Here is a 144179-nt window from a genome sequence, read left to right as displayed (position 1 = left end):
AACATGCATATTCTCTTATCAAGTCTTTGAAAGCTTTCAGAGTTTATATTTTGCATTCAAAAATAATTTCATATGTACCCTCTGCTTCAATAAAAGATGTCTTAACACAGCCTGATGCTGATGGAAGAAGGGCTAAATGGATTGCAAAATTAATTGAATTCAATATAGAATTGAAGCCCACCAAGCTCATCAAAGGTTAGGGTCTTGCCAAACTATTGGCTGAAGAAAATTGCAGATCATTGGACATAGATTTCATGGGCACAATTACAGAAAATGGTCAAACAAAAGAAGAGGAAGTAGTTGAACCAGGGAAAGAATAGTCATTAGCAGAAAGTCTAGTTTCTTGTGATTGGTACCCACCAATAGCCAAATTCTTGTTGAAGCTAGAAGTCCCTCCAGGCCTTAGTTCAAGTCAAGCCAGAACTGTTAAGCTCAAGGCAGAAAAATATTGCATTCATGAAAATCCGCTTTACTGGAGGGACCCATCTTGAATGCTTTTGAGGTGTCTAGACAAAGAACAATCCATTGAAATCATGCAGAAATTTCATTCCAGCATATGTGGAGGGCATCATTATTGGAAAACTACAGCCCAAAAAATTCTCAAAGTTGGGTACTATTAGCCCACCTTGTTTTCTAATGTCTTTTCATTTGTTAAATCATGTGACGGGTGCCAAATATTTGAAGGAAAACAGTAATTGAAGTCTCTGCCCCTAAAACGAATACATACAAATGGTCCTTTTCAGCAGTGGGGCTTGGATTTCATTGGAGAGATCAATCCACATTACAGTGGCCAGCACAGGTGGATATTATTTGCCACTGATTATTTCACTAAATGGATTGAAGCAATCCTTACCAGACCACTTGTGAGCAGCCTGTGATGTTTGAAGCATGTAAACACTGGATGCGCTAGGCTCAAAATGAGTAGGTGGTGGACCATAATAAGCACCAAGTAAGGTGGAATCTTTGTAGACTCTAGGAGAGACATTGGTGAGGGAAGAGATAGTCATATTGCCAGTCTTCGATGAGATAATGGACAGAGATGAATTCTGAGACTTAGGATCATAGTACGTCAATTAATCGATAGTGATGATATTTCCATTATGAGGGAAGCACATCTTACAGAAAACCACGAATGCGATAACTGACATAGCATAGGTGTAACTATGACCCAAAAGGATGTTATAATCTAATGGGGCATTAATGACCTTGATGTTAATTGAGACAGTCTTGTTGGCAACAGTGATAGGACAGTTGTGATATAAGCCAAGGGGCTGAGAGGGATGATTGTCCCAAGCATGAAGAGTGATGGTGGAAGGAGACAGGTCAGGTGAACCAAGTTGCTTCCAAACACTAGTAGCCATCACATAGGTGGAGGTGCCTTCATCTATGATACACCATTGAACAATGGAATTTCTTATGGAGACTGGTATTTGAAATGCAACAGATGAAGGGAGGGGAGGATGTTCCAACTTGTCAATGTCAAAGAAAATCATACGGTCATCATGGGGATCCATAACACCCAAAGAAGAGAGTATATCTTTCCATTAGCATGCACACATCTGGAGGACTTCTAGTGTTAACATGGCAACAAGATACTATGCCAAGTCATCTACTATGCTAAGGTATGGGTGGATTTAACAGAAGAAAAGTTTCAACTTAATGGACCTTTTGGGATCTTGGGGATAGACTCTACCTTAGGCAGAGGGATTTGTAAGGTACCATTTGATGATGACATAGGCTCAATAGAAACTTAGGGTTGCGACTCAATCCCTGACTTAGCGGGTGGCTTGTCATATTGGCACGATCAAGTATGAAGGTTGACTTGTTTGGTATTTACTTCATTGAAATTCATCGTAAGAATCTAATAATCATTGTGACCAGATAGTGGAGGTGGGGGAGATGCATGACCTTGTGTAGGTTGAGTTGTGAGATATCCTTGTTAAGGAAAAGGATTGGTAAGCATAACCAGTTGAGATGAAGAAGGAGGAGGAGGAGGTGGAGCTTGTTGGAAATAATACTGAGAGGGGGGGGTGAATTAGTATTATCAAATTCTTTTCAATATGCCTTGCAGATTTATGCTTTAATTAATTTGTATGTCAGTTCCATATAAAAATGAACAAGAACAAGAAAAGCACACCAAAGAACACCAGATATAAGGTGGAAACCCAATGTGGGTGAAAACCACCTGCTGCAATATGTCTCTATCTTCTTTCAATTAGAAACTTATTTTACAAGGATTTTGTACTAGTGCAGTCCTTTACCACTACACAGGCTGAAACCTACAGAGAGCTAAAACTCTCTCTTGTTTTCCAGTCTCTCCTGGAAGGGAGCTACAACCCCCTTTACTCTTCTACTTCTTTAAGGGCCACGTTTCATTAGTTTTCAGACTGGATCCAAGAAGATCAAATAATCATCAAGTACATGCAAATTGCCCTATCTCCTTATACAATCAACCAATGTATCACCCAACTTCTCAGAATGCTATAAACAGAAAAGTAATACCAAAAATCTAAACCCAGAACTCTGCAGCAATAGATAAAAGACAGCCAACAAATGTTTCAAGACAGGTCTGCAACTTCACCGATATAAACCTATGGATATCCACAGTCTTTCTGTGCCTGAACTGCGCAGATCTGCACCGTATCCTTCTGCTGCTCTGCATACCACCGCACCTTCTCCTTCTGCTGAACTGCATACCTCAACTTAGATATGCACTGTATTGTCTGTCTAACTGCATAGCTCCACATTGTTCCTTCTGTGCCTCTGCGTATCTCCGCACTCTGCTTTCTTCTGCGGTGCATACCTTGCACTGTGCCTTCTGTTGCGCTGTGTACCCCCGCACTGCATCTTCTCCTGTACTGCATATCATCGCACCTTCGCAGTGGATTGCCTACGAACCTCTTATTAGGGCCAAATTAACAGTCCTCCAATGTGCGACAGTCAGTCATATCCACAGATCTGATCATGCGCCCGAGAGATCACGATTTATCAATAGATTCACCTTAACTTTTCTCCTTGATTTAGATCTAGCTTTGTAAAACCCAAAACCTAAAATTTCAGATCTTAAGATATTCAAATTTCACAAGTGATACGTCAAGTGATCTCTTTCCCCTTTTTTATAGTCAATCTCTTATTCACACCATGGGACAAAACCATCAAACACCAATACAAGGGATCCAAAGCAGGGTTCAACAATTTAGATCATATACCACGAGCCAAAACCGTAGGATCATGAATCGACGAGCTAAATACCAAGGGCCAAACATAAGAAACCCCACGTGAGCGCGCTTCTCTGCATTGGAGTGAGTGAACTGGGGCACCGCACCTTATGAACGGAGAACCTGCAGGTATGTCCGCACTTCCTGAATGGCGAACCTGCGGGTCCGCACCTTTTGAACGATACACCAGTGAACCTCTTATTTTCCATCATTTTGAGAGCCAGAACAGAATTTTGCCACTTGAGTGAGTTGCCATCAAGTACAACACCTATATCATAGAGCCAAACCAAAATCATAATGCCAACAGAGCCATGGGTTGAGGTCCTCTAGAAGAAGTTGCTTGCACTTCCCATACTTGACGCATCTGAGTTAAAAGGGGACACTCACAATTATAATGGTCGTATATGTCAAAACAGGCACAAGGTTTATTTGTAAAAAGAGCCTTGTTTCAAAACAATTTTTGATGTTCTCTTGGCCCCTTTTGTTTAGCCCCTTCCTACATGTCTTCGCTATAAGACCAAAGGTTGTAACCTACCACCTAGCCTTGAGGTTCTAAGGCATTTTTCTCATTGATGGGGGATATTTTACCTTTTTAAGTGCATTAGAACCAAAAGTTATTTAAACTCCTCTTGACCATGTACCAACCCCAATATCTGAGCCCCTTCTCATCAGAAATTTCCAATCAGAGGATTTACTTTGGAGCTATGATATTCCTCATCTTCCAATATGTAATCTTCGATATGATTCCATCACTACCACGTGGCACCTTATGAGTGGTGACACGTGTCACTCTGATTCCCCCCTTAGGATCCCTCAAAATGCCAAAATTTCCTACCACATGCCCTCCTGTATTTCCACCTCATGCTAATGTCAAATTTTATCTGGCTTTATTGGAACCAATCATATTCTTCCACGTGTCCTACTAGAGGAGAAATAAAAGACTCTTCCACCTATGGTTTTGTGATGAACATCCTTTTTTAACATGTTTCGGTGTTCCCTAGCGGTTTAACACTATTGGCACTTTCCTGATAGTTTTAACACTATCAACACTCACATATCACGAGATTCTTAAGGTTGTCACTTTGAAAAAGCACTGATATATGATCGTCGATGTGTTGATCATTGATATGCTTTGATTTTCTGACACGTGATCGTCGATGTGTGATATGCCCTAGACCTCCAATGCGCAAATCTCCAATCATAGATATGCCCTAGACCTCTGATTCACCGATCATCGATATGATCTGGTTCACCGATATGCAATCGCTAATGTGCCCCAAACCTCTGATATTCCTTCCTTTCAAGGATTTTAAACCCTTAAACTTGAACATGCCATATCTTTTGATCAAGAAGTACATTTTTTAACTTTCACATATCGTTGGAAAGTTTGTTCAGAGAACTTTCTAAAGGAGAGGGTCTGATTTATGTTTTGAGTCCTTCTAATGCTTAGAAAAATACCGCAAACTTCTCTTCTTATTTACTCAGATTTCCGAAAAATGTTGACAACCATGCTATCAATAAATTTTCCTTGTTTATTACAATTTGAAATACTGACACTATACATGTCAACATTTTCCAAAAAATATTTGAAAATGCAAAATGTTTATTTTGATAACAACTGGCTCACTGGGGATGTTGTTGAACAATGATGGCAACAAGAACCTCCCATTGACCAATTTCCTCATCCATTACAAAGTTTGGCTAAAGAAAAACTGACTAAGAAATAGAACTTCATCTTTTTAAGAGATGATTTTACAAACTCTGAGCTTGAAAGAAGAAAAACAATTATTTCTAACAAAATTCTATTTTTTTTGATGAATATCAACAGAACCTTAGGGAGTTCGCTTCAGGCTTCAATTCCTTCCGAAAATTCATCCACACATGAAAAATACTTTTCAAGATATATGGATATGTATAATGAAACTTGAAAATCATCATGTGTTTAAGAAATATAATGCTTCAGGAAACATCCATTGACTGGACCTCCTGGTAAAGATTCTCCATGTGGACCTTCTAAGATGAAACTTTTTTTTCTCGGAAAGCTGCAATTTTGTATGGCCCTTTCCAAATGTTCTCAAACTTCCCATGTTTACCTTTATCCTCAATGCAGGCATCCCATTTTAGAACTAGGTCTTGGCATTTGAAGTCATCCTCTTTGGTTTTTCTATCAAAAACATTTTTGATTTGATCTTGTATTTCCTGAGATTTTTCATACACCCTTTCTCTGGTTTCCTACACTTCAATTATCTTATTTATCCTTCTCTATAGCTGATTTGGTTCTTCCTCCAACTCCTTCTAATATTCCATAAGAGGCATTCCAATTGAAATAGGAAATAATGTGTCAATACCAAATAGCAACTAGAAAGGAGAATTATTGATTGAAATTTTAGTTCTAACTCTATCTTCCCATAAGGCAAATTTAAGCTTTGTGTGCCAAGCCTTTTTGTTATCTTATGAATTTTTTTTAATAATTTTGAATAAACTCCTATTGGAGGATTCTACAGCTCCATTACCTTGAGGGTAATAAGTTTTGAAATGGCTGAGTATGATATGGTAATCTTCACAAAATTTTACTAACTTCTTAGACTTGAAACATTGTGTATTATCAATAATTATTCTCTTTGGGAAACCAAACCTAGAAAGAATATTTTCTAAGAATTGAATAATCACAAGATCAGTAGCTTTCCTACTTAGAAGTGCCTCAATCCACTTCATAAAGTAATTTGTCCTTGTCAAGATCCATCAATGTTGTACTGATGATGCCGAATGAATTTCACCTATAAAGTCAAGGCCCCATTGTTAGAAAGGTGCCTCTACAAATATAGGTTTGAAAGGTAAAGGCATTAGGTTTGACTTTCCCTCAAACAACTAACATTTGTGACAAGCTGCTAGTTCTTTTCTAACATCAGAAAATAAGGTAGGCTAGTAAAAAGAAACTCTCAAGATTTTATCTGTTGTGGCCTTCTGGTAATGATGCCCTCCATATGCTCCATGAAACTCTTTACTCATTTTCTTAGTTTCATCTTCTAGCAGGCAATTCAACAAAATACCATGAGGTTCTTTCTAGTGTATATAACCATTCAAAACACAATACTTAACGGATTTCAACCTCAAAAATCTAGCTTGTGTCTTATCTATTCCTAGTGGCACGTATAAATTTTGAAAAATGTAAACAACATTAGCATACCACAGACATTTTTTAAAACAATCTTTAGCTTCAACCACGGATTCTTCATCTAGAAGATCTGATAATTCAAAAATAGAATTTATACCAACAACATCAAGATTTGACTCAGTCATTAGTTTGGCTAGACCTTGTCCTTTAATCAACCTTGTAGGTTTGAGTTCCATATTGTACTCCAACATTTTAGCAACCCATGTCCCTCTTCTTCCATCACTATCTGCCTGTACTAAAATACTCCTTATTGCAGCATCTCGCACATATGCAATCACACGAGAATGCAAATTAAAAACTCTAAAATCTTTTAGTGCTTTGATCAATGAATATGCCTATTTGTCTAGCATATTCTACTTTAGTTCATCATCCCTCAATACCCTACTGAAAAAAGGAGATGGATTGTTCTTGTCCCACATTATTCTTTTGAAGTCACACACCAGAGATAGTGTGTTCGGAAGTAAAAGAAAAAATCATGAAATATTTTGAAACATCTAGACTAATGATTAGAGGCACCTGGCCTAAGGCACTCTTGATATCATTAAAATAATTCTTCACTTGTTTGATCCACTTAATTTCACTCTCTTTCATAAGCATTCATGTTATTACTTTTAGTATTTCTACAAAATTTGGAATAAAACATCGTAGAAAGTTTATTTTACCTAAGAATTATTGCACTTCCCTTTTACTTCTTGGTTGTTCAATCTTTTGTATTGTTATCACTTTCCTAGGGTCTATCTTGATTTCAACCTTTGATACTATATGCCCCATTGGTTTGCCTAAAAACTATTCTAATATGTTTCAGATGGGCAGACTCAGAATTAGAAAAAATAGTAATATCATTTAGATAAATCAGCACAAACTTATCTCTTTCTTTAGTAAAGGAGATGTCAATTGCACACTAAAAAGTAGCTCCTATGTTCATGAGTCTAAATGGAATCTTAGAATACATGAACGTACCCCATGGCGTGGTGAAGGCAATCTTCTCTTGATCTTTTGGTTCAACCAATATCTGATTGTATCCTGAAAACCCGTCCAACATGGAAATCCTTTCTGAACCAACCACCTTCTAGAGAATGTGATCCATTTTCAGTAAAGGATAATTATCTTTCATTGAGACTTTATTTAGATTTCTAAAATCCACACACAGAAAAATTTCCCCACTTTTCTTTCTTATTGGCACCTACCCAATTCGAAAATCTAACTGGAATGATAATTTTTGCAGCCATAGCCTCTTTAATTCTTTCTCAATCTTTGGAAGTCGTTTCATATTCGTCGTTGTTAACTTCAGTTTGAATTGTTTCTCATTTTCCTTAAGTGATATAGTATGTTGGATAATGCACTAAAAATGAATTTTCAAATATGTTTACCTCCAAGTCAATATACCAGTGAAATCCTTCAATAATTCTGCATATTGTGTTTTATGCTCTTTTTTCAATGTGCTAGAAACTTTGAGAACTTTTGGGTCACTTTCGATTCCCAAATTGTAATCCTCCATCTCCCCTTCAATTGGTAGAATTCTTGGCTTCAATTCTACATCATTAGAATCAAATAATATTTCTAAAGGTACTAAGCCTCTAGGAATCAAATTATTACTAAGTTGAATAATTTCCTTTCTTGCTACATCATTCAAATAGACTATTGTTTCAGAATTTTCATCTGCAATTTCATCTTCATGCCTTTCTATCAGAGTGCTAAGGAATTCATTTGTTCTCTCCAGAAATCTTCTGATCTGTTGATCGTCTTCAAAAACCTTCCAATGCTTTGTATTATCTGGAATTGAAGGCCGGTGTCTAACATTTATCTCATATTTTTCATTTGAATACAACGGAGCTCTGAATCTACTAGAAACCTTTTTGAGAGCATATGTAATTGCATTCTTCTCTCTTGGTATCAATGAGATTTCATGTTTAGTAAAGAAGTTAGAAAACAAATCCCATATTTCATTTATGTAAGCTCTCATTCTCCGATGCCTAGTTTGATAGATAGATTTAACTTAGTTAGCAACCAACTTTGAATCTCCAAAAATGTGAATTTTTTGTTCCTTTTTCTCTCGTAATAGATTTAAACCAATAACGAGAGCTTCATACTCCACTATGTTATTTGTACACTTGAAAAATAATTTAAAAGAATGAAATGGACTTATACAATTTGGTGGAAAAATCAACACACCTACTTCTGAACCCTTCTCACATCTGTTTCCATCAAAGTGTAATTTTGAGACTTCCCCTTAAGAAATATGAACCTATTCTTGATGAATGTCAATTTTATTTGTTGCTGATGTTTCTCCCGCAAACAACAATCATTGAAAAATATTTCTGACCCTAGCTCTATGTCTACTGCATGTATTGGATTATTATCCAACTGCATTTTGTTGCTCAGCATATAGGCCATTTGAACTTCTCGTTATAGCCTTTTCATTTCACAAATTCATAAGTCATGTCCATCTATAAAGTTCCTCCCAATATTTTTGTCGAAGATTGGGATAACAACATGACAAATCTGGCAGGAATGTCTTCTACTACTATCTCCATCAAAACACTATTAGCAGCAAGATGACCTAGGGTGACAACTAAATCCTTAATTAGCCCTAAGCATTTTACCTTTCTTGAATCAAAGGAGAAAAAATATTTATAGGGTATAGTGGTTTGAAGTCCTAGATTGTCCATGACTGATTTGGTGATCGACTATGTGAGGCTTAGGACTTTAACATTACACTATGAAGAATCATATCATGCACATTTAGGCTTAAATAAAAAGGGGGCACGTCATCGTTTTCACTTGTGATGTGTGGGCCAAATATAGATTCAGGAGTATCATCATCTTGGTTCAAAGAATCTTGTGAAACTATGTTGACTTGGTCAATCTATGAATTTTTAATCATAGTAGAAATTATTTTCTTAAAAGTTCAGCAAAAGGAATGGACACTTTCAACTTACTGATTTCAGACTCCAGATTAAAAGCTGGCTGTAATTTTTCTGCAACTTTAATATCCTTTATTACGTCTTTCAAATTGTCCTTCTTTGGTTCCTCTAGCCTCTTCAATATCCATTTTCTAGGTTCAACTTGCTATTTGGTTGTTGCCTTTTATGGTGGAGCTTTGATAGGAACTTTTCGGTTTCTAAGGTTGTACTATCTTTGAAAATATGCCACCACATTATTTTACCCCTACTGATAAACATTTGAATCACAAATATGAACACTCTATTTTTCTCCCAAGCATCTAGCAGAACGGTCATGTTCTTATTTAGTGGAAAAAACTTTGGTCTCCTTATCATCGAAGCACCCAATCTGATGGTCCTGTTCTTCATTAGTATCCTCATCTACAAATGATTTTGGAAAAGGAGGTTGAACAACTGGCTGTTGTTCTTTAGGAGATTTTTTCTCTCTGGGATGATTTTGAGCAGCCTGGGGTCTCCTGAAATTAGTATTTCTGACTTGAGGTTGATTCTCACGGGGAGGGGTCAAAGTATCCAGTAATTTCTCCATAATTTTCAGCATTACATCGAATTTCATGTCAGAGGATGAATATGAATCTTCTTTGAAACCTACTCTTCCTTCAACCTTCCTTTTTTCCTTCTTTTCCAATAGATTGGCCTCCACTCCAATTGCATTACTTTGCATTTGCTCCAAAGTAGTACAGTTTCTCTCATAGAGTTGATAAGCCAACTCAGCGTCAAAGCAGTCAGGATAACGTAACTAAGCTAAACCAGGAGGGGGTTTGATTTCAATCAGAATAGAAATATAAATACTATAAAACCTGACTGTGAATTTTTGTACAGATTCTCCTGGGTTTCGTTTGAGTGCATTATACTCGGCTAAAATCTGTAATTGGTTTTTCTTCACTTCCCATCTGGCAAGAAACAAACGTTCAAACTCCTCAAATTTATTAATATTAGATACAGGAAAACATCTAAACCATTTCCTTACCTCACCAGACAGACTCTATGCAAAAAGCTTCAATTTTACGTCATCATGGTCAACTTCTTCTAGATATATGAAATCATTGAGTTTGTCTAGATGTTGTTGAGCATTATAATATCTAGTTCCATCAAACTAAATAAGACGTTTTCCATAATTCTATGGGAGATCATGGACCTATGTTGGAATACTCAAAGTAGGGAAATTTTTAATGATGGAAAATTATCTTGAAGTTTAAAAACATTGGTGAATCTCACTAGTCCCTAATATACAAGCTATAAAATGTTTATTGATGTATTTGTGCTATTAATCAAATTTATAATTATTATATATATATATATATATATTCTCTATATAATGTTGGTGATTTTTAAGGTAGAATAATTTTATAGTGTAAAATTTGGGCGAATCATTTTTATAAAAAATGGAAATTGGTGAATCATTTTTTTGGAAAAATGATGGAAACATTAGCCCACCTATAAATATTATTATATTAGCCCCTAAAAATTTCCATGATTCAAAGGGGCATATTGGTCAGACATAGGTCTACGATGTGAACTTGTACTAACAATGGGTCTAAAGAAAACATAAGTTACAGGTACTGAGATTGTTAGAATGGAAATTGATGGAATAGGCTTTTGAAAACCTCCAAATGACAGCTGAGTATTTGGGGTAAACAAATATGGAATGAAATAAGGATAAGTTAAAGATTTAGCAGTAGCTTCTTGGAGTTGAATTTTTTATTCCAATTACTAAAAGTGAGCCCAAATCTCAAAATCTTGGGGTAAAATATCTAGTTGTAGCATAGAGGGCCCAAGGGTAAAGGTCTTAAGATCCGTTGAATCTAAAAGAGTTCCTAACAAATTACTCTCGAACTTAGATTTGAGTAAGTTAATTTCAAATTTAATAGCTAGAACTAAGTCTTCAAAAGTTTCGAGTCTTTCAAGTAGAGAGAAAGATATTTCTAAATCAACTATACATGTTTCCTTGAGAGTCTTTTTCCTGAACAACTTTTCTGGGCTTGAAAAAATCTGAGGTGGATTTGGATTCAGGTTCCTCCAAGTATGAACACCTGTATGAGTGAGAAATCCATCAATAAGATCCCTTCAGATCTGAGTGTTGAGTCGCCAGAGAAAACATCTTACAACCAAACTGGAATACTAATATTTTTTTCCCTCAAATATATGATTTTCAACAATAAAATCGTTAGGGGAAAAATATGATTTTCAATGCTTGGAAATGCACCAAAATGTTATCACTCAAGGAGAACCTTGGTTTTGGGGAAAATCCCTAAGGTAACCTCAAAACCTCTTTTAGATTGAATACGACACTTCGACCTGGAGAGGGATCTCTCTGTAAAACTCAACTACTCTATGGTCACTTTAGTAGAAGGTTTTATGCAATTCAGTTTAGGTGTCCATATTTAGATCTATAGATGAAATTGGCTGGGTGATTTTCAAACCATTGGGCATGGAGTCCAGCAATTAAAAAAAATGAGATCACAGCTCCAATGAGCAGGTTGTATAAATCATGAAAGTTACAAGTCCTTTGATTCTTTGGGAGATTTGGAAGAAAGAGAGCTAAAGGAAAACAAAGTTTATAAATGACTAGAATATTAGTGACTGATAATTTAAGGGGGGAGCATAAATGAAATCAAATATCATAAACTAATATGCTCAAACATTGAATAAAAAAATTATATAACAAAGAAAATACTGACAAGGAGAAGTAACACATGAATTTCCTACTAACTACTCATTAAACATTGTGAATACATTCAAGATTTCTCAAATATATTTGGACTACAAGTGTTTTTCAAATAAATTCCAACCTTTTTTACATATTCATAAACTGTTTATATAGTGCTTTACATAAAAATTTACAAAATAATAGTCATCACATAATTATAGAAACATCTCTCAAGTTCATTTATGCAAAGATAAACTTAAAAATATTTTCTCTCTTATAGAATAACTATAGGAAAATATATTTGTATTTAGGAAAAAACAAATATATGTCAATTTCCTCCCTTGAAAGAAGAACAGGTCCCTAAAATGTAGTTTAGAATTTATGATATTATAACAGGTCCCTCTACATTAATCCATCAAAACTGTTCCTTCGCTCTTCATCAATTTTGCTAGAAAATCTTTAACCTTTAAATCTGGAAATTGGTTCATTAATGCTAGTCCTCTGCCTTTAAATATGGAGTGACTGTAGTTTCTTTCACACAAACTTGTTGACTATCCATTCAAAACTACCATCCCTCTTTTCCTGTGATTCAATAGCTGTCGAGCCATCCATATTTAACTCTCTATATTGTCTTATCAGAGAAGTTCCACATTGTTGCAATGCCCTGATACTTCTCAGTCCCTTGGTGCTCAATTTTACAGCTGCTGACTCATCTATCTGTTAACACTTCCATGCTATAATATCGCATCCAAATATGTTGGAGCTGAAACTCATCGGGACTTGTATTTTTAAAACGGTACGAAAACAAATTTATGATGTTCCCTTGGCCCCTTTTGTTTAACCCCTTCCTACATTTCTTTGCCATAAAACCAAGGGCAATGACATACTTCCTAGCCTTGAGGTGCTAAGGCATTTTTCTCACTTTCAGGGGCTATTTTCCTTTGTTAAGTGCATTAGTACTTGAGGTTCTTTAAAATCTTTTTGACCATGTGCCAACCCCAATATCGATGCCCCTTCTCATTAGAACTTTACAATCAGAGGATTTACTTTGGAGTTGCGATATTCGTCATCCTTGATATGCAACATCCAACATTATGTCAGCACTACCACGTGGAACCTTATCAGTGATGACACGTGTCACTTTGATTTCCCCCTTAGGACCCTCGAAAATGCCAAAAATTCCTGCCACATGTCCTCCCGTACCATCATATCATGCTGAGGTTAGATGCCACATGGCTTTATGAGAACCAATCATATTTCTCCATGCAACCCACTAGAGGAGAGAGAGAGGGCATGTCCACCTCTATTTTGCAATGAAAATCCTTTGTTAACATGTTTCATCATTCCCAGATGGTTTAACAGTCTTAGCACTTTCTCGATGGTTTTAAAACTATTGACATTCACATATCACAACATTCACAAAGGTTGTCACTTTGAAAAAATTCCGATATGCGATCGTTGATGTGTGGACCACTGATATTCTCTTATTTGTTGACATGCAATCGTCGATGTGCGATATGCCCTAGACCTTTGATGCATCAATCGTCGATCACCTATATGACCTAGAACTTTGATGCATCGATCTTCGATCATAAATATGCCCTAGACCTTAAATGAGGTGATCACCAATCACTGATATGCTATGGTTCACAGATATGCAATTGCTGATGTGCTCTGGACCTCTGATATTCCTTCCTTTCAATGGATTTCAAACCCTTAAACTTCAAGAGGCCATATCTTTTGATCCAAGAGTCCACTTTTGGACTTCCAGATATCATTGGAAATCTGAATCAGAGAAATTTATAAAGGAGAGGGTCTAATGTAGGTTTAGAGTCCTTCTGATGCTTTGAAAAATACTGAAAACATCTCTGCTTATTTAATCGGATTTTCAAAAAATGTTGACAACCCTGCTATCAAGAAAATTTGCCTGTTTATTACAATTTGAAATATTTACACTACAACTGTAAGAATTTTCAAAAAAAGGTTTAAAAATATGAAATGTTTATTTTGATAAAAAGCATCATGAGATGCCCCCAATGCATTAGCAGCACCAGGCCAAGGCAGATTAGGAATCAAAGTATAAACATAACCTGACTAGGTGTACATCAGATCAAATTTCAATGCTACTTCGAGCACATATTCCTTAGATTGGGACTAGTGAGAAGTGACATATTTAACAATTTGGTCCAAAATTGACCTAAGGAACCAATGCATATAGATGCAATTGTCAAATTCAGGAGCTTTACATATGCTCCTCCTTCTACACCATTCCTGAACATGGTCATTTAGGAAAGTGGAAAACGTTTGACGGAAATAAGTCAGTAGTTTAGTACTAGTGTCATAATGGAGAGGCAACTGGAAATATGTTAGAGAATATTTGGCAAGAGTTACAAAAGTGGAATGAGTGGCTTTTGGTTAATTGAAATACCACTTGGAAGCAACTCTAGTAAGAGTGCATTGGAAAATGCATAGACAGATGGAGTCTTTAGTAATAGAATTCGATGAACACCACATATGGAATGAGCGAAAATTATTTGTGGGATCTTATCTAGGATTGCCTTCAAACTTGGGGATGTTAGAAGGAATCTTACTAGGCATACGTGGCCAATTGGGTTCATGGAGAAGATAATCGTTCATGAGCTGGCTGAAATCAAGGAGATTCAAACCAACCATAAAATGAAGCAATGGAGTAGGAGTGACCATATCGGTGGAGGTTCTACTTGTGGGGTTACCCTGGTTAGTCCTTGGGTAACCAAATTGGTTTCCTGTACCCTCATTGGTCCTTGACATGGTGACGATATGGGGTTGAGAAGACATAGAATCAAAGGAAGAACTTGAAGAATCAGTATAACGAGAGTCAGAATGAGGACTCGATGGAGGATTGGGAGGATGGAATCTAACATGACGGGGAGGAGCGATATGCCATGACGGAAACACCTAGGGGCGCAATGATGTCGAGACAATGATGACTCTAAGGACCAAGGGGTGATGATAGGAGAAAAATAGCAACAAACAATAAGAAAACACCTAGTGCAGTGGTTCCAAGTGTAGACTAACTATATTAATGATGCTACTCTAATACAAGAAAGCACGTCCTATCAAAGAAATATACCTCTAGCCTATAGGTGGTCTCAATCCTCAAACAATCCTAAGTCTATTGTTTTAGATGGCCTTACAGAGAAGTTCTTACTTGACAACTTTTGATCCCCGCAAGTAGAGTTATCTAGAGAAAGGTAGGGTAGAGAACCAACAACCTCCCACAACCAATCCTATAGGATGTTTTCGTAAGATTGGTCACTATGGTTAACTTCGTCCATGTGGGTGGTTGAGACTTGAGTTTCCTAGTGATCAACCACTGTACAAGATTTCATACCATGGGTTTGGAAGCCCCGACGAGAATCACTCCCATGATGAACTATCGTAACCCCATCTGAATTGGGTTTCTGACACACTTTGGCTTTGGACCATGGGATGGTGAAGCATTTTAAGCCCCCTAATATGTCAACTTCTATTTCTCAGTGTAATTGATTGATGGGTGTTATTGGAAGCCTATCCCACTGATCCTACACCTAAACTACACACATTTTTTGGCCCTAGTGCCCATGTGGGCTGAATCTATGTATGTTAAATTATTAAGGTGTATCATTTCAAGTCTTGGCTTAGCGGTGTTAAACAAGCTCACATTCACTTAGGGTGTGAGTGTGTAAAAATGATGTGTCAAGTGGATGAGTTAATTGAGCATTTTTTATGATGCCATGTGTTGCTGAAAATAAAGTGTTGAAATACTATAAATAATGCTAAAAAGGACAAAAAAATAGACAGCCAATCAAACACACAAAACCTCACCCAAAAAGGCTATAAAGAAGCTAAGAAAGAGAAGGAAAACAAGCTACTAAAACAGAAAATTCATAAATGACCTAATGTCAAAGGGGATGAGATCTAGAGGCACTAATATGTTGTAAATGGAGCAAACATAGGTATGAAGTTTGAAAACCTTGAGTTCTCAAGGGAATCCTAAGGCGGAAGGAAAAATGAAAACTATAAAGGGAGAAAAGGTGAAATAAAGATATCCACAAGTGTTATAAAGTAATGGATCAGAACTTGAAAATCAGTGGCTGAAAATGTTGAAACCCTGGACACCTCACCCAACCAATCTCTTCCTAAAAACATGGAGGTGTACTCAAAATCCTTAGGGGATTTTATCTTCCTCAAAGAGAAAAAATAAGAGAATCTGGGCCTAGGAAACTAAAATAAAGATAAGAAACCCTTCCTAATCTATGCACAACACTCTCGTCATGTTTGAAAAAATTCTAAAAAATTCTTGTAAATATTCCAAAACACAGTTACTGACCTAAAACAGTGGAAAACACAGATAATGGGCTAAAGGAATGCAAAAATTGGACTGAAAAGTGTATTTTTCTCCTGGGACTCTTGGTCGGTAGATCTCACATAGATTTTTCCATATGTTGCTCGGATGGTACCTGTGAGCTGCGGAAAGAACCAGAAAAACACCAGAATCTGAAAGTTTGACAAAAAAGGAAATAAAACTATAAATAGCAATTGAGAGGCTATAAATACCCTTATAAAACCTTGAAATTTACTGAAACTTCAATTACCCAGGAACTGAACTACTACACTAATGGAGTCACCATCTGTTGATGACCAATGTACCTAAAGACCCAGTGGAGTTGACATTTGTTAGTATGAAATTTCTTCGAAGGTGTGACAAAAATATCTCACTTAAGTCACTAGTGACACTTGACCCTAATGACAAATTGTGGCTGCGTACACTTATGATTTGCAATAATAAGAAAGAAAAACCTGCAAAAAAATACATATCAGATTGAAAACAACAAACAATAATATATATCCAATGTAATAACCCAACACGGAAAGACTTTTAAATGAATAATTATATTTATTGATAACAACAGGTGAACAATATTTAAATTTTGTTTTGCAAATCCTCCTCCATGGGATGGGTCCTTTGATGTCCTTGATGCTTCAGTAATCGATTTTCTCTTTCGCTATGTGAAAAACCCAAAACAATGTGTAGAACTCAAGTGGGAGCTCAAATGCAAGAAGATGATAATGTTGACGATGATAATGACCATGGTGAAGAATGGATGGAAAACCCTATTATTTATAACAAAGTATTGGGTTGATCTTGAAAATGGAAAATAATCAACTAATATTGACCAAATCAAGATCTAACCGTTAGGAATACTTTATTATATTTTTTTGAGAGGGAAAAGATATTCAAAATGGTCAAATATCTTTATTTAGAAATAATTAACAAAAAAAAGATTTATTAATTATTTTGCAAGGATTAAGAATGGTGTGAAATTGAAATAATTATTAAATAGTGATTTAACAATTATTCCAATAATAGAATTAAGGAATAATAAAGAAATATTGATTTATTTAATTATTCTTATCTAATTTAGTCAAATGTCTCAAGGAATAATTATCAAACAATGATTTAATAATTATTCCTAGATAAAGTTAAATAAATAATGAATTATTCAATTATTCTCATGGGGTTTTGTAACTTTAATAAAAAATAATTTATTAAAAATGGTTTACTAAACTATTTCCCATGGTGAAAGTGATTTTACTATGGTAAAAATAATCCTACATGGTGTATTTTGATCTGCCTAGTTATAAAGTTCTAGGTGATCTTTTTTGCTGATAATACAAGGAACTTTAGAGGATGTGCCTTCATGTGGATAAAAACTTGTATTTGCCTCAATGTCTTCCCATTCTCTTTGTTCCTCTACTTGGTTCCTGCCTTCTTGTAGGCCCAATAGTAAGGGAGGACTGAGTTTGAGGCATATCCACAAAATCTTCATCATTTGCATGATCCTCTTGTATAGGGGGGTTTTCTCCAAGGCATTCGTTAGTCTTTCTGGGGAGTGATATTCTCTAATTTTTAAATTGTGAGGGATGGCCTTCCATATTTTTTGACAAGCTACCTGAATCTCTAACCCCAACATCTTAAAAGTTTCCTCAAAATGCAGGATGGATTTCTCTTAGGCTATTATATACTTAGGTGCCAATTCAAGATAAGAGGAGATGAGATTGTGGTTGTTGATGACATGCTTGGGGCTAACAAATTCTGTTATGATATATAAGGGTTCCATTTATTCTTTTTTCATCACCATTTTTACTTCGTCAATCCTTGTCTCCTCATGGGTCAACTAAGAGTCTAATTCCAACAATTGCATGTCTACCAGCCTTGAGTTGCGGTCCCAAAAATTCATGTATGTGAGGATTAGTTTATACATGTAAAACTCAACTATTTTGGATCTATCCCCAATACTTTCCCTTTTGCAAAAGTCGATGAACTTCCTGTAGTCTTGGAAAGGCAATGAGCCATACTATGCCAATGTTTTAATTTGAAACCATAGCCACTGTTCCTTGAGGAAAATAACATAGGATTTGGATGGTTTCCTATATTGTATAACTTCCATGGATAAACTTTCCATGCTGGCAAGTTATGTCTCTTTTTCTTGCAACTAGTCTCTTAATCTGGTGTTTTTTTCATGTAGTTGTTCCCCCATGATTGAATCTTAATTTCAGATCATTCAATTATTTTCCCATCTCATTGAGTTTCTCGTCCATGATACACACATCCTATACACTTTTTGATTTTGAAATATGCATCCATCTATGTGTTTCGCCTCTTTCCTTCTCTAATTCAAAAAATATTGGGATGGAGAATTTCTTAGGTATAATCTTCCCTCCCTCAATAATTTTGTAGTAAGATTATATGTTGGGTTGTGGATTAGGCTCTTGAAGATATTTGAGGCCTTTTATTCCTCTTTTAAGGTGATTTCTCCTTCATGTAGCACTTCCTTCTGCTCCTGTAGTAACCCCTATATCTCCTGTAGCAACCCCTATTTTTCCTGTACCTTCTTTTTTCCCCCTGTAGCTCTTGTTTTTCTTCTTGTGCATTGGAAACTTGTGTCTTGAGCCTCTTAAAGATGATTTCCCTAGTGGTGGGCCTTGCCATAGGGAGCACAAGTTGCTTGGTTTCGATCTTAGGAGAAGTGATTTATTCAATCTTCCCCTTACCAAGTCCCATTTCTTCCTTCTTTCTTGTTGATTCCTTTATGGTGATAGGGACCTTTGTAGGGGCATGAGGATTCCCTTGCCTTATCCTAGTTCTCTTCCTTATTTTGAAGTATAGGGGACCTTCCCTTGGCTGCCACCTTTTGGGCTTGAAAGTTGTACTGAATGTGGCCAATGTTGCAGCCACATCTTGGTCAGTATTTCTTGGAGAGAGACTAGTTTGATGTCCTTGTTTCTCTATCCCTTGAGACTTTGAGATCTCATCACAATTCTCTTTTTCTGCTAATTGTTTCTCTCCTTCTTTCTTAATTTTTGCTTCTTATTTCTCTATTTTTTCTTGCCTCCTCTTCTTCCTTGGTTTCCATTTCTTCTTTTCCTTCTCTATCCCAAATAACAGATATTTGTGTTCCCTCTTCCTATGTGGAGGTTTTTTTTTGTGTTTCAATGAAATTTTCCTTGTCCATATCTATAAAATCAGTCTAGAAGACAAGGTACCTAGAGTGGCTAAGGGAATCCATAACAATCAGCTTGATGAGGCATGAGATGGAACAAATTTTGTTATGAATTATGATGTCTTAGGACTCCATTCCAAGTGGAATCACTCAAAAATACCCCTGTTAACATGTGCTAAAAAATGGAAAACAATTACTACTCTAAAAGCCAGAAATTCAAGAATTAGTGAGCTTGTTAACCTATCAAATTCCTAACCTAATCAAGTGAAAATGCTACAGGGTAATTTTTTGATTAACTTCATTTATTTAGGACTTAATACAAGTGGAATAAACTCAAAAGAGGCTTGTTAACATGTGCTAAAAAAAGAAGAATATTAGTACTATTTTTCTACAAGAGACTTTCATAAATTCTCGATTTGTGAACTAGTAAAGCAATCCAAGTAGATCAATGATGAATATGAATTTTAATTTTTCTTTTAAGGGTGCATCATTCTTGTCACTCTATAAATAACTTAAAAAACAACTCACTTGAATCATTTAACCAATATAGCTTACAACAAAAGAAGCATGATTAGTAAATGCAGAAATAAGAGATGCAAGTGAAAAAAACATTCAAAGAAAATAAGGGGATTCTACAAGAGGGATCTGAGGGCCCTGGGATGGATAAGCCCAAGGATAATCAAAGTCTTATGAGGGAAACCAAGCTTTAGAAGCTAAAAATGGCACCAAGCTTCATTATTTGAATCAATCCAAGTACATCCCTGCTAGAAATGAAAGTGGAGCTACTAAATAACAAGTTTTCTCCACAAGAAGACTAAGAAATACATGCCTCTGGAGGAAAATTCGAATTTGTACTTATACAAAGTGATGAGGAAACATTCTCCTTGAAAGGAGGCATATTTCCCCTCAAAAATCCCTCAAAATGTGTACCTAGTTCCCAAAACTAGGAATTTGCATTCAATGACATGGAGCACATTCCTAGATATTCTAAATCATTGGAGCTCTAGAAGCTATTCAATAATTTCATCATATCCTATTCATTTATTATCCAATCTTGGTTCATCGTATAGTAGGATGAAAATCCCCAGATTATCTCATCCTCTAAGTCTTCATAGTCTGCCTAATATTCTCACAATATTCTACAAAAATAAAAATAGTAGGCACATAATATGCAACTGTCTCTAAACTTTCCTAATGAACATGTTAAATTCAAAAAATGTCATCCAATGAAAAGGTAGAGTTTTAATGTGCTGAAGGATGGTCAAATGGGACTTAATTTTTGTCTAATTTGGAGGCCCATCATACCCCCCTATTAAAAGTGTTGCTCATCCTTTGAGCAACTTATTGACCTAACTATGCCTAATTCATAGCCCTTGTGGCCTCCTTGATATGTCTTGTAATTTTCCAACACTTTCTTGTAGCAATGTTCTATCTTCATGTAGTAGATTGTTGACTTCTTGTAGCATCTCTATTTTCTCCTATAGCAGAGGAATTTGTACCTCGAGTTGCTTGGCTGTGAAAACTCTAGTGGTGGTCCTTCTCATGGGTGTAAAATGTTACTTCCCCTTTGCTTTAAGGGAGGTGACCTCCTCAATTTTCCTCTCACCTTGTCCCAAAACCATTCCCTAGTGGCTATTTGATTCCTCAATTGTAATTAGGAATGTTGAGGGAGGTTGAGGCTTCCCTTGTTTGATCCTAGTTCTTTTTCTCTTCTTGAAGTACAATGGGCCATAGTTGGGTTTCTTTCTCTTAGATTTGGAAGGTGTGCTAAGTGTGGCCAAAGTGGAATCCACCTCTTCTTCTGTGTTCCCTAGTGAGAGGCTCAGTTGTTGCTTTTCCTTCATCTTCTTCATAAACTTATAATATTCCCCATGGGTTTCTTATTTTTCCTTCTTCTTCCATTTTTCTTCTTTCCTTCCATCCCCATCTCTTTCTTTAATCCCCTATGTCTATTCTTCTTCCTCCTTCTCTTCCACCTTTTTTTTTTTACTTCTTCCTCTTCAGCGTCTCCTTCTTGGATGCAATATATAATGTCCTGTCTTCCTTTTCCCATCGAACTCATAAGGGTATGGTGGTTAATCTGTTGATGATCTATGAATTTTAGATGGATGGAAAGTCCCCTAACAACATTTGTGGCATTGTCTTCTCTCAGAGAATGGAGGGCCATGGAAAATTCAAGGGTTTCCTCATCATCATATCCCGTAAATTTGTCAAAGAACCCCATCCACTAATGGTTTAGAAGAATGTCAGTAATAGGTGGATGTTGATAAATTCTAATGGTATTTGTGGGTTCCCTTTAGTTGAAATCTACCTCCATGGCTCCTACTGTTGTCTTATTGATTTATTTCAAAAAAAAAATTAAACATTTTGTCCTGAGTAATTTAAGGTATGAAGGTAAGGTAAGGAGATTGATGCTTCTTTTCAATCATAGAGAGAGAATTAAACCCCCTCAGCTCCAAGGAAACTATATTTTCCCTCACTTTTCCTCTCTCATGTAAGAAAATATTCTTTTCTAGGAAATTGAAGTGTATAGGGTTTTTCTACAGGATGTCTCTAGTAGGGATAAGTTTACTAAACAATTGTATGAAAACTAGGAAGAGAAGATGCCACTTACCCCTCTTTTGATGGTTTCCTTATGTTTGTGGTGGTTTGGAGGAAATTTCTTGAGGTTGTGGACCCACACAAACCTCTCAACCCGATCATGTAGCACCTACTATGCAATATTGCAGCACTTCTGGTACTCTTGTAGCGACTATGCCCGAACGTGTAGCACCTGCAAACCAACTTTGTGGCATCTTTGTAGTATCCTATGAGATACTTGGTGTAGCCTTCTCAAACATCAACAATGATAGTGTGCCCCTTTAGACTTAAAATACACTTTCTATGTCAAATGAGGCTTGGGCCTTACTTATTTTATTAGTGGTTGGGTGGTTGGCTCAACCCACTGTATGCATTGGCCCCTACCTACCACCTTCGTAAACCAACCACAAGCACATTGATCCACCCCTCCTAGTAATCACATTTGTTCCTTTTCACATCTGTGATGGGAAAATAAGGCAACTCCAATTAATTGTTGAGGGTGGCCAATATTATTAAACCATCCTTAAGTTATAAAACATCATCTCTCATGCATCGATAACAAATGTTTAACCTTAATATGCTCAAGAGGAGAGGTGAAGAATAGTGCATACCTATGTCTACCTTATGCCGAGCTATAATAGATGCATGCATGTTTTTTTTGGACCATTGATCGATTTGTTGGCCTCTTTGAGGTGTCATCTTCCCATGCTTGTTGCTTTGTGTATTGTCTCTATTTTGGATTTTTCTTTTTCTTTTTTGACATGTACTTGATTGGTAGAGGTGTGTCGACACAGGTCCTATTGATGGTGTATCAAGTGTTGTTATGGGAGGTGAATAGTGACCCCATAATAGCTCCTCAAGAGTTGTGTGGCTGCTCAACATAAAAAATATGGTCCTTCAATTCTTCAAGATGGTTACATATTTACTTTGGTGTTGTGAAGTGTCTCGAACTGTGGTTCTGTAGGGTTTGTGCACGCTGCTACAAGATTGAATTATTTCTTGTAGTAGTCACAGAGACCCTCTAAGATCACAAAATATTCATGAAATGTATTCAAAATATCTTATAACTCATGGTGAACTCATTGGATGGTACTAGAAGTTTCAGTGGTGGTGAAAAGTGTGGAAGAAGGGGTGAAAATGTGTTTTTTTCATGAGAAAAGATGAATTTTTTGATGAAAAAGTGACTAAATGGTCTGGAGGATGGATGATGGAGGTGTGGTAGAATTATTTTTTCATTCCGCCAAGGAAAACATAAGATATCACCTTTCTCTCTATGAAAAACACAATCCTATAGAAATTTGGGTTAATCCTATACCACTTTGTGTCAATCATGTAGCACTTTGTGTCAATCCTGTACTAGCGATTGCTTGGCCAATATACCGCAAATGGTAGATTGGATTGACCTGAATTTTTTTGAGAATGTTTACATCATCCTTATCCATCTCCCCCCAAAAAAATGGCCAACGGATGCATAAATCTTGGGAAAAATGGAAAATGGTTCTAGGAAATGGAAGCTAATTTCTCGAAAATTATGCACTAGAATTTGTTGAAATTTGTTGAGCATGTGTTGATGGTGTTGGACCCTCCAAAATTTAGGGGATCACCCCAGCATGAAGTCCCAACTAGACCTCAAACCATTTGGTGTCTAAGTCCCATTTGGTATGATGGCCCAATTTCCATTATCTTAAAGATTTTCCTCAACTCTTGCTTGTCAGCACAGGAGAGTGGTATGCTTTGTCTTCAAGAAGTGAAGTTCACATGCCTGGTGATTTCTAGTGTCATTTTTGTCAGTGGTTCTTTCACTGTAGAGGGATAGGATGGGAGTGAGTCCCAATTTGGTTGGGAGGAAGCCCCAACTTCGCCAGGAACACACAACACAATAGGATATGCACAACTTCTGGAGAAATAGTCCACACGGATGCGGCAGTCACAACACGCGAGGGAAGATAAGATGTACAACACTCAGTGGATGAGTCCAAATGAGAGAAATAGTTTTTATAGAAATTTTTATGTGAAAGGTATGTCTTATGTCAAGGAAGGTAGCCAAAATGTGCGAGATAGTGTAAATAGAATATACAACACATTTTCATTAATAGATATGTATTACAACAAGTGAATGAGTTCAAGTGTTAAACACAGGTTAAAGTAACATGCATTACAAGTGTTCAAGATTAGTCTTACAATAGTTACAATACATGTGAGAAAAAGTGATGGCCTGTTAGCAGGCTTGTGAATTAAGTGAAAGCTCCAAGACACATTGTTACACCATACATCACTAACCCTGTGGGTGGGGCGTTAGAGCCACTACTTACTCCTCAAAGAAAATATTATGGACTCTCAAGACTATGTGGGAGGAGATGAGGTGAAAAGTCCTTTGCATGTACAAATGAGGGTGTATTTATAGCCAAGTTTTAAACTAAACCTTGTGGTTGTTTGACTACCCTCATGAATGTTTGACTTCCATGACTTTTTGACTTTACATGACTCTTCATACAACAAGTCGGTCTCTTGGACTTCCACATTACATTACATGATTGACAGTATGACCCATAATATAGATGTGGACAACATGACTGGACATGACAGTGCTGGTATATTCGTGCTGTTGCTAGTGTCCATGTCAAGCTACAGTGTTGCTGGGTGATGGATGTCCTCATGGTGTGTCACACTTTCACCTCCACATGGAAAAGTGCATGGAGTCTTCAATGGTCATTGGTTCACTTTAGGTTGAATTCACACATTGCTCCTTGCTTGTATTTTTCTAAGCTTGAGAGGTTTGTTTGTTCATGAAAGGTGCATGTTCATCCATCCTTCCATTCATGAATACATCTTTCATGTTTGTTCATATGTCCATCTATGAAAGCATCTTTGCATGATCATCTGTTAGCAAGCATATATCTTTACATGCATCATTTGTTCATCTGTTAGTGAACTTGTCCTTCTGCATGTGCTCCATTCATTCATCCCATCTGTCATCACACCATGTTCATTTGCGTACCTATACATGCAATCACTCATGACGAGACAACATCAAATCCAAAAACCTCCTAGTCTACCATGATCCATGATAATTTTAGATGCAAGTGATCGGGAGAGGTAACAAGGTTGCGAGGCAGGATGGAGGCTCCGGGAACTGCTGATGAAAATTGCACAAGAGTCATTGGGTGATGAAGATGGGCAATCCAGATCGACAGTGACTGTCCACAGGACCTTGGTATTTTATACAGCCTTGGTATTTCAGGGAGTACTGAATCATTGTGTAGATTACTTCAACTTCCCCACTTGCCCTATAGAAAGACATGGTTCACCTTTTCCCAACTCACTCAACATCAATCAAAAGTTCACCTTGATCATAGTGTTTTGAATTCGGGAATGATAGTTTAGCTCGCGAGTTGAATATTTCCAGACTATAATTTTTCATCTTTGGTGTTTCTCCACCACCATCAGGCCTGGACAAGACCCTAGTGGAGTCACGCAGGAACACACACATTTCTACACTGGCAGCGAGCTTCGTCAATACGCTGTTGGAGTTGCATGCTTCACCTCTCTATGCAGAAATCCTTTCTCTTCTTTCACCTTGTTATTTTTTTCAAGAGGACTGTGCATAGGAACTTATTTATTTTTGGGGCAGAAGAGGGATCCCGATTTATTGAGAGCAGAAGAGGTTGTTCCTTTAGATAAGCATGTAAGGCCTCTGAAATATTTTTTCTCATTTATATTTCCCCTTCTCCGTTTCTACTAGTCAGATGAGCTTGAACACACAAAGAAGAAGGTTGAGTATAGGAATGGGGCTTCCTAGTGTGGACACAGGTTCATGGTTGGACCAAAACTTACCTTGCAGATGGTTCGTATTTTCCATCAAGACTTCACTCGCTGAAGGTTATAACCAAGCATAGGGAAGACGAACACAAGACTGGCCAAGTGTTGCATTGTCACAATTCTCTTCAAATATTAGCCACATACTCTATTCAAAAGCCAGAATATAGTAGTTGGCAGCAATTATTTCCAGAATAAAAAATAGTAAGGTATCAAGCAAACAAAACAAATGTAAACAAAAATATAAGCAAAACAAACAAAATAAAAACAAAGATAGTAAGTAAAGCAAACAAGATGAAAACAAGCAGAAAGTAGACTATGTACATGGCAAGGGGCACAACCCAGCTTGCTGGAAGTAATTCTTGAGATCTTGGTCATTGACAGTAAGGTTTTCATCCCTCCGACCGAGTGATTATAGACAGTATGTGTGTGGTCCAAGTTTCTCGTGGACTGTGTATGAACTAGTCCACAGGGACTGAACTTCGTGTGTTTTCCTTTGTCTTCATGGGACTTATCCCATTTTAGAACTAAGTCACCAACACCAAAGTTAGCTTTCCCTACAGACTTCTTATCGAACCATCTCTTGATATGGTTCTAGTGGAGTGTGAATTTTTCTTTTGCTTTCATCCTGTCTTCCTGAAGCTTATGGAGAGCATCAATCCTACGCTGAACTAGCTAGCAAAGCTTGCCTTGGAATTCTTGGAAAAGATGAAGCGCATGCAAGTAGTTATTAGGTGGGAGGATGGCTTCTTTACAATGGACCAAGAAGTATGGTGAGGTATTCAAACATGGATTGGGTCTTACACGGTCAGCCAATAATGCTTTCTTCAGGGTGGTATGGCAGTTGCACTACTAAGAGAAAATAGTATTTTTTATTATGTGAATGAGGTTTTTATTCATGGATTCTGCTAGATCATTTCCTTGCGGGTAATAGTTAGATGAGTGTTTTAACACAATACCATTCTTCAAGGAAAAATAATAAAGGAAAAATCATAAAGTTTCAAAGACAAAAGGTACATTTCATTGTAAAAAACAACTAATACTGAAATGTTGAAGCGTGAGATGATGTTATGCTGGAGGAAGTTGATGACCTCCTGGTCATTCACTTGTCTGAGTGGAACTGCTTCTGTCCACCGCATGAAGTAATTAGTTGCAGTTAGAATGTAGTGGTGTTTCTTTGATGAATGTGGGAATATTTACCCAATGATGCTTAGGCCCCACTGTTGGAATGGTTCGGTCACTACAATAGGGTGCAGTGGGATTGTTGATCTTTGTGTCATGTTGGTGCACCACTGAGAGTCTTGGAACTTGCGGTCATAAGCATGTGTAAATTTGAATAATGTGGGCTAGTAGAAACAAAATCACATAACTTTGTGCACAATGGTGTTTCCCACAAAGTGACCCTCGGTGGGTCTGTCATGTAGATATTGAAGTACTTTCTTTGATTCATGTGCCTCCAAGAACCTGAGAAAAACTCAGTTACTGTGCTTTCTGTAAAGCACTCCGTGAACCGATTGATATGCTAAGGCTTTGAGGTGCAATTCCCTGTTCTATCTAATGGAAAAGTGAGAAGGTTTAGTGTCGTGCTCAAGGTATTGGAGCACATATATGTACCAAGAGGTTTCGTCTTCAGTGGGTGTTGCTCACCTTATATCATACATCTCATTTTCCTGCTCCCAATTGGTGAGCTCTTCTTCACTCTCTGGTGCATGTATTGCTTCAACTGCAAATCTGAAAAGCCCATGTCTCTTGATCGTGTGAACTGTCTTGGTTTCAAGATCATACTCTTGCGATCTCGTCATCCAGTTCACACGTGGTTCACCCAGTTCTTGTTGTACAAGCAATGTGTGGACTGCTGGGTGAGGGACAAAGACTACACAGTGGTTCTTCAACAAGTAGGTCATGAAGTGTTTCACCACCTTGTAAAGTGCATATTCTTACTTTTCAATGGTTGGGTAGTTGAGATATGGTCCCTACATGTTTGCGTTCATGAAGGAGCTTGGGCGTTCATCATTCATCACGTCCTTCTGAGTGAGTACCGTAGTGAGAGAATTATTGGAGGTGAAGGCGTATAGCGAGAAATCCATCTTGAAGTCTGGGTTGTAGAGTGTAGGCGCTTCTACAATAGCTTGATTAATCTTGGTGAATGTATACTTTTCCTTCTTGCCCCAGCTGTAGACTGCATCTTTCTTTATCATGTCCTACATGGGTTTGACTATATGCACATAATCCGAGATGAACTTCCGAAGGAATTTTATCTTGCGCAAGAAGGACTGCATGGATTTCTTGTTGGTTGGGTGAGTGATCTGTGTAATATTCTAGACTCAATCTAGATCCACCTTGATCCCACTTTTGGAAACAATGTGTCCGAGGAGGTTCCCCTCCGACATTGTGAATATGCTCTTTTTGGCATTCAAGGAAATCCTGTATCTCCAACATCGCTCAAATATTTTCTTCGGATGGTGTATGTGGTCTTCTCATCTTCTTGAGAACATAGTCACATCATCGATGTATAACACTACACTCTGTCTGATGAGTCCATGAAAAGCAATGTCCATGGCATGTTGAAAGGTTGCTCCTGCATTCACAAGCCCAAATGACATTTGTCTATAAGCGAACGAACCCAACTTGGTAGGGAAATTAGTCTTAAGTCTGTCCATTTTTGCTACCAAACCCTGATTTTTTATGAGAAACCATTGAGAAGAGAAAGCATTTGTGCCTGAGATACTTTTGCAGAATTTGGTCCATAGACGGCATGGCGTAGTTGTCTTTGTCCAAGTCGCAGTTTACGTTCTGGAAATCGACACACAAGCATATTTTCCCTGACTTCTTACATACAGGAACATTATTTTAAGCGCATGTGGAATGAAGAACTTTGTATATGATCCCTACATCCAATGGCTTGGTGAGCTCCTTCTGTATGAGGGGTTCAAGTGATGAGTGTACTTTTCTTAGCTTCTATTGATATGCCATCACCCCTACTTTGATCAGGATGATGTGTTGGATGATCCATGTGTCATAAGTTTTTAGATCATCATACATCCACACAAACACATCTCGGTATTGTTTGAACAAGCAGACAAAGGCTTGCCACTCTTGTTGTGTGCAACATGTACCAAGATTCATGGACTTTGGATCTTGTTCTATTCCCAGGTTGATGAGTTCATTCATCATGGTGGAACTATGGGTCTTTCTATTCCTCATCCCTTGAAAACGTTCTTGCAAGTCATAAATCTTTTCCAACATTGCCACACCATTTCTGATAAGGTGGCCTTTCCTGTTACTAGCTTCTGCTTATAGAGTGCGCTCGTGCTTGTCATCATCTATCACTGCATATTTGAAGACGTTAGCATTTTCCATGAAATGCAGTATCTATTCATCATCATTAAACACACATAAATTAGTTATATTGTCCATGATAGATGGCTTGTAGAAAATTTCAATAGTAAATCTATCCCTAATTGGTGACATTCTTGAAGCTGCATTTTCCAGAGCATTAACATCTGTGTTATGCATACGTGGTACAACAATGATTTTAAATGATTGGAAGTTATATATTAGCCACCATACCTCTTGTTGGTAGCTTTTGAGATGCGGTGAAAAACAATGAATGGTGTTATGTACCTACTATACCACTATCTCTGAATCAGCTACCATTTTGAGCACGACCATGTTGATGTTGATGGCTTTTTGCAAGCCTGACATGTGTGCTTCATACTCAGCAGCATTGTTCATGCACTCAAACTCCAAGCGACTTGAATCGAGATGCTTCATGTTGTAAGGGTCGATCAAGACACACCCGACACCTGAGCCATTCTATGTCTTTGATCTGCGAAAGTACATGGTCCACAACTTGTCTATACATGGACCGTTTGACATGCTAGTATTGTTGCTACTACTGTTGCTACTGCTACTCCTACTATTGGTACAATGCAATGTAAATGTTCCATTACCATCAGTTGGGGATGGAAGGAATCCCAACTGCATTTCTGCTGAGGTTGGAGATGGTCATGTAGGATAACACCCCAATGTTGTTTCCAGGAGGCAGTTGCCAAAGATGAGTTCTGCGAAGGCCAACGGTTGATTCTTGTCATTAACAAGAGTGATATTGTGCTTCATATACCTCTCGAACAATACCGGATTTGGTTTCATTTTCCCTTGTACAGAAGCCACATGTGGGACCAGTTTGTAGCAAAATATTTGTCCAACTTGCTGGACCAGTCTCTGCTGAGTAGTAAACTGTATGCTTCTGCTATGTGCACAACAATTATGTTGATGCATTGGTGGACTCAACCATCATGAGATAGTCAGATGATCACGTCTCGCAATTCACCAATGGTTGGTATAGATATTTGATCAAGCTGGATGATTTGTGCACATGTCTCGCTCCATTGTGCATTGATTTTTTTTTCAATGGAGAGCGGCATGACGTTGGATGCGCACCCGAATCAACCAAGCATTTGTGAACATTGCAGTTAAAAATTTCAAATGATAGTAGGAATGGAGGGCCACATGAGTTTTCTTCCTTGATCCAGAGTGTGTTGATCGCAATAGAAAGTGATCCAGGAGGTTTTGTTACTCCCTTGCTACTAGAGGTTGCGTTGTCCATTGTTGTCTGTCCTAATGCGCACAATAGGATGTCTCGCTGACTTGGGATCTTGGCTAACTCGAACAAACTAATGTTCACTCGAGTTTTCTTCATGTCATATACAATGTTGTAGTCCATAGTTGGTAGACTCACCGAGGTGTTCGGGGTAGAATGGATGTTCGCATTGTTCAGAGGAGTGTTTTGCAGTTTTCTACTCATAGATGTACTCTTGTCCAACGCTATCTTCCCAGAATTGTTTTTTTTCTTCTGCTTTGGGGCAGCTGGTGGATCAACCTTCCTAATCATTAGTCTCATCTTTTCTTGTACAACCCCAGGTGTAGGGGGAGCCCCTTTACTCCTGAGATTGTAACAGTCATTTTTCTTTTGGGGCTGCTTCTCGGTGTTCATCTACGGAATTTCTTGTGAGAACTGATACACATTCACCACATGCCTAGAACTTGATGCTTCATCAGGCACACCCTCTTTGTCGTTATTAATGTCTTCCGATTGCTCCAGCATATAATTTTCTACATCAAAATTATGACTGCATACATATTTTGCGACTCGCTTCCAATCTGAACAAGAGTTCTTGGGGTGATGTTCTTTGTGGAATGAACAAAACTTGGGATCTGCACACTGTTCGACATGGAACACACAAATCTGCACAGGTTTTTGAGCGAATTGGTTGCTGCCTGATGAGATGCTTCCCTCTCTCTATCTAGGCAGATAGCTGCTTGTAGATGTGTCTATTTTACATTGTTTAAGCTCTAACACTTCTGTTGTCAAGTTCTTGATGAGGTGAGTGAGGTTTTCATTTTCAGTTGCTTCCTTGTCTCCACCCTTGCTCGCCATCGCTTGGGATTTATTGCTCACATCTTTGGAGGCCTTTGCTAGTTTATCATCCTTGATGACTCCAATCACGTGCAGGTCTTTCTCTACAACATAGCCTCTTTGCAGTTTTCCAAAAGTGTTAGTTTCAAATCTTGCTTGACGAACTGCACAATGTTGGTCGGTAGTGCGGACGTGTAGTAATCAACAGTGATGGAGTCATGAGGTTTGGTGTCTGCCACAGATTTGTTCAATATGCATGTAAACCTCTGATTGAACTCTTTTACTTTTTCGTTTCCCTCCATCTTCAGGCTTCCCAATTATTTGAGTAGCATGGTTGGGGTCTTGTCATCAACAAACGTTTCTAGGAACATGCATTTTAATGAACCCTAGTTTTTTATGGAATTTAGTGGAAGGTTGTGATACCATGCAACTGCATGACCGTCCAAGGTACATGGAAACATTATACATGCTACGTTGTCATACCATACCTCAAGGGTGTGCAACTGCAGGTAGAAGTTGTCCAAATGGTCTTTTTCCTTCACCGTGCTGTCAAGGTTGAACTTGATGTTCATTCTCTCTGCTCGCTTTGACATATTCTGCAAGACACTCGGGAGAGCCAATGGTCCCTAAGTCATCCATTCCAGATTTTTGTCAGCCATCTCTTATTCTTCTTCGTCCTCCTCCTCTCTTTCGGAATCTGACAGTTCTGACTCTAAGTCTGTTGGTTCATCTTAGGCTCCACCTCCTCTGATGCCTTTTTCTCCCCCTCCTATACTGGAGTCTAATCCCAAGATCACAAGGGCATCTTGTTCCCCTTTCTGGAAGACCAGAGGTTCCTCTCCGTCTTCAATAACTTCTGCCAGACCTTCAAGTGTGGCAAGAACTGCTTCTTCAACTGATGATACAACAACCCCTGTGGGAGTGGATTTTGGCTTCCTTGATGTGTATGGAATATGCTATATGCTTGGGATCATTCTGAATGCTTTCCTAAGCTAGAGGGTGATGGGATGGATGGAGTGAAGTTGATGATATGGAATTTTGTGTTCATTCTTGGTAGGTGAGCAGTAATAAATTGCAAAGTCATGCATATGTGAGAGGGATTACGAGTTACTACCTTGACTAGATGCTTGATGAGTGAGTGTGAGAGGATTTTCAGCCATATACAATTACCTATCCTCCTTCTAGCACTAAAAATGTTGACGGTGCTAGACCCATCAACATGCAGGGGACCACCTTGGTATGAACTCCCAACTAGACCTAACACCATTTGGTATGGAAGGCCCATCCAGTGTGATGGAAAATTTCCATTATCTTAAAGATTTGCCTCAACTCTTTCTTTTCAGCACAGGAGAGTGGTCTGCCTTGTCTTTGAGAAGTGAGGTTCACATGCCTAGTGATTTCTAGTGTTAGTTGTGTTAATGGTTCTTTCATTGTAGAGGGAGAGGGTGGGAGTAAGTCCCAATTTAGTTGGGAGGAAGCCCCAACTCTGTTAGGAAAACACAACACAACAGGACGTTCACAGCTTCCATAGGAACAATCTACACAGATGTGGCAGTAACAACACACGAGGGAAGGTAACATGTACAACACTTAGTAGATGAGTCCACACAAGTGCAACAATTATTATAGAAAGTTTTATGTGAAAGGTTTGTCTGATGTTGGGGAGGTAGCCAACATGGGCGAGACAGTGTTAACAACATATACAACACATTTTAATTAACAAATATGTATTACAACAAGTGAATGAATTCAAGTGTTAAACGCAGGTTAAAGCAACATGCATTACAAGTGTTCAAGAATAGTCTTACAAAATTTAAAGTACATGTGGGAAAATGTGATAGCTTGTTAGAAGGATTCTGATTTAAGTGAAAGTTCCAAGACACATCATTACACCATACATCACTAACCCCATAGGCGTGGAGTTGGAGCCACTACTTACACCTCAAAGAAAATATTACAGACTCTCAAGGCTATGTGGGAGGAGCTGAGATGAAAAGTCCTTTGCATGTACAAATGAGGGGGTATTTATAGCCAAGGGTGAAACTGACTCTTGTGGTTGTTCGACTACCCTCATGACTGTTTGACTTCCATGACTTTTAGACTTTACATGACTCTTCATACAACAAGTGGGTCTCTTCAACTTCCATGTTACATTACATTGATTGACAGTATTGCCCACAATAGAGATGAGGCGACATGAATCAACATGACAATGTTGGTACGTTCATGTTGATGCTGGTGTGCATGTCAAGCTGCAGTGTTGTTGGGTGATGGATGTCCTCATGGTGTGTCACATCTTCAACTTCGCATGGAAAAGTGCACGGAGTCATTGATGGTCATTGGTTCACTTGATGTTTCATTCACACATTTCTCATTGCTTGTATGTTGGTAAGATTGAGAGGTTCATCTATTTGCAAAAGGTGCATGTTCGATGGTCCATCTATCCATGAACACATCTTTCATGCTTGTTTGTCCATCCATCTTCGAACATGTTGTTGGCATTATGATTCTGGTATGGCTCTATGTTACAGATGTTGTACTTGATGGCAACACCCTCAAGTGGCAATGCTCTGATCAGGCTCTCAAAATGTTGGAAATTAAGAGGTACGCAGGTGGATGGTTCAAAAGGTGCGGACCCATAGGTACGCCGGCCAGGAAGTGCGTTCATACCCGCAGGTTACCCATTCATGAGGTGCGTATCCCCAGTTCACTCACTTCAAGGCAGAGAAGTGCGCTCACGTGGGGTTTCTTATGTTTGGCCCGTGGTATTTAGCCCGTTGTTCTTGATTCTATGGTTTTGGCCCGTGGTATAGGATCTAATTTTTCCCCGGTTTGGATCCCTTGTATTGGTTACTGATGGTTTTGTCCCATGGTGTGAATAAGGGCTTGACTATAAATAGGGAAGGAGATCACTTGGCTAAGGCATCTTTTGCAAATTGAATATCTTAAGATCTGAAATATTGGGTTATCAGTTTAAAAGCTTAATATATATAAAAGTGAAGTTGAAAGTGAATCTATGAAGTGTGATCTCTCGGGCGCATGATCAGATCTGGGCATCTGACTATCTGTGGCACACTGGTGGACTGCCAATTTGGCCCTAATCAGAGGTGCGCAGGCGATTAACAGTGCAAGTGCGGGAGTACGCATCCCAGAAGAAGGAGCAATGCGTGAGTACGCAGCGCGACAGAAGCCCAGGTGCGGTGGTTCGCAGTGAAGAGAAAGGAGAAGCGTAGAGGTACGCTGTGCGATAGAAGCCGTAGGTGCGGAGACACAGTGAAAGTACGCGACGCGATAGAAGCAGTAACTGCGGAGGCACAATGAAAGTACGTGGCGCGATAGAAGCAGTGGGTGCGGGGGCACAGTATAGGTACGCGGCGCATTTAAAGGAACAGTGCGTGGATACGCAGTACAGTTCAAGGCTCTCTGTGGGGATACGCAGAGGTGTAGAAGGTGAAGTGCGTAGCAACGCATGCCAGATAAAGAAAAACTGCGGATCTGTATTAAGGCATTTATTTGACTGACTTTTCTCTGTTGATAAGGTGTTCTGGGTTTAGTTTACTGTTATTATTGATCTGGTTACTGCAGTTGACTGGGTGATTTACTTGTACTTGATGATCATTTGATGTTCATGGATCTAGTTTGAAAATTTATGAAAAGTGATCCTTGAAAGAAAAGAAGTAGGGGGTTGTAGCTCCCTTCCAGGAGAGACTGGAAAAACGAGAGAGAGTTGTAGCTCTCTGCAGGTTGCAGCTTGCATACTGGTAAAGGACTGCACCAGTACAAAATCATTGTAAAAGGAGTTTCTAATTTGAAAGAAGATAGAGACATATTGCAGCAGGTGGTTTTCACCCACATTGGGTTTCCACCTTATATCTGGTGTTCTTTGGTGTGACTATCTATTTTTTTCTTGTTCATGCTCATTATTTTATGGTACTGACATACAAAAATAATTCAAAGTATAAATAAGGAAGATTTATTAAAAGAACTTGATAATACTGATTCACCCCCCCTCTCAGTATTATTTCCAACAATTGGTATCAGAGCAGGTCCTTCAGAGAAGCTTGATCGCTTGAAGGAAGATCATTCATCATGAGCAACTACGAGAGGGAAGCATCAATCAGGCCACCAATTGTTGATGGCACAAACTTCAATTATTGGAAGGTAAGAGTTACTGCCTATCTTCAATCTCTTGGTACAGAAGTTTGGGATATCATAGATACAGGCTACACTTTTCCTTCAGCTACTCCTACAGATCCGGCCGAAAAGAAGAAATATGAAACAAATGCTAAAGCAGTCAATACTCTGCTGGGATGCTTATCTCAAACAGAATTCGTGAAGGTTATGCAATATAAATCCGCAAAAGAAATATGGGACAAGATTGTCTTGAGCTACGAAGGAGATGAACAGGTAAAGCGCGCTAAACTTCAAACCCTCAGGATTCAGTATGAGAATCTCAGAATGTATAATGATGAAAGTGTGGCTAACTATTTCCTTCGGGTAGACGAGATTGTTAATTGCATGAAAAACTTGGGTGAAGAAATAAAAGAGGCTATTGTGGTTGAAAAAGTTCTAAGATCATTGTCCCCCAAGTTTGAATCTAAAGTGTCTGCAATAGAAGAAAAGGAAAATCTACGAACTCTTACTATGTCTCAGCTACACGGAATTCTAACTGCTTATGAAATGAGAAAGGGAGGTCCATCAGACAGAAGAGAAGCTGCTTTCAAGGCTTCAGGCAAAGGAGACTACTATGAAGCAAGTCACGTGCCAGAAGAAGAAGAAGAATCAAATTTTGTAAGAAATCTTCAACGGGGTACTGGAAGGTTCAGAGGTATGTTACCTTTTAAATGTTTTGCTTGTGGAAGAGTAGGTCATTATGCTGCGAAATGTCCTCATAAGGATAAGATTGACAAAGGAAAGGAACCTGCTAGATGGAACAAGAAACAGAATGCAAATAAGAAAAGCTACTACACTCATGAAGATAGTGATGGTCTATCAAATAGTGATGAAGATGAACGAGGTAATGACTATAAACTTTTAATGGCATTTGAAGATGATGATTACATGGATGCTATAGATGTGGATAGCTTTTATGAGGAAATTTCTAGACTCAAGACATGTATAGAAGAAAAGAATAGGATCATTGATACCCTACAACTTCAAATTGATGAAAAAGAAAAATATCTTGAAAAGTTAGAAGGTGAAATTGTTGGTCTTAGAAAAGAGATTGAGAAAACAAAGGCTATTAATCTTAAGTTTGTCAAAGGATCTGAAACCTTGGATGAGATCATCAATGTACAGCGTTCTCCTCTAAACAAGACAGGTCTGGGCTATAATGGAGAAACTTCTCAAGCATCCACCTCAAGAAGTTATCTTGATGCAGCAAGAAGGAATGAGCAAATGCACAATGGAGATCACCAGGTAAAGAAGGGACGAATTGCAAACAAAGACTATCAGGGGCAATCCGTCTTAAGGGTGAACAAAAGCTACAACCAGCCACAGGTAAAATCTTCTCAATTTGGTTCAAGAATGGATGACAATAGAAATTACAATTATTTGGCTGGTAGATTTGATAACCGCAGAAGTTTCTTCAATGGACAATGTTTCTCTTGCCATAACTTTGGTCACAAAGCAGCTCAATGTGTTGCATATAAAACAATCATGACTAGAGAAGCTCAAAAACAAAGAAGTATGACCGGGATTACAAAAAGGACCTATAACAACTTTTCGGCTCTTGAAAATGAAGTTGAATGTTCTATTTGCAATAACTTTGGTCATGAAGATTCTGAATTTAGAAGCAGGTTTCAGCAGACAAAGGAACAAGCCTCAAGCACCAAAACATGGAGAATAAAGGAACCACAAACAGAAAGATGTGGGATAGCATTTTATGCAGAGGGACAGGAAAATCTATGGTACATTGACAGTGGATGTTCGAAGCATATGACAGGTGATAAAGAAAAACTTGAATCATATTCTGCTTTAGAAAAGGGAAAGAAAGTTTCTTTTGGAAATGATACTCCTGTAGCTATAAAAGGAAAAGGCACTGCTCAGTTAAAAGAAAAGGTCAAAGCTGGAAATGTTTTGTATGTTGATGGATTGAAGCATAATCTTTTGAGTGTCAGCCAGATGTGTGATCAAGGAACTGAGGTGATATTTAGATCAAATGGATGTCTTGTTCATGATCTTGATATAGGTAAAACAGTGATTAAAGGTGAAAGAACTCCAAATAATCTATACATATTTGAAGAAGGACAACAACAATGCTATCTAAGCAAGGATGATGAACACTGGTTATGGCACCGGAGGTTGGGGCATCTAAACTTTTCACAAATAAGGAAAGCATGCAAATATCAGGCAGTTCGCAATCTTCCAGATATCAAAATTCCAGACAACACCATATGAAAATCATGTCAGTTTGGAAAGCAAACCAGAACTAACTTCCGGAGAAGGAAGGATCAGCTAGCATGCCTCTTGAGCTAGTACATACAGATGTATGTGGTCCATTCAGGAAAAGGACACCTCGAGGAGAAGAATACTTGATATTATTCATTGACGATTTCTCCAGGTTTGTCTGGTTAGGACTTATGAAGCACAAAGATGAAGCATTCGAAAAATTCAAATCCTTTAAAGCCTTGGTTGAAAATGAATCAGGATACAAAATTAAGTGCCTTAGATCCGACAGAGGTGGGGAGTTTACCTCAAATGAATTTTTCAATTTCTGTGAAGAACATGGGATAAGAAGAGAATTCTCTACAGCTAGAACTCCTCATCAAAATGGAGTGGTGGAAAGAATGAACAGAACAGTCCAACAAATGGCTCATGCTATGCTTGATGAGTATGGAACTCCCGCAACTTTCTGGGGTGAAGCAACATATGCTGCGGTTGTTATTCTCAACAAAACAAATGTCCGGGTGAACAACACTCAAACCCCTCATGAGCTCTGGTATGGTGAGACTCCTTTGGTAAAGAACTTCAAAATCTTTGGGAGCAAATGCTATATTAAGAATACTGATGAGCAACTTGGCAAACTTGAACCTAGAGCAGATGAAGGCATTCTTCTTGGTTATTCTCCACACAACAAAGCATACAAGTGCTACAATAAAAGACTTGGAAGAATTGTTGACAGCATTGATGTAGTGGTTGATGAGAAGGGATACATTCCTAGGCAAGTAAATCATGAAGATATCGAAGAAGATGAAGACTACCCTCAAAGACAGAATGATGAAGAAGAAGAACCTCAAGAAGAACCAGAGGAGCAGATAAGGATAGAAGACAAGACTCCGTCCAGATATGTTCAGAAGAATCATCCAGAATCTCAGATTTTGGGGCAGAAAGAAGCAGGTGTACAAACAAGAAGAACAATTGCAGAAGCTTCAAGCTATTTGGCATTACTCTCTTCCACTGAACCACAAAATGTGAAAGAGGCATGCAAAGATGAATGTTGGGTCAAAGCAATGGATGAAGAACTTGAGCAGATCGAAAAGAACAACACTTGGGAGTTAGTTCCTAGACCAAAGGATAAGAATGTTATATGGACAAAATGGGTCTTCAAAAATAAATTGAATGAAAATGGAGAAGTAATTAGAAACAAGGCTAGACTTGTTTGTAAAGGGTATGCACAGCAAGAAGGAATAGATTTTGAAGAAACTTTTGCTCCTATTGCAAGACTTGAGGCCATCCGAATGTTCCTTGCTCTCTCAAGCTTTCAAAACTTCAAAGTATTTCAAATGGATGTGAAATCAGCCTTTCTGAATGGAGACTTGGAAGAAGAAGTATACATTGAGCAGCCAGATGGTTTCATTCTTGGAAATGATCCAAATCTTGTATGCAGATTGAAAAAGGCTCTCTATGGTCTCAAACAAGCTCCAAGGGCTTGGTACTATCATTTGGACAAATATCTTCATCAACAAGGTTTTTCAAAAGGATCAACAGATAGCAATCTTTATATAAAAGTTGAAAACGACAAATTGCTAATACTTGTTGTGTATGTAGATGACATTATTTTTGACAGCAATGAAGAAGCTATGAGTCAAAGCTTTGCCTTGGTAATGCAGAAAGAATTCGAAATGTCCTTGCTGGGAGAACTGACATATTTTCTTGGTTTGCAAATCCAACAAAACGAAGGAGGGATCTTTTTGTCTCAAACCAAGTATCTCAAGCAAATTGTGAAGAAATATGGCATGGAAGATGCAAAACCAGTATGTACACCCATGGTCACAGGATGTAGCCTCAGTGCAGATGATGAATCAGCAGCAGTGCATCAACCAACCTATAGATCTATGATTGGAAGTCTACTTTATTTGACAGGTACCCGACCAGACATAATGCATGCAGTAGGAATAGTTGGAAGATTTCAGGCAAATCCAAAGGAAACTCATCTTCGGGCAGTAAAGAGAATCTTCAAATATCTTCAAGGAACTAAAAACTATGGCTTATGGTATCCTAGAGATACAGATCTCACACTTCATGCTTATACAGATGCAGATTGGGCCGGAAGCGTGGATGACAGGAAGGGCACAAGTGGTGGTGCATTCTTTATGGGTTCCAGATTAGTGTCTTGGTTCAGCAAGAAACAGAGTTTGATTTCCTTGTCTACAGCTGAAGCGGAATATGTTGCTGCTGCATCTTGCTGCACTCAACTCCTTTGGATGATGCAGACCTTGCAGGATTTTCAAATCACTTGTACACCACCTATCTCCATCTTATGTGATAACACAAGTGCAATCAGCATTTCAAAGAACCTAGTCATGCATTCAAAGACCAAGCACATACCAATCAAGTATCACTTTCTCCGGGAACAAGTGCTTGAACAAAAGGTCAAGTTGGAGTATGTTCCTTCTAAGGAACAAGTTGCTGATATACTTAACAAACCATTGCCCAGGGAGAATTTTGAATACCTCAGGCAAAAGCTGGGGGTTGTTGATGCATCATCATGTTATTGAATCTCTTCTGATTGTTGGTTGTACGCAAGGCTCATCTGGGGTATATGCGTACATGTGCTAGGTTGTGGATTGATCGAAGATCGAATGGCACAGGTTCAGGGGGAGCATATAATGCATTGTTGGCATTATGGAGAAGGAGATCATGGATGTTGGTCTGAATATTGCTGCAATATGCCTCTATCTCTTTCATGGTCATTTATGGTGTTTGGTGGATTATGGTTCTTCTTTGCAGATCTGGTTTATAGTCAAGGGGAGCATTTTCTTAGGGGGAGCATAACCCTTTGCCCTTGATGTCAAAGGGGGAGAATGACGTTGAGGATCTTGAGGTTGCCATCAAGTCCAAAGGGGGAGATTGTTGGCATTATGATTCTGGTATGGCTCTATGTTACAGATGTTGTACTTGATGGCAACACCCTCAAGTGGCAATGCTCTGATCAGGCTCTCAAAATGTTGGAAATTAAGAGGTACACAGGTGGATGGTTCAAAAGGTGCGGACCCGCAGGTACGCCGGCCAGGAAGTGCTTTCATACCCGCAGGTTACCCATTCATGAGGTGCGTATCCCCAGTTCACTCACTTCAAGGCAGAGAAGCGCGCTCACATGGGGTTTCTTATGTTTGGCCCGTGGTATTTAGCCTGCCGTTCTTGATTCTATGGTTTTGGCCCGTGGTATAGGATCTAATTTTGCCCCGGTTTGGATCCCTTGTATTGGTTATTGATGGTTTTGTCCCATGGTGTGAATAAGGGCTTGACTATAAATAGGGAAGGAGATCACTTGGCTAAGGCATCTTTTGCAAATTGAATATCTTAAGATCTGAAATATTGGGTTATCGGTTTAAAAGATTAATATATATAAAAGTCAAGTTGAAAGTGAATCTATGAAGTGTGATCTCTCGGGTGCATGATCAGATCTAGGCATCTGACTATCTGTGGCACACTGGTGCACTGCCAATTTGGCCCTAATCAGAGGTGTGCAGGCGATTAACGGTGCAAGTGCGGGGGTACGTATCCCAGAAGAAGGAGCAGTGCGTGAGTACGCAGCGCGACAGAAGCCCAGGTGCGGTGGTTCACAGTGAAGAGAAAGGAGAAGCGCGGAGGTACGCTGTGCGACAGAAGCCGCAGGTGCGGAGACACAGTGAAAGTACGCGGCGTGATAGAAGCAGTAACTATGGAGGCACAGTGAAAGTATGCGGCACGATAGAAGTAGTGGGTGCGGGGGCACAGTATAGGTACGCGGTGCATTTAAAGGAATAGTGCGTGGATACGCAGAGGTGTAGAAGGTGAAGTGCGTAGCAACGCATGCCAGATAAAGAAAAACTGCGGATCTGTATTAAGGCATTTATTTGACTGACTTTTCTCTGTTGATAAGGTGTTCTGGGTTTAGTTTACTGTTATTATTGATCTGGTTACTACAGTTGACTAGGTGATTTACTTGTACTTGATGATCATTTGATGTTCATGGATCTAGTTTGAAAATTTATGAAAAGTGATCCTTGAAAGAAAAGAAGTAGGGGGTTATAGCTCCCTTCCAGGAGAGACTGGAAAAATGAGAGAGAGTTGTAGCTCTTTGCAGGTTGCAGCCTGCGTACTGGTAAAGGACTGCACCAGTACAAAATCATTGTAAAAGGAGTTTCTAATTTGAAAGAAGATAGAGACATATTGCAGCAGGTGGTTTTCACCCACATTGGGTTTCCACCTTATATCTGGTGTTCTTTGGTGTGACTATCTGTTTTTTTCTTGTTCATGCTCATTATTTTATGGTACTGACATACAAAAATAATTCAAAGTATAAATAAGGAAGATTTATTAAAAGAACTTGATAATACTGATTCACCCCCCCTCTCAGTATTATTTCCAACACATGTCTTTGCATGGTCATCCATTTGTAGGCATATCTCTTTGCATGCATCATTTGTTCGTCTGTTGGTGAACCTGTTCTTCTCCATGTGCTCCATTCATTCATCCCATCCGTCACCGTGCCATTTTTGTTTGTGTACCTATACCTTCAGTTAGTCATGATGAGACAACATCAAATCCAAAAACCTCCTAGTCTATCATGATGCATGATAATTTCTAATGCAGGTGACTGAGAGAGGTAACAAGGTTGTGAGGCAGGATGGAGGCTCCAGGAACTACTGATGAAAACTGCGCAAGAGTCACTAGTTGATGAAGATGGGAAATCTGGATTGATAATGAGTGTCTGCGGGATCTGGCTCAGCTGGAGGACAGATCTGTGCACTTTTGGGAGGAACAGTCCAGGCTACAGGCAAGCTAGGCAAGCAAAATCTACATAGTTTCTGGAACGAGTGGGTAGTGGGAGCTTGGCAGCCAAAACTACGCAATTCTTGGAGGGAACTAGCAACTAGCTGTCGGGCCATTAGTAGCAAAAACTACATAATTCCTGAGGGGAACTTGCAGTCAGGTGTTGGGAGCTTGCTCGTGGGAAAAACTAAATTGATGCTGGCAAGATGGTTTACTGATCACCTCTGTGCAGTTTCTAAGATGAGCGTACTACTGGGAAACAGAGGACTTGATCATGACAACTGCAGAATTTTCTGAAGGAAATAGGGACAGGCACTAGGTGTTTGTTCGGACTGTCTATGAAATTTTCCCAGTCAGTGGAGCGGGAAAGGTTTGCACCCTCTATGAATGTTGATTGATTCACTTTTGGGAAGCGCAACTTGAAATGACTTTCTTGGTGATTCTGCATTGTTTTGGGTGATAGTCAATCGAGTTGATGGTGGGGTGATGGTTCATCTATCAGAGGGGAGTCTGGTCATCAGAACTTTAGCAAAATGGCTAAGTGCATGAACTAGTGAAAGATGCATATGTGATCCTGCAAATACACACTTACATGACTCAACAACGAGACAACTCAAACCATCCAGACACACATTCTCAACATGACTGATCGACGGTGTGAGCAACAAGTGTTACAGTTGTGATTGATCGTTGGTTGACCGTGATGATGCTTGCATGACAGTGAATGTGACTCTGTGTGTGAGTGCGATAGATGTTTACATAGCTAACAAAACATGTACACATGAAGCTAAGACTCTAAGCATGACCAAAACATGTTCTCAAGCATGACATTGACCTCAACATTCAAAATCTTTGGTGAAATGATCAAGCAAGGTGGGTGTGAAGACTCACACGAGCTCACAGAGTGAACCTGAGTGTGTGCAATCTTCAAGTGAAACTCTCAAGGGAGGCTCCTAAATTGGGTGCATGCCAAAATTTTGGAGGGTGGTTGTAGCCACTACAACAACATTTTATCATCATCCTTATGCATCTCCCCATGAAAAAACTTTGAAAAATGATGCATATTTTTATATATATGGTCAAAACAATGTTTTCCCTGTGAATTTTGACAATCGTGTAGCAACACAAAACTTTTCTGTAGCAAATTAGGACAATGAGTAAATTGAATCGTAAAGGCTTGGGAATGATTGGTGAAGCTTTTTGTTAGTTAGGAAATGGATGAGACTGATGTTTCCAAGCTTCCTGGTTTCTCTGTAGATGCATGCATTGGACTTGGAGCCAAATATGCAAGTTGGCCTATTTACTCTATTTTGATGATTTTCCTGCACATTAATCACACTAAGAAGGAAATTTCCTATGTGTAATTTTATTTTTATCTTCCTTTTTTATTTTTTATCTTTTGTCCCTAGGCCTACTAGTTGCCTCAGTGAGGTTTTCAACCAGAAGGTATTCCTAGGCATCTCGGAAGAGGTTTTCACCTCACATTTTTTTCTTTTCTTTTTTTTTTGCTTTTTTCCTTTTCTATTTCTTCTTTCCTATCCTACTCTACTTGAAAAAAGAAAATCCCTTTCAAGTATAAGAATAATTCTAATGGATCCATGTGCATATCAATATTACAGATAAAATCGTGTGTATACTCCAAAGATATGCTTTGACATGTACCTGAATATGAGAGACCAACTGCTTTGATTGAGATGAGATCAGGAATAGTTGAAGAAGAGTGTGTTGCTAGAACTTAGTGATTATCTGGAACTAGATTTCAATATAGTTGTGATGCCCTTGGTTCACTTGCACATTTGGATCACTTTCTATGTCCTCTTATACCATTTCATTAAAATCTTATCGTTTTTTAATATTAATATTTTGAACACATAAAGAATATGATGATAAGCATAACATAAATAATTCATCCTCAGACTCAAATGGATGCTCTCCATTAAATGTGGTCCATTATTCCTTGGTTTCTTCTAGATTTCTTCTTCTGGATGTTGTTCTTCAATGGCGTCAAGAGAATAGTTTTTTTACAACAATTATTGATCTAAGGTGAATACCATTCAGATCAAAAGGAGTTGTTTGGCAGTGTTTTACCTCAACATTGTAAGTGGGTTGAGTTACTAGATTGTCTGGGTTCAGAAATGGTTATACAGGTAGTTGAGTGGCAGTGGATATTTGAGATGGATGTGGTTGAGGTTGTGATTATGGTGGAGGTGGATTGTAGGGATAGCATGGAGTTGGGTATGGATGATATTGAGTAAAATATTTAGGATATTGTGGATTTCTCCAATAAGGTCCTTGCTAACCTTATTTCCAAGATTGGTTTTGGGATTGAGATGGCCAAGGTTGCGAAGGAAAAGGTGTGGTCGAATTACTTTGAGAGGGATGTGCATAACCTTGAAATTGTGAATTATATTCTTGCATGATACTAGGTTGACTAGACCTCCATGGTCTTCTTGGAGCTACATAATAAACTCGCTTTCGTGATTGACTTGCTCCATTGTCTTCTTGGTAAAATTCCTTCAAACTTGGTAATGATGGGCAATATTTAGTAGCATGTGATTCTGCATGGATAACACAAATATCAACATCTTATTTTTTCTCATTTTTCATTCTTAACATTTCTACTTGTTCACTTAGATTGCTAAGAATTTATGTTTTAAAGTTATCAAGCAAATTTCCAAGTTTAGCTTGACTTATCAATCTTGATGTTGATTTACTTACTCTTTCCCTTCCTCTTGATATGCGCTTTCATATTTCACAAATTTATTCAAATGATAATTGGTATACATCACCTCTACTCATGAAATCAAGGATATCAATCCACTCACTCCTAATTTTTCTATGTAAGAGGTTTTTTAGTGCGTGAGATCCTAAATGATGTAATTTTTCCCTCTTAACATTATACATAAATCTGTCTATTAGATCCTCAAATCTCTCATCTTATTTTTCATTCCTAAAAAAGTATTCATTAACATCACGATCTTTGTATTTTTCTAGAAATATATTTTGCATATCATTCCATGGTCTTATTGAATTAGTCCGCTAAACTCATGAACCATTTGATAGCTCTATCCTTCAATGTTTCCAAAAACAATCTCAATTTTTTGAGTGTTTAGTAAGTAACCATATGATCTACAAAGGATTTCAAATTCAAAGAGAAAAGCTTCCAAATCCTTTGATCTCATACCATGGAAGTTGGGAAGGAAATATGGAGGGGTGTTCTTCACATGGATACTATTATCAATATTTTGAATGGGAAATCCAAGAGGATCTTACTGATTGTCATCATCTCCATCAATTTCCCCTACCTTATCTATCACATCTTCTTTTTATACTTGCAAAAGTAGATGGTGATGTGGTTCTTAGTACACCACATGATCAAATGAAGGGGGTTTGGTGTTGGAGTATTTTTTTTAATGTTTTCATAAAAAAAAATTGAATAAGAATGTTAATGCAATGATTTTTTTTTGTTGAAATGATATATGCTTAATGCAATATATATATATATATATATATATATATATATATATATATATAGATATAATTTTATTTATTATTATTATTATTATTTATTTATTTATTTTATTTTGTTTTTATTTTTTTCAGAAATGGATCAACCAAGGAAGAAACTAGTGCATAATCTGCGGCACCAAAAAGTGATGAGCCCTAGCATTGCAACAAGAATGATGCAACTCCCAAGGCTACCAACTTAAATTATTAGTCTATGGTTCGTACAAACCTAAGAGGTGTCGGTACTATATATGCTGTTAGATGATCCAAAAATACAATTTTATCATAGGTTATAAAATTAGAATAAAATAATTATTAATTTAAGATATTAAATTAATAATTATTATTCTAGAATGTTTATTTATTTAATGGAGACTTTTAGAATTAGCATATTGTTGTAACTAGATATGACTCTCCAAATGTATCGTATCTTAGGCTCTATTTTAGGAGATTAGTTAGCTAGTTGGTTTGAATAGCATTTATTGTAAATGGACACTTGTTATTTAATAAGTGATCCATAATTAGAAGTAGTTAGGACATGGAGCTTATAAATAGCTCACTGCAAGAGTGTTTGAGTTGTTCGAGTGTAAACTCTTGCAAAATCAATTATGTAATTATTTTTTCTGATTAATAAAATTATGTGTCTGAGGACACTTCTGCCATTATTGTGGTATCAGAGCTCCAATAATGCAGCTGATGTGAAGAGGAGATTCCAGCTCTACAAGTTCTTGGAAAACTCCATTGAATTGATCAACTGATTATTGGTATGGAAATTGTCTGGCTTTTTGTTTAAATGGAAAGGGAATTTTATTATTGATTTTAGATTTTTAAATCTAAAAATCATTTTTTATTATTGTAAAAAAATTTGCACTTTGTTTTCTTCTTCTTTCGGTTGAGGGACTTGCTTGAGCCTAACCTTCACATTAGCTTGACCAAACAAGCTATTTCGAGTTGCATATTTATAAGCTGCTCCTGCATCCGAAGTGCACTTAAAAACCACTCGAGCACAGCTTGTATGACAGTAAATTCTGGTTCCTGAAACATCTAATTGCCCAAAACGTACAAAACATGCCTTCAACTGTGCTTTCGATGGCAAGGCAAATTCCTGTGGAAATTTCATACAGAGGGCCATCGGCTCCTCAAGAGTCTTATGAGAATCAGATGACCGTCTAGTCTTCTTTCTTTGTTGAACTGATTCTTTGGAATCACCTGCAGACATGCCAGAAAATCTATTTGTAGTTTGTTTTGAGTCAAACTTATCCGGAAAACTGAATGGCTCAAATTTCTTTGTTGTTTTTGAAGAACTGTCTGCCTGAGTATCATTTTTTTTTTTCCATTCCCTTGCTTGAGTGTCTGCTTCATGCTTTTGGTTCCTGATAATACTGGAAAGCTTACTAATGGATTTTGAATTGGAAGACACGTAAATAGCAACCCCATTTGATCCTGACTGAACCACTACTTTGCTAGATGCAAGCTCAAAATTATGATTTTTATCACCCGACCAGGAAATCAAAGGTCCTTCTACTACCTCCGCCTCTTTCTTCTCGTCTTCACCTTCGATATGAATACAAGGTTCGACATTCTTAGATGTTTCTCCTATATATGATGAAGCTTGAATTTTCTCACATGTTAATGACCTAAAAATAAAAAATGCTTGGCATATTTCCTCTGGGCGGGCCTCTTTCAATGCCATATAATGGATCTACTGCAAGGAACAATAAATCCTCCACAAGCTGATGAAGAAGAGATGCAGAACATGCCAAACATACATTAATCCCAGTCAAGAAGAATAGATCGAATTATGCAATGCGTTCAGAGGTTATGGAAAGAGCAAGAAGCTAGCTTGAGCCAACCAACCACCAAGAAGCCAAAGTGAAGTCTGTTAGCCTGTCAATGTAAAGCCAGAAGAAGCTAGAGTGAAGCCTGTCATCTTGGATCATAAAGTTTTTTTTTTGTAATATAATGCATATTGTATTTTGGAGAAATCCCATGATTTTTTAATTTTGGAGTTTATGTTTTGTGGAGTAATAAGGGATATTTGTAAATGTTAAGGATTGTAAATTTTGGAGTAATAAGGAGACTTTAGTTGTAATTTGTTTTCGAAGAGATTGTAACTCAAAGTAATTTTACTTTGAGGGGGGGTAATTTCTTTTTTACCATATTGTGCAAAAGCACCATTGTAAAAAGTCAAATTTTGAAAGTTGCCTTGTAAAAAGTTGAGAAATTGACTAGAGCCAAGTGCAAAGCTTAGTCAATTGTCTCCTGTTTTGACGACTATTCGAGGGTCAAGGCCAAGCCCCAATAGATCATGTTTTTTTACGTGGTGTGTTGTGTTGACTATCTTGTCATTTCTGTTCTGATTCTTGGTGCGACGCTTCAACGCTAAAATTTCTAAGTTGATTAATTTGTTTTCTGATTCCGACAAACTAGAAGGCACCAAATCTTATAAAACATGGCATCGTCTCATCGAAAGCACACTCATTTACAATGAATTATGGCAGGGAATATGTGATGGAGATGTTAAGCCAAATAAACCCACAGATGCAGCTGCACTAGCAAAATGGGAAATCAAGAATGCTAAAGCCTTAGCTCTTATTAAATCGTCTGTGAATGATGAAATGTATGTCCATATAGAAAATGCTATAGATGCATGGTCTGCCTTGAAAACTTTTAAAGACCTCTTTGATACACAGCCTGAATCAAAGAAAGTTGATCTACAATTAAAATTGTTGCAACAAAAATTAACTGAAGGCGGTGATGTTCTTGAGTATATCTCAAGACTTAAAAATATTAAGCAAGAAATTATTAATGTTGGGTTTCCCGCAATTGATGATAGCTTTATGGTCACAATTGTAATTGCTGGGCTTCCTTCTTCCTATACGCATTTTTTGGAGACTCTACAAGTAACTGGGAAATTAGAGAAACTAAAGTTTGATGAACTCTGTGAAATGTTAACTCAACATGATAAAACTTTTGGGAAGAAGAAGAAAGTTGGTGAAGATGTTTTTCTCACAGAAGCCAGCACTAGTAAGTCATCAGCTGATAGTTCTCGAGGTAGAGGCAGATGGAATCAGAATCAAGTAGCACATAATCGAGGTCGAAGCCAAAGCAGAGGAAACAATTTTAACAGAGGAGGAAGAAATAATTTTCAAGGTAGAGGAAACAACCAAGGAAGAGGCAATTTTCAAGAACAAGGATATAATAATCAAGGTAGAGGACAATCTCAAAATAGAAGTCAAAGCAGAGGCAGAGGACAATCTTCAGGAAGAGGAAGAGACTTAAGTCACATTGTGTGTCGAAGATGTAACAAAGTTGGCCATTATGCTGAAGATTGTCGTACATCACTTAATAAAATTCCCAAGTTTCAGCAGCATTCAGCGCAATTTGCAAATGATCAAGATGAGGATAACTCAGAATATGTTTTTACTTCTTCACCAGCATCACAACTTTCATCCCATCTTAGAAGTGATTATGAAGATGCCTGGATCTTGGATTCCGGGGCAACTCAGCACATGACTTGTCGACGTGATTTTTTCTGGAATTTTCAAGATTGCCAACTTAATTCCATTTTTCTTGCTGATGATACAAAACATACTCCTTATGGAAAAGGAGTAGTAAAAGTTTTTCTCCCGAGTATTGGAGAAAAAATGATTTCCAATGTATGGTATGTACCCAGTTTCAAGAAAAATTTGCTCTCTTTAGTCACAATTCGACAAGCAGGACATCAGGTGATTATGGAAGATGGTTTAGTGAAGATTAATTCAGTGAAACAGAACTTGAAAACAGTCATGACAGGTTATGAATATGGAAAACTGTTACGGATGAAAGGGACAGTTATTCCAAGGCATTCTGATTTTGCAGGGGCAGTGACTACAGGTATTTCACCTATAAGACTATGGCATGTAAGATATGGACATTTGAATTTTGAGAGTCTTTCTCAATTGCAGAAACAAGGAATGGTTAAAGGACTTCCCACATTCAAAAGGGAAAATGCAAAATGTGAAGCTTGCATTTATGGCAAACAAAATCGATAAAGTTTTCCAACAAGTTCATGGCGTGCAAACAGGCGGCTACAACTAGTTCACAGTGATGTTTGTGGTCCACTACAAACTTCATTTGGTGGTTGCAAATATTTCTTACTATTCATTGATGATTTCAGCAGAATGACTTGGGTTTACTTCTTGAAGAACAAGTCAGAAGCATTTGATAAGTTTAAAATTTTTCGCCAACTTGTTGAAAATGAAGTCAAAGAAAAGATAGGTACTCTCAGGACAGATAATGGGGGAGAATTCACTTCAAATGAATTCAAAACTTATTGCAGTGAAAATGGCATCAGACGACATCTTACTAATGTTTACACTCCACAGCAAAATGGAGTAGTCGAAAGAATGAATCGCACTTTGTTAGGCATGGCAAGATCCATGTTAACTTTCAAAAGGTTAAGTCCAACATATTGGGTAGAAGCAATCCATACAGCTGTCTACTTAAGAAACAGATCTCCAACTGCTTCTTTAGACGGAATCACACCACATGAAGCTTGGTTTGGTTTCAAACCTCGAGTTAAACATCTTAGAGTTTTTGGGTCAGAGTGTTATGCCTTAGTTCCGAAAGAAAAACAAACTAAGCTTGACTCAAGAAGTTTAAAATGCACAATGATTGGCTATTCTGATGAGAAGAAAGGGTATCGTCTTTTGACCAATGGAAAATTCATTGTGAGCAGGGATGTCATTTTTGATGAAACAAAGAGTAAGAGTGCTGAAGAAATTGAAAATCTTCTTCACAAGTTAGAAACTAAGGCAAGTAAAAGAAATGGAAAAATGCAAAGTCAACCGACTTCACCAAATTGGTATGAACTTGATTTTCCTTCCTCTAAAGATGAGTCATCGAGTCCATCTACATCAACAACATCATCTAGGTCTTCTAGCAGTTCATCCGCATCTCCAAGTAGTAGCAGTTCTTCTGATAGTGATTCTCCACATTCCTCACCTGAACGACGAACATCAGTTTATATTAATCCTCTTTACAATGATGGAGACTTTACAGAAGCGCGAACAAGTGAGCACCAACTTCCGAAATGGGCAGTTCAACTTTTGAAAGATGTAAAGCTTGATGAACAAAATAAAACAGGCACCAGAAGGGCACATAGAAGTGAAGGCAATTTTGCCTTGATAGCAAATGATTTTACTGAACCTTCCACATACAAAGAAGCAGTAAAAAATAAAGAATGGCAACAAGCTATGGTTGAAGAATATCAAGCAGTAATTGTTAACAACACTTGGAAACTTGTTGAGTGTCCAGCAAATGTTAAACCCATAGGATGCAAATGGGTTTACAGAATTAAGTATAATCAAAAGGGAGAACTTGAAAAGTATAAAGCACGACTTGTCGCAAAAGGTTTTGCGCAGCAGGAAGGCATTGATTATGAGGAAACTTTTGCTCCTACAGCTAAATGGAACACCATTCGATTAACACTTGCATTGGCCGCTCAAAAAGGATGGAAAGTTCATCAAATGGATGTGAAAAGTGCTTTTCTCAACGGGGATTTACAGGAGGAAGTGTATATGACCCAACCACCAGGATTTGAAGTTGAAGGACAAGAACATAAAGTCTACAAATTGATCAAGGCTTTATATGGATTAAAACAAGCTCCCCGAGCTTGGTATGCAAAGATGGATGAATACCTTAAGAAAGTTGGTTTTCGAAGAAGTGAATCTGATGATACTTTGTATGTGCGACAACAGGGAAAATATCTAGTCATTCTTGTTATGTATGTAGATGATTTGATCATTACTGGCAACCATGATGATCATATTGCACAGGTGAAAAAGGAGTTACATGCAGGTTTTAAAATGATAGATTTGGGATTACTTCACTACTATCTTGGAGTTGAAGTCTTCCAACGTCCACATCATATTTTCATTTCTCAGAGTAAGTATGCAGCAGAGGATCTTCAGCGTTTTGGCATGCAGGATTGCAAGCCCGTTCTTACCCCCATGGAGCAAAACTTGAAACTTTCAAAATTTGAAGGGGGGGAAAAGGTGGACAGTACAACTTATAGACAGTTGATTGGCAGCTTGATTTATTTGACAAATACTCGTCCTGATCTATCTTATGCAATCAGTATTCTTTCACGTTTTATGCAGGAACCACGAGACAGCCACTGGAATGCAGCCAAAAGAGTTCTTTGATATATCCAAGGAACAAAATATTTTGGTCTTCTTTACACAAAGACTAAAAATTTTGTACTTGGTGGATATTCTGATGCCGAATTTGCTAGGAGTATCGATGATCGAGCATCAACATCAGGTTATTTAATGAACATGGGATCAACAACAGTATCTTGGAGTTGTAAGAAACAAGCTACAGTGGCCGCTTCTTCAGCAGAAGCAGAGTACATTTCAGCATGGGAAGCAGCATGTGAAATTGTTTGGTTGTGCCGAATTTTGGAGGACTTGGGCATTTCTCAGGCAGAAGCTACATCGTTATTCATTGACAGCCATTCAGCCATCAAACTTGCCAAGAACCCAATTTTTCATTCAAAGACAAAGCACGTGGACACCAAGTATCATCATATCAGGTCTCTCATTGCCAAAGATGTCCTCAAACCAGTTTATTGTCCTTCCGAAGATCAGATCTCCGACATTTTCACGAAACCACTCGGCAGAATAAAATTTACTAAGTTCAGGGATGAACTTGGTATCTGTTGTAATGTATCTTTGGATCATAGGGGGGAATGTTAGATGATCCAAAAATACAATTTTATCATAGGTTATAAAATTAGAATAAAATAATTATTAATTTAAGATATTAAATTAATAATTATTATTCTAGAATGTTTATTTATTTAATGGAGACTTTTAGAATTAGCATATTGTTGTAACTAGATATGACTCTCCAAATGTGTCGTATCTTAGGCTCTATTTTAGGAGATTAGTTAGCTAGTTGGTTTGAATAGCATTTATTATAAATGGACACTTTTTATTTAATGAGTGATCCATAATTAGAGGTAGTTAGGACATGGAGCTTATAAATAGCTCACTGCAAGAGTGTTTGAGTTGTTCGAGTGTAAACTCTTGCAAAATCAATTATGTAATTATTTTTTCTGATTAATAAAATTATGTGTCTGGGGACACTTCTGCCATTATATGCAACATCCAATGTGTCATTCCTTTGTTGATTTGATGTAATGAAGTGAATGTCATGCAATCAAAGCATAGACTAGTTGAAAAAATGGGAATGTTACTATATTTTCAAGAAATAGAAATGATGCTTGCTCTAGTTGCATAAATGTAAAAATAGGTTATTTAGAGAACTTTAAATTATATGCTACTTGTAGGAATGTAAACACTAGCCTAATTGCAGAATGTGAAAGTTGCATTGAAAAGGAAGCCTATCCTATGCAATGTGTTGCTTAGTGGGTCTTGACCCAAGACCAAAGTTAAGTTTGCTAAAGAAATCCATACACTACTGGCCCTTTCAGCATCAATCCATGGAGCATGGACTGAAGTCTCAACCGAAGCAGTATAGGGGGATACCAGAACCAAGTTTTTGAACCCAAAGATGGTTGTGATGTTGTTTTATACCATTTATCTTCCTTCCGCATATCGATAAACCTTAAGGCTTATCAATATAACGCCCTCTTACCAGCCTCTAAACCTTCACGAAGGTCGATAACTATCTTTCGTGGACCCTAAACAGGAGAATCAACCACTTATGCACCTTTGTAATCAATTCCACTTCTATATTTACCCAGATCACTTAAGTGTCTTATAACTTTACCATGCATTAGGATATTCTTCACATAAATCGATATTATTACTTACATTCTTATAACAATGTAAAATATGCAGGATCGTGGATCAATATAGTATTAAATCATAAACCAATTATTCATCGTAACATAAATTCATTCATTCTTAACATAAGTAAATTGACAAAACACAGGTATTTCCAGAATGGTCTCTTTACTGATACTTCAGATTTTCTTACAGACTCAAGACTACCCTATGCACTCAATTGTAGTGGTCCATGCACACAACTGCAGACTCTACTCTAGGCCTTTGCACACACAGCTGCAGAGCCTCTCTTCTACTTTAAGAATCTTTTCTCTTCACTTCTAATGACCCATTACATTCATCATCATCAACTATCAACTGCCTTAGACTCTCTAAGACTCTCCTTTTTATACAATCCCATGGTCCACGGACCTTGGTCTATACAAGATGACACAACCTACATAAAAGAAGGGAAAATCCCTTTATGACACTTACTATCCAAGTGCTCCGCAATGACATCTTGCAAAGAATTTACACTTAACATAACAAAACCTTGGGCTTTCTGCCCCAAAACCACATGGACCCTATCCCAACAAGCGCCCAACACAAATATCGTTATTCACCCTCGGGTGACTCTACTGGTGTGGAGATCTTACTACAGAGACCTCCCAGCTCAACTTGCACTACTTCTACCTCGGCTGCACTCTACATGGCTGCCTACTTGATTTTCTCAATCTGCTGCTCAGTCACTGGTCCTGCATTGTCTTCTTTTACCTTCTGCTGTGTCCGTTATAGGCCTGTCAACTTCTCTTCAATGGTGGTAGAGATGACATAGGCCTCGTCCAGCCAAGGCCCCAATCTGGCCTTGAGGACCACCTCTTTTCGTTGTGCTACCTCCACTTGTTCGAGCAACTAATTTGCCTCATGTAGCTTAGCCAGTTGCTGTGATATGTGATAGTGCGTGCCGTAGCTCTTGCTTCGTCATATTGTTGATGAAATTCATGGGCCTTTATGTTCAACCTCTATAGGTTAGGTTCCTCCTATAGAGTCATAACAACCTCCATAGACTACTCAAATAACGTGGTGCAATCTACTACCGTAGCATCTACTCTTATGACTGCATCCTTTACAGTTGCCTTGGATTGTGTCTAACTTTTGATGGAGTTGAAGGTTGTGACTTCAACTCAAGCTCTGTGATTTTAAGGTTTAGTTCAAATTGAACCTTGGACATCTATGTTCTTGCATCACACACACCTACAGCCAATTTCCTAATCTTGGCCTCCATTGGTGCTTCTTTTGGGATATATCATTCCAAAACAGTTCTGCATGCTTCAGCTACCATGATTGCACTTCACTCATTCTTCTCCTGAACCTTCTTCCATGCTTCTAGTGTGGCTGTATTCTCAATGAATTTTTGTTCATTGTTGAATTTCTGTTCGCTAATCATGCTCAGCGTGCACTGCTCTCGTGCCTTAAGCTCTTCAATGACACCTTCTTGTAGCGTGTGAAGGAATTCACTCGGGAGCGTGGCCAAGTTCAGAGCAATATTCTTTAAAGAACTGATAGTAGCCCTGTCAGCTTCTACCTCCATGCTCAGAGCTCCATTCGGTTGTGCAATTTCCTAATGATCCAAGGAGCAAACCAACTATGTTGCTTGAGTGGTCCCCGACACCAAACTAGTTGATTCCGTGCTGCTATGCCCTACACCTGCTTGCAGTCTAGTTGTTTGGATTTACAACTCACGTAGACCCATTTATGTGGCACTTAGTGCCTGCTTCTGCTACTGCTCAAACTGATGTAGTAGTTCCATTGTCATATCCCTTCCCTTATCTCCAATATCATCCAAGACACCCTCCGTCAAGGTGATTGGATCGAGCAACGATTGGGAGGCTTTGGTCTTCATTCATTGTCCCTCCTTTTCTTGTTCCCTATGTCACTTTACACGAAAAGGAGTGCTCTCTAGATCTTTGCCTCCCTGTTCTAACTATTCTTCATCGTCTTTTTGGGGCAAAGGATATTTCTGACTCCTATCAGAGCCGCTCTCTTCCTAATCTTCTTGCTCCTTTGCAGTGCGCTCCGCTTATGCATGTGCTTTGTCCTTGGTCTCTTTCTTCCTCTTTTATGCCAACTCCTACACCTTTAGTCGAGTCGCTTCCTTCTTTTGATTCTCTCCAAACTTCCTAGTCCCAGCATCCAAATCTGATGGTGTGTGCCAATCAGCTGGCCATCACTTGAGGACCTCTATGATGGCATCATTCGTAGCCAAGTAGGGGACATCATCCACTTCTGGTCCGGATCCTTCAGCACCTATATGTAAATATGGTGGATGTCTACTTTGAACTCCGCATATCTAGATAACCGCTGAAAAAAGGTTGGAAAAAACCTTGGCTTTCAGTTGATTCCAAAATTTCTGAGGAGGTTCATTCCAAATTACACCAAACTTGCTAAAGGTTATATACGTCTTCTAAAAAAAGAAGTACCCTTCGACTAGGATCAGGTTTCGCAAGCTTCCTTTGATGCTCTAAAGGAATCCCTAATAAAAGCATCATTAATGTACACTCCTGACTATCAAAAAGACTTTAACTTGTACCTAGCTGCATCAGATACAACCATCGCAATGGCTTTAGTTCAAGAAGAAAATGGAATCGAACATCCTGTCTATTATTTAAGCCAAAAATTAAATGATTCAAAAAGCAATTACTCCTATGTTGAAAAGCTGGCTCTTGCAGCTGTTCAAGTAGTACAGAGATTTTGACATTATATCCTCTTTCGCAAAACTACCATTTTGTCAGATTGCAACCCTATGACCTACATTCTGTTGCATCAATTACTTGGGGGCAAATATTCGAAATGGATAGCTATTTTACAAGATTTTGATCTGGAATTCGTAAAATCCAAATCAAAGAAATCTCTAGTTTTCATGGAGTCACTATGCGACTTACCATCATCGTCCAATGATTCAACATCCAAGGCATCAATCATGGATGAATCTTTGTTTCTAATATTGTCGAGTGATTCGTGGTATGGAGATATAATCATCTATCTCCAAACCCAAACATACAGGCCTAATACCTCTCACTCAGAACAACAACGTACTCGATACCAAGCAAAAGACTACATGATAATCAGTGATACACTTTACTGTCGTAGTATCGATACAGTTCTGTGAAGGTGCCTCACCCATGAGGAGGCCGAAAAAGTCCTGAATGATTTTCATTTAGGCGCATGTGGGGGGCATCAATTTGGTTATGCTATGAAACAAAATATTTTATGAGCAGGGTACTTCTGGCCAACGTTGTTCAAAGATTGCATAACCGTAGTCAGAAGTTGCCATGCTTGTCAAATCTTCGACCGCAAAAACAGAATACCACCCACACCTCTACATCCAATAGTTGCGGTTGGGGCATTCACCAAATGGGGCATAAATTTCATGACATGTAATCCCACCTCAGCTGGGGAGCAAGGGTATATCATAGTCGCAGTTGACTATTTTACAAAATGGGCCGAGGTGATGCCTACATTAAACAATAGCGGCGAAATGGCTGCTCTTTTCTTTTTCAATCATGTAGTGTCTAGGCTCAGTGTTCCACAAGCTATAGACACAGATAATGGATCGCATTTCTACAATCACATGATGGTCAAATTGGCCACCAAATTAGGACTACCCCACGACAGTTCTACTTCATATTATCCGCAAGCTAACGAACAAGTTGAGGCCATCAACAAAGTCCTGAAGCGCATGCTACAAAGGATGATTGGAGTCCACAAACAGTGTTGGCACCTAATTCTGTACTCATCCTTGTGGTCACATAGAACATCGGTAAGAAATGCAACTAGATTTACACCCTTTCAGCTGGTGTATGGCCTGGAAGCCATCTTATCGATTCAGTGTGAGATTTCATCTCTCAAGCTCGCAGTTGACCTTCTCCCCGGAACTTCAGAGGAAGAGGCTCGTTTCATGGAACTAATCCAATTGGATGAAACCCATCGTGATGCCTCCTTGGCTAACGAAGCTCATAAGAAACAAGTTAAAGCACAATTTGACAAAAATGTCAAACCCCATGTCTTCTCAGAGGGTGACCTGGTCTTACTTTACGATTAGGAATCTAATAAATTAGGAGCAAGTAAGTTCCAATCATTATGGATGGGTCCCTACATTGTTAAGTGAGTATTAGCAAAAGGAGCCTATGAGCTAGTAGATTAAGATGGGATTCCACTGGTGCAACCCCGAAACAGGTTGTACCTTAAGCGTTACTATGCTTGACTAAGTGTAGTAATCTCCTTATATGATTTTTTTACGTTTTTGTTTTCGACAAGAGTGATTGTTTTGGTTAGGTAATCCACTTTTGAATTTGTTGCAGATGTCAAACCTATTAGAATCATTTGTTGGATATGCTAGCAAAGCTAGTTGTAGTACGCAGAACCTATCTTCTGCAGCTTAGGCCATTTTTTATCCAAGTAGCGAGTTAACAAGTTTTAGAGGGGTATGTATTGGTCGGTCAACTGACAACATCGCTGAATATAGCGTGTTGATAGAACTTCTCTCTAATGCCATCACACGTGGCATACGCCAACTTATTGTCAAGCTAGACTCACAAATCAGCATTCTATAGCTTACTGGCATCTCTTCCATTCGGAATCCAGCTATCTATCGTATGTTCCCAAGGGTCAGGATTTTGGAAAGAGAGTTTGATTCTATTCAATATGAACACATTTCCAGAAACTTAAACACATTAACTGATTCATTAGCAAATTATGTGTTAGATAGAAATTTGAAACATTTATAAAAGAAAGCATTTTAATCAACATTTGCAATAGGATCATATAACTTAACCAAAATAAAGCTCCAAAAATAAAAAAATATATATAACTGTTTATAGTCATTTACAAAATGTTCTGTGTCTAGGACAAAATCAGTCGTATGACCCAAAAACTCAAAAATGCAGGGAAGCACCCTAGACTAATGGTGTTGGTGATAACAAGTCACCTCCTGTGCAATCATATGTAAGAGCCTATTCCATCGGCTCGGCACACCAGTAGTATGGCACTGTAATCTCAGAGGTAACTAGTCGATCCTCACATCCTGAATACCAAGGGTGAGACCCTCAATCTGATCCTGCAATACTGCAAGGGTCTCAGCTACGTCTAGATCGTGAAGGATAGCCCTCCCTACAGCCACTCCTACTGGAACAACAGCTGCTACCCTCAGGCGCACTACTGGTCACACTAGTCCAATATTTGCACAAATAGATGGGTTTGATTAGTCTTGATAACATTTAAAAAAAAATAAACAGATATATGGACAGATTTTTTACCTATAACAGCCCACTGCTTGCCAGCCGATAGCACCAAATCTGGGTCACCCCAGAAATCCATCCTAGCATACAGATACTCAGGAAATACGATCTGCTGACGGTTGAACCACTCAAATAAGGCATCAGAGAATGAAATCTGTGATTAACCAGCATGTCTGGCCATAAGATCAACCCATCTATGCATCCGTGGTTTTGTCGGTGCTGGCATTTCGAGTGAAATGTATTGTGACTGCATCAGTGGGATTTTCTCCAAGGTGAAAGTGGTCAGAATAGAACCATAACCAAAGTTCTTCCATTCTTCACCTTGGTAATTTGTTCTTTTATAACCAGAAGTACTGCATCACACCAGTTGAATACCTTTGGTTCAAGGCATTCTAGAGCATATTGCATATAGGACTTGTTGGCCAAATGAAGAGCCACACTACCAGCCAATCTAGCAAAGGTGAATAAGATAGTCCTCATGGAGCGATCAATGACATATCGAATATTGATCTTGCCATCCCTGCTCGACTGAGATCCATCTCTATAGAATCGCCAGATATAATCCCTCACAGATTCACCCCCACAGGCGGATCCTAATAGTGAGAGAGGGGCACCACGCCTCAACAAACCGGTCAATAAGTAGATATCCTCAACTGTCAAAGGGATGGATTTACCTTGAATCTGGAACACTTCGTTGATAGGGTCCCATGCATCGAGAAAGTATTGAAAAAAATTAATATGCTGCCTCATTGTTATCGGGAAAGCTAGTGTCCATTCAGAGCTACTAGTCCCACTAAGATGGGTATCTATCTTAGAAACAAACAAACTAAAGTTACTTGTGTTTTCCTTTATGAGAGATAGTTGAGAGAGAAGCAGAGAGTACCAACCTCAGTATTTCACTTGTCTCCTTGCTTTTTTCCTCTCTCCCTTGATAAAGCTTTCGCCACTCCTTTCTCACTTGTCCTGCTTCAAAGAACACCTGTAGAGTCAAAGTAGAAAAATACCATCAAAGCATAGAGATCTATAACCATAAACAATGTAGGATCATATGTACATTAACCATATAAATGCATATACAAATACAAGATTCAGAGATATACAAGCATATGGAGGAAAACTCAAATAGCTTTATTGATAGAAGTAGTAGAAGAGAGGATTACAACCAAGCTATCTGATCCAGCATCATCCTCCTAGCATGAAAGCCCTCTTCACCTCATACAAAGCAAGATCACCCAACAATGTCTTCAAAGAGAAACCAACAGTACTCCCTTGCAAATTACAAAATTCCAGCCCTTGGATCTCTAGGATGAGGGATCCATATATAGATGTCTATAGGAGAGTGAGTCAGCTTCTGGGGTTTTGATTAGTGTCATTTCACTAATAGTTCTTGGTTCCACTTGGAGATTTCATGATCTCTTACTCATCGCTGGGCGAATTCAGAGAGGCAAGTGTCATATGAGTAGTTTCTAGAAGATTCTCTGGGCTTCCACCTAGAAAACTGCTTCTGCCATCTATTTGCTCTAGCTCATCGCACCCTACAGAAGGGATTTCTAGTATGCATCGCACCCCCCATGTGTAATAGGTGAGATGCATCACACCCTATGCATGGAGAAGTTTGTATGGTCCAGTTTTGGCCAGTTCTAAGTAGTTTCCTAGGGAGAACCTCTGGGAAATGATGTAATCAGTTGACCTTGTTCCTTTAGGGTATGAAACAAAACTTTTAGGGGTTTAGAAGCCCTTGGCTTATGGACATATGTGATTGGGGTTGCAGTGCCCAAATATGTCTATAACACTCATGTTGGATATACAGAAGAATTTGAGCAAGCCACAGTTCCGCAATGTAGTCACCGTACCTAGATCATGTAAGGCAACCATATCCTCTTCTTCATGCTCATGTTCACGACATGTAATGACCATCTTGATCCGATGAATCTCTGAAAAACAAACAAGAGAAGGATTAGGATCTTGAATCAGGCAAAAATGGGAAAAATTTCCATGGAAAAACAATGCATAAACTTTCCTCTTTGCGCCCATCGCACCCCAGCTTTGTACTAGGTGGGATGCATTCTAACTAGCCAATGGCCAGCTCAATATGCATCACACTTTTCGATGTATACTAGGTGCAATGGGGAGAGAACGAATTGTTCATACCCCAGAGGCCCAAAAAAACAGGAAAACATGCTCAGAATTAGAAAAGGAAAGAATGCAATTCAAGACCTCAGGGTTAGCTCCTACCTAGTCTAGACGGCACCGAAAATAGTCCATAGAATCTCCCGAAATCAATTGATGTAAATCAAGGGGGAAAACACCTCCAGAACTCAAAAAATCCTAGATTTGAATGAAATGGTAAAAATGAGAGGTAAAAACTACTTTTATGTTGCTATTCAAGTAATTCAAGTAAAATATTGGTCTTTAACTCATTTTTCAAGCATGTATTTACATTTCTAAACAATTTGATGGAGTAATTGAATAGGCAGTATGACCGTCAAAAGAACATAGTGTTAATGGTGAAATCAACATCTCTGACTATTATCACGAGCAGGTTTACGCAAAGTTCAAGCTTGTTAAAAAATAAACCTAGCAATGAGCACATGTTCCCCTAGAGTTTAAGCTCATTAAAAAATGTACCCACCTTCGGTAAATAATATTTGTGATTGCATAATTATCAGCTTTTGAACCTTGGTCGTGTTCTTACCATCACCTCCACTCTTTTTTAGGTGATCATACGCCTCCATTTGATTGTTTACCCTTTTGAGAACAATTGCGATGAGTGATTCTAGTAGCCACCTTCTTTACACTGCCATGATTGAAAAAGTTCCAAACCTTACCTGGCACCAGTTGCTATCCAAAAACATCACTTGTTCCTAAAAAACGAGTCTCCTTTAAGCTCCTTTCATCTAACTCATAAAATATGAAAAGATTGCCGAGAAATTGGCCTCTCCAGCTCGTTAAATTCATTGGAAGTGCCATCCCTCCTCTATATTTTAATCTTTTTGGACATGAGGGATCATTACACAAAAAGATCGAGCATTTGTCTTATTTGGCTCGTTAAAACTATCGAAAAGTCATCCCTTTCGTATTATTTTATACTTTTTCGGACTTAAGGGATTATATTACAAAAAAGGACTACTGGAGTTGCTTTTCCATCTCTTTTTAGACTCTATAAAATTGTAAAGGATCAAGTTATCTTTGTTGTTAAACTCATTAAAACAATAGCGACAAACTTGTCCATGCAGACAAGAGTGAGTTTCACTGTCGCTAGGCTCGTTAAAACATAGCGATAGGTTTTCCCGAAGGGAAAATTATAGAACAAGCATATGTTATCCTCCTCAAGCTTGACAAAACTAAAGAGGTACTGGTTAGCAATGATTGGGGAAAAGGGAAGAAAACTTGAATAACTTCATTGGTAGCAGGTCGCTCTTGAACATGACACTTTCACTCCATCACCATGATTGAGTCGGGTTGGGTTATTCCATTTGTTGGTCATATCACCATTGGTCCTCCATACCATCCATCTTGGGGTTAAAGCTACCAATCCATTTCAGTGTCGCCAATATGTTCAAGAGAAGTTGCTCAGAGAATTTGCCAACCTAGCTAATGCCTCATCCACTGCAATCCCTTAACACTCCATTCTTTCATGACCGCCACCCTAAACCTTGTATCATTAGATCGTTTTCAGCTCCACAAAATCATTTGTTCCATTCCATATCGTAGATGTGGGATTCATTAAGGCCCTCCTATGACAGGTCACTTCTTGTCGACATCAGCTCATTATCCAAGAAGTTGACTTAGGAACAACCCTTTCAGTACTTTAAAGCTTGCATGCCTCAATGGCAGGTTTCCCACTTCCGGCGATAGGTTTACATAAATGGCCTTCGACTGGAAGATTTTGCGTGGTGTTCAACATCAACTCATGTATTCACACCATGTGAATTGTACTGCAATACCTTGAGGGTCATTATCATTATTCGTGACTCCTCTCGCGCCTATTAACATCTTACATCATTGGCTGGTAATCAGATGATGTCTTTCCATGTTCGATAGTAGAACATATTTTCACATCGATCGACTTGTACTTTGGGCGAAGATTGAATGAGTTTGAAGACCCTGGATCTAGTTTCATCCATCTGGGCTCCTCTGATTCTGACGAGGAGTTAGAGCATTGGAAGAATCACATGCATGAAGTGTCTACATTACGATGCAATATGATGACAAAGTCATTGCACTTTGTTTTATTGGAGGTAATGGAATTACCCTATTATGATGGTTTAATTCACATAGATCTATTTTTGGATGAATTTGAGTGTGAAGTACCTGAGCATCACCGCTTCCAAGAATGAGAGTTGGCACTGTGTGCTACGCCTGCACGATGGTGGGGTATGCACAAGGATAGTTTTGCTAGATGGCGTGATTACCAAAGAATGATGAGGTTACATTTTGGGTGTGCTAACACCTGAATGTCTGAGAAATATAGTGGAAGGGATGATCCATGCGATCACCTAGCGAAATAGACTAAAGCATGGGAACATAACCACAGCCAAAATGGGTACACATATTTTTCCATACTTTGGATATAATTCCCATGAATTGGTATCTGGAAATGGAGCCCCGCCATTGCACCATGGAATGGGATGTATTGAAGGAAGGGTTCTTATTGACCTTTAGCTTTGAAGACGGCTTCACAAGCATCAATGAAGTGCTACAAGAGATTAAGGCGGTTATCTTCAGAATGTTGAAAGAACCTATGGAATGGATCCAACCAGATTGGAGCACCCAGCTATGCCATGTGTTGGGATGCTATAATGTAAACGTTGAAGAGGCAGATGAAGATCCAAGAAACATTAATATTCTAGAGGGAGAAGGGCATCACTAAGTCAAAGGCCCACAAATAGAAAACCTAGACATCTCTGCACCTTTGAAGACAAAGAAAGTAAACATTGCCACTGTAGAAGAACTGAAGTTTGTGAAAATTAGGGATTATTGGGATGATGCTACAGTGGATAAAGTTGCTCAGTTTCTCCACAAATACTAGGTTCTCTTCCCCACTAAATTTTTGGATTTGAAGGGCATAGTTGACCATTTGGGCGTTATGAAGATCACTCTGAATCTGGACATGAAGCCTATTAAATAGAGGTTGTATCACCTTAATCCTAAATATAAGGAAAATGTTAGCCAAGAGTGGGATAAGATGCTAGAGGCATGCATCATAGAACATGTTGAAGAATCTGATTGGGTGAGCCTGATGGTGGTTTAGGAGAAGAAACAAAAAGAGGAAATAAGGATTTGAATAGATCTGTGAAATCAGGGAAAATTTTAAGAACCCCCCCTAAATTTATAAATATAATAAATGGGCGAATCTCCATGGTATATAGGAAAAATGGAAGGCGATTTTATTAATAATATAATATGTATATATAATTTTTTGGTGAATCTCTCACTAGGCATGGTGAATATTTTACTCAATTATAAAATCTTGTAAGATCTTGGCGAGTCTTTCACTAAATAATAAAACTTTGTAAAGTCCTAGTGAATCTTAGCATAGGCTACATGCTGGTTTAATTCCCCCATTTAAATAGGCTACATTCCAGGTGAATACCATGGGTCAATACCATGTGCCATTTTGGTGAATACCATGGGTCAATACCATGTGCCATTTTTATTTTTATTAATTATAATATTAGGGTTAATAATGGTTTTTTGCATGGTATTAATAACAATCTAGTCCATGGTATTTGTCCCATAGTATTTTGGCCATAGGTTTCACCTAAATATAACCCATTTTTTGAGTGTTTGTAAATATAAGGTGACTTATGGAGTAAATATAAAAAAATGTCTTAGTTGTAATGTTTTATTTGTTTACCATATATTTTTATTAATTTACCATACCTCTTTTACAAAATGGTATTTGGCCCACAGGATTCACTTAAATAAAACCTCTTTCTTGAGCCTTCATAAATAGAACGAGGGTTATGGACTAAATATAAAAAGAGGTTTTATTTATTTACGATACGTCTAGTTTATTTATATTTTTATTTATTTACCATACCTTTTGAGTAAGTATAAAAAGACGTTTTATTTATTTACCATACCTCCACTTTACTTATATTTTTATTTTTTTACACCCTTACATGTATATAAGGTGACTTATGGAGTAAATATAAAAAATGTTTTATTTATTTACCATACCTCTCATTTATTTATATTTTTTTTAATTTACCATACCTCTTTTATAAATATGGTATTTGACCCATAGGATTCACTTAAATAAAACCTATTCTTGAAAATGGGCGAATGGATTCACTTAAATAAAACCTATTCTTGAAAATGGGCGAATGGAAGGTTGTAAGTCCTAATTTCAAGGGCTAAATTTACCTTTTTTACCCTCTCCCTTAAAATAAGGTGGGCTATTTGAGGTGATTTGTAAAAATGTACTATGATATAAAATATTCGCCCACTAAAAATTTAAAACCCCTTAATTTTGCCAAAGGGCAAACATTCGCCCCTAAAATTATCCTTGCGTGAAATCTTAATGATGTGTGTTTCACGACCCATTCCCAACATCATTTGCAGACAAAGTGTTAGATAATGTTAGAGGGCAGGAGTCTTATTCCTTCACTGATGGGTTTTCCGAGTATCATCAGATTAAGATCGCGCCTGAGGACAACATAAATTTGACCTTCATAATGGAGTGGGGTTGTTTTCAGTACACTATGATGCCATTTGGACTCAAGAATGCACCTGTGATATTTTCCCCCACAATCATAGTAGCATTCAAAGAGTTCATTCATAATTTTTAGGAAGTATACCTTGATGATAGGACAATTTTTAGATTAGTGAAGTGCCATGTAGCGAGTCTTCACTTGATGTTGGATACATGTCGCAGATACTAGATTGCACTAAATTTGAAAAAATGCATATTCTATCTTCCTTTTGGGATCTTGTTGGGTCATGTTGTGTGAAAGCAAGGATTGATGGTGGACCGTGCAAAGATTGCAGTAATTATGAACTTGTAGGCCCCTAGGAATGTCAAGCAGTTTCATGCTATGATAGGACATATGGGATACTACAAAAAATTTATCAAATTTTATTTTCAAATTACTGTGCCCATGGAGAAACTGCTAAATAAGGATGCTACATTATGTTGGGATGAAGAATGCCAACACAACTTAGATGTGTTGAAATAAAAGATGATCACTGCGCTGATATTGATATTCCCTGATTGAGAAAAGGAGTTTCATGTACATGTGGATGCCTCTTGCATTGCGTTGGGTGCAGTGCTAATGCAGGATGATGAAGGGGAAATGGACCATCTTATAGGCTTTGAAAATAGGAAGTTATCAAAGGCCAAGAAGAATTATTCAATCACTAGGGGTGAAGGATTGGTCATGGTGTACGCGCTACAAAATTTCAGGAATTATCTATTAGGAGGGCATTCCAATATGTACATAGATCATTCTGCATTGAAATACTTGGTCAACAAGCCTATGATTGTGGGGAAGATTTTTATATGATTGCTATTATGATCTGAAACTCCAGTGCCTAGGTCGGGATTTCTATCACATGGGAAGATGCATAATGGTCATTCCATTTCCGAAAACATTGTATAATAGGGATTCTGAGCAATATTGATGGAATTATGGCCATTTAAAGTTTTCGCCAAGTAAGTGAGTTTTTACCCAAACCCTCTTCATGGAGACGCTATATTTTATAGGAAAAGATGATAGCCCTACTATTAAAGAATTCCTACAGAGACAAAAGTTCAAATTTGGGAAATTTTGGAGGGGTATGGTACTGCTTAATATGAAAGAGAAGGCTGAAAAATGGTGGTTATCACTTAACTACAAGCAGTTGCCCAAACTTTCAGATGTAGAATTTGAAAGGGTTCTTTTAGACAAATGGTCTCGGGCTAGAAAAAAGGTGAATGAGACACGTAAGGGTTTATTTTCTATAGGTGTATCCTTATTGCAGGTTCAGGGATTGATTCAAAAGGAGAAGATTGTTGTGTGTATAAATCCTATTTGCAAGCATAATTTTATAAGTGTTAATTTGGCAAAAGAATTACAAGTTCCAGCAAAACACATTGAAAACACACAGGTTGATGATGAGGATGTTCAAGTTTATAAAGATTTGAATATTTTTATGGATAAGGATGTGTTTCATGGTGATTTTTACACTTCAGATATGGATAACATGAATGTTGTTTTGGGATATCCTTGGATGGAATCCGTGGGTACTATTAATATTAATGTGCGAAAAAAATTCCTGAAGCTTTGGTATAAAAAAAGAAAATTACATTACAAGATATTTCCATCAATAAAAAGGTAGATTCCAAGGAGGCAGAAGCAGAAGATGTTCTAGGGACTGACATATCAGATGATGAGCCTATGATAATCGACAATCAAACACAAATAGAGGTTGAAGCAGACAAGGTTACAGGTACTGATACATTAGATGAGTACTCAAAAGATACCACAGTAGGCACCACAACATGCACTAGATACTCATCAGGCTCCATTAGGTGGTGAATTAAAGAAAAAGGCATCGTGGGTTAAAACTTCAGCATATCACCACCCACATCACCCCGCAAGAAAACAACCAACAAGATGGCAATGAATTAGCCACAAGGACAACAACCCCCACATGATAGATAGGGAGGAGTGACGATCCACCTACTACACATCAACGCAGAAGAACCACCATGTTCAACTTCCATCTCAAGCGAGCAAGGCACCAGTTGGATCAAAGGTTCACCTTTCTCTTAGATGGCTAGATGCACGTGCATGGTACTAATGGACTACTCTTTTGAGTAGATCTTATTATTTGTGTTCTTCCCATGTTTCAGGGACGAAACATGTTAAGGGGGGTGGAATGTAATATACCTAGGGGGGATAATATGGGGTACAAAGGGAGGTACCCAAGAGAATAATGTAATAATGCGATGGGCCATAGTAATAAATAAGGTGGTTAACCCGTATCATGTAAGGGACCACAAGTAGTTAGTATTGTTATAGATCTGACCTGAAAATATATGAGAATACAAATATACCCAGAAATAATAAGATAGAAATATATATAAATGATTCACTTTATTGATCAAAACCCTTAAGGTAGGGAACACCATACATTCACTCCTTAAGGAAGGAGAACACTCCACAAGCCATATGCCTGTTCATACAATAATCCTTGACATCTCTCAATGTGGAGTCTCTAGCCTCTATATAGGCCTCATACATATAATACCATGGGTCATTACCATGGTTCTCTCAATACCATCTATCTAATACCATGGGCTTATTACATTATTACTAACTACTTGTGGTCCCTTATATGATACGGGTTAACCACCTTATTTATTACTATTGCCCATCCCATTATTATTCCATTGGGTACCTCCCTTTGTACCCCATATTATCCCCCCTAGGTATACTACATTCCACCCCCCTTACATGTTTCGTCCTCAAAACATGGGAAGAACACAAATAATAAGATTTACTCAAAAGAGTAATCCACTAATACCATGCACGTGCATCTAGCCATCCAAGAGAAAGGTAAGCCCTTGATCCAGCTTGTGCCTCGCTCGCTTGAGATGGAAGTTGACCATGGTGGCTCTTCTGTGTTGATGTGTAGTAGGTGGATCACCACTCCTCTCTATCTATCATGTGGGGGTTGTTGTCCTTGTGGCTAATTCGTTGCCATCTTGTTGGTTATTTTCTTGCGAGGTGATGTGGGTGGTGATATGCTGAAGTTTTAACCAACAGTCGAGCTTGAGTGGTATTTGGTACATGTTGTGGTGCCTGCTATTGTTTCTTATCTTCCAATATTACTTCAACCACTAAGTCCTCATCTGATGTATCAGTACCTGTAACCTTTTCTGCTTTAGCCTCCTTGGACTCTACCTTTTTTCCTTGTACCTGGTTTGATGTTTGTGTTTGGTTGTCGACCATCAAGGGTTCATCATTAGATGTGTCAGTCCTTGGAACATCTTCTATTTCAGCCTCTGTGGACTCTACCTGTTTATTGATGGAAATATCCTGTAATGTATTTTTCTTCTTTTTATACCAGAGCTTCAAGAATTTCTTTTGCACATTAATATTGATAGTACCAGCCGATTCCATCCAAGGTATCCCAAAACAACATATACATTAGCCATATATGAAGCATAAAAATCACAATGAAACACATACTTATCCATAGATAGCTTCAAATCTTTATAAACATGAACATCTTCATTATCAACCTGTGTGTTTTCAATGTGTTTTGCTGGAACTTGCAATTTTTTTGCCAAATTAACATTGATAAATTATGCTGGTAGCTAGGATTTATAGACACGATGATCTTCTCCTTCTGAATAAATCCATGAACCTGTAATAAGGAGATACCAGTAGGAAATAACCCATGATTTTTCTTATTATCTTGTTTTCTAGCGTGAGACCATCTGTCTAAAAGCAATTTTTCAAATTCTTCATTAGGCAGGTTGGAACACTTCTTTTGGTTAAGTAATTCCCACCATGTGGCTGCTTCATCTTTAAATTTAGCCACTACCCAAAATTTCCAATGTTTTTCCCATAATGAATTTTGTGTTTTTATGTATTCTTCAGTAGTAGGACCATTATCTTTTCTTGTAAAATCTGGAACTGCCATGAAGAGTGTTTTGAAAAAAAAATTCACTTACTTGGCGAAAATTTGAAATGGCCACAATTTAGTCAAATATTTCTCAGAATTCCTATCATGACCTGTTTTCTAAAATGGAACAACCATTTTGCTTCTTCCCATGTGCTAGAAATCCCGATCTAGACATTGGAATTCTAGATTTGCACTGCAACTGTCCCACCGTCACAAAATTTTCTTAAACAAAAGAGCTGATTTTAAATCAGTGATATCTCCCTCATCCGGACTTCGATTCGATTGATTTTGTTTTGAACTTGGGTATTATTTGACCAAAAATCTAGATCTGCAATTATGTTCTTTAGATTGTGCACCAGAATGTACAGATCTGTGCCGCAAACCCGCCGACCCGAAAAAAATGTCTGCAACCCAACTGATTTTTAAATCATCAATATCTCCCTCATCCGGACTCCGATTCGGCCGAGTTTTTTTTGAACTTGGGTATTTTTTCACAAATAATTCATATATGCAATTAGATTTCACATATTTTTGACTAGAACGTACATATATGATCTGTAAACTCGCCGCTGCAAAAAATTCCTGCAAAAATAACAAAAAAATATTATCCACTTTGCCCAAGAAAGTTCTCTGATACCACTTTTTATAGCTCTAACCTACAAATATATGATAATAGAAATAACCCAATAAATAATAAGATCTGAATATAGAAATGCTTCTAGGTACTAAACCAACAGGAGTGTTCGATGAATAATGGAAGAAGTTGGATTAGAAGGCAAAGAGCACAATACAATTGTGTGTCTCAGATTCAGTATTGTTGAATGTATCGGGGGAAGATACGGCAAAGGCTTTGTGGGACAAGTTAGGGACTTTGTACCAATCTAAGTCTCTGGTGTGATATATTCAGGAAAATAAAGACATCAAATGTACATCACGGCTGCATAGATAATCATCCAAACTAAGGGATGATGGCTCTACCAGAATCAACAGTTTGCCACGCAGACGATTGTCTATCTTATGTACATGAAAATGAATTTATAAAGCTAGGCATGGGAATGCCTACCTCATCTAGATCATGAAAATATTATGAAGATAATGTATTTTATTGTATCTTATTACAAGTCACCTCCCAGTTTGAAAATCCTCGGATCCTCATGATAAAACACTTCACCCGACATCAAAAGATTTACGACCTCATGCTTTAGGGGGCAACTGTTATAGACATATTTTGGCACTGCAGCCCCAATAAAATATGTCCATAAAACAAGGGCTCTCAAACCCCTAAAAGTGTTGTTTCATACCCTAAAGAAACAAGGTCAGCTGATTACATCATTTCCCAGAAGTTCTCCCTGAAAAAATGCTCAGAACTGGTCAAAACTAGACCATACAAACTGCTCCATGTTGAGGGTGCGATGCATCTCACCTGATACACACAAAGGGTGTGATGCATACTAAAAATCCCTTCTGTAGGGTGTGATGCGAAAGAGCAAACAAATGGCAGAAGCATTTTTCTAGGTGGAAACTCAAAGAATATTCTAGAAGCTACTCATATGACACTTGCCTCTTCGAATTCGCCAAGGGATGAGTAAGAGATCATAAAATCTCCAAGTGGAACTAAGAACTATCAGTGAAATGGCACTAATCAAAATCCTAGAAGCTGACTCGCTCTCCTGCAAACATCTATATATGGATCCCTCATCCCAGAGATCGAAAGGCTGTAATTTTGTAATTTGTAAGGAAGTGTTGTTGGTTTCTCTTTGAGACATTCTATTGTTGGGTGATCCTTCTTTGTACGAGGTGAAGAGGAATTTCATGCTGGGAGGATGATGCTAGATCAGATATCCTGGTTGTAATCCTCTCTTCTACTACTTCTATCAATAAAGCTAATTGAGTTTTCCTCCATATAATTGTATATCTCTGAATCTTGTATTTGTATATGCATTTGTATGGTTAATGTACATCTAATCCTATATTGTTTATGGTTAAGATCTCTATTCTTTGATGGTATTTTTCTGCTTTGACTCTATAGGTGTTCTTTGAAGTGGGACAAGTGAGAAAGGAGTGGCGAAAGCTATATCAAAGGAGAGAGGAAACAAGCAAGGAGACTAGCGAAAGACTGAGGTTGGTACACTCTGCTTCTCTTTCATGTATCTTCCATAAAGGAAAACACAAGTAACTTTGGTTTGTTTTTTTCTAAGTTAGCTACTCGTATTAGTGGTACTAGCAGCTTTGAATGGACACTGGTTTTCCCGATAACAGGTAGCACGCCCAGTTGAGGTTTATGCCCTCCATGCACTGAGAAGCTAATGAAACTACTGGTGTCGGCACCTCATCCCTGCGACACTTTATCATCACTTTGCCAGCCAAAATTTGGGTGGCCACCTTCACCGCGGGGCTAGTAATACTAGGGATGGAATACCTGCGCACGTTCTTGAGAAGTTTGAACTTGTCCTTCATCTTTTTGGTGAGGTCCTGCTGGCCCATATTTTCACCAAATGCCTTTTCTAGATTCAGTCCTGAATGAGAGAGAGATGTGATCCTATGGATCAACATATTAGTGATTAGTATCACCTCAGTAAACCACAAGCACCCATCATGCACAAGGTACAACAACTACTTAATGACTGTCAAATTTATAGGGGCGCTATTGTAGTGAGGCACCCCTAGGAGGTTCAACAAACCTACCTTGTTTACCTCGCAAATTCATTCCATCGGCTCCACCGCAGTGACACCAAATTCCTTGTAGAATACTCACTTCATGAAGGTATCGGTAGCTAGATGGGGAAACCACTCAACGTCTACCAAATCCCAATCTTCAAGTTTCATCTGTGGGACGTGCACCAAGTGAAAAAATTCAAAAGTGATTTTTTCTGGCAGCAAGGGTGTGTTTAGGAGGAACTATCCCTCATCTGGGTCCTTTGGGACCTTCACCTTGCCTTGGCACAGAGGGATGTACTCAGGCAACTTTGAAATGGGGTCTACCCCCTCAATATCTACGTCTTTCACGCCCTCATCATCCACTAGGTCTACCACTTTGCCTTTCTCCTACGCCATCAAATTTTATTTCCATTGAGCCTATGTGGTTGCATGCTTCCTTGGGGATTCACGCACCGATAGCATCTTCTTATGTTTATCCTTCTTTGTCTTGGGAGCCTCTCTCTGTGGCAGAGGCTTTGGCCTAGGCTACCTTGGCACCTTAGGCAATGTTGCGGGAACCTCCATACTCATGACCTCATGGGAAACTCCCTCAGCGGTGACAGTGCCCCCGGTACTAGAGGGCTCAGCTAGTGCAGACATGATGTTGTTAATGAAGCTCTGGTCAGACTCAGACACAGGGCTTGCAAGAAAATTCACAAAGATCTCATGCAATAGACATCAACACTAAGGAATTCTCATAATGCAAAATGTTTCTAGCTGGATGACCATCTGTAATTTATAGGCACTTTTGAATTCAAATTTGACTATTTCCCCCAAAATTCATTCATAAATGAGAGATTGGTTGCAGATTTCCAAAGATTTCACACTTGATTTTAGCCTTAAATGCCTTAAATATCAGTCGCCCACTCCTCTTAACCGTATTTTGGTAGTCAAATCATGAACAGTGACAGTAATGATCACTTTTTGGCTATGTTGCACAGTCTTTCATCCAGTAGCGTAGCTCCCTTCATGCATCTACTGATATTGTGACACCCTTCTATTTCACTCATTACACAACTTTACAACCCTAGCAGTGTAGTTTATAGTCCTGTGCCTCCTTGTAGATGCCTAGAGCGCTAAGATTCTACTACCATCATATAGTCATCTACTCAGATCCCCAATGTATGGCTTCAATCGGCTGCCATTTACCTTTCTTGGCAATGGATCTCAATTTAATTTCACAAACTGAACTGGTCCACCATCAGTAATCTTCTTGATCACATATGGCCCTAGCCAATCCCTCTGAAATTTTCCTTGAAATTTATCAAAATTGTTGTCATATAATAAAATAAATCATTTACCTTGAAGGTGCACAATTTGATATGCCGATTGTGCCATGGATTTCCGCATTCCTTCTTAAATCATTGATGGAATCTAACCAGGAATCTATCTTCTCTAGCTCTGTCAATTACACGAGCAATTGTACTAAGGCTAGGCAATCTACCATTCTTGTGAACGTCGCTATGTGTAGGCTAGGCACAACATACTCCATAGGCATCACAGCCTCTACACCATAGACCAGCCTAAACGGTGTCTGTCCAGACAACTTTTTACAAGTAGTTCTATAATCCCATAGCACCGTTCGTATGCACATGTTCCAGTTTCCTCTGTGCATTGCAGACTTTTATCAGCACATTCTCTAATATCTTATTAAATGCTTCCACCATCCCATTGGCCTAGGGATGATATGGCATGCTCTTTTGATGATACACTTGGAACTCTTCCATCGACGCATTGATCGTTTCATTAAGGAAGTTCGTACCTTGATCACTCATCAAAATCTTCAGGCAACCGAACCTGGTTAGCACATATTCAAATAGGAACTTCGCTATTGTTGCCCCTATACAATCCTTCATAGGCTATGCTTCTACCCATCTAATCAAATACTTAGTTGTGGTGATGATGTATCGCACACCAATCTTATTTCCTCGAGGCTAAATTGGCCCTACAAAACCAATCTACCATTTCTCAAAATCACTGCAATGATAGTTGTAGATTCAGAGGCAACTCATTCCTCCACGATGGCCTACCCATCCTCTGACATGCATTGCATGCCCAACAATACAATTTGGAATCCTTATGCAATGTCGGCCACCAAAACACAACATGTAAAATCTTCTGCATTGTTTCTTTTCCTACAAAATGGCATCCTGCAACTCCTCCATGAGCTTCAGCTAGGATACTACTACATTCAAAATTAGGCACATATTGTCGTAATATCTCATCCAATACCATTTTATACAAGTGACCTGTGATAACAGTAAAATTTGTCACACGCACAACCAATTCCTTCTTTTGTTGACTCTTGTGTCCTTCTGGAGCTGTTCTCATAGTTAGGAAGTGGGTTGCTGGCTTGTTGGGGCCTGACCTAGGTTTGGAGTTAATTAGCCAAACAAATCCCTGTACTATTTGCCCTTTCAGCAACAGTCCGTGGAGCAGGGACTAAGGTCTCACTCGAAGCAATATGGGGGGATGCTGGAACCAGGTTTCCACACCCTTGATATGTCTGAGAGGTTGATTTACTCCAACTATGAATACCTTCGTGCAGATAACTTAGAACACTTCCCTTCCCTATGAGGCCTTCACACCCTATTATTATTCGCCTTCGCGCAGCCCTAACCAGGGGCTATGGGGCTTTCATTCTGCTAGGGAAACGATCTGCACTATTTCCCCAAGTCACACTTTAGATCTTACTTATCTTCTTATACTAATTAGTTATCTTCACGTAAAAAAATACCTTCTATTAGATTTACTTATTCATCACATTCATATAAGTTCGCACAGTACATAAATAGTACACTTACAATTCATACCCAATATACTTCAATGCATAAAATAGGAATAGATACACAGAAATATGGTAAAACTTCTCTTTATTAATGCTTCCAATGGTTACAGACTCGACCTACCCTGCGCACTCTACTCCAAGGGTTCGCACACTCAATTGCATAATACTAGGCCTCTCCGCACTCAGCTTTAGAGCCTTCTCCTACAATACGACCCAAAGACACGACTCTACACTTCGACTCAATGCTTCATGGATTGATTTCCTTCCATTCCTTGGATGTCTCTTTACACTTAGAGCTTCACTCTATTTATACAATCCCATGGTCTGTGGACCATGGGTAGATCTCTCAAACCGACATTACATTTCAAAAGTGAGGGCGAACAACCCTCCGCACCCACAAATTGCGGAGTCTTTACATCGGGCTTAGTCAAAACTTGGGCTTTAAGCCCAAAAAATTTCCTTGGGGGGATCCCATGTCCAAAAGGCCCCCAACACAAACATCGTGACTCACCCTCGAGTCACTCTGTCGGTGCAGAGATCTTGTTTAGAGACCTCCCAACTCTACTCGAACAATTGCAAGGTTGGCAGCGCACTGAGCAGCTACCTGCTATATCTCTTGCATGCGTTGTTCCGAGACCACTATGTCAGAACTACTCCCCTGTATCTATTCCTACATCCCCTACATCTGTGAGAGCTTACCTTCAATTATTGTGGTGATTATGAAGGCCTCGTCGATCCAAGGCTGAACACACACCTTCAAACCACTTCTCTGTGTCGTGCTGCATCTACTTGCTCCTTAAGCACTTTTGCCTGTTGCATTCATGGAGCCTCCTTGTGAGGACCACCGTCTATGTGGTCCCTTTGACATTTTCATATTGCTGGTGTGGGTCACGCACCTCTATCTTCAAGTGTTGTATGCCCGGTTCCTCCTACAGATTCGTGAGGACCTCAAATGATTCTTCCAACATTCTAGTGTAGTCCCTTACTACACTGCTAATCTCGTCCATCCCCAATGTAATGGAGCTGCCACGTTGTTTCCTTACCTTTGAAGGAGTTGAAGGTTGTGCCTTCAACCGAAGCTCTGCTATCTGAAGGTTCAGCTCAAGCTGAACCTTGGCCATTTCTTCTCACGCCTCATGCACTCCTGCTACTAATCGCTGGATGTGTGCCTCTGCTGGAGCTCCTACGGGGATGGCTAGCTCAGGGACCATCTGGCAGGCTTCTTCAATTACTTTCACCATCTTCCTGTTCTCAGACACGACCTCGTCGCACTGTAAGGTCAACTGCTCCATGTTGATCTTTTTCTCACTTAGCACATGCAGTACGCAGCTCTCCCTAGCTCACAATTCTACAGTAATCCCATCCTGCAAAACATAGAGTGTCTTCCGCGGGAATACAACCATGTTGATCCCTATACCTTTCAATGTACTGACCATAGGCTTGTCAGCCTCATTTTTTGTAACCAGTGCCCCTTTTAATAGCACTATTGTGTTGGTCGTACAAGCGTGCAACATTTCCTTAGCTCCGGCTATCCCTACTGCGAGGCTGGTCGAGAGAGTACCAACCTGAGGAGTGTGCACCTGCAACTCCTGAATCTGCGCTTGGAGGGCCCCCAACACAATCTGATTCTCCTCCACAAAGTTCTGGAGGGCCTCTGTGGTGATGTCACGCATCGTCTCTCCTATATCATGCAGAACCCCCCTTAGTAAGGGTGATCTAGTCGATAGACAACTTAGATGCTTTTACCTTCTCGTGCGGCCCCATTTTCTCTCTCAGACACTACCACTTCAATAGTGTGACTCTATCTATGAGTCCATGCCACCCTCCTCTACCTCTATTTCCCTCTCTTGTTCCTGCTCAGGCGAAGGCAACTTGTGGCCCTCGTGCTCTTTCTATGTTACTGTTGCGGCCCTTTTCTGTTTTGTTGTTGTCTGCGTAGCGGCCCACGCCTCCAACACCTTTGCTGCTACTGCTTATTTCCTTCTCTTTTCTGCCAACTCTGCCATGCACAGTTTGGCTTCCAACTTCTTCTTTTGTGCAACAGAATTTTCTACCCTATAAATTTTTGGGGCATGCCATTTCGGTGGCCACATCTCTAGTAAGTCGAAGATCACATCATTTGAGGCCATATATGGTAGCTCATTCCACTTCTTTGCAGGGTCCTTTCATTCCAAGAGGTAGATGTGATGAAAGTCTACTTTAAACTCTATGAAACTTTCTAGGCTATTGTAGACAATGGGTGATAACCACGGCTTGTGGTTAATCCCCATTCTGATGTTCATCTCCATGAACACCCAGAATATTTTACTGTCGTAGATCTGGTTCACATCTTTAGTATCCCACAGCGAAGCATACTTCACGGCCTCTAGGAGATCCCTTGAAATTGTGGGGAACTAGCTATATTCAGGTAATTCCCTAGCCGCAAGCACTATGGACAGTAGAAGCCATGCATAGTGGAAGGTTTTCCCTTGTTCTTGTGCCTTGCAGCAATTCTCTAGGAACTCCTTGCACAAGAATTCAGACCAATTAAACTAGACCCCATCTGTGCATTGTTCAGCGAGTGAAACCACCCGCGCCGACATCTCATCTGCACTACACTTCCACATGAGCTTACCTGCCAATATCTGAGTTGCAACTCTGACTACTTTTTTGTTGATACTGGATATTGCGTAGCCCCTCTTTTTCTTCTCCAGCTTGTATTTCCTTTTCATGGCCTCCATGATGGCCAAATCACTTCCCTTATCCTCCAAAATATCTACAGCGTTGTCTCCTTTACACGAGAGCTAGGTAATTCCATGGATGAGGTGGTACGTGATGGGGATGGGTTCCTCTAGCCACAAACACCCACCATGCACCAGGCAGAGCAGCTACTTGATGACGAAGATAGTCACTGGGGCACGATGGTAATGTGACACCCAGAGAAGATTCAACAAGCCTACCTTTTCAGCTCTGCATAACCACTTGCATGGCTCCAACTCTATGACTCCCGTCGCGGTGTTTTGCTTCGGCTTCATGAGATGCACTATTGATAAGTGAGAGAATTTCTTGTGATTGGTGAGATCCCAATCTTCGAACATCAAATTTGGCACCTGTCCCAATGTGTTCCTTAAAAAATGATATCGTCTGGGAGGAGCGGAGTCTACAAAGAGCTCTTTCTCTCATCGAGGTCCTTGGGCACCTTTGCCTTCCCCTTCCATGGGGGGACATACACGGGTAGCTTTGTTGGAGGGTGCATAGCCTCAGTTTCTTCCTCCATGCCCTCATCCTTGTCCTCTTCAATTATGAGATCCTCAAGGTCTTCTTCCTCCTCATCGGTTTCCAGGTTAACCACTTTCCCTTTTTCCTCCATTGTTAATCTGGTTCGCAACGGGTTTTGAGGGGACACATGCACCAGAATCATTGGTTGTTTATCTTTCTTCGGTCTCAGCATGTGCAGTGATTTAGGGATTTCCACAACAATACTGGTGCCCTCAGGGGCATCCTCTATGGTCGTGGCCTATGCGGCTTCTACGGTGGTCATCTCGGCAATTTCCTGGGCTTATTCAGATGCTACCGTCTTGTTTTTCCAAAAATATCTCAACCATTCAATCAAGTGGTCAACCAATGCTCTCCATAGGACAAACAGGTCTCAGTTCAGAATACTCGGGGTGGACGACAACTCAATTCAGAAATGACCAAGTGTTGTTTCCTGGGTAGCTCTTTGTAATTCATAACACCTTTTGAATTTGAATTCAACCATTCCCAAAAAATATAGTCCATTAATGCTCCCTTGGTAGTATATTTCCCCAAATGTTGCCCATAAAGCTCATCTTGAATGCCTGTTGCCCACTCTATTTGGTCTCAAGTCAACCATCACATCGTGAATAGTGACTATAATGGTCACTTTCTAGATAGCCCGAACGGTAGCACAAGCTCCCTTGCGCGGTCGCGAACCTTGTGACACTTTTCTCCTATGCACAACCCTGACATCGTGCTGCTCCTAGGCAAAGTAGTTTATAGTCCCGTGCCTTCTTTCAACTGCCTCAAGTGCTAAGACTGTACTTCCCACAGCTAGTCCGGTGGTTGCGCCACCTGTATAGGGTATCAACCGGTCATCCATCACTTTTCCTGGAACAAATCCACCTTTTTTTTTTTTTTGTCTGCGTTGCGCACTTCACCATCTGCATCGTGCCATCATGGGTGATCCCTTTAGTAATATATGATCCAATCTAGGGCATCAAGCTGATCAAATCCCAATGGTAGTCCACAAATTTGTCATCATAGTCATGCGCACCCTGTTTTATCACCCTGATTTTATTATCAAGAAAATCCTTATTTATTTCTTCCTCAAGCTTCTTGACTTCTGTTTCTATTAGATCACTTTTCTCCTGTGACCACACTCTTTCTTTCATGAGCTCTTGGAGCCTAAGATCACCTTGTCGGATTTCTTCTTCAGGTCCCAAGCATTCATCTTCATTCAACTACGTTATCACTTATTCCAAAGCTCCGTGAGTTGTCATATCTACCAGTGCTACTATGCGCAGACTGGGCATATTATACTCTATTGTGACTATAGCGTTCACTCCATACACCAGCCTCAGAGGCATCTGTCCCATCAATTTCTTGCAGGTTTTCCTATAAGCCTATAATACTACAAGTACGTGTAGGTCCCAATCACTCCGTTGTGCATCATATACCTTGTTCAGTGCTTCAAACACTTCGTTAAGGGCTTCTGTGTGGATAACCTTCTTCACACATTCTTTCCACACTCCTTCGTCCCAATTGGAGAGGTCGTTCACACAATTGCCTTGCCCGCACATGCTTATTGACCGTGTCCCCTAACGTGAAGTCTGTGTGCATCGGTGGAGGTTGGTTAACATATGCCTGTACCCACTTAGACAGGTGGGTGCGTGGACTGTTCCATCTGGCATTCTTGTTTGTTAATCACACCCGAGGCTTCCCAAAGTGCATCCTCATCATTCTCCTACATTCGCGCCAGTCCTCAAAGTTTCCTTGGTGCGTGCCCCACCACCTCATAGGCGCAACGTGTAATACCCATTTCAAAGCCTCGAATGTTGTTGTTCCGACACCTCTCTTTCAACTATATTCAAGAAAGAATATACCTCAACCCACCATAAGTAGGCAGATCCCTTACCTTTGTCGATATGTAGCGCAACGATCTTGTCATCATCTTATAGTTCAGCATGGTTACCTCATGTAACAAGTTCTGCCATCGCTATATTTCCTCGTTTGAATTCAATGTACAAGAGCTTTCACACTCCCATGAGATTTTTCCATCCACTGTGGGATTTACCCAGACTTTCTCTCACTCAGTTATCTTATAGATGCAATCCAATTCGTCATCTCTTTCATAGTCATGTACCGGCTTCGTGTAGCGTGATCCCTTAGTAGGGTCCAAAGGTATGACTAAGTGCAGAGATGTTTTCTCAAAAATCATTTTGTGCTTCTTCAGGTTTATCACCTCATTCATGTCAGTGGCCCAATCAATCCCTAAGAGAGTAGGGTAGGGATTATTGTCATCAATAATCTCTATCACTTCAAAGTCTTCTAGTGCGCTTGCCCCTTCAATATCCACAGTGCTTCCCTACAATCTTCCCATGGGTATGATCTTTTGCTAGTTCACCATATGTAGCTGGATAGGAGACCATTACAATGTAGGCCTTCCCATGCACTCCCATGTCTGCTTCGGCAGAACATTCACATCCGATCCTAGGTCCCGAATCACTTGGTCCATCTCATATTCTCCAATCTGTATGGTCAAAATCATTTATCTTCCCGTCCTCATTGCATGCTTTCCAATCTTTTGGACTACACGCAATTCTCCTAGCGTGATCCCAACACATATATTAATGAGTTCCTACAATCCCTTTACAGCCTTATTGTCATGCAGTAGCTTCATGCCTGTTTCTAGGAACTTCGTGAGCATTGATGGGTCCATTTCTGGCTCTGGTATGTCTTTGCTTCCTGAAGTGGAGGCATCGACGAAGCTCTTCCTAGCTTCTATGAAGGTTTAATTAGCGCGCTCCAAATCAAACTTTATTTCTTTCGTCAGAGCCTTGCAAACCCAAGTACTATCTTTAGGCTGCTTTCCTTGATCATCTACTATCGTAATTCTACTTCGGAGCACAATGTTCACATTGGGGTCTTCCTCGCTCGGTTTAGACCTCATCATCTGTAGGTTCTGAGTCAGGGAACGTTGGAGCACTCCTCCATCTTATGATCAAACAAGGTATAATTCAGACATGATGGACACATTGGATTCATACAATTGCAAGCATAATTTCATGGCCCCCCACAATTGTAACAAATCAGTTGTTTGTGACCTCTTCCAAGTCCTCCTCCACCTCGGCCTTGTATGTTCCCCTCAAAACTGGTTCGCACCATTCCTACATTCTGGTCAAGGGGTTGTGTTTCAGTCTGAGCTCTATAGGTGCGAGCCCTATCCATCAAGCTCATAGCTTCTACAGGTATTCTCATCATGTACCACTGATCTATAGAAATTACAGAACATTTGTTGCAAATTCTTCATGTACTTCTGTAGTAGATGATAGTTGTCTGTAATATGCTTTCCTCCTATTTGACAAATCGTGCACCACAAAATAGGCACAGTGCCAGGTCCTACTTGTGCCTATGGTCTTAACGACATCGACCCTCCTCCTGCAAGGTAATTCATGAACACTGAGCAGTGGTCCTTGTCATGTACCTGACCCTTGCACTTTATGCACCATACTTCTTTGTGCACTTCCGGACAAGCTGTCATGTCCTATTTCAGACTCTGAATCTCAAGGATTTGCTGAACTTCCAGGTTAGGATCCTGTATCGAGGTCTCATGCAGTCTCATTGTGATCTCCAAGGCCTCTGCTTAATTCGTTAACCTCTGTTGTGACAGCACATTCCTCAATTGTGGCGTTAGCGATGCTACAAACCATTTGTGGTGTTGTCCATCCATCAAAGTCATATTGGCTTCGTGAATTATGCACTTCAGTCTCTAATCCAACTCCCAGAGAGTCTCACCTAGTAGCATTGTGACTCCTTGAACCCAATGATCGACTGTGCCTTTGACTTTGGCCTACTAAATTCTTTGTCCAGTGCAATTTGGATATCCGTGATCCCATCATTTAGATTGTCATTAGAATGCTTAATATACTAGGTCAATGCATGATCCTAAAGAATGCTAACCAACGTTGCTTTCTTTATGTTATCATCTATAACTCCCTACGCTTCCCATATGGCTTTTATCACGAACCAAATCTGGTATGGATCTTCATTTCCTACCCCCTTGAACACCAGAAACTTTATTGCACTTCCCATATTGACTCGCAGTGGTAACAGAGGTGGTACGGGTGAAGATGGGGGTGAAGGTAGTGAAACTAGTGGTGGTGTGGGTGGGGGTGGTATGTCTGGAATTGTCTGCCTTATCAAATTGATCACACTTCTTGGTGAGACCTTTGCGAGCTCTTCCTCGTCCCCTCATGGAGGAGAAATTAAGGGGCTAGTTTCTAGTTATGTACTACCTTCGTTTCTGTAAATTATCACACTTCGCATAGCCCTGAACATTAATGTATTCGCATAATCTGCTTTTCACACAGTAGCATTTTAATCCAAGTGTTCAGAGACTTAACATACTTATCACATGGTCCTTTGAGAAAGCATCGCTCTGCTTCGCTATAGCTGACTATAGTGTCTACCATGAACTCAGTAATGAATACTCCGAATATCTGATCGAGCTAGTGATCAACAGTGTGCGTGATCTTGTCCTTCGATGCTTCCAATCTGCGCACCGACTTTGGAGTCCACACAATAGAATTATCAAGTTTCCACCTCCCTTGGCTATATTCTAGCTTTGTGATCCACTCGTACAGCTCAGTAGGGAAAGATGAGAAGAAAATTTCGTGGATTTTCATGTACAGGTAGTGGTCTAACCACTTTTCCTTTGATAGTTGCATATTCCTATTCTCTTGTGCCGCGAACTCATGAATTTTCCTATCCAACTAATCTTCAATTTCTTTCTTAGTTCGATTCTAATGATACTACATCAGACATTTGTATGCAGATTCTGGTCGTGGAAACGGAACCATTTTTTGGCTTGTTGGGGCCTGACCCAGGTTCGCAATTAATTAGCCAAACAAATCCCTATACTACTGTCCCTTTCGGCAATAGTCCAAGGAGCACGGACTAAGGTCTCACCCAAAGCAGTATGGGGGAACGCTGGAACTAGGTTTCCACACCCTTGATATATCTGAGGGGTTGATTTAGTCCAACTGTGAATACCTTCGCACAAGTTACTTCGCGCACTTCCCTACCTTGCAAGGCCTTCACACCCTGTTATATTCGCCTTTGCACAACCCTAACTAAGGGCTGTGGGACTTTCGTGCTACTAGGGCAACGATCAGCACTATTTCCCCAAGTTAGACCATGGATCTTACTTTTCTTCTTATAATAATTAGTTATCTTCCCATAAACAATTACCTTCTATTAGATTTACTTATTCAGCACATTCATATAAGTTTGCATAGTAAATAAACAATACACTTACAATTCATACCTAATATACTTCAATGCATAAAACAGGAAAAGATACACAGAAATATGGTAAAACTTCTCTTTATTAATGCTCCCAATGGTTATAGACTTGACTTGCCCTGCACACTCAGCTGCAAGGGTCTGTGCACTCAACTGTGAACTACTAGGCCTATGTGCACTCAGCTACAGAGCCTTCTCCTACTTTATGACCCAAAGACACGACTCTACACTTAGACTCAATGCTTCATGCATTGATTTCCTTCCATTCCTTGGATGTCTCTTTACACTTAGAGCCTTGCTCCATTTATACAATCAGACCATCGGTAGATCTCTCAAACTGACATTACATTACAAAAATGAGGGCAGACAACCCTCTGACTCATTTACCATCTTCATGGTTCACGCCCACAAATCGCGGAGTCTTTACATCAGACTTAGTCAAAAGTTGGGCCTTAAGCCCAAAAACTTGCTTTGGGCGAATCCCATGCCCAACATGGATGATGTCTGCAAAATGATTGTCTGCCACGTGCACCGCAAAGAGTTTCCAGTCAGGCAGTCCTTCCTCCAAATTAGTAGGCTCCTCTCCTATTTCAAGGTGTGATAGATGATCTAGTCCATCATTCAATCTCCTTGGCTTCACAATGACCTCAAAATCATACTCCTCAAACAAAAGCATCCATCTGCATATTTTCCCCCCCAACACAGGCTTGTTGACCAAGTACTTTAACGCAAAATGGTCTATATAAATCTTAAAGTGTCTGCCTAGCAAGTAGTGCCTGAACTTCTGGAGCACGTACACCATAGCTAAGCCTTCATGCTCCATTGTCGAATAGTTATTTTCAGACTTAGATAGCTTCCTACTCACAAATGCTATCGGGTGATCGAGTTCTCCTTCAATGGCCTATGTCACTACTACCCTCAGTGCAATGCATGATGCATACACATGCACATGAAATTCCTTCTTCCAATACGAGAAGACTAGGATCGGCGTGGTGAGCATATTTTCTTTTAACACATCTCGGCTCCACTGAAATTCCTCATTCCAATAGAATGTAGGATCCTTCTTCAATATCTTTTCCATCGGCGTGGTAATCTGAACATAGCCCTTGATGAAATTTCTATAATAACCAGTATGACCCAGTGTTGCACACAACTGTTTAACACTCTGTGGCGCCTCCAAATTGATTATAACTATGATCTTAGTTGGGTCAACCATTAATCCCTCTATGCACACTACATGACCCAGCAAGATTATGAAAGGGATGCAAAATAGACACTTCTTCAAGTTGAGCACGATTTGATACCTCTGGCACGTATTCAACATCAAGCACAAACTAGCTACATGGAACTTCACCACCCCAAACACTGTCTAATTGTAAAATTATACCTCTAAAAACTTGTGAATGAACTCTTTGAACGCTGCAATGGCTACATGTGAAAATAGCACTGACGCATTCTTAAGTCCAAAAGGCATTACAGTATACTGAAAACATCCCCACTCGGCCGCAAAAGTCGTCTTACTCCTATCTTCCAGCGCGATCTTTATCTAATGATATCTAGAGAACCCATCAGTAAACGAATATGCTTCTTGTCCTCCTACATTATCTAGCACTTCATTAGTGAACGGAGTTGGAAACAGTCATGCATACAAGCATCATTACAGCTTCCTGAGATCTACGCATATCCTTATTTCATCCTTCTAATTCTTTTCCTGAACTACCATGGGACTTACTCAATCGGACTCCTCCATTGGTTCAATGATTCTCACTGCCAACATTTTGTCCAACTCTAACTAGACCTTTTCCTTGTACTTAAGATTAAGGCGATATGGCCTCTGTTTCATAGGCTTCGCGTCTGGTTTCAATGTTATCTTCATCACTCCTAAATCGCCTATTATCTCCTTCAAATCTTAAAAATTTGTAGGGAACAAATCCTGGTACTCATGGAGAAACTCAGTGACCTTATTGACCGTAGCATCATCCTAATAGTCCTCTATCTTTGCAAAATTCAGCTCTACCTCTGTTCCAGTGTTCACTTGTCTATTTTTTAGTGGCACAGTGATATATAGGTTCTCTATCTGTGACCCCTCAACTTTGTGGTGACCTTCTGCCTCTGGGATATTAATGTTCCTTGGATCCTCCTCTTCTTCTTAAGCAGTCACATTGTAGCATTCCAGTGCATGGCACAACTAGGTGGTCCAATATGGTTGAATCAAATCCAATGGATCCTATTGGATTCTGAAGGTCGCTACCTTAACCTCCTGCAACACTTCATCAATACACTCAAATCCATCTTCAAAGCTGAATGTCATTAAGAATCCATGCCTCAAAATATACCATTCATCCATGCCATAGTGGAGCTCTGTCTCCAAGTACCAATTCATCGGTATCACATCCAAAGTTTGACAAAACAAATGCACCCACTCTAGTTATGGTTCTGCTCCATAAGAATTAGTCAATTTTTCTAAGTGATCACGCAGATCACTCCTCCCATCATATTTCTCTGTCAATCATAGCTTTGGGTGACCAAACCACATCCTCATCATTCTTCTATATTCCTGCCATCCATCAAAATTGTCTTTATGCGTACCCCAACCATCTTGCGGGCGTAGCGCATAGTGCCAAATATAGTGCCTCGAAGAAATGATTCTCTGGCACTTCTCTTTCAAATGCATCCAAAAATTTGTCTACATTAGTTAACCCATCATAATAAGGAAAACTCATTACCTTTGATGATATGTAGTGAAGTGACTTGGTCATAATGTTACATCGTAGTGTAGACACTTTGTGCAATTGATTCTGCTTGTGCTCCAATTCCTCATCTGAATCTGATGTGCAGGAGCTTTCGCAGTCCCATGCAATATGTCCATCAGCTGTTGGATTCACTCGATATTGATCTCGCATCGTTATATTATAAATTTGGTCCAAATTATCATCACTTTCATAATCGCAGACCAGTTCTATATAGGGCGATCCTTCTGCAGGGTCTAAAGGTACAACTACGCGGAGTGATTTTCTTTCAAATGACACCATCTGCTTCTTCAAGTTAATCACCCTATTCATGTCAATAGCCGAATTGATCCCAAGGAGTGCGGGGTAGGGATTTCTATCATCGACAATCTCTATCACTTCGAAATCAGCCAACACGCTCATGCCTTCAATATCAACTGTCACTCCCTGCAATATTCCCATGGGGATAACCTTTTACTGATTTACCATCCTCAATTGAATAGAAGACCACTGTAGCACAGTTCTCCCCATTCACTCCCATGTTTGTTTCAGAAAAACATTTGCATCTGACCTAGGATCCATAATAACTTGGTTTATTTCATATTCCCCTATTTGTGGGGTGAGTCTCATCTCATACCCTATTCTTGCCTTATGCTTACCAATTTTCCTAACCACACACAGTCCCTCAGGAGTATTTTCTTTAATAGTGCATTTATTGTTCAACTCTTTCAATCCCTTCACGACCTTTCTATTCTGTAGTAGCTTCATACAGGTCTCCAAAAAGGTAGCAAGCATGGATGGGTCCATTTCTTTGGATTGCTTATCCTAACCTCCTAAGGTAGAAGCCTCAGTGAATATTTTCTTCTTTTCCATGAAGGTTTCTTTTGCATGCTCTAGATCAAAGCCAACTTTCTTCTCCGAAGCTTTTAAGACCCATTCACTTTCATCATGTTGCTTTCCCTTATCCTCGCCAGTTGTCATTCCACTTCGCAACATGATATTCACATTAGTATCCTCTTCATGAGGTTCAGCCCTCATCATCTGTAGGTTCTAGGTAGCCTACTAAGGCTTCGTCCCCTTCTCATGCATCTTAGCTATTAATACATGACAATCTTCTATTGCATGGGAAAACTAAGTACAGTATCGGCATGACAAGCGCATTGGGTTCATACATTCTCATGCGTAGTGTCCTGGTCCTCCATAATTGTAGTAAATAACTTGCCCCTGACCTCTCGCAGGTCCTCCTCCGCATCAACCTCGTTTGTGCCCCTCATATCCTCCTCGCACTCCCCCAAAGCCTTGATCCGGAGGATGATTTTCTGTCTGCATCTGATACACGGGTCTTCTCTCCATCATTCTCATAACTATGGAAATTGTGCTCCTTGTGAGCTACTAATTTGCAGAAGTTGCAGAAGACCTATTACGGTGTCTGTACAAATTTCTGCACCAAGTGAGAATTGTTTGTCACATGTTTTTCAGCAACTTGACAGATAGCACACCATAGCATGGACCTTGTAGTTGGCCCTATTTGAACTTCTGGTCTTAGAGGAATTGGCCCTCCTCCTGAAACATAATTCACAAAGACAGGGAAATGATCTTTATCATGCCCTTGACTCTTACATTTCAAACACTAATCTTCTTTGTGCACGTCAGACCGAGTCACTCTGTCTTTATTTAGACTATGGAACTCTAGGAAATGATTCTGCAATTCTGTGTGAATCTGTTGAACTCCCAAAGAATCATCTTGAATTGGTGTCTCATGAAATCTCATCACAATCTCCAGGGCTTCTGCATGGGTGCCAATCTTTTGTTGTGATAAAGAAACCCTTAAATGAGGCAAGAGCGAAGCCAAAAACCATTCACGATGCTGCCCATTCGTAAGATTCATGTTAGCTTCGTGGATATTGCATTTCAATCTCTGATCCTGTTGAGATTGCAACAAGATGATGGAGCTTAGTGAAAAGAGTCGCCTTCACTAAGTGGGCCCGCAGGCTATTTTTGGCGCAAGTCTATTTTTAGACATATGGATCATGTCTATGGATTACAGGTTGCTGTTTATGGATGATTGATCAAGTTGGGAAAAAAATAGATGGATTTCTATTTTTGATGAAAGTGTGAGTGATCATAGTGTGAGTGATCACAGTGTGAGTGATTAAAGTCAAAAAAAGAAAAGTCAAATATTATTATCTCACAATAATATTTGGACTATAAACTTAATCTTATTCTCTTGGAGCACTTCAGTTTGAGCTACAGAGGTGGCACATGCAGCTGTCAGAAGGAAATACACTTTTCTTATGAGTCAGTTGAGTTGTTGCATGCATGACTTCAGTTAGAACTCAATCAGTTGAGTTTGGTGGAGTTGATTGTGGAGTTGATGGAGTTGTGTTCAGTTTAGCTTTGTTAAACTAGTTGTATTTAGTCTAACTGGCAAATAGACTAGAGATGAGTTGGGTGAATTAGTTATTAATTAATTCACAAGTTATTAACTCATAATACAACTAATGAATACATCAGTTAACTCAGTTGCATGTCAGTGCATGTTTAGTTCAACAGGGACAGGTGGTAGAGAATCAGATTGCTTTCAGTTGTGACTATAGTTGTGCACCAGATCTTGCACAATCAAGGGATTGAGTATGCCAATGAGTTTGCCCACGTATTTGCCCACATTATAGCTTGTGCTCACGTCCAAAAAAGAGTGAGTGACTATTTTGCAGGTGAAAAACGAGTTTGGTAAGCCATTCTCATCAGTTCTTGAGCAGGTATTGAGCAGTGGAGGCAGGCAAGTAGTGGAAGAGATTTGGAGATCAGATCTGAGCTGTATTGTGTGTAACAGAGGTGGAGATACTTGTGAGAAGTATTATGCTGTGTAATGTTACATGACTCAATCATTAATATACAGATAGTTGGGGTTTTTAGCGAGATGCTTTCCCCGGGATACATACTGTGTTAATGTGTGAATGCTCTTGATGTTTTATTGTCATTGATGCTGCTATATTGATGATCAACGTAGAGGAGCTTATGTATTGTGTATGTATTCCACAATAGTACATGATCAGGATAATCTCTGTTGAATATGTGTTAAATTATTCAAAATTTCTACGTGGTATCGGAGCTGTTGATCATCAGATCTACTATTCAGGAAGTGTCTACATTCTATTTCTTCAGGCAGAGTCTGTAATCGGGCCAGGTAGCCTTTGGATTCATCCTTCCTTTGGAAGGTGAGATATCCGGTGAATGCCCATACAGTCAATCTCTGTACGAGAAATATTGTGTTCTCACGAATCTTAGATCCGAGGCGGTTGAGTTGGTTGCTGGTGGAATTCGAATTTGCAGTAGTGTTTTCTTGGTGACAACGCAGCAATGTCTTTCAACGTATTGCGATTGAAGTATGCTCTTGAGGGCAGCTCAAACTATATTGCATGGAAGGACAGGATGGAGGCATTATTGGATGATAACGGGATAAAGGAGTTCATAGATACGGATATCCCAAAGCCTACTGATGCTGCTGAGGCGAAAGTTTGGCAAAAGAAGACCGCAAAATGTTGAAGGATTCTGTTGGAGGGCATGAAGGATCACATTGTGTCCAGCCTCCATGGAAAGGCTACTCCATATTTGATGTGGAAATCATTAACAGAATTATTCCAAAGCAAGAGTGATCAGAGGAAGCTGGCGCTCAAAGATAAACTCAAAAACATCAAATGCGAGAAGGGTGACAGTATTCCCAAGTATCTCATGAAGTTCACTCAGTGTCGAGATGAGCTGGGAAGTGTGGGGGTTACTGTCGATGATGAGGACTTGGTGAGCTTGGCTCTCCTTGGTCTTCCAAAGAGTTGGCATTCCTATCAGGACTTTGTCAATGGTCAGGAGAAGTTGCCAGGATGGGAAAGACTATGGTCAGATCTTGTGCAGGAGGAGATCAGGCGGAGTACCAGGGACGGATCTTCGTCAAAGGGAGCTGATGAAGAGAATTGTGCTTTGGCTGCCAAAGCAAAGAAAGGGAAGAGCAAGAAAGCTTCTCAGTCTGGTGCGAAAGGCAAGAAGCAGGACATGTCCAAGGTGAAGTGTTTTCACTGTCACCAGCATGGACACTATGCCACTAATTGTCCACAGAAGAAGAAGAACAAGCAGGCTGCTGGATCTTTAGCAGGAGAGGCTCTAGCCTCACAGTTTGAGCTTGATTTTTCATTGATCGCATGCTTGGTTTCAAGTGTGATGGGATCAGTGTGCTTCTTGGACAGTGGTGCGTCTTTTCACATGACGGGAGATAGAGATTTGTTCTCTGATCTGGAGGACAAAGATCTCGGAGTGCACATCGAGATGGGCGATGATGGTAGATACAGTGCGACCGGTATCGGTACCATTTCCTTTGAGAGGGAGTCTGGTAAACCCTTTGTATTGAAGGAAGTCATGCATGTTCCAGGATTGAAGAAGAATCTCATCTCAGTGGCGATGTTAGAAGACAAGGGGTATGATGTTGTTTTCAGCGAGGGAAAGGCCTTCCTGCGCAGCAAGACAACTGGTGAGACCCGGAAGATAGGGGTTCGAGTGAGGAACCTTTATCAGTTGCATGTAGATGGATGCGCAGCAATGGCAGGCAAGGCAGAAGGATTGGTGAGCCGGGATGATGGCGAGTTGTGGCACAGGAGATTGGGTCACCTTCACCATGGAGCCTTGAAGATACTGCAGCAAATCACTACAGGGCTTCCTAAAGGCACACTTGCGCAGTCAGATCAGTGAAAGGGGTGTACTTTGGGGAAGTTTGTGAAAGCCACCTTTCACGAGAAGGATAGTCACGCCACGACGATCCTTGAGAGAATTCACACAGACGTGTGTGGACCTTTCTCAGTTGTTTCGACAGCAAAACACAGGTATTATGTGATTTTTGTTGATGATTTCTCTCGTAAGTGCTGGATCTTCTTCATGCAGAAGAAGAGCGAGACATATTCAAAGTTCTGTGAATTCAAATCACTGGTCAAGAAGGAGTCGGGGAAGAAGGTGAAGGCTCTTAGGAGTGATAATGGTGGTGAATACATCTCGGACGAGTTCAAGGATTTCTGCAAGGCAGAAGGGATTTGTAGAGAGCTCATAGCTCCCCATAACCCACAGCAGAACGGGGTAGCTGAGCGGAAGAACAGAACGATTGTGGGTGTTGCACGGGCAATGTTGCATGATCAGGGCCTACCCCTTCACTTGTGGGCGGAAGCATGCAATACAACAGTTTATGTGCAGAACTGTTGTCCTCATAGGATACTTGGCATGAGTACACCCGAGGAGGCTTATTCTGGTAAGAAGCTTGATCTTTCTCATTTCAGGATTTTTGGTGCTAACATTTACATGCATGTGACGAAGGATGCCAGGAAGAAGTTGGAGCCGACCGCAGAGGTTGGGATATTTGTGGGGTACACTAATACACCCCACAACTATCGTGTGTATTTTCCAGACAGTGGTAAAACTGTTGTGCGACGGGATATAAAATTTCAGGAGGAGAAAGCCATGAAGTGTTCGCTTGAGAGGGAGCTACACTTGCATGCAGATGAGGAGCTATTAGTTCCTAAGGATGAGCTTCAGGATGTGGATCAACCACAGGATGAGGTTCATGGAGTGGACGAGTCCACTCATGCAGCGCCAACCATCAGAGGGCGAAAGCGCTTGACAGAAGCTGAGCGACTGGCTCAAGATGCAGAGAAAGTTGTAGGACCACCTACAGCTCAACGCAGGTAGAGACAGTCACCTGATCGGTACACTGGATACATGGCTCTTATGAGCAAGTGTGTTGTGACTGAGCCATCCTCTTTCGAGGAAGCTGTGGAGGATCCCGCATGGGTAGACGCCATTGTAGAAGAGTATGATTCTATTGTCAGAAACAGTGCATGGGAGATTGTTCCTAGACCGGAAGGGAAATCAGTGGTGGGTTCGAGATGGATCTACAAAATTAAGCAGGCAGCTGACAGGAATCTGGAGAAGTACAAGGTAAGATTTGTTGTCCGAGGCTTTTCACAGATTGAGGGGATCGATTATGAGGAGACCTTTCCACCTGTCGCAAGGTATTCTTCCATACGGATAATTCTTACTCTCTCAGCGCAGATGGGATGGCACATTCATCAGATGGATGTGAAGACTGCGTTCCTCAATGGAGTCATTGAGGAGGAGGTGTACATTGAGCAACCCGAAGGCTTTGAAGTCTTTAGCAGTGAGTCGCATGTGTGCAGGCTCAAGAGAGCGTTGTATGGGTTGAAGCAAGCACCACGTGCTTGGTACACACGGATAGACAGCTATTTCATAGGACATGGATTCTCCAAGAGCGAGGAGGATCCTAACCTATATCAGATTATGGTGGAGGGTAAGTTGCTTATCATTGTACTGTATGTTGATGATTTGATTCTAACGGGTGATGAGCTGTTGATACTGTCATGCAAGAAAGATCTTGCTACAGAGTTTGAGATGAAGGATTTGGGCCTCCTTCACTATTTCCTGGGATTGGAAATATGGCAGCGCAGTGGTGGACTGTTTATTTCTCAGGGCAAGTATGCTCGGGAGATACTAGAGAAGTTCAACATGCATGGCTGCAAGCCTGTTGATACTCCTCTTCTTGGAGGTTGGAGGAAGGAGGATGCCACTTCGGGAGAAGAAGTGGATGCCACTGTTTATCGACAGTTGGTGGGGTCACTAATGTATTTGGTCAATACACGACCTGATATATGCTATGCAGTTAACCAGCTTTCACAAGCTATGGTTAAGCCTACCAAGCTCTTCTGGAAGGCGGGCAAGCATGTATTACGCTACTTGAGAGGCACATCGGGATATGGTTTGTGGTACAGACAGGAGGATGAGGTGAAGCTATGTGGCTTCACGGATGCAGATTGGGCAGGGAGCCCAACAGATAGAAAGAGCACATCAGTAGGGGTCTTCAGTATTGGATCGATAGCAGTTTCTTGGTACAGTAGGAAACAGAGATCCGTGGCACTCAGTTCAGCGGAGGCCGAGTATATGGCAGCAAGTTTGGCTGCATGCAAGGCTATATGGATGAGGAAGATCCTGGTTGGTTTGTTCGGTTCTCATTTGGATCCTACTGTGATTTACTGTGATAACCAGAGTTGCATTAAACTCTCGGCTAATCCTATATTTCATGATAGATCTAAACATATTGACATCAGGTACCATCATATCAGAGATTGTGTGCAGCGGAGGATCATGTTACTTTCGTACATTCCAACGGAGGATTAGGATGCTGATATTCTGACGAAGGCTCTCACCAGGAGAAAATTTGAGTACCACCGAGGCAGGATAGGGGTTGCTGATAATCCATATCTTGTCGAGAGGGAGTGTTGAGATTGCAACAAGATGATGGAGCTCAGTGAAAAGAGTCGCCTTCACTAAGTGGGCCCGCAGGCTATTTTTGGCACAAGTATATTTTTAGACATATGGATCATGTCTATGGATTACAGGTTGTTGTTTATGGATGATTGATCAAGTTGGGAAAAAAAATAGATGGACTTCTATTTTTTATGAAAGTGTGAGTGATCATAGTGTGAGTGATCAAAGTCAAAAATAGAAAAGTCAAATATTATTATCTCACAATAATATTTGGACTATAAACTTAATCTTATTCTCTTGGAGCACTTCAGTTTGAGCTACAGAGGTGGCACATGCAGCTGTCAGAAGGAAATACGCTTTTCTTATTAGTCAGTTGAGTTGTTGCATGCATGACTTCAGTTAGAATTCAATCAGTTGAGTTTGGTGGAGTTGATTGTGGAGTTGATGGAGTTGTGTTCAGTTTAGCTTTGTTAAGCTAGTTGTATTTAGTCTAACTGGAAAATAGACTAGAGATGAGTTGGGTGAATTAGTTATTAATTAATTCACAAGTTATTAACTCATAATACAACTAATGAATACATCAGTTAACTCAGTTGCATGTCAGTGCATGTTCAGTTCAACAGGGACAAGTGGTAGAGAATCAGATTGCTATCAGTTGTGACTATAGTTGTGCACCAAATCTTGCACAATCAAGGGATTGAGTATGCCAATGAGTTTGCCCACGTATTTGCCCACATTATAGCTTGTGCTCACGTCCAACAAAGAGTGAGTGACTATTTTTCAGGTGAAAAACGAGTTTGGTAAGCCATTCTCATCAGTTCTTGAGCAGGTATTGAGCAGTGGAGGCAGGCAAGCAGTGGAAGAGATTTGGAGATCAGATCTGAGCGGTATTGTGTGTAATAGAGGTGGAGATACATGTGAGAAGTATTATGCTGTGTAATGTTACATGACTCAATCATTAATATACAGATAGTTGGGGTTTTTAGTGAGATGCTTTCCCCGGGATACATACTGTGTTAATGTGTGAATTCTCTTGATGTTTTATTGTTATTGATGCTGCTATATTGATGATCAACGTAGAGGAGCTTATGTATTGTGTATGTATTCTGCAATAGTACATGATCAGGATAATCTCTGTTGAATATGTGTTAAATTATTCAAAATTTCTACAGATCCAACTCCAAGGGTGTCTCACCATGCTTGACCATGATTTCCTTGAATCCCATGATCGATTGCTCTTCATAAATGGGCCTACTAAATTTCATATTTAGCGCAGTCTGAATATTGGAAAAAGAAGCCATCAAGTTATTAGTGAAATACTTAACGTACGATGTTAGCGTGTGATCTTGTAAAGCAGTGACCAATGTTTCTTTCTTCATCTGATCATCTATAATGTTTTGTGCTTCCCACACAGCCTTCGTGATGAACCAGAATTGGTCCAAGTCCTCATTTCCGAAGCCATTTAAAATGGGAAACTTCACTGTATTTTCCATATTGAATGATGGTGGAGGTGGTGGCGGTGTGGGCGAAGCTGTATGTGGCTAATGTGAAGATGGAGGTGGTGTGAGTAGATGGGGTATTCGCGGGAACCCTTGCCTTATTAACAGGACATCTATCTGTGCTACTTCTTCATCATCACTCAAAGGAGGCTCAATCAACGAGCTATATTCAGGACCTATTCTCCTTTTATCCCTGAATAACTTTCCACTTCACATAGCTCCAAACATCAAGATAATTGCATAACCCGCTTTTCACACAAGAGCATTTTAAACCAAGTATTAAAATACATTAAATACTTACCTCGCGGTCCCTTGAAGAAGCGTTGCTTTTCTTCGTCGTAGCTGACCAAGGTATTGACCGTGAAATCTGTCACAAATCCTCCGATGACACAATCAAGCCAATGATCAACAGCTTGCACGATGCTATCTTCAATGGCTTCCAATATTCACACTAACTATGGGGTCCACACTATTGGATTGTTATTCCTCCACCTTCCTTGTTCGTCTGCTAATTTAGCAATCCACTGATATAGCTCGATCTGGAAGGAACAAAAGAAAATTTCATGGGTCTCTATGCAAAGGGATCTGTCCAACCACTGTTCTTTCGTCAATCGTGGATTTTTGTTTTCTTGCGTCGCGAATTCATGGATATTTCTATCCAACCAGTCTTCAATTTCTTTCTTTGTTGGATTCCAATGATGCGACATCACACATCTCTTTATGCAGATCTTGGTCTCGGCAACAGAACCATTTGTTGGCTTAGTGGTTCTTGACCCAAGTTTAGAGTTAAGTTTTCCAAACAAATCCTTACACTACTGGCCCTTTGGGCATCAATCCAAGGAGCACATACTGAAGTCTCACTCGAAGCAGTGTGGGGGGATGCTAGAACCAAGTTTCTGCACTGAGAGAGGGTAGTGATGTGTTTTATACCCTTTATCTTCCTTCACATAGATCGATAAGCCCTTGAGGCTTATCGATATAACTCCCTCTTACCAGCCTGTAAACCTTTGCGAAGGTCAACGACTATCTTTCGTCGACCCTAGATAAGTGAATCAACCACTTACGCGCCTCTGTAATCAATCCTACTTCTATATTTTCCTAGATCGGCTTAAGTGTCTGATAACTTTACCATGCATTAAGGTATTCTTCACATAAATCAATATTATTACTTGCATTCTTACAATAATGTAAAATATGAAGGATCGTGCGTCAATACAGTATTAAATCATAAAGTCATTATTCATCATAACATAAACACATTCATTCATAACATACGTAAATTGACAAAAAATAGGTATTTCCATAATAGTCTCTTTATTGATATGTTAGATTTTCTTAAAAACTAAAGACTACCTTGTGCACTCAGCTGCAGGGATCTATGAACACAGCTGCGAACTCTACTCTAGGCCTCTATGCACATAGCTGTAGAGACTCTCTTATACTCTAAGACTCTTTTCTCTTCACTTCTAATGACCCATTGCATTCATCATCATCAACTGTCAACTCCATTAGACTCTCTAAGACTCTCCTTTTTATATAATCCCATGGTCTATACAAGCTGACACAAATTACATAAAATAAGGGAAAATCCCTTTATGACACTTACTATCTACACACTCCGTGACCACATCTTGCAGAGAATTTACACTTTACATAACAAAATCTTAGGCTTTCTACCCCAAAACCTGGGCTTTTTCCCCAAAATTGACTGTAGGGGACCCTGTCCCAACACAATGGAAATAACAATGCTTGCAAATAAAATCATAAAAGAAGCATGAATCCAAGAGAAATGGTCCTAGTCTACCATTTTTTGCTTGAGGGGGCTTGTACTCAGGTTTGGAGTTAGCTACGTTAACCAACAAAGCCCTACACTACCGGCCCTTTTGGAAACAACTTGTGTAGCGTAAGCTACAACCTCATTCGAGATAGTATTGGGGGATGCAAGAACTAGGACTTTGCATCTAGAGGACTATGTGATGCATTTCTACCAAAATTAGGGCTTTATCTCAACCTTCGCGAACCCAAACCTTTGAAACCCGAAATTTACAGTAATCAATAGTTAGCAGATTTATGTCCTTCACTGATTACACTAAACATGCATAACATCATATAAATAAACTGATCTACGTCTTCATGAATCCATTAAGTACTTTTCCTAATTGAATGCATTCAATAGATCATATATACAATAAATTCAGAGATAAAACAACAATACGCAAATGCATAGATAGTTCTTCAAAATAAGTCTTTTATTATGCTTCATATCTTCAAATACAACTTCTTCCAACACTGCACACACATTTGTAGGGGCCCACACACTCAAATTTGGGCTTACCAAGGTCTCTACATACACAGCTGTAGGAGCCTTCCCCTTCTTCTAAGTATAGAATAGATAAAATCAAAGCCAAATCATGCACTATTCTTACTTAGCTATCTTATGACTCTTCTAGGACTTCCTTTTATATTTTTCTTCATTACAATACCATGGTCCACAAACCATGGGAGGGTCTCAAAGAAACTTAAATTTAACAAACTAAGGGGATTTGACCTTCCTAAAGCCCCTTTGAATCCTGTTGACCTGCACTACTCGTGCTCCGCTCCTCAAAATGCGGAGACTTTATAATAAATTTAACAAAACTCAACAAACTTTGACCCAAGGGACCCTGTCACAACAACCTTGCATATGTCAATCAGCATTAAATCAAAATTTAATCATTTTATTCAAATATATTATATTTAAATGCAAATTTCATTAGGCATTTCATGAGGAAATCAAGAAAATCATCACTATATCTTTAAATTCACAAATTTGTCCACTAACCATAACGACAAAGTTGAATTGCAATGGAGATGAGGTAAGGCTTAAGAAGTATTTGGTATTACTATATAATGGTTTTGGAGCCTATGGGTAATTATTCAGTCCTAAGAGACAACAACCAAGTGTTTGGATAAAATATAGCTAAGTTTACATGGTACTATAGGATGCTACAAGAGTGATACATGATTGCTACAGGATTGACAGGATTGCTACTTCTAAAGATCACTTTCTGAATGCTCAATAAAATCAAATGAAAATGATATGGGACAATTCTTTGATGAATTATTATGTCCTAGGACTCTATTCCAAGTGGAATCACACAAAATACCCCTGTTAACATGTTTTAAAAAATAATAGAAAATTACTATAAAAACCAGAGATTCAAGCATTAGTGAGCTAGTTAACCTACCAAATGCCTAACCTAATCAAGTGAAAATTATATGGGGTAAATTATGTTATTAACATGAATGATTTTTGGGCTTAATAAAAATGGAATCAAATCAAAATATGATCATTAACATGTGCTAAAAAATAGAAAAAAATTGCTACTATTTTTCTACAAGAGACTTCCATAAATTCTGGATTTGTAAACTAGTAAACCAATCCAAGTAGCTCAATGAGGAATATGAATTTTAAATGATGTTGTAATGATGAATCATTCTTGTGAGTATGTAAATAACTTGAAAGTTAACTCACTTCAATCATTTAACCAATATAACCTACAATAAAAGAAGTTGGAATAGTAAATGCAAAAATAAGAGATGCAATAGAAAAAGACATTCAAAGAAAATAAAGAGCTTGTACAAGAGGTCTCTGAGGCTACTGGTATGGCCAAGCCTGAGGATACTCAGATTCCTGTGAAAGAAACAAATATTTAGAATCTAAAAATGGCACCAAACTTCATTATTTGAATCCATCTACGTACATCCTTGCTAGAAATGAAAGTGGAGCTACTAAATAACAAGTTTTCTCCACATGAAGACTAAGAAATACATGCCTCTAGAGGAAAATTTGAATTTGTACTTATACAAAGTGATGAGGAAACAATATCCTTGAAAGGAGGCAACTTTCTCCCCCAAAATCCCTTAAAATGTGGATCTATTTCCTAACACTAGGAATTTGCATTACATAAGAGGGAGCACATTCCTAGATTTTCCCAATCATTGGATCTCCAGAATTTGTTCAATAATTTCATCATACCTTGTTAATTTATTATCCAATATTGGTCCATCCTGTAGTAGGGATCAAGTCCCCATATTATCTCATCCTCCAAGTCTTCATAATCTACCCAATATTCTCACAATATTCTACAAAAGTAAATAATATTAGGCACATAATATGCAATTATATTTAAAACTTCCTAAAGGACATATTAAAGTAAAAAAGATGTCATCAATTGAAAAAAGAGAGGTTTAATGTGTTGAAGGATGGTCTGATGGGCCTTAATTTAAGTCTAATTTGGAGGCCCATCAATCAGGTACATCAAGGATATGGAGAACAAGGTTGCAGACGCTCTTAGCAGAAAAGTGATAGGAAATCACATTGCTACTATGAGTTCATATGAGACATATTTACAATATCGGATCTTACAGACAAGAAAACAATATGACATGTACTAGGAGTTTAAGCACATGTTACAATAGCAATGTATAGGAGAACAAGATGTGGATTATTATCTCACAGCAAATGGTTTTGTGAGATTTAAGGACAAGATCTATGTGTGAGACAAAAATGGACTCAATAAGATTATCTTGAGGTAATTTCATGTTAAGTTGTATTTAGGTCACCCAAGATATCAAAATACGTTAACAATTGTTAAGAAGTTCTATTATTAGTTGAATCTAAAGAAATATGTAGCTGAGTTTGTGGCTAGATGCTTTGATTTTGAAGAGGTAAAAGAAAAGTGCAAGGATCGGTGTGGTTTATTGCAACCAATTCCAATTCTAGAATCAAAATAGGAGGTCATTTATATGGATTTCATCAAAAAAATTTCAAGGAAATCTAGATAGAATGACTCCATTATGGTTGTGGTTAACAGGTTTATGAAGGTAGCTCACTTCATTTCAGTAAAGTATACTAATTCAGTTAGTGAGGTAGCATAGGTATTCATTAGGGAGATAGTGATATTGCATGGTATTTGTAAGAATAGCATGTCAAACAAAGATACCAAGTTCACTTCCAAGTTTTAGGAGTTATTTGCAGGTTTGGCTACAAACTTGGCTTTTAGTACAACATATCATCCGTAGACAGATGGACAGACAGACAGGGTTAACAAGATTCTTAAGGATATGTTCAGGATGTTTTCCATGCACCAGTAGAAGAATTGGGAAGAGTATCTACCATTGGCTGGGTTTTCTTACAACAATGGGTATCAAGAATCCTTGAAGATGAATATGTTTGAGGCACTTTATGGGTGGAGTTGTAATTCCCCTACCAATTAGAGTGATCCAATGAATAGGGTATTGATTGGACAATACATGTTGGCAGAGATGGAATAGGAAATGAAGGTTATCAAGAAATTTCTAAATGGAACACAAGACAAACAAAAGAGTCATGCATATCAACACAAGGTGTTTCAGGAGTTTGAGGTTGGGGAGCATGTGTACTTACGCATCAAGTTTAATAGGAACTCCTTGAAAATTGGATCATTTGCCAAGTTGGCACATCATTACTGTAGACCTTTTGAGATCCTTGAGAGGATTATACCAGTGGCCTATAGAATTGCATTCCCTCTGAAAGTGAAATTCCATGATGTTTTCCATGTTTCATTGCTTAAAGGATATGTGAAGGATGTTGATCAATTGACTGGTTTGTATTGCAGGTGGAGCCAAAAGGAGAATTCTAGCTAGAACCTCAGTGCATATTGTAGTGGAAACAACTCATGCTCCTAAACTGAGCAATCAAGCAAGTTAAAGTGCCATGGAAGCACTTTGGGCCCGATGAAGCTACATGGGAGATGGTTGATCATATGCAAGCTTTGTATCCTTCATTGTTTGTCAGTTGAGGAATAGGAGTTTTGATATATGTACATATTTATGTATGTTTTTAGTGTAAATACCGCAATGAGATATGTTATAAGTCTCCAATGAGCGGTATGGTTGTCATGTTGGTTTTTCTTTTCAGCAGGTTGTTCATTGTAAATATTGCATTCAGCTAAGTTATAAAGTTTCATAGGAAGTATACCTTGGTTTTCAGTCGTCTTTATAGTCATAGGTATCATAGAACATAGAGGTCAGTGTTCCCTTAAGGGGGAGGGGTTTTTAATAGCCCCAGGTTAAAACTTCATGTAATAAAGTTAGTAAAGGCGAAAATAAGACCAAGATCATGGGACATGTATTCCAAGATGAATGTTGGGAAAAGCATCCTAATGGGTATCATTTTTCAGTTTATTATGGCTAAGGAAATTGGAAAAGGCATTGGCAAAGGCATAGAGGCATTAATTGGCATTTATTTATGAAAATAAAGGAAAATAGGAGAAAATGGAGATGAAAGGTCACAAGTTTGCATGAAGAGGAATATTGAAGGAAAAATAAGAAAATAGAGGCTTCGGTGATAAAAGGGCTTCTAAGGATCAGTTCACAATTTTTTTCCAGTTTGGATTTATAATTAGTTTCAGACAGAGAAGAGCACCAATAGGAGAAAGAAATCAATCAAGAAAAAGAAGGAAAAGGAAGGACAAGGAAAGAAAAGTACAAGTAAGGAAGGTTGGATCAGGTAGCTTCAATAGAAAGACTTGTAGGTAATAGGTTGCATGTGTGATTTTGTAGATGGTTTGTGAATGAATGGTACATGTATTTGCATATTTCATTATTTTTGTCATTGGCATGGGTTTTATTTGGTATGATTGTGGCTTCAGCCATGCCTTGACATTTATGGATAGCCATGGTGTAATGGGATTCTTTTCTCAGTTGAGCTTTGGATTTTCGAAAGGTTTTGGAACCAGGTGAGGTGGTCTCAGGAAAATTCCCAAGCGTTGGCAGTGGAGGTGGTTTAATCTCCAGGAAGCCCTTGGCTGATTGGTGGAGACAAGAAAATTACTCAAGGTATTGGTGAAGAAAATTTCAAGCATCCAAGCATATTTGGGGCATTGCAATCTCTAGACCCATTTTGGCAGGCTCGCAATAGCCTGAGGGTGGAAGCGGTTTAATGAATCCCTAGTTGTTTATATCTTGGTTTTCTTATGTGATCACTTGACTGAATTTGGAGAGATCAGAGGACCATGAGGGTGGGGGTGATTGGCTAAAATAAATACCTGGTTCAGCTCAATCTATGGTCAAGTGGTACATGGAAGTCCCTGTAATAGCCTCAGTTAAAAATTCATGTAATAAAAGCTATAAAGCTAAAATAAGGCCATGGGTACGGTACACTTATTTCATGTTGAATGTTGGGAAAATTATATTAGTGGGCATTACTTGTGTTTTGTGGCTAAAGGAAATGGCTAAGGCTTTGGAAAGGCAAAAAGGTATTTTTGGCACATTATTTATGAAAAAAATGGAAATTAGGAGAAAAGGAAAGTTAAAGGACACAGGTTACATGTGAGGAGGAAAATGAAGGAAAATAATGGAAAATTGAAGAAATTAGAGGCCTCATCAATAAAAATACCTCAGAGCATAAATTGGTAACTTTTGTCAGTATTTTGTCAGTTTAGTGTTTGAATTTGTCTCGGAGAGGGGAAAGCATCAAGAGGAGAAAGAAAGTAAGAAAGAAAGGAAAGGAAAAGAAAACAAAAGAAGGATAAGGAAAGAAAAGGAAAGCAAGGATCAAGCAGCTTCAACGGGAATACTTGTAGGTGACAAATTGCATCTATGATTTCCTAGCTGGTTTTGACATGCATGGTATGTGCATGTTGGTATATGGTTGTTTTGATGTCATTCACATGGATTTTGTTGGGATTCGAAAGTGGATTTTAGCCTAGCATTTCCATTTATAGATAACCATCGTGTGATTGGATTGTTCTTGCTTTGAGCTTGGGATTGTTGGATGGTTTCAGAATCTAAGGTTAGGTGATATCCGAAAAATTCCAAAAGTCCTAGGAACCTCTTGAATGGTAATTGTGAGATACATGGTCAAGCCTGAGGGTGGAGAAAGGAAAATTCCTCAAGGATCATGAAGAAATTCTGAGGCATCAAAGCTCGGTTCGGTTTTGTGATATCAACACTGGTTTAGGTGTGATCACAGTGTGGAGAGGTTGGAGGTGATTTAGTCTCTAGATTCCCTTGGTTGTCTTTAGATTGGTTTATCCCATTTGATCACACATTCATACTTGGAATATGGCACGAGGGTGATTAGCTAAAAGAAAGATATGGTTCAGCTAATATATGGTCGAGTGGAACGTGAATGTTCCAAGCCTAGTTGGTAATTTCCTATGGTTAATAAAAGCTAATTTTCTCTTGCTTTTGGTAAGGAAATTTACTGGTTATTATGTGGCTTTAATTACTGGTTAATTATCTGGTTATGTGTTGGTTATAAGCATGCTTTTATGACAGCTCTTAGTCATGGATCTTTTCATATTTTCACTCATAACTGAATAAATAATGAATGTAAGACCTAATTGATGCTATCACAGCTATTGAGAGAAGTTAGTTACCCTTCATGTTAAACTTTAGATAAGCTTTTAGTCCCTTATGTTCATACTTGCATTCATGAGCTGTAGGTTACATATCTATGGAGTGTTTGAAAGAATGCCAGTCCTAGTTGGGGATGGTCAAGTGAAAACCTTGTTCCAATTTTTGTTTTATGAGTAGTGTCTTCATGTCTTTTATGAGTTATGGAAGTTTCATAGCTTTCTGGGCAGAGGCTAAGCCCCAAACTTGGAAAATAACCTTAATTATCACAGTCGATGGCACAACACTACAAGAAAAATGCCATAGTCACACTCATGCAGTTCTATTGGAGCAACTTGGAACCCATAGTCCCATGGAAGCCTTCGTAAGGGAGGGATTGGGGCTCTACGTTAGGGAAAAGGTGAGTTGTCTAAGGGATTGGACACCTAGAGGGGTTGGGTTACTCTTGGGGGTCCTGTGGAACCTGAGAGAAGTCAATAAGGTATAGTTGGGTCGACTTGATTTCATTAAGGTCATATAGGAGGTTGATATAACCCCTCATCTCATGTTTACCCTAGGAAAGCCAGTGAAAGTGGGTAGATGTTAGAGGAGGTGACATTACAAGATGGTATCAGAGTGGATTACGCTCTCTTTGGTTCATATTTGATACCACAAGGTGGTATCAGAGCATCGTTTCACTTTCTTTGGGTAAGTTTGATCTTGTCAAGGTTATGGTTTTCATGCATGGAATGAGGGCATATAGTTGGTATGATCTTGTTGTGATGTTATATTATTACACAAATATGTTCTTTATTATACATGTACATGCTAATGTGGACTAATCTTGCAGATGGGATGAGCCTCCCCTGAACATCACTAAGGTATGGATTTGGTGTTGGTGTCTATTTGGTTTATCTAACATGGTATACTTGTAGGAAGAAGAGAATAAAATATGACGAGCAAATGGTAGACTATAGTTCTTGTGACACTCTCGAAAGATCAGTTGGGCATCAAGGAGAAGAGTATTCTCTCATTATAGAAGACACATTAAGGAGCTTGAGGGCAGAGATCAGAAGTTGCAGAGAAGAAAATTACAGTTGGTTAAGGCTTAGGAAAGAATTGCAATGGCTCAGGAGAAGCAAGTAGAGGTTAATGCAACAATCCTTCAAATGTTGTTAGAGTTACAAAGATAGGGAAGACTAAGGATCAGTCAAGACCAGGAAGAGAAAACTAATAGATCCCATGGTATCAACTCTTAGACTAGATATATCTTGGATAGATGGGACATAGTTAGAGGTGGAAAATCACTATATACACCTGACAAGAGGACTAGTGTGTATGAGCATCATTCTAGTTCCTCATCCAAAAGACATTATTACTATCATCACCATCATCATCCTTATAGGAGGAGGGAGTATTCACCTCAGGATTTCAAGAAGGTGAATCCTCCTACATTTGATGGAGAGATGAAGAAGCAAGATGAAAAGGAATGGTTGCCTAGAATTAAGAAATTCTTCAGATTGCATAATTATTTAGAGAACATGAAAGCTAAGATAGCCACCTTTGATATTAAAGGGAAAGTAGATATCTGTTGGGAAGTTGTGAAGAATGTCAAGGGCATTCAAGAAGAAGACTTGATTTGGAATGATTTTGAGAGGATCTTCAAGAAGAAGTACCTATTAGAGAGGTATTATAATGATAGAGCTAAATATTTTTATGAACTACAAATGGGTTCTATGAAAGATGATTCATACACTAGCATATTCTTAGAGTTGTTGAGGTATGTGCCATACCTCAAGGAGGAGAAGGAAAAGATTCAAAGATTCATCAGTGGATTTCCAGTAGCATATAGAGATTAGATTGAGTTTGATGAGCCTATATCGTTAGAGGAAGCCATCTATAAATTGACGCATTGTTATGAGCAGTCAAAGTGAAAAGGTGAGCCCAAATGTGACTTGAAGGGAAATGAGAAATTAAAAGGAAAATGGCCACTGAAGTGGGGATGACCTCAAGGCGCAGGTGAGAAATAAAATGTTTCTCCTTACAATAAGTTCAGTAAAGTTGATAAGGGACATGTGTTGCATCTTGGAGAGTAGCATACTAGAGGTGATAGTAGATCATCGTTGCAATGTTGGATATGTAGAAAAGAGAAAGAAGATCACTAGGCATTTATCATTGATATAGATGGTAATATTTATGATCAAGTTATTTCTATTTTGATTGATCCTAGATCTAATGATAGTTATGTTAATCCTGACCTGGTGGATAAGTGGGGCTTGAGAAAATAACTGCATGCAAAGTCTTGGTAGGTGCACTTGGCTGCAGGTACGAAGAAGAGATTTCATCACTGGGTAAGAACTTCTGCATTTGAGTTGAATGATATGCCTAGAAAAACACATTTGAATGTACCTCCATTGGAATAGTATTGTATACCTTTAGGTATGGATTATCTATATCTTCACAGGACCAAGGAAGATTTCTATGACAAGGCTATTGAGTGCCTGGATGATATTGGAGAGAAGAGAATCTTGCAGGGGAAGAAGAAGCCTACATCAATGAGGATGGTCACAACTATTCAAGCTAAGTGCAGTTGCAGAAAAGGGTATGTGATATTTGTAGTTCATATTTCCAGTGACAATTGTAAGGATGTTCAGGATGCATAAATCTTCAAGAGGTACCTTGTATTGCAACAGTTTCAGGATGTGTTTCTAGCATATATTCCAAAGTTTCCTTCACACAGGGAAGTAGAATTTTATATTGACTTGGTACTAAAGGCAGCATGAACATCAAAGGCACCATATAGGATGAGCACTCCATAGTTAGTGGAGTTGAAGATGTAGCTGAAGGAAATGCTTGATAAGGGATACATTAGACTAAGTGTATCTTCTTGCGGTGCACCAATATTGTAAGTGAAGAAGAAGGATGTTACCATTATATTGTGCATTGATTACAGGTAGTTGAACAAGGTGACGATTAAGAATAGTTATCCATTGTAGAGGATTAACAAATTGTTTGATTAGTTGAAGGGAGAAACAATGTTCTAAAAGATAGATTTGTGATCCAGATACCATCAAATATACATCAATTAAGAGGACATCTACAAGATTTCGTTTAGGACTGGGTATGGGCATTATGAGTTCGTCATAGTTCCATTCGATTTGACTAATGATCTAGCTAATTTTATGTGTTTTATGAATAGTCTGTCGTGTCCCTATATGGACAAGTATGTTATTGTATTCATTGATGACATCTTGATATATTATAAGAATGAGGAAGAGAATGCTGATCATTTAGCAACAATGTTGATATTGCTAAGAAAGTATTATTTTTATGTTAAGCTTAGCAATTGCAATTTCTTTTAGACAAAAGTACACTATTTGGGACATGTTGTTTCCAAGAATGGCATAGGAGTAGACCCGGAAAAGATAAAGGCTATCATGGAGTGGGTAGCTCCTAGAAATGTGGAGAATGTCATATCATTCGTGGCCTTAATAGGTTACTACAGGAGGTTCATCAGGAAGTTCTCATGCATTTCATATCCTATTACATCATTATAGAGGAAATGTAAGAAGTTTGAATGGACAGAGGAGTGTGCAGCTAGTTTTGAGCCATTGTTGAAAAATGCTACAGTGATAAAGATTGAAGATCCATATAAAGAGTTTGTAGTATTTATAGATTCTTGCAAGAGAGGGATTGGTGGAGTCCTTATGCAGGAGGGATAAGTGACATGCTATGAGTCAAGGAAACTAAATGAGCACAAGAAGAACTATGTGACTCATGATCTAGAGTTGGAAGTTATTATTCATGCCTTAAACATGTGGATACATTATCTTCTTGGCAGGGGGTTTGGGTTGATGAGCAATCGCAGTGGGTTGAAATATTTGTTTGACCAACTGAATTTGAACGCTAGACAAGCTAGATGGTTGGCTAGTCCTAGTGAGTTTGACTTTGAGATCAGTTACATTAAGGGAAATGAGAACATGGGTGCATATGATCTCAGCACGAAGGTGCAGTTGAACCATGTTGCAACAGTGAGCTCATATGGGATAGATCTACAAGATCGAATCTTATAGGCAAGACAACATGATGATATGTACATGGAGCTTATGCACAGGTTACAATAGGGTATAGGTGATTAGCATGTGGATTATCATCTTACAATAGATGGCTTGATGAGATTTAGGGACATGATCTATGTGTTGGATGACAGTGAACTAAAGAACCTTATCTTGAGGGAATTTCTTGTAAAACCATATTCAGGTCACCCAGAATAACAGAAGATGATGAAAACAGCAAATAACTTATATTACTGGCCAAAGCTGAAGAAGGAAGTGGAAGAGTTCATGGTGATATGTTTGGATTGTCAGCAGGTCAAAGCAGAGTGTAAGAATATAGGTGGTTTATTTCAAATGATTTTGATCCCTGAGTGGAAATAGTAGGTCATTTCCATGGATTTAATTACAGGTCTTCCAAGGACATCAAGACAACATGATTCTATCATGGTTGTGGTATACAGGTTTAGAAATGTAGCTCACTTCATTCCAGTGAAGACTACCTATTCAGCTAGTGAGCTAACACTGGTCTTCATCAGGGATATCGTGATATTGCATGGTGTACCAAAGAATATTGTATCAGACAGGGATGCCAAGCTCACTTAAAAGTATTGGAAGGATTTGTTTGTAGGATTGGGGATAGAGTTGGAATTTAGTACAACTTATCATCCACAAACACATGGATAGACAGAGAGGGTCAACATGATATTGGAGGACATGTCAAGGATGTATGTCAAGCATCAACAAAGGAGATGGGAGGTGTACCTTCCACTGGTTGAGTTTGCATACAACAACGGTTATCAAGAGTCACTGAGGATGAGTCTATTTGAGGCACTATATGGGCATTTTTGTAACACTCCCATCATCTGGAGTGATCTAGTGAACATGGTACTTATTATACTAGTCATGTTGGCAAACATGGAACAAGAAATGAAGGTTATAAAGAAGAATCTAAAGGAAATATAAGATAGACATAAAAGTTATGCAATGTAGCACCAAGTGTTTAAGGAGTTTCAGGTTGGGTAGCATGTGTAATTATGCATCAAGACTAATCATTTCTCCTTGAGGATTGGATCATGTGCCAAGTTGGTAGCATGGTATTGCAGGCCTTTTGAGATCCTTGAGAGGATTGGACCAGTGGCTTACAGACTTGCACTACCTCTGATAGTGAAATTCCATCATTTTTTTCATCTTTCATTTTTAAAGGGATATGTAAATGATGTTGATCATGTTATTTATTGGTATGTATTACATGTGGATAAAGAAGGATAATCCCAGCCAGAACCCCAATGCATATTGTAGCAGAAACATCTCGTGCTGCGAAACAAATCACTCAAGCAGGTTAAAGTGCAGTGGAAGCACTTCGGGCCTAATCAAGCTACATGGGAGATGGTTGATTAGATGTAGGCTATGTATCCTTCATTGTTCACCAATGAAGGAAAATTAGTCTTGGTATTTATACATATTTATTGTTTGGTCAATTTAGTGATGTCTAAATTGCAACTTTTAAATGTCAACCCGGGGCTCGTAAGCTGATGAAGTGATGTGTATTGTATGTACTTAGGCAACTGTTTCTTAAGTTTTTGTCGTTTTTAACTTTTTAAGTTTGTTTTCAAATCTATTTCTCCTACAGTGATGTGATGGAAATGAAATAAAGTGAGTGAAGTGTGTGTGATTGTGATGAGTTCTAGATGATTTCTTAAAACTTAAAAGTAATCTACAAGAAAGCTTTGAACAACAACTGAAATGAAATTAACTCTTAAAGGAAAAATGAAGGCATCAAATAAAAGACCAATGGCATTGGCCTAGTACCTCTACTGCTGATAAAAATGAGATTGAAAATGACATCTACATTAACTCAATTAAAAACAAGAACCACTACTTTAACTCTTCAATTAAATCTTAAGCAATGTACAATCTAAATGACAAATCACACTACTTAATTTTCCCTTAACCTTTCTGACTTTAGCTGGATTGATCATATAAGAAAGAGTTATGAGAAAGTTAGCAATGTGAGTCTTAAAACAAAATAAACCAAGCTGCACTAAGTGATGTTCTGGTTCCACTAAAAGTTAGTTGATTATGATAAAAAGAGCCATTAAAAGATAAACAACTTGATAAGCTATGAGAAGAAAGTAAAGTGCAAACTAAAGCAATGATACTAATGTAAATCAAAAATAAAGATCAGCAGTCTAGATAAGACAATCACAAATGCCACTAGCTGTAAAAAGAGAAGAAAGAAAATTGTCCCGGGCACCTAAGAAATCTGCAAAAAGCACACTGATCAGTCATGGAAAAGTGCAGAAATATAAATGATCAGAATTCAAAGTTATATACAGCTATTGTACATGATCAAAACATAGCAATCAAAAGCATTTTGTACAACTATTATACATAAACTGATAAGAAGAAATGCAAGAAATGAAAAGCACTGTACAGGCCTTAAGTAAACAGGGGCCCTCTGCCTACTCCAGCCAGCTCAAAGATCAATTATACGCTCAAATGGAGAAAAGTCTTCTCATATATTATGTATCAAAATAGAAAGTACAGTGGGGTTCAAAATTACATATCAGCAGCTAACTAATCAGCGTTCAAAGACGCTTTATTTATAGCAAAGAAAACAAAACTAACTTAACACAAACTACGCTATTCTATCAGCTGTGTAAAAACACGTAATCTAGCACAGTTCTCGGATTTAGGCAACGGTCGTGGTGGGCATTAAATCTTCTGTTGGATTCATGTTTCCCATCATCTGTGTGGTTGAGGAAGAGGCTAGTTGTTCTTCACGTGCTCTAAAACTGAACACGCAGAGCCATGCCACGGCCAATGACCTCTGTTTGACCGTAGTTGCCCCTTCGTTGACCATGGGTTTTTATGACTGGTTTGGCTGAGCTGGAAGGACACACACCATGTCCTTGGTTCCACGAACTTGCCCATGTGGCTCTTCTGCTCGGAGGACACCTGGAACATGCCGTTTAATAAAACAGCTGCGGAATCCGGGGTTGGCTGCGGAAACCCTGTGTGAGCTGTGGAAAGTGCAGCACTTGAACCAAAATTCTAAACCAACAACACAGTCATTAGCATAATTAAAAAACCATGTAAAAAGTCCTAAAATACAATGATTTGAGCAATTTGATGGAGGGAATGAGTGGCAAAAGAAGGGAATGAATAGGAAAAGGAGGCTGAGAGGATGTGTAAAGAAGTGCAGGTTTGAAGCTCAACATACCCCCACTGTGAAGGTGTTGCATGTCCTCATGCAACCAAAACTTTGTCATTGCTGTTCAGTCCATGTGTTCAGATGCTTCTGCCAAAACATCTAGCCTTCTTTTCTTTCTTCTTGTTGCCAAAATTGTTCTTGGTTTCTTAACCAAACACTTGAATTTCAAATTGATCAAGGCCCTGCTCAGTTTCTTGCATTTTCTCTTCAATTTTCTGTTCTTCTTCTGCCAGAGTCCTAAGTGAAGCATGGTGTTTTCATGGACAATTTTGTCCACCTTGCTTTGTTCTTTCAATGCTTCGTTTTCTTGTTTTATATGCCGGTTCAGGACTTCTAGCTCAAACACCTCTTGTTTCAAAGATTGGACCTGTTCATTAAGAGGCAATATAGTGCTTGGACCTGCAACTGATTGCTCTAAGGTCTCCAAATAATTGTATACCTCCTGCTGGTCAGGGTCAATTTCAGGTGATCTCTTTGGGCTATGCTCAAAATCAAATTCTGTTTGAAGTTCTGGCTGAAAGGGGCTCTCTTCCCGTGGAGGAGTGGACTCAAGGTCAATCTGAGTTGGAGCCTTTTCAGGTGTACTTTCTCCCAAATCAATGAAATGTGACTGTTTTACTTTAGTCACACTCATTCTTTCTTTAATTCTACTGCTTCTTCTCACTTGTGCACTAGTGCTCTTTGGTTGGACACTTTGTTTTTCTTTTTGTTTCTTCTTTGAGAGGGCAGCAGCTTGAAGTTGTGAGAGTCTATTAGCCAAGGTTTGATAGTCTTCTTCTATTGAAGGTTCAGGTGATGGACATGATTCTTGAACAATTGCTTTCCCTTTTTCCTTTTTCTGTTTCCTAGCTTTATCTCTCTTTACTTCTTCTTCCTGAGTAGTCTCCTGAGTTTCTACAATAGGAGGATCTTGGGCTGCAACATCTCTTATCATTCTCCTACTTCTTTTTGGGACTCTAGGAGAACTGCTAGCGGAAGCTTTAGTTACCTCTTGAAAATGATTTCTGACTAAAAACTTTTCCCATGTATCATTGTTGTTTTTCAATTGGTCTTCTATGAGAATTCTAATGAACCCGTGATGATACAAGTGAGGTTCAATATGGCCTATATTCTTTTGGACAGTGGAACTCATTTTCGTTAGGCTTCTTAATAGAAAATAGGATAAATTGATGGCATGGCCTTCCGTGAAGTTCATCATAATTCTAGCATGGTACATATACATAGTGCCAAAGTGGCCCTCACATGTAACAAACTTTTGAACAAGTAATAACAATGCAGTCCATTCTTCCTTAATCACATGTACAGGAATCCCTTTGGTGAATATTGAAGTGTCCATACCTGGGTTCTTAAGCATATCTTTCCATCCCTGATCTTCCACTGTTCTGTTCTTAAACCATCGGTCTCCCACCTAAGGTAAGCTGGTTGTTGTTGCTATGGAGTTCTCTGTGATTGTGAATTTCAGGTCCCCTACTTCCACAGTGTGTCCATTGAATGATCGAGCAAACGCTTTCGTTACCTCCTTATAATATCCTCTGAATTTTTGGATGAACTTCAACCATTTTGCCTTCTTTAATGCTTCCTTTGTCTATGGGTATCCTTCTAGATACTTTGAACCTTCAGGTTCAGCTCTAAGCAGCTTCCCCATCTTTGACTCTTAACTTCAGCTGAAGCTTTGACTGTGTATGGATGCTCAAGGAGGATGCTCACGGGAAAAACAGATGGACTACGGCTGTAAGTGGAATAGCCACAATGTAATGCAAGGCAATACGGGTTTGAAACGAAACTGTGGAGTTTGAAACAGAGCTGCGGGGTTTGAAACAGAGCTGTGGAATTTACAGCGAAAATGAGAGTGGAAATGCTGTGAGTGCGAGGAAGTAGAAGACAAACACAAGAATGAGTTCAAATGCGTGCGGAAATGGGGTGATAAGAGAATGGAATAACGGCCGAATCCCTTGAAGTTCGGGTGGCTTACGCACACGTTTTAGTATTGGCTGCGGAGATCGTGGTTGAGAAGAGACGTAGTACGATAGGTCTCTTCTTCCTTGTACGGCTCATAAATGAAAGCGCAGTCTCAACTTGAGTTTGAACTAAGAGTGATTATGAGACCGTTAGGAGGGTATGAGGTGGATGAAGGATTATCGTGGAGGAGAAGTGGGATGATCTTGCCGAATCATTGCATTTAGTGGCTCTTTCCACGATTTAATAACTATATGTAAAATGACATTAAATTGTTGTTGGAAAAAAAAATTTGATCATACCTTCATAGATTTGCCTTTTGTTGATTAAGGTTGCTGACCCCTTATTGCTTTCTTATCTTGCAGGTGCCTCCCATCCTTGCTGCCCTTGGTGATGTTGATACCTCTGACTGTGATTTTTGAAAACAGAGTACTGCTGCTGTAGAGACAGAGTGATGCTGGCTGCGGAAACTGGTGCGAGCTGCGGAAACTGGTGCGAGCTGCGAAAACTGATGCGAGCTGCGGAAACAGTTCTCAGCTGCGGAAACTGAAACAAAACCCTTCTGTCTATACCAAAAAGTAGTTAGAGAAGACTTAACTAAATGAAATAGTCCTGAGAGGGACTTTACTGGTGAAAATGAAATGAGATGAATGAAATGGAATGAAAATGAAGTGGAATGGAGATGGAGATGGAAGTGAAGTGGATGAACTAAAATGGCGAATGAGATGGAAAGAGAGAGAGATTCTTTTTTTTTTTTTTTTTGGGAAAATATAAAGTGTCAGGTGCCCCTGATTTTCACCTTATATTTTTTGTATAAGACTTCCAATTCAAGATTGGTTTTTAGGCTTATACAAAAGATTTTTTTATTTTTTTATTTTTTTATTTTTTTCAACTAAAAGAAACAGAGATTACGCTGATGGAGGAGAAGGACTCTTCTCCACCAGCCTCATTGCAGAATTTTCTTGAAATACTTTGACAAAGTCCTCTTTTGAGAGTGGCTTATGATAAATTTTCAATCGGTGGCCATTCACAATGAGAGGAGTTTGAAGCTCATCAATAGTCTTGATTCGAACTGCTCCATTACCAAAGACTTCATCAATCTCATATGGTCCAAGCCAATGAGTTTGAAATTTCCCTTTGAAGTCTTTAAACTTTGAATCAAACAGTAACGCCCAATCTCCCTTTTGAAACTTCTTCTCTTTGATATATCGGTCATGCCACTTAGTTCTTTGGTGCTGAACTAGATCGGTCCTTAGAATTGCATCTTGTCTTATTTCATCTAGCTCATTTAGCTGCTCCATTCTGTGCTTTTGGGCTTCTGATAGACTCATCCCCAACTGAACTGCCATCTTGAAGGTCTTGATTTGAAACTCAATGGGGAGCAAGACTTCTTTCCCATAAACAAGTTCATAGGGAGAATGTCCTGTTGTGTTCCTCCATGTAGTTCTATAGGCCCATAAGGCTTCAGGAAGCCTTTCTACCCAATCTCTTCTATGGAGATGAACAGTCTTGGTGATGATGCTCTCAAGAACTTTGTTTGTAGATTCCACTTGACCATTTTCTTGAAGATGGTATGGAGTAGATTTTCTATGCTTGATTTTGTATTCCTCCATCAGCTTCTCCATCAATTTAGATGTAAATTGACTTCCCTGATCTGTCACAATTTCTCTTGGGACACCAAAACGAGTAAAAATATCCTCAAAAAGAAATTGAACAACTGAATTTTCAGTGGCAGAAGGCAATGCCTTGGCTTCTACCCACTTAGTAACATAATCAGTGCAAACCAATATATACTTCTTTTGTTTAGATGGTGGATTAATAGGTCCAACGAAATCTAAAGCCCATTTCTCAAAGGGTTCGATGAATACCTGTGGCTGTAGTGGCATTTCATTTGAAGGAGTTGGTCTCCCAACTCTTTGGCAGCTGTCACACCTTCTAACATATTGCTTTGCATCTTTGAAGAGAGAAGGCCAATAATATCCTAAAGAAAGGATTTTATAGGCTGTCCTCTTGTCAGCAAAGTGTCCACCACACGGTTCATCATGACATGCCTTAAGGATGTCAGGCATTTCATCTTCCCGAACACATCTTCTGATCACACAATCTAGCCCTGTTTTGAACAATTCATTAGAAATCCAAGAATACTTTGAGCTCTCCTAAATGATTTTCCTTTTCTCATTAGGAAATAAGTGTGGAGGTAGCTTCCCTGTAACCAAATAGTTAGCAATATCTGCATACCAAGGAGTTTTAGTAGTTACTGCAAACAGATATTCATCTGGAAACTTATCCTCTACGGGAGAATCTTCATTAGTATTTTGAATTCTAGACAAGAAATCAGCTACTGTATTTTGTTTTCCTGGTCTATCTAACACAGTAATATTGAATTCTTGTAGAAGTAAAAGCCATCTTGTAACTCTGCCATTAGTAATAGGTTTGTTCATGAGATATCTAATTGCAGAATGATCAGTATGGACAAAATTTTCATAGCCTGTTATATAGTGTCTAAACTTGTTGATTGCATGAACAACGGCTAAGAACTCTTTTTCAGTCACAGTATAATTTAACTCAGTGGGAGTCTAATTTTTACTGGTGTAATAAATGGCATAAGGAACTAAATCCTTTTGACCCAACACAGCTCCTAGAGCTGTATCTGAAGCATCTGTAGAAATGTGGAAAGGGAGTTTCCAATTTGGCCCTCTCAAAATGGGTGCTTCAAATATTCTAGTTTTTAAAGTTTCAAATGCAGATTGACAGTCAGGATCCCACTTGAATTCAAAGTCTTTGGTAAGTAATTTGAAGAGTGGAGATGCTATCTTGGTGAAGTTCTCAATAAATCTTCTATAATACACAGTAAACCCAAGAAAACTTCTAACATCTTTTTGACAATTTGGAATAGGTAACTTGGAGATGACTTCGACTTTTGATCTATCAACTTTGATTCCATCTCCTGAAATATGATGTCCTAAAACAATCCCTTCAGTAAAAATCATAAAACATTTTTCATGACTTAATGAAAGATTTGTTTCTTTACATCTTACAAGGACTTTTTCCAAATTTTCTAATGCCTCTTCAAATGAATTACCATAAACTGTAAAATCATCCATATAGACCTCTACACAATCATGAATTAGATCAGAAAAGATTCCTAGTACTGCCCTTTGAAATGTTGCAGGTGCATTACATAATCCAAAAGGAAGTACTCGGTAAGCAAAAGTTCCCCATGGACAGGTAAATGTGGTCTTGTCCTGGTCTTCAGGTGCTACCTGAATTTGATTGTAACCACTAAAACCATCCAAAAATGAGAAATACTTTTTACCTGTTAGAGTATCTAATACTTGATTGATAAAGGGTAAAGGAAAGTGATCCTTCAAGGTTGCTTTGTTCAATTCTCTGTAATCAATGCAAACCCTCCATTTACCATTCTTTTTAGGTACTATAACCAAAGGGGAAACCCACCGGCTATCTGAAATAGGGTAAATGAAGTTTACATTAAGTAACTTTTGGAGCTCTTCTTTCACTATCTCCCTAAGATTTGGATTCATCCTTCTTTGAGGTTGTCTGATTGGTCTACTGTTTTCCTCAATGTAGATGTGATGAATGCAAGTCTTAGGATCAATACCTTTCATATCGGTATACTCCCATGCAAATGCAGTAGAATGTCTTTGCAAGATTTTGGTTAGCTCTTCCTGTTGTGATTTTTCCAAGTTTCTGTTGATGTTTAGTGTTTTTCCTGGAAAGATCTCAATGGCAGAACTACCAAATTCTTCCATAGAGAAAAGAGACATTTGTCTAGATGATAGACACTCTATGTCAGAATCCAACTGAAATTGTGTGGAGTCATATTCTGAAGATGGTTCAAAATTTTCTAATGTGTTCAGAATTTGACTATCTTCACTAATCTCAGAAATGGTAAAGACAGGTTGTATAGTATCTTCATCATCAACCCACTCATTATCTCCTATTTCTGTTATTTCTTTTGCTGGAGGATACAGATTGAACTTCTTTGTCGAATTACCATCAGAAATGTACATATCCCCAGACCTACAACTTATGAAAGCATCAGCTATGGCTAGCCAAGGTCTTCCTAAAATAAGAGGATGTCCTCCTAGATTACTCTTGGGAGTTAAAATCATGAAATCCACTGGATATTCCCAAGAATCTAAGGAGACAGGAATGTCTTCTAATACACCATCTGGTTTAATAATTGATCGATCTGCAAGTTGCAATAAAGTAGGTGTAAAAAGAAGATTAGGAAGTTTTAGTTGTTCCATAGTTTGCCTGCTCATAATGTTAATAGCAGCCCCTATATCAATCAAAGTATTTGGTATTTCTACCCCATTGATATGTGTTTTGACAATTGGACTACCGGGATCTACATATTTCTGCATAGTAATCTTTCCCATCATGATGTCTGCAATTTTTCCTACCAGGTGGATCCTTCTGGTATCTCTTGGTTTCCTTCCTGGTCTTTTAAGGCTCAACTCCTTTATTGTTTTCGCCAGAATAGGAATTTCCTTAATGGCTTGTAACAAGGGAATCTTAATACAAACATTCTTCAATTCATCTGGGAAATTATAGTCAGGCAACTAAATTTGTTTTTCCACTCCTTTGTCAATTTGTAATCTTTCAGGAAAAGGAGGTGTGGATAGAGATGTAGGTTGCTCAACTATGGGAGTTGTGGGGGTTAATTCTTTTTCTTTTCCTTTTTGAGTGTCTGGGTTTTGAAGAGATGCTTCAGAACCCTTATTGGCATCAAGAGATTCTTCCTCAAAAATGCTTTGCTCTTGAGTTTTTATAGAAGGTTTGTCTAGGACTCTACCTGATCTGAGTTGTACTTCATTGAGAGGAACAATCATATAGGTAGGAAAAGGTTGTCCTTCCATCATGTAAGCATTTTGAGGATTTTTATTGTTGGGGTTTGGCAATGGCTGAGAAGGAAGTTGATTTGACTTCTGTTGGAATGGAAGCAAGAGTTGAGAATTGGGATTCTGTTGAGAAGGTTGTTGTTGTTGTGGAAATGGTAATGATAGTTGTGGATTTTGATTTGGAAGTTGTGGAGCTTGTTGGTTTTGAAAAGATGGAGGATATTGGTAGAACTGAGAAAATCTCCCATAAGGATTCTGCATACCTTGTACCCATGCTTGAAAAGGATTTTGAGGTTGGGGCCAAGGTTGTTGCCAAGGATTCCAATTTGGTGGAGGTTGAAAATTCATAGAGTTGTTAAACCCTTGATTTTGTTGCCCCTGCCAAGGTCTCCTTGCAACAAAACAGAGAGATTCAAGTGTACTTGGATCTTCTTGAAAGACAGCTTTGAGCCCAGGGATTGAAGGACAATCCTTGGTCTCATGATTCTCTGAGCAAATTACACATGTCTCTACAACTTTTGCTTCCAAGGGACATTCCCTTAGAGCATGTTTCTTTCTACACTTTGGGCAAAAGATGGCCAAAGCCTCGGCTTCTGCTTTCTACTTATTATGAATCTTAAGAGTGTCTAGTTGTTCACTAAGACTCCCTAAGATGTCAGTTTTAAATTCATCAAGCATACTGCCGATTTCAGCCCTACTTACTGATCCAGTTGTAGATTTGTTTGCTCTGAGGAGAGAAGGATCTCTACGCCCTTTTTGAGTTTTAGATTTCCCCCTTGAGAGATGGACACATAGTTCTGCTATATCATTGAGTGAAAGTTGAGATATATCTCCCTTCCCTATCATGTTCAAAATGTCTATCCATTCATCTCTAATGGCTTTTAACAAAAGGGCTTTCAAGGTCTCCTCATCTAAGTTGTTCATTTTTGCTCTTTTCAAGTTGTATTGAAATCTTTCAAGCAAATCCTCCAAATTTTCATCTTCCTTCTGAACCATTTTGAATACCTCATCCTTATGATTGGTGGGCATACAATAGTCCAGGTACCTATCCAAAAATGTTTGTTTCATATCATTCCAAGACCTAATGGATTGAGTGAGTAATCCCATGAACCACTTCAGAGCTGCTCCTTTCAGTGTTGAATGAAACAGTTTGAGTTTTTGAGAGTCTTCCAAATAATCATAAGTTCGACAAACGACTTCAAACTCAAATAGAAATGTTTCAGGGTCCTCATTCCTCATCCCATGGAAATTTGGGAGGACAGATGGTGAGATGTTTTTCATGGTGGCTCGGGAGTCCTCATCGACTATAGGAAACCCGAATGAGTTATCTCCATCCCTATTTCCCCCAATGTTACCTCGACCTCCTCCATTGTTTCCTCCTCCTCCTCCTCTACCTCTACCCCTACCAAATCTAGGTGCTCCTTCTTCTATCATGGTAGTTTCCCCGGAGACTTCAGAGTTTTCTGGTTCCTCTACTAAGGGTGAATGAGAAGGAATTTCTCCCTCTTCTTCAGATGATTCTACTTCTTCAATTACAATTTGTCCTCCTATGGAAGGAAAAAAAGGGTCTCTTTCAGATTCGATGGATGGTGTGGGAGAGTCAACTATTTCCTCTTGAATTCCAGGAATCCTAGGGCTAGGAGTGTGAGTTGGAGATGATGGAGGTGTCTCTTGTCTATTCCTTGAAGTAGATGGACTTGTAAAAATCGAACTCTTAGCTTTAGCTAAAAACCTTCCCCTAGAATCTCCTGCTCTATGCATGTCATTTTTTATTTTCCCTCAAGTCAGGGTAATAATTCTCTTTCTGATCTTCCAGGTCACTCTAGGTGCAAGAAGAGAGCATACTCAAGAAACTATTAAACCAATAACTTTCTCTTTTCTGATCCTCCAGATCACTCTAGGTGCAAGAGGAGAGCATACTTTGAGAGGTTAATAATTTTCCTTCCTTGAAATTTTCTTGTCTTTTTTTTTAAGAATTGGCTACCTAATCTTCACTTCCCCGACAACGGCACCAAAATGTTTGGTCAATTTAGTGATGTCTAAATTGCAACTTTTAAATGTCAACCCGGGGCTCGTAAGCTGATGAAGTGATGTGTAATGTATGTACTTAGGCAACTGTTTCTTAAGTTTTTGTTGTTTTTAACTTTTTAAGTTTGTTTTCAAATCTATTTCTCCTACAGTGATGTGATGGAAATGAAATAAAGTGAGTGAAGTGTGTGTGATTGTGATGAGTTCTAGATGATTTCTTAAAACTTAAAAGTAATCTACAAGAAAGCTTTGAACAACAACTGAAATGAAATTAACTCTTAAAGGAAAAATGAAGGCATCAAATAAAATACCAATGGAATTGGCCCAGTACCTCTACTGCTGATAAAAATGAGATTGAAAATGACATCTACATTAACTCAATTAAAAACAAGAACCACTACTTTAACTCTTCAATTAAATCTTAAGCAATGTACAATCTAAATGACAAATCACACTACTTAATTTTCCCTTAACCTTTCTGCCTTCAGCTGGATTGATCATATAAGAAAGAGTTATGAGCAAGTTAGCAATGTGAGTCTTAAAACAAAATAAACCAAGTTGCACTAAGTGATGTTCTGGCTCCACTAAAAGTTAGTTGATTATGATAAAAAGAGCCATTAAAAGATAAACAACTTGATAAGCTATGAGCAGAAAGTAAAGTGCAAACTAAAGCAATGATACTAATGTAAATCAAAAATAGAGATCAACAGTCTAGATAAGACGATCACAAATGCCACTAGCTGTAAAAAGAGAAGAAAGAAAACTGTCCTGGGCACCTAAGAAATCTGCAAAAAGCACACTGATCAGTCATGGAAAAGTGCAGAAATATAAATGATCAAAATTCAAAGTTATATACAGTTATTGTACATGATCAAAACATATCAATCAAAAGCATTCTGTACAACTATTATACATAAACTGATAAGAAGAAATGCAAGAAATGAAAAGCACTGTACAGGCCTTAAGTAAACAGGGGCCCTCTGCCTACTCCAGCCAGCTCAAAGATCAATTATACGCTCAAATGGAGAACAGTCTTCTCATATATTATGTATCAAAATAGAAAGTACAGTGGGGTTCAAAATTACATATCAGCAGCTAACTAATCAGCGTTCAGAGACGCTTTATTTATAGCAAAGAAAACAAAACTAACTTAACACAAACTACGCTATTCTATCAGCTGTGTAAAAACACGTAATCTAGCACAGTTCTCAGATTTAGGCAACGGTCGTGGTGGGCATTAAATCATCTGTTGGATTCATGTTTCCCATCATCTGCGTGGCTGAGGAAGAGGCCAGCTGTTCTTCACGTGCTCTAAAACCGAACACGCAGAGCCGTGCCACCGCCAATGACCTCTGTTTGACCGTAGTTGCCCCCTCGTTGACCATGGGTTTTTATGACTGGTTTGGCTGAGCCGGAAGGACACACACCATGTCCTTGGTTCCACGAACTTGCCCATGTGTCTCTTCTACCCGGAGGACACCTGGAACATGCTGTTTAATAAAACAGCTGCGGAATCCGGGGTTGGCTGCGGAAACCGGGATCAGCTGTGGAAACCCTGTGTGAGCTGCGGAAAGTGCAGCACTTGAACCAAAATTCTAAACCAACAACACAGTCATTAGCATAATTAACAAACCATGTAAAAAGTCCTAAAATACAATGATTTGAGCAATTTGATGGAGGGAATGAGTGGCAAAAGAAGGGAATGAATAGGAAAAGGAGGCTGAGAGGATGTGTAAAGAAGTGCAGGTTTGAGGCTCAACATTTATCTATGGCTTCTATTGTAAATACTGCAATGAGCTAAGTTATAAAGCTCTAATAAGTGGTATGGTTGTAATGTTGTCATGTTTTACATGATGATTTTGCTTTTGAGCAGGATTTTATTTTAAATATTGTAATGAGCTGGGTTATAAATATCCATAGGAAGTATGTTTTTGCTCTTCAATAGTTTTGTTGGGTCTAGGTGTGGTTTAACACCGAGGGTGGTGTTCTCCTGAGGGGGAGGGGTTTGTAACAACCCTGGGTTAAAAGTTCATGTAATAAAAGTTAGCAAAGGTAAAATAAGACCACCAGCAAGGGACACTTATTCCAAGCTCAATGTTGGATAAAATATCCTAGTGGCCATAACTTGTTGTGTTTTACGGCTAAGGGAAATTGGCAAAGGAAATGGCAAAGGCTTTGGAAAGGCAAAAAGGCAGTTTTGACACATTATTTATGAAAAAAAAAAGGAAATTAGGAGAAAGGAATGTTGAAAGGTCACAAGTTGCATGTGAGGAGGAAAATGAAGGAAAATAATGGAAAATTGAATAAATTAGAAGCCTCGTCAATAAAAATACCTTAGAGCATCAGTTGGTAGCTTTGGTTACTCTTTTGTTAGTTTAGTGCTAGAATTTGTCTGAGAGAGGAGAAAGCATCAAGAGGAGAAAGAAACAAAGCAATGAAGGAAAGGAAAAGAAAAGAAGGACAAAGAAATCGAAGGAATGCAAGGATCAAAACACTTGTAGGTAACATATTTCATGTGTGATTTCCTAGCTATTTTTCACATGCATGGTATCTGCATGTTGGTACATGGTTCTTTTGTTGTCATTGGCATGGATTTTGTCGGGATTCGACAATGAATTTTAGCCTAGCCTTTCCATTTTTAGATAGCCATGGTGTGATAGGATTGTTCTCAGTTTGAACTAATTTCGATTTCTGGATGGCTTTAGAATCTCAGGTGACATGGTCTCAGGAAATTTCACAAAGGCCTAGGAATCCCTTGACCGATAATGGTAGGATACATGGGCTTGAGGGTGGAGACAGGAAAAATTCTCAAGGATGGTGAAGAAATTCTAAGGCATCCAAGATCAGTTCGGTTTCCTAATCTCATTATCGGTTTAGGTGTGATCACAGTATGGGGAGGGTGTAGCTAGTTTAACCTGTGGATTCCCTTGGTTTTTTTTATAGTTGGCATTGTGTGCATGGTCACTGGCCTTGAGAAGGAATCTGCAAGTGTGTTGGCATTGATGTCAACATTCATGTTGAGGAGTTGTGTTCGTTAGTTGGCTTGACTAACAATTGGCATTGATGTCAGCCAGACAATCTTGGTTTCTTGTGGAAATAGATGCTGACAGTGATGGCTCAAGAGGAATCTCAAGGTAGTTGTGGGCTTCATGTAGATAATCATCATAGTATCATGCTTATTGGAGAAGACATAAAATGATGATTATAGTGATGGACCAGGAAGGAATTCCATGGGAGCTGCAGGCCTCAACGCATTATGTGTGTGATTCCTAGATGTCCGAAGTGACAAGGAGTAGATGATTTCAAGTGAGTTTGGAGCAATGATCTGAGGTATCAGATGTGTTCAAAGGTTAATTTGACACTCTCTTTTGGAAATTCCTCAGGAAGAGCTTTCCAACAATATGCAAAAGTCCAAAAATGGACTCATGTGCTAGGTTATGCGAGGAGTTCAGATTGGAACTCTGTACAAGCTGCAAGGTAGCACTATTATTGATGGGTGCAATAGTTCTGTGGTTCCTGAAAGTGGAGCAGAAAATCTAGTGGTTTCTAGAGAGAAGACCATGTTGTGGCATCAAAGGCTTGGACATATTGGAGAGAAGGGCCTTCGAATACTTCATGGCAAAGGTATGGTAGAAGGTATGAGTAATAGCTCTCTACATTTTGATTTTTGTGAAAATTTTGTATATGGGAAGTAGAATCAAGTGAGTTTTCCCTCTGGTAGTAAGAGGGCGAAACAGATATTAGAACTTGTGCACAGTGATGTGTTTGGACTTGTGAATGTTCCATCACTGGGTAAGTCCGTGTACTATGTATCATTTATAGATGAATTCTCAAGGAATACATGGATATATTTCCTTAAGAAGAAATTTGAAGCCTTTGATGGGCTTAAATAATTTAAGGCTCTCGTGGAAAATCAGACAAAGAGGAAGATAAAGGTGCCGAGGATAGATAATGGTGGAGAGTTTTGAAGCAAGGAATTTGAATAATTTTGTAAGAAGTGTGGTATAGCATGACAGAAGACTACTCCATATACACCTCAGCAAAATGGAGTTATAGAAAGAATGAATAAGATGTTGATGGAAAGGGCAAGAAGTATGCTGAGTGGTGTCGGGTTAGGACAGGAATTCTGGGTAGAGGCGGTGGATACTGCATGTTACCTGGACTCGTAAGAAACCCTCTCTCTCACTTTTGAGGGTATTTGGATGTGATGCATATGTACATGTTCCAAAGGAGAAACGAACTGAGTTGGATAGTAAATCTGAAAAGTTCATCTTCATTGGGTATAAGGATGGTTTAAAGGGTTATAAGCTTTGGAACCCAGTCACATGGAAGGTTGTGTACAGTCAATATGTGGTGTTCAGAGAGGTAAAATATGTTATTAAACATGAATTCCAACCAAAGGAACCTAAGAAGATAGAGTTTGAGCTAAAGGAGGAAGAATCAGACTCTACAGCAGAGGAGGAATTAGAAGATGAAGAGCCTCAAACTCCGAGTGTGAGAAGATCGGTTCAAGAAAGAAGGCAGCAAGAAAGTTATAGTCCATTTGATTTCTATTCAAATTTTGCTTTATCTATTACTAACAATGATCCCAGAACTGTGAAGGGAGCAATAGATTTAGAGGATAGAAAACTCTGGAAAGAGGCCATGGTTGATGAATGGCATCTTTGCACAAAAATGACCCTTGGGATCTGGTGGAGTTGCCAGCTAGAAGGAAACCCATTGGTAGCAAATGGGTGTTCAAGAAGAAGACAAATGCAGAAGGAAAGGTGGAGAAATACAAAGCTCAGTTGGTAGAAAAAGGTTATTTCCAGGTGCCGGGAATTGATTTTGGTGATATTTTTTCTCCTGTTGCCAAGGTAACTTCTATTAGATTTGTTTTATCTGTTGCTATTGCTTTTGATTTTAAGGTAGAATAGATGCATGTGAAGAAAACATTTCCTCACGGGGATTTGGAAGAGGAAATATACATGAAGCAACCTGAAGGCTTTGTGGTGAAGGGTAAGAAAGAATTGGTATGCAAGTTAAAGAAATCTCTGTATGGGTTAAAACAATCACCAAGGATGTGGTATCAGAAATTTGATACATTTATACGGGGACTTGGCTTCACCAGAAGTAAAGAAGATCATTGTGTGTATTTCAAATTAATTGGTGACCATGTTATTTATCTAGTCTTGTATGTGGATGATATGTTACTGGTTGGAAATGACAAAGAAATTATCTAGGATTTGAAGACCCAATTGTCCTCCAAATTCGACATGAAAGATCTTGGTGCTGCAAACTATATTTTGGGCATGGAAATTAAAAAAGATTAGGTAAAGAGGAAGCTCTAGTTAAACCAGAGGACGTATGTCGAGACAATACTGCAGAGGTTTAATATACAGGATAGTAAACTAGTGAAGGTTCCTATTCCTATAGGTGTGAGTTTATCTACTGAACAGTGTCCCAAGACAAAAGAAGAGGAAGAGGAAATGTACCGCGTTCCATATGCAAGTGCAGTTGTTAGCCTGATGTATGCAATGGTCTGTACTAGACCAGACATTGCACATGCAGTGGGAGTATTGAGCAGTTTTATGTCAAAGCTAGGGAAGGAGCACTGGACAGTAGTGAAGCGGGTTTTCACGTATTCGATTGGTACCATTGATTATGGTTTGTGCTACCAAGGAAGATCAGGATTGGATAGAATGTTGGATATTCATGGCTTTGTTGATGCAGACTGGGCTGGAGATCTAGATCAGAGGACATCTACAAGTGGGTATGTGTTTAACCTATTTGGAGGTGCAGTTAGTTGGATGAGTAAGAAACAATCTGTAGTGGCACTATCAACTACAGAGGCAGAATACATGGAAACCACTCATGCAAGAAAGGAAGCAGTTTGGTTGCATAGATTGTGTTCAAGTATGGGGTTAGTATAGGGAGCTATAAGGATAGACTGTGATAACCAAAGTGCAATTTTCTTGGCAAAGAACCCCGCATACCATTCAAATACAAGGCACATTGATGTTCAGTATCACTTTGTGAGGGATATAATAGAAGACAAAGTGGTGTTGTTGGTAAAGGTGGACACTTTGAAGAATACTGCAGATGCATTGACAAAATCTGTGAGCTCTGAGAGGTTCTCTTGGTGTAGAGAGACAATGGGCATTTCAGGGTTGAAAAAATGACTAAGCTCTCTTTTGGCCCCCTGTGGAGAGAAAACAACAAGTGGGAGAATGTTGGGTTATGTTATATTCTTTCCACGACCAGCCCATGTAGTTAACCGGGGGGTTAGAGGGGGGGTGGAGCCCCCCCTTCATTGCACCAATTGTGTAGTGGGGGAGGAGGGCACAGGGGGTTTGAGGTGTACTCATAACCCCACTTTATGGGGTCTGGCACAGTGCCCCAGAAAATTTTGGATTTGGACCCTATTTTAGGATGGGCAGACCCACCTATGGTTTTGTGCATGATATTCGCACATGTTTTTGGATGCGATGGTTTTCGATCCATGGTATTGGACGCAATGGCTTTTCGGTCCATGGTATTGGACGCTTCGGCATGTATGAAAATTTATTATAACATTGAAAAGAACATAATGAAAAATCAAGCTGGTAGTCCCGATTTTGGGATCCAGGGGAAAATCTTTGTGTATATGTATTTTATGTGTTATGTTCTTGCATTGTTTATTTTCTGTGTTTTAGAATTCGTATGTAGGTAATTTCTATACGGGGTTAAAACCTACATCATGGTTCATAAGTTATGACCTATTGAAGTTCATGGGTTTGAAGCCTCAAGTAGGGGAATTGAGCATATTAGAGATCAGATATTGGAGGCCCAACCAAATAAACTATTGCAAATCGATGACAAAAGACATATCGGTGATCACAATCAGAGGTTGGCACATAATGGTGTATTGGCACATTAGAGATCAGAGATTTGAGCATATCACAATCGGTGATCATAGGATCCTAAGGAGTAGCGCATTAGTGATCACAACCCCAACATTATGCCATATCAGTGATCGGCAGTTAGGGGTCCAAGCCATATCACAAATCAATGATCGATGAGTTCATATGTGATAGCAATGGGAATTTGTGGATCAGCGAATGCCGACTGAGTTAGAATATCAGGAATTAAGGGATCCTTTGTTAAATCATCGGGGAGGTTGAAAATATTTTTACAAAGGAATTTGTTGGGATGTGGTCCCCTGGGTCCAATTTCATAAAGGTTTAGATAAATATTGTAAAGTCTCTGCATTTTGAGGAGTGAAGCAAGAGTAGCACAAGTCACTAGGAGTCAAAGGGGCTTTAGGAAGGTCAAAGCCCCGTAGTTTTCTAGATTCAAGTTGTCTTGAGACTCATCCATGGTTCGTGGACCATGGTATTGTAATGAAGAAGAATATAAAAGGAATTCAGAGAAGAGTCATAAGATAGGCAACATAAGTAAGAATAGTGCATGAATTGGGTTTGATTTTATCAATTATGTACTTGGGCAAAGGGGAAGGCACCTACAGCTATGTGCACGAAGACCTTGGTAAGTCAACAGCTGAGTGTGCGGGCCCCTACAGCTGTGTGCATAGGTTTGGAAGAAGTTGTAATTGAAGATCTGGAGCGTAATAAAGACTTAATTTGAAGAACTATCTATGCATCTACATATTACTATTTATCTCTGAATGTATTGTATTTATGATCTGTTGAATGAATTTAATCAGGAAAAGTGCTTAACATATTCGCAAAGACATAGATCTGTTTATCTATATGATGTTATGCATCTTTAACGCAATCAACGAAGGACACAAATATGCTAACTGTTAATTATTGTAAATTTTGGGTTTTAAGGGTTAGGGTTCCCGAAGGTTAAGACAAAGCCCCAAGTTTACAGAAACACATCACATAGTCCTCTGGATGGAGAAACCTAGTTCTAGCAACCCCCAATACTTCCTTGAGTGAGACTACAACCTGTGTTACACAGGTTGTTGCCGAAAGGGTTGGTAGAGTAGGGATTTGTTGGTTAGCGCAGCTAACTTCGAACCTCAGTCCAAGCACCCTCAAGCCAACAAATGGTTCTATTGTTGGGACTAGGATCTATTTGAGGAATGTGTAATGTGGCATAAGTGGATACTGACTAAGAAGGAAATTGAAAATTGGATAGAACGGAAATTGCACATGTTTGCAGCTCAAGAAAGCAAGAATCTTCCCCTATCAAAAGAAGAGTGGTTACAAAGATATCTATATACAAAGGAATGGAAAGTCTTATTTTTCTCTTTTCTGTGTGAATTATATGAATGGTTGGCTAAATTGGTAGATGATCAACCTACTTGGAAATTGGATAACCCTATTGTGTGGACTCTAGAGTCAGTGAAGCACCTGGAAGGATAAGAAAACAAGGTTACGAAGGCTATCAATTATTGGATCGATAGTATTTTGGGCATATTTATTACTAAGTTTGTGATTGGTACGTCTTCCAGTTATAACGAAGCTAAATGTCGAATTTTCGAGGGACCAAGAGGTAAGTTTTTAAAGTCTCTGAAAACTTGGATTAAAATGTTATTGTGAAAAAAAATGGTTATGACACTAAATTTATGTTTAGACGAGACTCGACGGGAGCTACGCAAAGTGGGAAATAGTTCAAAAAATATCTAGATTCAATTGCTGAGTGCAGTCCTCTCTTGTGAGCATCTAATAGCGAAGAAGAAATTAATAATCCAAACACGCCCAAAGGTGCACTACAGCCAGTAGATTCGAGAACTATGAGAATACCACATCCATCCACTCCACCTACGCCATCACCTCCACCTCACACACCTACGCCTCCCCCTCCACCTCCACCTCTGCTATTCAGTATGGATAACACTATGAATATTCCCATATTCATGGGTTTAGGGACTAAAGGCCTTGATCAATTTTGGTTTATAGCAGATGCTTTGTGGAACTGATAACAGAAAATGGATGACGATCTAAAGAAAGCATAGCTGGTAACAACATTGCAAGATAGGGCATTGAGTTGGTATATTAAGTACAATGTGATTCATCCAGCTACATCATTTAAAGACATAAAAGATGCGCTAAATAATGAATTTAGAAGGCCTAAGTCTCAAGCCCAGTCTGTGACTAAGGTCAAAGAAATTAAGCAGAAGGTGAATGAATCTGCATGGGATTTTGATCAAAGGTTGAAATGTCTGCTACAATAGGCTAATATACAGATCTTAGACAAGCAACGTAAGGATTGGTATATTGCTTCACTATTACCTCATTTAGATTACCATTTTCATAGAAGAAGCTTGGATCGTGCACTGAAGCGCTATAAATTTCTATGAAGTTGGAGGCTTTGCCAATTTAAGATACAAATCTGCGAGTGCAACAAATTCAATCGCAGTTGGCTAGTCTGCATATGGAGTTACAAGATCTCAAAAAGGGTAAAGAGGTCGAAAAAGAGACTCATTCTGAAGTATGGTGCTTAAAGTGCAAAGGAAATTTTCATGACAACGAACATTGCTGGGTATATCATAACTATCTAATTGGGGACGTTATTATCCCCTTAAATCTAGAAAATGTCATTGGATTGAGTAACAATGTAGTGCCATGGTGTGCTATCTGCCAAATAACAAGAAAACACTCAAAAGACAATTGCCATTTGTTGCAGAAGTGTGTACAAACTCCCCAAAAACTACTCTGCAATTTCTGTAAATCTATAGACTATGATGAGCATAATTGTCGAAGTTATGAGTTAATGATGGATAGAACTATGACATATAGAGTATAGGTTGAGACATTTCCTCAAAAGGATCAAAGTACACCTGTAGAGCACAGAGGATTCCAAGGAAGAGGAATAGGACAAGGGGGAGGAGCTGGAAGAGGTCACAGAGAAATTATTTGTTATAATTGCAGGGAACCAGGCCACTTTGTGTGAGATTATCAAAACTTGACACACCCCTCTTGCCAGTATTACCAATAGTTTAATCATGTAATAGAGGATTTTCCTATACTCATCGGGAAGATGCAAGAGAAGAAGAACCAACAACCCACTCAGAACATCCTAATGATGAGGTCAGAACCACACGAGGATGACCCTAGTGTTAATATAGTTACATGGAGCAATATAGCTATTGGGGAAGATAAAGCCGCAGGAAAACAACTAGAAGAGAATCCTTGGGTACACATGGCTATAGGAAAAGACACTAAATTTGATTTGCACAAGGAAAAAGAAAAATTTATGGAGGAAAAGAGGAGATTTGTGGGTTCGGGAGCTTTCATGTCAAAGAATCAGAGTGCACAAATAGAGAAGCCTGAAGAAGTAATTATTGCGTAGGAAACATATCCTTCAATATGACATCCTTCTTGCAAACTTGCATGGAGATCCTAACGGACCAGAAAGCAGTGGAGGGACTACAAGAGTTAATAGACAACTACACTAGCAAGGGTAAGTCATTGCCTAAACAATGCACAATGCATAAAGTAGACAAAAATAAGAAAAGGACTACTCAGGAGATGAAACTAACTGCACAAAATAGAGAATTTGAAATGGACTAGGTGATTCTACATTTGGGATCTGATGCAAATGTTTTTCCTAAATAGACTTGGGAAAGAATCAGAAAGTTGGCACTACATTGGTCCCCAATTCAGCTACGAATGGAAAACCAATAGAAAATTATTCCTATGGGATGCATACATGGAGTAACTGTAGACATTGAAGGGGCATGCGCTATCACTGATTTTAAGGTAATTGAAATAGTGGATGATAGTAATCCCTACCTAGTGCTTCTTGGAATCGATTGGGCGTTTGTATGAATGTGGTCATCAACCTGAAGAAGTGTAGCATGACGTTCGAAAAGATGGAACTACGAGTCATCGTTCCATTGGATCCAGCAGAGGGTGCATGGTATAATGAGCCACTATGAAATTAGTATGAGGAGGATGATATTGAAAATATCTATAAGCTTACTACACATAATGAGGATTGGATCAATCCTACAATGGATAGAATAATTTCTTAGGAAAAGGACAACTCTTGCAACTCGAATTCATATGAGGAGCTCGAGCATTGGCAGAATAGTTTGCATGAAGTATCAATGTTGCGATGAAACAAACTTACTAAATCACTCTGGTGTATATCCACTAAGATATGTAATTTACTATATTATGATGGCTTAGAAGATGTAAATTTGTTTCTTGATAAATTTGAAAGGGATGTACCAGAGGAGCATCAATTCTAGGCATTGGAGATCGCGCTGAGAGTTATGCATGCGAGATGGTGGGGCAAACATAAGAATATCTTTGCAGAATAGAAGGAGTACTGAAGGATGATGAAGTTGCGATTTGGCTACACAAATACCTACCTTAATGAAAAATATACAGGGAAGGATGATCCGCGCAAGCATCTGGCTTGTTGGACAAAAGCATGTTGAGAGGAACCACAACATGAATGGGTACATATATTTTGCCATACCTTGGATACCATTATGATGAATTGGTATTTAGAAACAGAACTGCGGCATGGAACCACAGAGTAGGACATTCTAAAGGAAATATTTATGTTAAAATTCAATTTTGAGGATAGATTGGAGTGTATTGATGAAGCTTTACAAGATATCAAAGTTGTGATATTCATAATGCCTATAGAACCTATCACGTGGGTACAACCAGACTGGAGTACGCACTTGTGCCATGGTATGTAGTGCTATAATGTTATCACAGAAAAAGGCGAGGAAGACCCGAGGAATGTCAGTATCTCTGAGTCAAAAGAATAGTGCAAGGTCACTGGGCTTAAGGAGGTTCCTTACATTTCAAAACCATTGAAGACCAAGCAAGTGAACATTGGGTCGGGAGCGCAACCGAAGTTCGCGAATATAGGTGATTACTGGGATGAGGACAAAGTTGATAAGGTCATAGAGTTGTTACAGGAATATCAGGACTTGTTTACAACAAAGTTCTCTAATCTAAATAGAATAGTAGGTGATCTGCGTGTTATGAAGATCAATTTGAATCAAGATGCAAAGCTGGTAAAGCAACGCCCATACCAATTGAATCCTAAATACAAAGAAAAGGTGCACGAAAAGATAGATAAGACACTTACAGAAGGATTTATTGAATATGTAGAATAATTAGACTCACTTAATCCTAGGGTGATTCAGGAGAATAAGACAAAGCACGAAATCCATATTTGCATAGATCTAAGGAAGTTTAACAATGCTTGTGTACATGATCCATTCCCTACGCCTTTCACAGATGAAGTCTTGGAAAACGTTGGTGGTCAAGAAGCATACTCTTTTATAGATGGATTCTCAGGATATCACTAGATAAAGATCATGCCCGAAGATTGAAGTAAGGCTACCTTCACCACAGAATAAGTCTCTTCCTAGTATACAATTATGCCCTTTGGACTGAAGAATGCCCCTGCAATCTTTTGTAGGGTGGTAGTCACATCCTTTAAGGAATTTATTCATAAGTTTTTGGAGTTATACTTTGATGATTAGACTATGTTTGGGTTAGTTAAAAAACATGGTTCAAGTCTTCGCCTAATTCTGGATACTTGTAAGAAGTATCAGATCTCCCTAAATCTAAAGAAGTGTATATTTTGCATGCCATATGAGATACTTTTGGGCCACGTTTTTTGTAAGCAAGGTTTGATGGTGGAACCTACTAAAATTATAGTGATTATCAATTTGGAGCCCCCGAGGAACATAAAATAGTTGCATGCAAAATTGGGCCATACAGGATACTATAGAAAGTTCATTAAGCCATATGCTAGATCACTACACCCATGGAGAAATTATTGAAGAAAGATGTGACATTTTTTTGGGATGACGATTGTGAGAAAAGCGTAGACATTTTGAAGGAAAATATGGTTACAACACCTATTCTAATATTCCTCAATTGGAACAAATAATTTCATCTCCATGTTGATGTGTCTTGCATAGCATTAGGAGTAGTGTTAACCCAACTAGGTGCTAGAGATATCGACCATCTGATTGCAATCGCAAGAAGAAAGTTATCTAAGGCAGAGAAGAATTATTCAACCATGAAGCATGAAGGTTTGGCAATGGTATATACGCTCCCAACATTTAGGCACTATATTTTGGGTGTGCACTTCAAAATGTACACAGACCATTTAGGTTTGAAGTAGCTGGTCAACAAGCATGTGTTGGGGGGGAATTTTTGTAGTTGGTTACTGTTATTTCAAGAATACAATTTCAAATTAATTGTGATGCCAGGAAGATTAAATATTGGACTCGATGACCTTTTGTGGATTGAGAATGGTGAAGAACCTACTAGTCTTGATGGAGGATTCCCTGATGCGTAGCTCTTTGCTTGTCTGAGTTGTCAATGAACCTTTTGCAGATATCATCCAACTCCTATCTATAGGTGTAGCCCTTGAAGGATATATGACACAAGATAAGAAGGAATTGGATGTCAGGGCTATGGATTTCTCCGTAATTGTAGGGAACTTGTATAAACTGGGCTCAGATGAATTTTTGTGCAGGTATGTACCAGATTATGAAAGACAAAATATCCTCACCAAAGTGCATGGAGGAGTTTCTGGATGAAATTATGTTGGAAGAGCGACTACGTAGAAAATCCTACAAGCTGGGCTATGATGGCCAACTATGCACGAAGATTCTAAGGTGTATTTTAGGGCATGCAATGTCTGTTAGAGGACCAGGAAGTTGTCATGAAGAGATGAATTACTTCTGAATTTGCGGGTCTTGTTATAGTTTGATAAATGGGAAATATATTTTGTGGGACTTATTCAACCATGAGGAAAGAAGACAGGAGCACGTTACACCATCACGACACCCGAATACTTGACTAGGTGGGTTGAGGCGCAACTCGTGAAGGATTGCAGTGTAGCTACATCTGTGAAGTTTATATTTCAGTACATTCTGTCTAGGTTTGGTTGTCCTAAGATTTTGATGAGAGACAGGGGTTCACATTTCTTGAATGAAACGATTGTTGCTTTAATTGAACAATTCCAAATGTGTCATCAAAAAAGCACACTGTATCATCCTAAATAAAATGGAATAGTTGAAGCTTTCAATAAGATCTTTGAGAATGGTTTGACAAAGATATATAATGCAAATAGGAACGATTGGGATGTGCGCATACCAATTGTTCTTTCATCATATAGAACTACCTTTAAGAAATTGACTGGACACACAATTTATGTTGGTTTATGGACAAGAAGTGGTGATGACAATGGAACATAATGCCCAACTTGAGGCTTGTCACAGTCACGGAGATGGTAGATCATGATATAATGGAAGAACTCTTCACATAGATACTTGAGTTAGAAGAACATCGCTTCTTGGCAGGATTTCATCAGCAGGTGTAGACGGCTCGAGAAAAGGTGTGGCATGATCGCCACATTAAGCATCACACCTTTAAAAGTGGAGATTTAGTTCTGATGTATAATAGCAAGTTTACTAAGTTTCCAGGGAAGTTTTAGATGCATTGAATCGGACTAGACATAGTCAAGGATATTATGGATGCTATCGTACTTCAACTCGCAGAGCTAAATCGAGAGCTATTTCTCATATGAATCAATGGGAGTAGGTTGAAGTTGTACAAATGAGATCCCGCTGATCTGAATTTGAAACTACTTGTAAATGGTTTTCAAGGTATTCAATGCAGTAATATACATGTTTAAAGGATGTCCATGTCTTGCAGAAAAGAAACAAATGAAATTTTCAGCTGTTCATGACCCATTTAAGTATAGAAGATTTATTTCCTTTTACTGTTTAACAGACTAAAACAAATTTGTTCTACAAAATAAATCAACCACAGATGCAAAAGAAGTTGATGAAGCAGTTCACCCCTCCTGGGCTACGTCTGATGGGTCCAAGGCTCCCAAATGGGCCTGTCCTCGTTTTAATTAAATTCTCAAAATGAATATACAGCTGAATAAAAGTCTCTACATGTGGAATAGACTATAAAAACGGATTTAGAACACTTGAATCCTTTAGGATTGACTACTGGTTCACCTCCAATGAGTACCTGCAACCCTATACAGTTCTCCCAATACTGGGCCCTCGTGGCTCCTAGAACTTCCATGGCTCCAAAACCTCTGCAAATGAACTCAGATGGCTATAAGACCTATGCCAATGGCTTTAGAAGGTCGAAAATACCCAAAAAAAAAAAAAAAAAAAATTCGTCCAAAACGGACTTTCCTAGCCAAACCTTATGGCTCATTAAAGATTCCCTCCAGTTTGGCCTAAAAAAACTCCAGCTAACTGTAGTTGGGGCCAGTTAGCTCCACCAATTATGGCGGGACCGCCCAAATTTGGTGCTCTACCATTATTCCCGCCATCTTAACTACCACCTAACTCCAGTTTTAGCGCGCATGTGACCGCACATCTCGGCTGGTGGTTTGCGTTGGAGTTTGTGCCGGCGGTTAAGGCATGGCACCCGGTTCTTGGCGTGAGGTCACGTGGTATGGGGGCTGGCCCTTAGGGGTGGGCCCCCTTCGGGCCCGCCAAAATACAAAACCAAACTTTATAAATTGTTTCTGCCGCTTTTATAACACAACCTATAGCACTGGCCCATTAGTAAGACTGTCCATTAATGCATGGGAGGTCCCGTGTTCAAAACTTGCTAATGCCAAAAGTTTAACATATGCGATGACGTCATCCTTGGGCCACGTGGTGGTCTCCAGGCCTGCCATGTGGTATCTTGTGATTGGATACCCAAAAGGAATATTCCCTGGAATATTCTATGGAATATTCTTTTTTTTTAAATTTTCTTTTTGAAAAATTCAAAAATTAAGGGTTATTGGGCGATTCTGTTTTTGGCATAACTTTCTCATACGGCAATCGTTTTTCGAACCGTTCATAGTGATGGAATCGAGAGGACGAGCACTTTCCAATCATTTAATTTTGAACCAATTCTGAGCACTTTCATTTTTGAGCATTTTACGACATTTAGGACATGAGCACTTGATCACGCCTCCCCATTGGGAAGCTTTTGGACCCCAAAAGCCTTCAACTACCTGTTAAAGAGGTGAGGGTACAGCTCCCTCACTCTGTCCACCTCCATCCACTTTGCCTTGTTCGGTTTGCTGCCTTTGAAACCAACCCGCACATAATCTACATTGCCCCTCCTTGAAGTGCGTGTCCTTCTGTCAAGGATTGTATCTTCTTTCAACTCATCTAAGAATTCTGGCGAGAAATCTTCTATAGATGACAGTTGAACAACACTTTCATGATCAACAATCAAAGGAGGTTCATACAAACGTAAGTTCTCCACATTGACAACAGAATACATTTGCATGTAGGAAGGAAAATCTAATTGAAAAGCATTATTTCCAACCTTCTTGAGGATTTTGAATGGACCATAATGAATAGGCTTCAACTTTTTACCTTCTCCTTGCATCCTTTCCTTACTAATGTACAGCCATACCTCATCCCCTCCTTGAAACTTGTGATCAACTCTATGCTTGTCGTGTCTTTCCTTGTACTTGCCTTGACTCTTCTCACGCTGTTCTTGAATTTGTTGAATTCTTTCAATGAATGAACGAGCTTTGTCAATATCACTATGTCCCTCAATGGTGACATCTTTCTCAAGAATGAAATCAAGAGGTGATTTTGGCAAGTAACCAAAACAAGTTTCAAACGGTGAGGTGTTTGTGGAAGAGTGCTTGGCATGATTGTAAGCATGTTGTATGTAGTGAAAATGTTCATCCCAAAGCTTGGGATGCTTGCTGAAATAACCTCTCAAGAGGTGCACAATGGTTCTGTTCACAACTTCTGTTTGTCTATCTATTTGCGGATGGAAAGCAGTGCTTTTCATAAACTTTGTGTCCATCATCTCCCATAGGCTGGACCAAAAATTCCCCACAAATCTGGAATCCCTGTCCCTAATAATGGAAGTAGGCAAACCAAAGTGAATCCATACATGATGAAAAAATAATTCAGCAGTTTGTTCAGCAATTATAGTTTTCTTACAAGGCATAAGTATACACATTTTGCTGAAAGATCAACTACTACATATAAATAATCATGCTGCTTTCTAGATTTTGGCAAACCTCCTACAAAATCCATAGAGATGCTCTCCCATGGTCTAGAAGGTACCGGCAAAGGAGTATACAAGCCAAGCTTCCTATTACTAGGCTTGCTTGTAGCACATAATGAACAACCTCTTATGAATCTTGAAACAGAATCTACCGTGCGAGGCCAATAGCAATACCTCTATAGATGTGCAACTGTTTTGCTTACACCAAAATGGCCTGCAATAAGAGAAGAATGAGCTTCTCTTATGACATTTATTCTCTCCCCCCATGGTATACACAACTTGCCCAAATGAAACAACAAATTGTTATGCATGTGATAGTCATTTTCCTCTACATGATTCCCTTTACTCAAGTTAGCATACACATCTTTAAAGTCATCATTAGATGCATATTTTTCTATGTAACTATCATGTACAATGGAATCATTCTTAAGTAAAGTAACAACACCAATAATAGGCCTTGAAAGCATATCAGCAACTTTATTCAGAGTACCTTTCTTGTACCTTATTACCAAATGGAACTATTGCAAGAAGCCCATCCATCTGAAGTGTCGTGACTGTTGTAAGTTGCTTTGTGATTGCAAGTACTGTAAGGGCTGATGGTCGGTATGTATAATAGTTTCTTTGCTCATCAAATAGTGTTTCCACTTTTTGACGCTTTGTACCAATGCATACAACTCCTTATCATATGTAGGATAATTTACAACAGCACCATTAAAAGTTTCAGAATGAAAATCAATAGGCTTACCATGCTATAGAAGAACTGCACCCATGGCATAATCACTAGCATCGGTTTGTATCTCAAATGGCTGTCTCAAATCCGGTAATGCAAGGACCGGAGCTGAACTAATCTTCTCTTTCAAAGATTCAAAAGCTTTTTGCTGCTTGCCTCCCCATTGGAAAGCATGCTTCACACTTGTCACTGCATGCATAGGAGCTACTATAGAAGAGAAGTTAGAGATGAACTTCCTCCAATATTGAGTTGCACCCAAAAAACTTCTTACCTCTGTTATGGATTTGGGAGTAGGCCAATTCACAATAGCCTCTATTTTAGCAGGATCTATTCTCAAAGCACCTCCTCCTACTATGTGTCCCAAATAAACCAAAGAAGTTTTTCCAAATTCACACTTTGACATTTTAAGAAATAACTGATTCTTCTTCAAAACATCAAGTACTTTCTTAACATGCATGACATGATCTTCTCTAGACTTGCTGAAAATTAAGATGTCATCTAAGTAGACAATAATGAAATCATCAAGAAAAGGATGCAAGACATCATCCATTACCCGCATGAAAGTTGCAGGTGCATTGCACAAACCAAACAGCATCACAAGCTACTCAAAGAGTCCTTGTTTGGTTTTAAAGGCTGTCTTCCAAATATCACTTTCTTCAATTCTTACTTGATGATATCCACTGCGCAAGTCTAACTTAGTGAAATATCGAGCATCTTTCAGCTGGTCTAGCAAATCATCTATCCTTGGGAGGGTAACGATTCTTTACCGTTATCTTGTTCAAGGCCCTGAAATCAACACACATACGCCAAGTGCCATCTTTCTTTGGAATCAATACAATCGTTGACCCACATGGCCGAAGTACTTGGCCTTATGAAACCCTTGTCCAACAAGTCCTTGATTTGCTTCTTTATTTCAACATTCTCCATAATAGACATGCGGTACATGCCTATGTTTGGAAGAGGACAACCTAGATGCTAATGGATTTCATGCTGAATCTCCCTCTTAGGAGGCAAACCTGTTGGCTCCTGAAACATCTCATGATATGCATCAACTACATCATACAGTTTTGACTTAAGTTTTGGATCACAATTGTCAAATGACTCATGATTCACATCAACCTTGGGCTTAATCATAAGAAGAACAAAATTCTTACTTGAATTGACCAACCTTTTTACCTGTCCTGCATTCACCATCGCTATATTTGTCTTCTTGCGATGAGCTCTAACAATGAACTCCTTGCCATCTTTGAAAAGATGATATTTGTTTTCATGGCGATGAAAGATAGCTTTCCTGTCAAACAAGTAAGGACTTCCCAAAACAATTCCTGCTATATCAAAAGGTACCACATCAAGTTCAACTGTGTCAATAAAATGTGCAATAATTGCAAAGCACAATGTGCACTTTCTTGAAACTTGTAAATTTGCATCCTTGAAAATCCATCCAAGTGGATATGGCTTCGGATGTGGAACGGTCTCAAGTTTAAGCTGCTTGACCAAGTCCTCTAATATAAGGTTTGCTTGTGACCCACTATCAAAAAGTGTGTCAATTTTAGTATGTTTTGAAATCACCCTCACATGAAACATTTCAATTCTTTCTTCCTCATTAGGAGCTTGTACATGACAGTTTGAGGTACTAGTGTTGGCTTGAGTTTCAATTTATTTTCACTTCAAGTTTTTTAAACCCATGGCTGCAATTTTGGTTTCATCACCTGAATCATCCCCTAAATCCTATGGTGTAGATGTAGTATCAGCAGTTTTCTGTTTCGCTTTGGATTTGTTAAATTGAGGTCTTTTTTCAGGATGTAATTTCCAACAGTTTTTCTCCTCATGGCCTGGTTTAGAACAGTGTTTACAGATCACTTTCTCACTCTCCTGTTTGACAGATGCATTCTTTTTGCCCTTTCCCTTGGAGGCTTTTTCTTTATTTTTCCCCTTGGGGGGCTTGTTTCTACCCTTTTCAAATGTGTTTTTCCCCTTGCCTCTAAATGGGTAGCTTGGACACAAACCTCATCCAGGCTAGTAGGGTTAACCATCAAGATGGTGTGTCTAAGGTAGCTATGCAAGCCACCAATGTATTTCAGCAAGGTTTCCTGGGTCTGTAAATCTACCCCTAACAAGAGAGCTCTTCTCCTGAATTCTTTGGTGTAGTCTTGGACATTCTGACCCTTAAGTTGTCTGAAATTTTCCTAGTTCTTAATGGCTTTCTGCATGTGAGCAAGAGGATAAAACTGTTTTTTAATGGCTAACAGAAATTCAGGCCATGTTAAGGTAACCTTACCAAATTTCTTGATCTCCTCTTTAGTCTTGGCCTCCCACCAGACCAATGCTGCTCCATCCATTCTCAAAGAAGCCAACTGAATCTTGGTGGCATCATCATGCATATTATGGATCCTCAAGTAAACTTCCAACTGCCTAATCCAGTTGTCAAGCTTTTCTGCATTCACTTCACCATTAAACATAGGTAATTCAAATTTTACATCAAGCTTCAAAAAAGGACTATTTCCAAAGGATCTATGCTTATGCACAGAAGAAGAAGACGAGGTTGAAGAGGAAGAAGGTGACGATGGGGGTGGTGGATCACTATTACCTCCATGTCCTTTCTTGGAATGATCATCATCCTTCTTACCTCCTGAAGAGCCCTCTCCTTCATGTGGATGTTTGGACCCTTCTCCAGCCAATTTCTCATTTCTTTCTTGGTACAGTATCCTCACCATTTCACTGAGGTCCAAGAAAGCCTTTTTGAAGACTCTTTCTTCTTCTTTTGGATCCATGTCTGTAGGAATTTCCCCTTCATGTGCAGACATTCTTGAAGCTTCTGCTGAGACTCTTGAGGGTGAAATTGAAGGTGGAGGTGATGGCTCTCTGGCCTTCCTTGACTGAGGATTCTCTCGTTCTCTAGTCAACTGTCCTTCCCCTCTTTTAAGTTTCAACCTGGTAAGCATCAATACTTGCAAGACAGTTAGAAGATCTTTGTACAAAAAAAATCAAAAGACAACTACACCAGAGATTGACTAAAAGAGCATTTATCTACTTTGAAATTGTATAACAAGAGCATTTCGAAGGCTTCCTGGCTCATTTCAGGCTCTGTCTGTAGGTTATTTGACTACTTTGGATACAAAGAAACAACAACATAGCTCTGATACCAACTTGATCTGAATTTGAAACTACTTGTAAATGGTTTGCAAGGTATTCAATTTAGTAATATACATGTTTAAAGGATGTCCATGTCTTGCAGAAAAGAAACAAATGAAATTTTCAGCTGTTCATGACCCATTTAAGTATAGCAGATTTATTTCCTTTTACTATTTAACACACTAAAATGAATTTGTTCTGCAAAATAAATCAACCACAGATGCAAAAGAAGTTGATGAAGCAGTTCACCCCTCCTAGGCTACGTCTACTGGGTCCAAGGCTCCCAAATGGGCCTGTCCTCGTTTTAATTAAATGCTCAAAATGAATATACAGCTGAATAAAAGTCTCTACAGGTGGAATAGACTGTAAAAATGGATTTAGAACACTTGAATCCTTCAGGATTGACTACTGGTTCACCTCCAGTGAGTACCTGCAACCCTATACAATTCTCCCAATATTGGGCCCTCGTGGCTCCTAAACTTCCATGGCTCCGAAACCTCTGCAAATGACCTCAGATGGCTGTGAGACCTATGCCAATGGCTTCAAAAGTTTGAAAGTACCCAAAATAAAAAATAAAAAAAATCGTCCAAAACATACTTTCCTAGCCAAAGTTATGGCTCATTAAAGATTCCCTCCAGTTTGGCCTAAAAAAACTCCAGCTAACTATAGTTGGGGCCAGTTAGCTTCGCCAATTATGGCGGGACCGCCCAAATTTGGCGCTCCACCATTATTCCCGCCATCTTAACTGCCACCTAACTCCAGTTTTAGCGGGCATGTGACCGCACATCTCGGCTGGAGGTTTGCGTTGTAGTTTGTGCCGGCGGTTAAGGCATGGCACCCGGTTCTTGGCATGAGGTCACGTGGTATGGGGACTGGCCCTTAGGGGCTGGCCCCCTTCGGGCCTGACAAGATACAAAACCAAACTTTATAAACTGTTTCCGCCGCTTTTATAACACAACCCATAGTGTTGGCCCATTGGTAAGACTGTCCATTAATGCATGGGAGGTCCCGTGTTCAAAACTTGCCAATGCCAAAAGTTTTACATATGCGCCCATAGGATATGATGACGTCATCCTTGGGCCACGTGGTGGCCTCTGGGCCTGCCACGTGGCATCCTGTGATTGGCTGCCCAAAAGGAATATTCCTTGGAATATTCCAAGGAATATTCTGTGGAATATTTTTTTTTTTTTTTTTTTTGAAAAATTCAAAAATTAAGGGTTATTGGGCGATTTTGTTTTTGGCATAACTTTCTCATATGGCGACCGTTTTTCGAACCATTCATGGTGCGAAAATTGGGAGGACGAGAACTTTCCAGTCGTTTAATTTTGAACCAGTTCTGAGCACTTTCATTTTTGAGCATTTTACGACAATTAGGACATGAGCACCTGATCACCCGCCCCTGCGCAATGACTATATGGATGCAAGACATTCTCAGTACTTCGGGGAGTTGCAAGGAAGTACGAGACTATAAACTATGCTGCTAGGAGGAAGGTTTGGAAAAGAGATTGGGTTGCACGATGGTTGAGAGAAAGGTGCCTATGGGAACTGCGATGAAGGAGCTACGTTAGCAAGGTTGGTCCCATGCAGTCTGGCCAAAAAGTGACCATTGCAAGCACTATACATGACTGGATGTATATTTTTCCATTTTTTGGGGGGGGAGAATTTAAGGAGCATATATGTGGAAATCAGCCGCCAAAAGAGCATTAATGAAGGAGATCTAGAGGGAATCAATGGAGTTGAATTCAAAAAGGGCTATAAATACAAAATCCCACTCCACATTCGAATACTTTTCTTCTAGAGAGATTTCCTTGAGATTTTGCACCTCAGTTTGAGATGATACTATTGCTACATGTATAGACAAGATTGGAAAGAGTTAGAGAAGGAGTTTTAACAGAAGGGTCTTGGGTTTGAGGCAAATTAGTCTGAGTGGTAGAAGAAACTATTCTAGTAGAGAATTGACAAGATGACTGCAACACCACCAGTGCCTACCAAAGCACCTAAGTAGCCAAGGAAAAAATCGGCTGCCTTTGCGGTAGGAGAGAAAAAGTAGAAGAATCCACAGCAAGCTCCGGTTTGGAAATCACCGTGAAAAAACCCAACTTAGTTTCGATAGAAGGGTCTGATGGATAAAAGAAATCAACCAATGAAACCACTGCACCTACATGAAGAAAGCCTAACTATGGGTGTGCAATATATCGACACAGAGGAAGTAGTGCCAATTACTCGACTACCACCTTATGTACCCCCTAGGAAATCCATTTCTAAGGTCAGTATGGACCCTGACTTATTGAAGAACTATCCATGCCATTGTTGCTGAAGCTACCTATTGAGGGAAACTTGTTGGCCTGGGAATCATTTATAAAGATTGAGGAATGGTATATGGACGATCATGTGACTTTTCCCCAGTTACAACCCAGCAAATATTTGAAATCAGTCTACTACAAGGAGGTGGGTGTCACAATTATTGATCCAATGAAGTGGGTGGCTGGAATTGAGTGTGCAGGATTTATCAACATGTTGTTTGTCCCACACTTTAGTCGCAGCATAATCAATACTATCTGTGTGCACCAATTGTTCTGGCTAGTTCATGATGGGTGCCTTTGTCTAGGAAGGCCTATTCCAACTGATGATATCCTGGTTCACAAAATCACCTTGTTACCTTATCATGGTGGGAACCCTGCAGATGATTTTATGGGGAACTTGTAGGAGAAGAAGCTCACAGATCAGATGAAGAGTGACTTCGGGTTAGTGAAAAAGTCATGCAGATATGCTATTAGCCCTATATCAGATGGAGTTATGAAGTTTTTTGCACAGCTCTGGGTAGGAAAAATAATGTGAAATTTTTGTGCCAATGAAGTGTTGGCACCATTCATATCTTTAGCTACATAGTGTAGCCATGGGGTCCAATTCAATTGGGCAAAGTACCCCAGTCACAAGTTCCTAGAGGATTTTCGTGAAGCCAAGGAGGATTGTTATAGACATATTTGGGCACTGCATCCCCAATCACATATGTCCATAAACCAAGGGCTCATAAACCCCTAAAAGTGTTGTTTCATACCCTAAATGAACAAGGTCAACTGATTACATCATCTCCCAGAAGTTCTCCATGAAAAACTACTCAGAACTGGTCAAAATAGGAGCATACAGACTGCTCCATGCATAGGGTGCAATGCATCTCACTTATTACACACGGGGGGTGTGATACATACTGGAAAGCCCTTCTGTAGGGTGTGATGAGTGAGAGCAGACAAATGGCAGAAGTAGTTTTCTAGGTGGAAACCCAGGGAATCCTCTAGAAACTGCTCATATGACACTTGCCTCTCTGAATTTGCCCAAGGATGAGTAAGAGATTTTAAATCTCCAAGTGGAACCAAGAACTATCAATGAAATGACACTAATCAAAATCACAGAAGCTGACTCACTCTCCTGTAAACATCTATATATGGATCCCTCATCCAAGAGATCCAGAGGCTGGAATTTTGTAATTTGCAAGGAAGTGTTGTTGGTTTCTCTTTGAAGACATTGTTGGGTGATCTTGCTTTGTATGAGGTGAAGAGGGCTTTCATG

The sequence above is a fragment of the Pinus tabuliformis genome, chromosome 7 (assembly GCF_031772625.1).
Source record: "Pinus tabuliformis cultivar Carrire ecotype Pingquan chromosome 7, CPIR1, whole genome shotgun sequence".
Lineage (NCBI taxonomy): Eukaryota > Viridiplantae > Streptophyta > Pinopsida > Pinales > Pinaceae > Pinus > Pinus tabuliformis.
This window is presented reverse-complemented; position numbering follows the sequence as displayed.